A 144,179-nucleotide genomic window follows, 5' to 3' on the forward strand; every position below is an offset into this window, starting at 1 on the left:
CCTGGGGCTTACGAGAGCCCAGACCCAACCTTAGGGTCTGGTCGTAAGCCCCGATGGTCGCGATGGTGATGACCATTGCGACCATCACCCTGGTCGGTCGCTAGAGCTGTGGGTGGTAACCCACAGCCTAGCGATCGACCAGAAGGCGGCACTTAAAAAAGTAAGTGGCCGCCCTCATTCAGAGTGATTGCTTGCAGCAAGCGATCGACTCTGAATGAGGTCCAATGTGTTAAAAAATATTAAAATGAAACTTTTGTTCAGGCACCTTTGCTGCAGTAAAGCTATAAGGGCAGCGGCCAAGTGACTGAAGAGTGACGCCTGTGTGGGCATTCGGCTACTAGGGAAAAGCGCTGAGACAAAGCGTTTTACCATGGCTGATCTGAAAGGGAGTCAGACGGAGGCGGAGCAGCCTGGCCTAGTGATGGAGGTTTCCACAGGCTGGCTGAGTGGAAAGGAGGCGGAGTAGCTGGAACCTAGTGCCGGAGGTCCTAACCAGCTGGTTAATTGAAGTGGAGGCGGAGCAGTTGCGGCCTTTGGAAACTAATCACTAGCTGAGTGGTAATCGGGGGCTGAACAGGGCATGTCAGCGGGATGCAGTTAAAATGCCGGTGGATGGGATACGAGCCGTCGATATACCACCCATCGACATACCAACGCTGGAATCCCGACCTCTGGCAAAATGCCGACGCCGCTATCCTGAATGACCTCAGGATACCGGCGTCAGCATCCCGAAGATGGAATGTTGAAAGTCTAGGTGGAGATAAGTAGCGCACTGTCCCCGTGGATGGGGGGTGAGGTTTAGACACCCCGCGGGCACATTTGAGTTAGGCACCCCTCCGGTCAGGTTAGGGTTAGGCTGCGGGGAGGGGGGTTAGGGTTAAGCAACATCGGGAGGAGTTTGGGGTTAGGCACAAGGGGGGAGGTTAGGGTTAGGCACCACTAAGGGAAGGTTAGGGGAGGGGAGAGGGTTAGAGATGGCATACTTACCATCCCTTTCCAGGCTCGGCGACAGGGGGGTACAAAGGAGGACACTTGTACTGGGCCCCCAGATTCTGAGGGGCCCTGATCCCGCAGGAATTTCAGGAGCCCAGTTCATGTGTTCCCATTGCCTCTGCCACCTGCTGTTTAAGCCTCTTACATAGCAGGTGACTGAGGCAACAGTAGTAAGCAGGGCACCCGGCTAGATCCACCGGGGTCAGGGGAACATCTATCCAGGGTCAGGAGACTGGTATAGCAGCCGGCGCAGTGCGCGTGATGTCATGATGTCGCACCGCTGAATCAGGGAGGAGCTGCCAGCCGGGACTCTGAGCCGCCGCGGAAGAGCAGTACAACAGGCAGCGCAAAAGGTAAGTGTTATACAGGGCCGGGCTGGGCTGGGATGGGCTAGAGAATCAAAGGGTAGTTAGTGAGGAGCTGCAGGTGAAGGCAGAGGGGGAGAGTGACAGACACAGGGGCTGGAGAAAAGAAGAGAAAGGGAGGGAAGATAAGCTATCCTTCGGGAAATCACTGCGGCTCCTCAGTTTGATAGAAGGAAGATAGGATTATGTACCAGGGCAGTGTAATGTACACTGTGGAGGCATATAGGAAATACACATTGGTTTAAGATATAGCAGCGGAGACTGAATAACTTAACTAAATGCTATAACAGGAAACCAGTACAGTGGGGGGAGTAGTATCCATTGAGACGAGCGCAGAAGTCATTGTAATATATATATATATATATTAGGGGTGAGCGGGTTCGGATATCTGAAATCCGAACCCCCCTGAGCCCCCCCCGATCCGAGGCCGATCCGAGTCAGGCTCGACTTTTCCCGCCTGACTCGGATCTGAAATCGAGGCAAAACGTCATCATCCCGCCTTCCAGGTCTCGCGGGTTTTGGATTCTATATAAGCTACCCGCGTCGGCGCCATTTTCTCACTCGGCTGTGGACAGTGAAGAGGGAGGGTGGGAGTTAGGGCTGGCTGGGCTGTGTAGTGTAGTGTAGTGCAGTGTAGTGTTGTACTGTGCTGCGCTGTGCAGCTGTTGTCCATAGGGGCTGTGTCCACTCCTCCAAAGTCCATAGGGGCTGGCTGTGTTGTGCTGTGCTGCTGTTGTCCATAGGGGCTGTGTCCACTCCAAAGTCCTGTGCAGTGTCCCAGTCCTAAAGGGGTGCTGTAGTGTTGTCCAGGGGGTGCTCTGTCCATCAGGGGTGCTCCCCCCAAGTGCAAAAAAAAAAAATATTTTTTCTGTGTTTGTGAATTGTGTGCGCAGTAGCCGCACGTGCATCAACAAAGTAGTGCCAAGCGTGCGCCTGTGTCAGAAATAAAGGGCCGGCTGGCTTGACCGTTAAAAGGTGCTGTAACACCCAAAGTGCACTCCAAACAAAATAAAAAATTATTTTCTGTGTTTGTGAATTGTGTGCTCTGTGGTCGCACGGTTATCAACAAAGTAACGCCAAGCGTGCGCCTGTGTCATATGTAACGGGCCGGCTGGCTTGGCCATTAAAGGGTGGTGTAACCCCCAAAGAGCACTCCAAACAAAATAAAAAAATATTTTCTGTGTTTGTGAATTGTGTGCACTGTACGTGCATCAACAAACGAGTAGCGCCAAGCGTGCGCCTGTGTCCCATAAGTCTGTTAAAGGGTGGTGTAACCCCCAAAGTGCACTCCACAAAAAATAAAGAATTCTTTTTTTTCTGTGTTTGTGTGCGAAATGTATGCGCAGTAGCTGCACGTGCATCAACACAGCAGCAGCGCCAAGCGTGCGCCTGTGTCATAAGTCAAGGGCCGGTTTGGACATCTGGTCCGGACTGAAGGACGTGCCAACAATTTCTGACAAGTCTACTGTCACTGCTTATGATACTGTCACCACTGACAGAATGGTGGAGGAATTATTTTCTGTGTTTGTGAATTGTGTGCACTGTGGCTGCACGTGCATCAACAAAGGAGCAGCGCCAAGTGTGTGCATGTGTCATAAGTAAAGGGCCGGCTGGCTTGTCCGTTAAAGGGTGCTGTAACCCCCAAAGTGCACTCCAAAAAAATTAAAAATTTCCTATTTTTTTTTTTCTTTATGTATTGTGTGGGCTGTAGCCGCACCTGCAACCTCAAAGCAGCAGCGCCAAGCATGTGTCTGTCCGTTAAAGAGTGGTGTAACCCCCAAAGTGCGCTCCACAAAAAATAAAAAATTCTTATTTTTTTTTCTGTCTTTGTGAATTGTGTGGGCTGTAGCCTCACCTGCATCCTCAAAGCAGCAGCGACAAGTGTGCGCCTGTCTGTTAAAGGGTGATGTAACCCCCAAAGTGCGCACCAACCAAAATAAAATAATCTTTTTTTCTGTGTTTGTGTGTGAAATGTATGCGCAGTAGCCGCACCTGCATCCTCAAAGCAGCAGCGACAAGCGTGCGTCTGTCTGTTAAAGGATTATATCGGTGACAGCATCCAAGTAGGCATGTCAGACAGTCCATACCTGTACTGGCAGGAAAAAGAGGCAATTTGGAGGCCCCTGTACAAACTGGCTCTATTTTACCTGAGTTGCCCCCCCTCTAGTGTGTACTCCGAAAGAGTGTTTAGTGCAGCCGGGAACCTTGTCAGCAAAAGGCGTAGGAGGTTGCTTCCACAAAATGTGGAGAAAATGATGTTCATAAAATTGAATTATCAACTCTTCCAGGGAGACCAGCCTCAAGAACGTACAGAGGGACCTGTGGTGGTGGATTCCAGTGGGGACGAATTAATACTCTGTGAGGATGAGGATGTACACAACACTGAAGAGGGTGAGGAATCGGTGAATGAGGAGGATGAAGACGACATCTTGCCTCTGTAGAGCCAGTTTGTGCAGGGACAGATTGATTGCCAGCTTGTTTTGTGGGGGCCCAAACGAACCAATCATTTCAGCCACAGTTGTGTGGCAGACCCTGGCGCTGAAATGATTGGTTTGTTAAAGTGTACATGTCCTGTTTATACAACATAAGGGTGGGTGGGAGGGCCCAAAGACAATTCCATCTTGCACCTCTTTTTTTTCTTTGCATTATGTACTGTTTGGGGCCTAGTTTTTCAAACTGCCATCCCGTCTGCCACTGCAGTGCCACTCCTAGATGGGCCACGTGTTTGTGCCGTCCACTCTTGTCGCTTAGCATAGTCATCCAGCTACCTCGGTGCAACCTTTTGGACATAAAAACACTATTGTTAGGTGTGAGGTGTTCAGAATAGACTGGAAATTAGTGGAAATTAAGGTTATTGAGGTTAATAATAGTATAGGAGCAGAAAAACCAACACATTCTGTGAGTTTTGCTGTTTTTATGCTTTTTTTCAAAAAAATACAGGTCCAAAACACAAAACCCAGAACCCAAAACACAGAAGGGAGGTTTTGGCAAAACCAATCCAGATCCAAAACACGAAGAAAGATCCAGATCCAAAACCAAAACACAAATCACGAAAAGTGGCCGATGCACACCCCTAATATATATATAGAGGCAGCAACTGACTCTGAGCACATTTTACAGGATCAACTAAATTAAACAACTATACTTTTCACTGGAAAGCACATTATAATTTCATAGTAACCCTGTTATAAAGGTATTTTCAGACAGACATAAATTAAACGTGTTATTCAAACCTACAAAGTATTTATGCTGGAAGTGAAATAGTAACACATGGACACAACAGTAGCCATAGACTAAACGTTCTCTCTCAGACAGGAATACTATGTATCACTTTACAGCTACTACCCCTGGGCTCATATAACCGCAGTGCAGAAGATTCAGAGACTATATTAACTATTATAACTGTTGTTTAGTACGGAAATATAAATCTATCATATACCATTAACTTTTAATTAGTTGATGCTATTTGTTGTTTAATGCTAAGGGAGGTAATAGAGGGAGTGTATAATTTATATTAGTGGGAAATTGTTTAGGCTAACCAAGGTTACTGCTGTATATGTGCCTCTTCCCATTTTGCTTTTTTATAATATGTGCCGTAAGAAGGTTCACTCATCAGTAAAGGTATTATGGGCCTGATTCAGACCCGGTCGCAAGCGTTGTGCGCTCGCAACCGGGTCGATGGTGGGCCAGTGCGCATGCACACAATGGAGCCGGCTCCGTCATGCGCATGCGTGAGACCCAGATAGCGACGGGCACTCCGTTGCTCTGGGTCTCACAACAAAGGGGGCAAGCTTTCGATGTTGAGTGACAGCTCGCCCCCTTTGGTGGGTGGGCCGGGTGAGTGGCTGCCCAAACAAAGGCGTTCCCATGTGAACACCTCCGATTGGGGGCGGCCCCACTGACATCACGAATGATGTCAGTGGGAGAGATTTCGGCTCTGTTAGAGCCGAAATCTCTCTGGGGCTTGCGGCAACGAGACCGTACCACAAGGGTCTCGTCGCAAGCCCGATGGTCACAATGGTCTTGACCATCGCGACCATCTTCCTGGCCGCTCGCTATAGCTGTGGGTGGTCACCCACAGCTATGCAAGCGGCCCGGAGGCCGTTCTAAAAAAAAATAGCCCAGCCCTGATTCAGAGCGAGCGCTCTGTCAGAGCGTCCGGCTCTGAATCAGGGCCTATATTCCATGGTATGGTAATAACTCTCTACAGTAAATATAAAAACCCTTATTGTTCTGAAAGGTACGGTTATAAAATACCACTTTTCTAATTGTAACAATTGTTGTCACCTATATTATCCTACACCCACTACATATTGCATACTTACATGAATGTTGGAGGGTGGAAACCAGAAGCAACAACTCCCAGGGTAAACTTCTACCAAAAGAAAAGGATAATAGTATTAGTGACCATTATAGTTTGTTTAACACTTACTGAGGAAACAACTTCAAAGGTGGACAGTTGTATAATATCATAGTTAAATTGGGTTTCCCTAGCATTCTTCAATCTACATTAATAGGTAGACCAAAGCTAGGGTGGAGGCACTTAGTATCCAAAATTACATAGGGTTACATTGACATTCTGAATAAGTCGACAGTTCAACTGTCAACATTCTGAAGGTATGTATTGGGTCATTATCTTGCTGCAGGATGAACCCTTGACCAACTAGCCATAAACTAGACCAGACCAGAGAGATTCAAATGGCCTTGTGAGAGACAGATGTCCCCCAAAAAAGTATAGCCCATAATGAAATGAAAAGTGTTGCACAATGGAATTGTCTTTGGGACGTTCCATCCACCCTTATGTTATTTTTTAACACAGCGCCTGAAGACACAACACAGTGCCCGATTCCGACGGATCGGAACGACATATCATCAAAGTCGTCTAGTGTGTACCCGCTATGTCGGCTGTTGGGCGCTCCCGTTTGGTCATCAGGCACATCATCAGGTCATCCCTACATGCAGCTCAACCTGATGATGCAACTGAAGAGCCCATGCAGTGGGATGTGGTAGGGGCCGACATTTCGGGGCGGTTGGGCACCAGATCTCTAATGTGTACCGGCCACCCCAATGTGTCGGTCCATTGGCGGGGAGGGGGGGGGGCAATGGGCCAACATATTGGGCAGCCGGACGCTGGGTACACATATCGTTTAGCATGTACCCAACTTTGGAGAGTGTGGTGGGAGGAAGTGAGATGGGAGGATGATAGTTGTAGGTATTTAAAAGACCACCCAAAAACATTGGGGAGATGTGTGAGGACTACGACATAGTCACATGAACATACAGGCAATTTCCACACTGCACATATGAGAAATGCATTCGGTATGGATAGCCGGCTGCCGCATGACCGGCAGTTGGATTCCCGGCTGCGGCAGCCCGACAAAACAGCAGAGCCCGGCAGCGGAAGCCCGACAGCACTGGAAATCCTGATCTTCCCCCCCCCGGGTGCCCTAAACCTAACCCTCCCCCCCCGCACGGCTGTCCGCTCGCGGCGCCCGAGATGCCTTCCATCGGGATGCCGGGCGCCTGTCTCCCAGCGCCGGGAAAATGACAGGCGTCTAGATTTTAGATGCCGGTCATTTATCCCTATGCGGGATAGAGGATTCGGGAAGCCGGCGGTCGGGGTTGCGGCCGCCGGCTTCCTAAACGTATCCCATGAGAAATATATACTATAGCTATTTCATCAGATGGGTCCAAGCATTTTGTAACCCATTCATTTGATGCTGATAGACCAGTTTGGTATAAAGTAAATTATCTAACTAAAAAAAAACATGGTTATCGCCAGTCTCAGAGTGGAGTTGTTTTATGGGATATCTGGGGTGGAACGCAAGACAACACCCGCCATTGTAAAAGTTAAGATTAATAGTACGTGTGCACTTTTGAAACTGGGTTATAGGGTCGGAAAATGCCGAACAGAGCAAGAGAAAAAAGGGAAACATCTTAATCTTGTACAGTATATGGCTAATTAAACATGACATGTACCCAGCTCAAGTACAGAACTACTGTAGATATCGTTTGCCTGAGAGGTTCCTTATGTCACACAATGACATAACTAGGTTTGTCCTCTTGATAATCTCCATTACCCAAACAAAAAAAATCCTCAATTCAATTTCCCGCAGGTGAAATTACATCTAAAAATTCAGGTCATTATATTATAGATGTGAGTGCGTCATTTTCTTCCTGTCTCGTGTTTTTTTGAGATGTGTCAATACCATCTGCGTGCCTGTTAGTCAATAAGATCACCCCATGTTTACGGCGAGTTTGCGCCCACTTGGGAGCAAAACTATGTTCTTACAGTAGATGAATATTAATCGCATGGCAAAAAATATATGATGAGAGTAAGTTAAAGTAGCCTCCTATTAATAATAAGAAATAATAACATAACAGCATAATGGACATAAATTGTACAAGCCTAGGTGCATATGTATGGGCTTTATGTACATTTTATAATATATCTTAGATTTTTTTAGTTTCCTTTCTGAGTTAGCCATGATCGTATCACTAGCCAATATCAGAGATAGGTGAGTCTCGGGTTCCAATGTCATTTTTTCACAATCCTGAGATACTGACTGTTTTTGTGAAAGTGATTAATATTTTTTTTTCATTGGCGAAACAAACCCAACCGAATGTTTAAAAGGACAGTTTGGTATAAATCACTGTTTATGTAAATGTGTTCTAAACATGTGCTTGATATTATTTACAAAATGGGCTGTACAACAACATAATAGAAGACCACTAATAACGATATTTACTGGGGACTATAGCTAATAACTATCACTACTGGGATTATAACTAGGGATGTGCACCGACCCCTGTGTTTTGGATCTGTATCTCCTTCGTGTTTGGTATCTGGATTTGGTTTTGCCAAAAACCGCCCCTGCGTGTTTTGGATTTGAATTTGTTTTTTTTAATTTTTTTTATTTATAAAAACTGCTAAAATTACAGAATTTTGGCTTTTTTGTTCCAACAATATTATTAACTTCAATAACATTAATTTCCACTCATTTCCAGTCAATTTTGACCACCTCACAGCTCACAATATTATTTTCAACCTGATTTAGGCCCAAATTTTGCACCAAGCTAGCTGGCTGACTAAGCTAAGCAGCAGCAGTGGGCGGCACAAACACGTGGCAGTTCAACTTCCAACATGGCACATAAGGAAACATATGTTTTCATGAATCAAGAGGCCTGAAGAAGATGGAGTATGTACTGTATGTAGTTGAAGGCAGGGACAGGAAGGGTTGATTGGTAGTAAATTTAATTACATTTTTTGATTCCCAAGCAAATTTATGAGGGAGGAGGGGTGAGCATGGGTGAACAATATGTCCCATTTTTTGCCCACAAAATCAACTTGGTGGTTCAGAATATTTTTTAAAATTAAAGGGACATGAAGGAGTTGCTGTCTGTGGCCATAAACATTTCTGGACTTTTTTTGGCATTCAGCAACCGCATGAGAAAGATTGCAGCAGTTGTGGCAGTTCAACTTCCTCCATGACACATCAGGAAACATATGTTTTTATTATTCAAGAGGCCTGAGGGAGGTGGAGTATGTATGTAGTTGAAGGCAGGGAAAGGAAGATTTAATTAGTAGTACATTTTATTTCATTATTTGATTTTGAAGCAAATTTATGAAGGAGGGGAGGCATTTACAAAAAAAATATTCTACTCATTCACATCAGTCCTTTCTCCAGAAGAATCCTTGAGCACTATGCCTGCTGCTGCTGGGAGTGGATTTTCATCCCAGAAGAGGACCAGGAAGACTACTAGTAGTAATAAAAACAAAAGACTGTTAATCAATCCTTTGCAAGGGGGAGAAAGTATGACAGCAGTCACCTAATTGCACAGTGGATCACTGACGCCATAACATCTATGCTGGTATTAGATGTGCATCCAATATCTGCCAATAATGCAGTGGGATTTACACAGTCCACTGCTGAGGACTATAACTAATAACTATACTGAGGACTATAATTAATAACTATACTGAGGACTATAACTATTGACTATATCTACTTAGGCCAATCAATTAATAACTATAACCACAGAACAATAAACAAAACTATAATTACTGTGAACTTTAACTTTCCACCAATATCTTTCTGAATACTGGTGCTGGCATTACCACCATCATTACATTATTATTATTATTATTATTATTATTATTATTAACAACTTTTATATAGGGCAGTATATTCCATTACATTATACAGCCATGCTTCTCACAGTGATTGGAGTAGCAGCTCCATAATAATTAACATTTGTATACAATATTATCACAACAGCAGCACATTTATATGCAGTATGTATACGTCTTTAATACGGTGTCTCTGACAATAGATCTTCCTGTATCACATAACGTCAGTTTCACAAAGGGCTTTGCAAATAAAAGATAGCAGATAACACTTTATAAAGACAATGAACTGCTAATCTCTAGCAAATATATAAATAGACCAAATGACACACAGACATGTCAGACATTGTAAGAATCCCCAGGAATAGCCTCAGTCACAATGTATCAAACACACAAAACAGATATAAAATACTCCGTAATGCTCAGTTTTTCCATCTATTTAAACACCCAGCAGTGTGAGGAACAAGAATTCTGCTTGTAATTAATGCGCTGTACGCTGGTAACCCATTACATAATGCTGAGTGCACTTGTACTTACATCTCTTTTCTTTTATAAACAAACCATTTAATTGCTAAAATATTTGCCATGGGTTTTTCAAATTACCACCCTCCGTTCCGTGATTAGGATATATGTGTAATAATTAGCACTGTGCATTGTTCCTGACACTGGAATATAAAACAGTTTATGTTCCCTATATAAAATTTTTGATTAATGTAAGCTCCAAATAGCTTGTACTTTTACTGCCCACAAACTCACACTTTGTGATGTTATACGCTTGGTTTGCCCGATATTTGGCCGGCAATCCATGAAAAAGAAAAGTTGTTATATATATTCTGTGCCAACTACAATAGTAAGTATAATTCTTAGTCGTAGATGCTTATTTATACAAGTTAAATGACCTTACAGGTTTCCATCCAAAGCCGGGCTGAGAGCGTTTAATCACGTTACACAGGTTAGGGTTGGGTTACGCAAACCAGAATGTATTACGAAATTTATTATTCCAGGTCAGGTTTGCATGTAATAAACTCGCTGTTTGGGGGGATCCAGTGCCGCGTATGTTTGTCTCCATGTTTTTGCTCAGTACAAACACAAAGTTTGGATTTTTTTTTAATGTAAATATTTCCTGGGGCCGTGGTTAAGGGTCAAACACGGGAGTATATATGGAGCGTCACCCCAATGTGGAGTCACACTTGTGTCTGTAGAGCGCCACGTACTGTAAATATTTCTCCATTTATGTGGAATTAGCCGAGTATGGGCCTGATTCAGAGGCGCTCACTATTTGCAAGCGATCTGGATCAGGGCATTTTTTTTTTTTTTAGAATTTCCGCCTCCAGGTCACTCGCATAGCTGTGGGTGACCACTCACAGCTTGTGTGAGCGGCCTGGCGATGGTCGCAATTATCGCGACCATCGGCATTGCAAGGAGACCCTAAGGTAGGGTCTCAGCACTTGCAATGCCGAGTGGACTTCCTGCTCTAACACGAGTGATGTCAGTAGGGCCGCCCACAAATGGCAGGCGTTCCTTCGGGGAACACCTCAGTTTGTGCAGCCACCCCCCTTCCCGCCTACAAAAGGGGGCGAGCTGTCGATCAACATCGATAGCCGCCCCATTTTGTTGCAAGCCCCGGAGCAAGTGAAGTTCTCACTCGCTACGGGGCTTGTGCACGCAAGTGCGCACTGGGCCACCATCGACCCGCTTGCGAGCGAGTCTGAATCAGGCCCTATGTCTCCTTCTAATCATTTTCACGGAATGTCACTTACATTATGGATAGGGTAAGGGGAGAAAACTGCAATTAATTATAATATTCACCCAGTAAGTTCCACAATAATTTCATGCTACCGGGACTGGCTATTTTAGAAAAGTAAACAACGATTCTGAGACGTAAGTGATGGCAACAGCCTACTTATCCTGTTATGATAATGTGAGTATGTGCCCATGTATACTGAAGATCTTAGCGTCTGCATGGGCAAGCCTGGCTGCCCCCCCCTCCCCCCACCCTAACACTGTTTTTACGACTGCAGTAATCATCCTATGCTGGGTGCAAATGATGTGTCTGACACAAGTCTCCCATTTCCGTCCACACGCTACGATCGAGCAAGGAAGTCGGATCACGAGCCCACGACACCCCCATGAGACCAAACAGTTCCCTGTGCACGCTAGATCGCCGCTAAGCCACCGCCAAGAAATGTCCATTTTTTGTAAAGTATGGCTGGTTTAATGACCCGTTCGCAGTAGCGATCTCCATCTGCAAGAGAAAAAGTTAAGCACAGTAGATACGTCATCTTTTCCAGGAACAATATTTTGGTCTGCATGGCTTACTTTAGTTTATTTTATATATTTGGGGGATAGATTCTTATCAAAGGATAACAGAGTAGATGTGTTTATTTATATTTGATGGGTATTATGTAGGAAAATCTAGGCAATATCTTCAAATTATTCTTGCCATAGTTACTTTCACGCATATAGAGCAACAAGATCATTTTAAGTAACATGGTGTAACTGTACATGGGTGCATGCAGGATACCTGTATAAAGGAATTGGGCGGACAGATATACATACTGTAGAGGCCAGTGATATACAGATGTGTCCTCATATGCAAACGAAGAAAGCCATTGTTTTTATTATGAAATTCTGCATCTGTTTGATATGTCACATGACTACCTTCCCAATTAAAAAAATAGAGTTGCATCCAAGATGGCTGACTTCAAGATGGCCGCCGTACTGGTGACTTAGCCTAAAAAGTTTTCCCCCACTCCCATATCATATGTGTAAACACTGGATTAATATTTCCTAACTCATTTCCTTTTTATAAGGGTGTTTCCACACTTATGGATCAGTGGTGTCCCTCCCCGGGTGCGGGTAGGGATGCTGTGTGAGCGGCGGTGTTACCCGGTGTGGGTAGGGATGCTGTGTGAGCGGCGGTGCTACCCGGTGTGGGTAGGGATGCTGTGTGCGTGGCGGAACTGCACGCTGTCAAAAAGGGGGTTTGGATCCACAGACAGGGGCGTGGCCACTTGGGAAGGCGGCGTGTCCTTGTGGCTGAACCCCTGTGGTCCTGTTATTACTGGGGCGCAGGGGGGCTGCTGGAGGTGCAGACTGACTTGTGTGCAGTGCAGGCCGGCTCCCTTACAGTGTCAGGAGCCGAGTGCTGCACTTAATTATACAGTACAGCATCCGGCTCCTGTCACTGAGGGGGAGTCTGCACCTTGGTGGTTACTTGCCGATAATTTAATATTCCTCCCCAGGAGAAGACTGGGGAGGTGAAGCAGGTCGGCGGAGTTGGGAGCAGGGCCGGCCGGATCGCATCACTATGTCTTGTCCCCTCACAGGAATTCAGCGCAATTATGCATATTTAAACAATTGGGTGGAGCTAATGGAAATACGGCATTAGGCCCCGCCCCCAATGCCCAGAACCGCCGATCCCCGCTAATATTCTCCCCATTCTGCCCACTTCACTAGGAAGTGGGCAAAATGCGGTAGAAGTGCCTACCAATTGGGAGCCTCCTGCGAAAACAGAGAGGGTAGGCATGTGTGCCTTGGTGTCACTCATCAGCAGGTGATACCGGGTGTGGCCCGCACCTGCCTTGGGACATCACCGATATATATATATATATATATACTGTGTATATCTCCGTTAGGTATGAGTGTGTGAGCACTTTACTTTCTGTCATAATAAGGCTTTTACTAACTCATATAACATCAAGGACATTTAGCTACTTCGGACAGTAATAAAATACGCATGTAAAAAAAGCTGCGTTCAGTAAAACTAACCACAAAGAACGACAATAACCCCAAGACAGTAAAACGGGGGAATGTTTATAGAAGACAATGCAGAGTTTTATAAGCCGCTCTCTTGTGTTACTTTTATTTCTATGAGGAATTTGTGTGGTTAAACAAATGAATGATACTCTTTCCTGACCCCAGTGATTTGGTTGTTTATTATAGATAAATACAATAAACAATTAGAAAGAAAATAAAGTCAAATATTTGCCAAGTGTCAATGAAAAGTAAATGTTTCCAGCCCCTCTGGGGAGCTCCTCCAGGAGAGACTGCAAACACTGAATACAACTCGCTCAATTGTCATCGTTTCCATACATTGATAATACGTTTGACAGTCTCCATCAGAGCTGTTTAGATGTAGAAAATTAACTGCAGATTCTCTTTTTATGTTTGTTTTATTTACTTAATTGTTTTCGTCAGTTTAGTTTTCCCCGAACTAATTTGTTTGGTTGAATACAAAGTGTAAAAATACTTTTTTGTCTCTTTGTGAAGAGGGTCCGTCCTGTATGCTGCGGCTCGGGAGGGAGGGGGGGGGGGTACTTTCTTTATGTTGATAATTAAGCTCCAGAACTAATTTTTAGGTAAATTTCCTCCAGCATAATGCGATGGCTGATACTGACTGCGACTCGCCAGTGTTTATGTACCCATGCAGGTATCACGGACTTCACTGTGCCCTGATGCAGGTTACTAACCTCAGTCAGTGGGATCCCATTGGCCAAATCAGTTTTTTTGTTTTAATTAGCAATAAAAATACTCACCGAGAGAGATGGTGAACCGGAGCACAGCAGACATATGTAACTGAATGCGGCAAGAGTCAAAGGCACCAGAACTCCGCCAGAATCACTCTCCCCTGGATACAAGTTGCCGTCCCAATTTTCTAAATGTCAAACATACAAGTTTACAGATATAATAGGCTGCGAATTGCAAACTCGACGCAAAAACGTGCAGAATAAAACAGGTGCCCCGGCCAGACGAGTGCTCAGAGTGCGTGCATAATTATGCTATCTGTGCCTGCAGAACATAACAAAAGCCAGGTTAGCCATATGTATTACTCAGCCACTATTTAATACTAGAGAGAGATGTGCGGTTGGGTTCTCCAGAAAGCCGAAACCACCCGAATTTCAGGAATCCGGACAGATCTGAGTCGTAGTTCTAATCTCCTGAGGGGAGCCGCATAAATTTGAGTCACGGTTCTGATCTTCCAGCTGTTCAGAATTTGGAATTTGAATCCGAATTTTGGGTTTTGGATTGTAAAAATTACATGATTTAAGCTGTTTTTATAAACTTTCTATCATTCAAAAACAAAAAAAATCTAGATCCAAAACCAAAACACGGGCGTCAGCGCACATCTTTACTTAATACTAATTAAGGGGACACATAATAAGTGTCTTGATGAGCTATCATATTTTAATTCATGTATGTTAAAAAATTAAGAAAATGTTAAATTATGAAGTCAGCAATATTTTTTATGTCATTTGAGGTCAAAGAAAGAAAATATACAGTGGTGCTTGAAAGTTTGTGAACCCTTCAGAAATTTCTATATTTCTGCTGAAATTTAGCTTACTGTAAAACTACTAAACTGATTTTCACACAAGTAGATAATGAGAATCATATCAAACAAATGAGACCGAAAAATTAGATGTGCTCATTTTTTATTGAGGGAAAATGATCCAATATCACATATCTGTCATTGACAAAAGTATGTGAACCTTTGCTCTCAGTATCGGGTATGACCCCCTTGTGCAGCAAAAGCTGCTTCTAAACGTTTCCGGTAATTATTGATTAGTCCTGAAGATCAGATTAGAGGAATTTTACCCCATTCCGCCCCTGAACTGCTCGCTTCAGGTCCTTCCACAGCATTTTGATTGGACTAAGGGCCTGATTCAGAGCCGGACGCTATTTGCGAACGGTTGTTCTGAAAAAAGGGCTGGCTATTTAAATGAAGTGCTCGCTCTTTGCGGTCTGTTGACGCCTCTATGTCTGAACGAGCGAACAAAACCTGCGGCCGCTATTTTGATAAAAACGCCCCCTGGCCGCTCGCATCCTACGTCATCTCCGCTATTTATTAGATTAATCGAGTACATCAAAAGGCGTCTGAACTGCTCGCAGTGCTTGTGGTAGCATTTTCCTACCGCAATCATGCGAGCAGTTCTGGCTAAAAGACAACCAAGTGACGTGGTCAATGACGCTGCTTTGTTAATTAAGGACACCCATTAAACGCCCGTTTTGACCGTTTGGCACGCCTGCGTTCGGATCTCCACTCCCCGTTTTCAAGCACCTTCTCCTGTTACCACCAACAAACGCCTCATCCTGTCACTCAAATTAGCAGGCATTCGCAATTTTGCGAGCACATGAATTTTCGACCGCATTGACTGGTTCGCGCATGTGTATAACGAGCCGTATGCATGCGCAGTTGTGCGAACATCGCTCGGAACGAACGAGCGGCCGCTTACGCTCTGAATCAGGCCCTAAGGTCAGGACTTTGACTTGGCCATCCCAAAACTTTGCATTTGTTCTTCTATAACCATAAAATAAATAAATTAGCCATTGTAATATCCTTTGCAGCATGTCAGGAGAGACGCTGTGTTTGTGGCTGGTCAGACACCGCGTACATTGCATGGCGGCCTGTTCTGCATCGATGTTACCGATGTTTATGCTGGTGCGTGACGTCAGACGCAGATGAGAAGGCAGCGGAGGGCGTCCCTATGCTCTGGTGAGCTTTGGTAGCTTTAGCATAATTTTACAGCTGCGATTGTATTAGTATACGCTCTGAATCAGGCGCACTCTGTGTAATGCTCCGTAAGGGGTTTCTGAACTTTTTGCGCATTTGCAGTTGTAAATAATCGCTTGACTACTTGAACATCGGTATTGCGTGCAGTGGCGTAACTAGGGTATTTGGAGCCCAGGGCAAATTTGAAAAGGGAGCCCCCCCCCGATGGGCAAAAAATGGGCGTGGTCACTTAAAAATGGGGCGTGTCAACATGACACACCCCTTTATTTTCACACTGAACATTCCTATCCATATGCACCTTAACCCCAGTAGTACCCCTTATACAGTACCCCTAGTATGCAGTTGTGGTCCCTCTTATGCAGGCCCATAGTAGTGCCCCTTATACAGTATCCCCAGTAGTGGTCCCCCTTATACAGCCCCCAATTAGTTCCCCTTACTCAGTACCCCCAGTAGTGGCCCCCCCAAATGCAGTGCCCCATGTAGTGTTCCCCCTTATGCAGTGCCCCCAGTAGCAGTCCCCACAATGCCATGCGCCCAGTAGCGGTATCCCCTTCTGCAGTGCCCTTTATATGGTGCCCCCAGTAGTAGTCCCCCCCCCTATGCAGTGCCCTTTATATAGTGCCCCCAGCAGTAGTCCCCCATGCAGTTTTCCCAGTAGTGGTCCCCTTATGCAGGCACCCAGTAGTGATCCCCCCTATCCAGTGCCCCCTGTAGTGGCCCTTCCTATTATTGCCCCCAGTAGTGGTCCCCCGAGTGCAGTGCCTCTAGTAGTAGACCCCTTTTATAATGCCCCCAGTGGTAGTTCCCCCCAAGTAGTAGTCCCCCCTAGAGGTTCCCCCTCCCGAATAAGTGCCCCCAGTAGTAGCCCCCCCCCCAGTAGAGGTCCTCCCAATAATGGTGCCCCCAGTAGTAGCCACCCCTCCCCCGTTGTGCCCCCACCCCCAGTAGAGGTCCCCCCAGTAGTAGCCACCCCCCTCCCCCATTGTGCCCCCACCCCCCGTAGAGGTCCCCCCAGTAGTAGCCACCCTCTTCCCCCGTTGTGCCCCCAGTAGTGCAGATAGGTTAAAAAAAAAAATATATAAAAATATACTTACCTGAATCCACGCTGTTGCTGCTCCGGTCCGCGCCGCCGCCGCCCACCAGTCCTCCCGGGCTGGCGCGCTCAGCATTATGGGACAGACGTCATGACATCATGACGTCTGTCCCATTACCCACTGCAGGAGCCGGACGGAAGTCCGGCTCTTGCAGTGGGTGCTGCAGCAGTCAATGAGAGTCTATCTGACTCTCATTGGCTGCTGTTTAACACACGCATCGCTGCCAGCGCTGGCGGCGATGCGTGTGTTATGCAAAGCCTGAGCCCGCCTCCTGGCGCTATTGGGCAAGCGCTCAGGGGGAGGGAACGGGCTCAGGTGTGCAGCACAGGACAGGCGCTGGAAGCCTAGAGCCGGTCCTGTTTAAATGTGTAGCGCTGACCGCCCTCCCGCGCCACCGGTCCAACGGCGCCAAGGGCACGCACCCCGCTCGCCCTGCCCTAGTTACGCCACTGATTGCGTGCGGTTTACCTATGGATTACAACTAAGGAAAATAAAATAAACCAATGTATAGAAAAAAGTTACCCAAAATAGCATCTAAGCAAGAAGTATGGGATTGAGGACAAAGAGGTGGGATCTATAGTTTGAAAAGGTGCAAACCTAAACATGAAAGACAGTACTAACGTAATGTAACTGTAAGTGTCACACTGAGGGCAGGTTGTATCAAGCTTTGCATATTGCATGAAATACATCTCGCCACATACCGCATGCATAGCCGTGTATATTAACGCCGTAGACATGAAGATTGCGATTAAGGGGCCCATTTCTCAACTGGTTTTATCATACGTAACATGTTTTAAAACTCGTTAAATGTTGCTCCAGCCAATCAGCTCCCAACTGTCATTTTTCAAACAGTTGACAGTTAGAAGCTGATTGGCTGGAGCTCTATTGTCATACACAGTGGGTTTTAAAACTCATTACGTATGATAAAACTGGTTGATAAATAGACCCCTAAATTTGCAAAGGGCAGCTCTCGCGATACAAGCTATACCTTGCAGAGTAAGGACTTCCAGGTTTATGACTCAGATGTCCTTCTGCGAATGTGCTGTATTTCTATATTGTGCCAGCAGCACAGTATAGACATCTAGCAGCTAAAAGGGGATTTTAGATGCTAGTTTAAGCAATCACAGGGTGTGGTCACAATGCCAACGCCGGAATCCCAACACTTATCAGAATACTGGAGCTGGCATCTCGACCGTCTGAATCCCGAAGGTAAGTACTGGGGTTAGAGGGAGGGTTAGGGAAAGGGGTTAGGATTAGGCACTAGGGGGGAGGGTTAGGCTGCGGGGAGGGGGAGGTTAGGTTTAGGGTGTGGGGAGGGATGGTTAGGTTTCGGTCATACCTGCCGACTTTCTGGCTGCTCCTTCCGGGAGGGAGCAGCCAGATCGGCAGGATGGGGGGGCGTGGCCGGTACAAGGGTGAGTGACCGGGTGGGTGACAGGCACTTGCGGGCGGGGCCACACAATCGCGTCAGTTTGGCTCCGCCCCGCTACACAATGCCGATAATATAGGCATTGTGGAGCCGGGGGCAGGGCCAAAATTATGCGAATCACGTCACCGTCACCCCCGCTGTGGGGGTTACAGGGTTATTGCAGGGGGATAGGAGGGGTGGGCAGCAGCCGGGAGGATTGCCTGCCTTCCCGGGAAGTCGGGAGCGGCACCCGATATTCTGGAGGCTCCCGACCAAATCGGGAGGGTAGGCAAGTACGGTTTAGGTACTAAGGGGGTGGTTAGGTTTAGGCACCGAGGAGGGAGGGGTAGGGTTAGGGGTTAGGACTCGGAGTACGGCATTGTAACCTGGCCAGGATGGCCGGTGTGGGGATCCCATGCACCTGCATCCCGTACCCAACCCGCAATCACATAAACTCACATTCCTATTTATAATGATGAAACAAAATTATAAAACATTCTGCGCTGTCCCTTACCGTCGGCACCTGCGTTGCATTTTGCTTTGAGGGAATCTTTCTCGAAATTGCCGAAAGCATCAGGTCTATCCAGGAGTCCTGCACAAACATCATTAGCTGCAGCAAGATCTCTGCTCCTGACCTGTGACTCCCATCGGGATAGATGATTTCGGTTTAAGGCTGCTGGTTACCCTGTGAACGTTCAGGTGCAGGAAAAGGCCACAATTTGAAGAGCTAAACGATCTGCTTAATACACAGGGACACACGGCCGCTGCCTGTGCAGGTCAGAGCTTCACTTTTATTAACCTCACAATTGTGTCGTGTTGCCCGCAGAACCTTTTATTTCATGGTGGATACAAATCACAATCATTTTCGGCTCAGCCTGCCATAACAGGCTCCCAGATATTGCTATTTATCTCTAAATTATTCCATCCAACAGTTATGAAGCGGCGGCAGGTCAGCAGGCCCCACACACATCTTAAACCCTTGATTGTCGGCGCGCAGCGTGCTGAAAAATTGTCCTATTTCACCCATTGTCACGTCAGAGTGTTCCGCTGAACTGTAAATCATTGGTTACTAAATCCAATTAATTTAAGTGATCCGATGGATGTGTTACCACGGCAACAGAATGGGTTTAAACATGTCCACATAAAATACCGTATAATGAAACTACCCATTCATCTAACACCTTTTTTTCCAAGACCCGTCTTGAGCCCTCACTTGGTTTTGAAATTAATGTCTCAGTCTGCGTTTTGCATTTTCCCCGTAACAAATGAGTTTAGAGATTGTTTTTGCCAGTATTTTTCTTTCCCACTTGATTGGGTCCATGTGATTCAATGACGGTGAGAATCCTTGAAAGAGAATGATTAGCGGGGGCTGCTGCTTGACTTACATTGCAGAGCTCATTTATTTAAAGAATGTGACTTATATATATATACTGTAGAGTTGGGTGTCATTTTTCTTGGTGCACTGCAAATATTTTCATGCCTCCATTTACATGCGGATGCAGATGCAATTTGCATTGATGCTTCCTTATACTGAAAGAGTGGTGTTCTACACAAGCTTTAGCCAAGTACAGTAAGGGTGTGCGCAAATGTGTACCATGCAGGCCACGGAAAAATAGACGCAACTGTCAGGAGTTGGATTACTTGCAGGCGTCCGATCGGTAGAGCAAACTGCACACTGATGATGTCGACGACCAGCGCTTCTTCTGATTGGCTGAGAGGGTCTTGTTCCCTCCCAACACCATTTAACTTCAAAGGGGAAGACAACAGTTCAATTAGTGCTTTAATTTTGTATTGTACACGGAAACTGAAAGTTTAGTATGTACTAATAACATTGGCCCTCATTCAGACCCACTCGCAAGCGGGCGCACGTACGTTAGGCGTACGTACAAAAATATTTAAATTCAATGGCTCGCTCGTATTTTCGTTCGCATCTAAAATTCCTCCCTAAACTCTGACGACCCCTCCTCTAACTAACGAGCGTACGAAATAGCGAGCGTACATCCCCGAAATGGCTTGAAAGGAACGCACGCACACGTATAAACAGGAAGTGGCCTTGTCAGATGTCGATTACCTGCTCCTTTATTCTGCCTACCTCCATCAATCGTATCATGCCAATCAATGTATCAATTAGCTTAATTGTTTGTTTTTTTTCAACACAATGCAAGAAACTTTACTCTTGTCCGTGTTTGTGTTTACCCGCAGAATACGTACGGATGAAACATTCGCTTTTATTGTTCAAAAAACATGTGAACCACAATTAAACAATTGTACTATTGCTGTGGATCCCCGCATATTTCCCTGGGTTCATTTCTTTATTTAAATTTGCTTACGCATGTCACTGCATCAAGCCTATCCTAACTCTCCAGAGATTTCTGGCCCTGTCGAACACATGACTCATACACTAACCAATAAAATTGCTCCTGTTAATTTCCAAAATACATTAGCCAATCAGAAAATTTTTACACACTTTATCAAAAATGATTTTTAAGAAAAACACCATTGCCATCATGAGAGCCTCCGCATTCACCAGGCGTGAGCTGCTGGTGCTTACGGAGGTCATGGATCGCCGGATCACCAGCCAGCCTCAACCCATGACCAACCGGCAGAAGCGCTCCGCGTATGCGGAGGTACGGTCCCGCCTGCGGTCCTTCGGATCACGCCGCAACATCGGGCAGCTGGAGCGCAGGTGGTCCGACCTGCAACGGCGAACGCCCCGCTTGCTGGCATGCTTTCGCATGCAGATCCTGGCAAGTAAGTGTTATGTATTGTGGTTTTAATGTTTGTGTTTGTGGGGCAAACTGCGTGTGCATGTTTTCCTGTCTGTTCTATTTATTATTTGTACTCATATCTGCGTGTGCATGTTTTCCTGTCTGTTCTATTTATTATTTGTACTCATATCTGCGTCTGCATGTTTTCCTGTCTGTTCTATTTATTATTTGTACTCATATCTGCGTCTGCATGTTTTCCTGTCTGTTCTATTTATTATTTGTACTCATATCTGCGTCTGCATGTTTTCCTGTCTGTTCTATTTATTATTTGTACTCATATCTGCGTGTGCATGTTTTCCTGTCTGTTCTATTTATTATTTGTACTCATATCTGCGTCTGCATGTTTTCCTGTCTGTTCTATTTATTATTTGTACTCATATCTGCGTCTGCATGTTTTCCTGTCTGTTCTATTTATTATTTGTACTCATATCTGCGTCTGCATGTTTTCCTGTCTGTTCTATTTATTATTTGTACTCATATCTGCGTCTGCATGTTTTCCTGTCTGTTCTATTTATTATTTGTACTCATATCTGCGTCTGCATGTTTTCCTGTCTGTTCTATTTATTATTGGTACTCATATCTGCGTCTGCATGTTTCCCCTCTTTTTCTGAATTTTTAATTCTACTGCTATTTTTTTTGGTTTTATTTTTTATTATTTTTTTTTTGTTTGTTTGTTTGCCCGGATTTGTCCATAAACTAAACGCAATTTATTTGACATATTTTAGGGGGACAGCCAAGACTCCGCCGTCAACGTCGGCGTTCCCGCCCACTCTCCCCAACCCCCAGCCAACACTCCACCCCAAATCTTTCCCCTATTCCCCACTCCTCCCCATCCTTCCCAGACCCTCTCCCGGAAATGTCGGGCCTCCTTCCCCTCCGTCCCACTTCCCCCTCTCCTCCACCCACCCCTCTTCCAATTACCCCCTCCCCGGAGTCCAGCATAACTCCGCCCCATTCTTTGGGGAATGACGGATCCTCCGAGGAGGATCATGGAGGTTTGGCCGGAGCTCCCGATTTGTTTCCCGGTATGTTTTTTAATTTTTTTTTTTAAAGCACAAACTGTTTGTATGTAATCATGTGTCGTGCCTTTCTTCGTGTTTTTGTGGCTTGACTTTTGTTGATTGTGAAGGTTTGCCTTTACCTCTTCCTGGTGATTTAAGCATACACATATCATACCTGTGGGAATTTGTACCTAGGCCTTGTATTTTTGCCAGCCCACCCTTTTTATTTATGTTTTTGGGTTTAGGAGTGATTTGGGTTTTTTTTTATGTTTTTCTGTGGAGTCCCTATTGTTGTATTAACCCACACACTTTTCTCACCCACAGAGGAACAGAGGCGTCGGCAAGAGGTGGCGGATGTTGTGGGGCAGATGCGCCACCATGTAATCGGCCTTCTGGTGGCCCTCGACCGGCTGTCTGGCCTCCTTCGGCATTAGTTTTTTTTTTTTTGTTCTATTTGCCAAATAAATTTATTAAGACAAATATACGTTGTGGCTCATTTTTAAAAACCAAAACCAAGATAGTTTAGCCTGACATAAGTTCCTGCAAGGATTTCCCTTTTTTAAAAGTTAGATTGTGCTTTGTCTTTGTATGTCAAACAGACACCAGAAACACATAACAGTAACAATGTCATTTCCCTTTTTGGGTGTAGTGTCAATTTCAGATTTCTACATTTTCCAGGTTCCTACTTGGTGCGCAAGCTGCTTAGGCCAATCTTACAAATCCCAAGGTTGGGCCAGGCTTCCTTTTGGTGTGGATTGGGAAGCTGAAAACATATTTCAGTTTTGCTCAACTGGCGTCAGTACTGGTTTACCCCTTAGTCAAATGTAACTTGTGTTAACCTGGTTACACTTGCTGTTAACGTCCCAAAAAAGGAAGACCATTTCACTCTTCAAACATTTATTGACAACATAACAGAGAAAACAAAGTGGTCACTCCCAAAAAAAATACACAGTGATAAATTCAAATACAACACATACCAAGAAATAATTAAATAAAAACACAAAATCAAGAACTGGTTGACGAAGGACCATGCCAACATGATTCCACAAACATGGCGTTGCGATATGGGTTCAAGAATATATGCCCAAAAGGACCAGATCCAGGTTTGGTAAGGGTAGCAGGAAGTAGTGAGCGTTGGAGTGCCAAAGATTATGTGAACAAACAGAAGATGGTGAGAAAATTAAAAATAAATTAGATGTTCGCCAAAAAACACAAACACATTAGGTATAAACACTGGAGTTTTGTTCAAACTTACCTAAAAAATCTGGCCACCACATCATCGCGTATGGCCCCCCCACATACTGACCTTCGACCAACCTCGGGGGGGCCATCCTCAGGTAAGGCATCCTCTGGCTGCATTGGGACACCACTCCTTATGGCAATGTTGTGAAATATCCCACACAGGACCACAATTTTAGACACCATATCCGGCACATACATGAGCTCGCCACCAGAGCGGTGGAGGCATCTGAATCGGCCTTTTAAAAGGCCGATACAGCGCTCCACCACTTGCCTGGTGGCTGTAAGTGCGGAATTATACGCACTTTGTGGCCCTGGTGTGGGAGCCAAATAAGGAGTGAGCAGCCAGGACATGCAAGGGTATCCACTGTCTCCTGTGAACAAAAATAGACCACATCAGGAACACTGTGTATCAAGCTTAACATTGTTATGTACTAAAGGTCTCCACTTACCCAGAAGCCACGCATCACCAGCTTGTAGGTTGGTTAATTTCTGCCATATCCCTGATTGCCGGATGACGAAGGAGTCATGAGCACTTCCGGGTAATTTAGCATTCAGGGACAGGATCTGGAGGGAGGCATCACATACCACCATTACATTCAGGGAGTGATAGTGTTTCCTGTTTCTAAATATTGCCTCCAGCCGTGCTGGAGGCTGAAGTGGTATGTGAGTACCATCCACAACCCCTATGATGTGTGGGAAGCCAGCTATTTGGTAAAAATTGGCCTTGGCCACACTAAGGGCACCCATATCCAAAGGCATTTTAATAAAATGATGGAGGTGCTTGAAAAGTGCCTCCATCACTGCCCTCAGGATCCTGGAAAAGGAGGATTGGGAGATGCCCGCCACTATTCCCACCGTTGTTTGAAATGATCCTGAGGCACAGAAATGTAACACCGCCATAAATTGCGTCAGTGGTGGTATTGCTGTTGGACTGTCAATTTGCCGCTCAAGATCACTTTCTATTAATGAGAGAGTGTCTATGATGATTTTGGGAGGTAGACGGTAGCGTCTTAAAACCTCATCATCGGGCATTCCAAAAAGGGTGACACGTGTTCGAAATATCTGGGGCCTTGCATGCCTACGATGCCTACGCCTGGGACGAGTTTGAGGTTGGTCGTCTTCCGGGAGCAGGGCCAGAACAATTCGCCCCAGATCTACCTGAAATTCAAAGTTTACAATGTAAGGCTTTTGACCCACCCCAAAAGTAAGAAAAAACAACTTAGCTTTCTGATACCATCCATAGCTGCTTACATGCCGGGGTATTGTCATGATACGTATAAACTGTAAAAAAGCCAACAATGAGACTTCAAAAATTTAGAGGGTGTTTTTTTTGTTTAAAAATTGTTGCAAGCCAACACAGAAAATAGCGGAAAAACACATTTGGCCATCGATGAAAACTACATTGCACACCGTACGTCAAATAGGGTTCAAATGGACCCAAAAAATGGAAAAGGGAAAAGCAAAACTGGATTATATGATGAATAAGCCGTCAAAAATGCGGTAAATAATTCGCAAATGCAAGTCACTACACCAACAGTCAAAAATGCGGTAATTAATTCGCAAATGCAAGTCACTACACCAACAGTCAAAAATGCGGTCATTAATTCGCAAATGCAAGTCACTACACCAACAGTCAAAAATGCGGTAATTAATTCGCAAATGCAAGTCACTACACCAACAGTCAAAAATGCGGTCATTAATTCGCAAATGCAAGTCACTACACCAACAGTCAAAAATGCGGTAATTCATTCGCAAACGCAAGACAAAAAATGGACTTACCCAACTCGAATATATAAGATTTCCACAAAAAACTTCTTTGGGTCCGAAAACAAAAAAAAACTAAAAAAGATGAAATGAGTGTTAAACAAATTAACGAACCACAAAACAGAAGAATACACCAATTGGCCACAAATTTGAATGCACAAAACTTACCAAATCAGGAAAGGATGTTGAAAAAATGAAAAAAATGCGAACGGAAAAACCAAAGAAATGTAGCAAAAACAAACAAAAAAACAACTCTGCAAAATCCTCCAAACGCAACCAACCAACCAAATCCAAACCACTTAACCGACAACACTCCAACAACCCCACCTCGAATCCACACACACCAAGCCATAAATAGTGTTTATTTTCCCGCACAAATTAAGGATGAATCATAGGGACGCACAATCAATGATGCGGCCGCAAACTAAGGACGCATGTATAAATACGTCACGAAATCACATAGAATTTCTGGATGATTTCATGCTGGAAGCAGAGACATGGCTTCAAACCAGGGAAACAATGGTCAAAATTGCGGCGGTAAGGCCTTCATGCATTTTGTGTCAATGATTCTTTTAAAACATAATATTGTGCAAGTTGTGAAGTGGCTAAATCTGCATATTTACCCAAATAGGTGAGGAGGATGACATGGAAGAGACTGCTGGCCCCAGTCAACCCGCCAAAGCTGCCAAAAAAAAAAGGCAGCCACATTTCACAAGCAAGGAGATGGAGGTTTTGATCCAGAAGTGCGTTGACATCCTGCCCCAGGCAGCCAGGAATATGAGCCAAAGCCAGAAGTGGAGAATGTGGGAGGAGGTCGCCGTTGCTGTCAATAGGGTGGGTGATTATGTCCGTCTAGCCCGGGATGTCAAACGGCGGTAAGTAAACACTTTCCCATCCTATAAACAAACCCCATTGTAAAAAAAAGGATAATGGTTCCAAATTCATTCCACAGATGGGCAGACTTCAAATATCGTCTCAAACAAAAACTTGCCGACAGGGCTAGGCATGCAAGGGGGACAGGTGGGGGTCCCACCCCTGTGTCATTGGAGTTGACAGACTTAGAAGAGATGGCACAGGGGTGTGTGCAGGCTGTGGAGGTGTTTGGCGTGTCCAACATGGATACGGACATGCCAGACTTTGCGGCTCCTCATGTTGGCCAAGGTAAGTCTTGTGATGTCACCAACTCAGAAATGCTATTGTGCCAATATGTAGATTCTAATGTGAGTCTTTTCTCCAATTTCCTAACAGAGACAGAGGCGGATGAGTCTGCTCCAGAGGGGAGCCTTGGCCGCAGAATTTCTGCTGACTCTGCAGGGGAGGAACCAGTACATCCGGCTGAGGACCCTGCAGAAGCCAGTCCAGGGCGTGCCCCCTCGCAGGCAGTGGGCCTCCTCACAGAACTCAATTTTAAATCGGATTGCCATACGGAGATTCTGCAGAGGATGGACGCCAGTCTGATACGGGTGGCTGAGGCCCTGGAGCAAAATGCTGCGGCCAACGTGACCATTGGTCAGGCCCTGGCGGAAAATACCAGGGCCAACATCCGCATCGCCGATGCCCTGGAGCAGCTCGTTCGCCAGCACATGGTGGAGCCGACCTCCCTTCCTGCCGGAACATCCGGATCCTCCACCTCTGGCACAACATCAGGCAATCCTCCAAATGTGCCTAGCCCTGTGCCTAGTCCAGAGGCCACAACATCTGCCTCTGGACAGGCCAGCCCGATGGCATCCCGGACCCGGTCTGGCGCCCACCCTCACCCAGCCAAACGGGCGAGAAAACGGTGACAGCAATGGCGACTTTTCCCACTTTCCTTCTGTGCTTGGCTCATATTCCTTTCTGGTCAAAACTTCCCTCTCCTTTCTTGTGAAATGTTTTTAAATTTTGTATTTACGCTTATGTTAGTAGTTATGTTATATTTTTTTTTGGATCAAATATCTTGGCCACAAAAAAAGGCAATACAATATTAGGCCAATTTGTTTGTGTGTAAACAATAAATTAAAAACAAAACACTGACATTGTATTGTGACATTATTGTACAAATGGGTTACATTTAATCCTGGCCTTAAACGCAAAAACTGACCCTCTTTAAAAAAAAAAAAGGCCTCTTTAAGGAACGTTTAAAAAATCACATAGCGATGCAAATTCCACAGTAAACCAAAAAAAAGGGGAGCTAATTAAAAGATGATGACATTATTGTTACAATAGGCCATAACCACCAAATTGTGGCCAAAATAAAACCCCAAAAATGTACGCTAATTGATTGTGTAATCATGACATTAGCAGCTCTGATTTCCACCTGCGTACGCTTTTGTGCTATCCCAATAAACTGCTTTCCAAACACATACCAAGCCGGATTTCAATCCAACACTAATTACTTTACTGACCAGCCGCGATTAATCGCTGCACCATCGTGGAGTCCCGGGACGGAGGAGAAGGCCATCGCCAATGTGGTCGAGTAATCCTGACCCTAAGCTGTGCGAGCATTTTGAAGGGAAAGCGGATGTTTCAGTGACGTATGAGACGGTCCGAACACATTTGACGTTCGCATCTGCTAATGTATGTACGCCCCAAAAACGCCTCGCCACGCCTGCGTTTTTTCATCTCCACCCCCGTCAACACCCAAAAACGCCCTGTTCTGTCAATCACATTTGACATGTCACTTCCTGTACGCTATTTTAGGAACGAGAGAAAAAAAGCTCGCAATCTGCCGTACGCACATGCGCGGTGTAACACCGACGCATGCGCGGTTAGTCAACATCGGAACGCAACGAGCGTACTGTTGTTAACATGCGGCTCAGAATGAGGGCCATTGTCCAGATGTCCATACATACATACATAGATAGCTTAATGTATATGACACATTATTTTTTAGATTTTTGTCTTTTCTATTCCTATATTATAAAGCAATGCATGCGCTTCAACCATGTGGTTACCACTGAAAAACTTTGAATTTCAGGACCTGAGTGTCCATTTTATTGAAAACAATAAAGTTGGTTCAATTTGATTTTAAGTAAATACAGCCACCTTTGAACATTGCAACATCCTTGAAAAAGTATCCAGTGTGATACGAAATGCATTGACTATTAGGAGTGTTTCCCGATTCTCTGCAAGATCCCCGAGTGATATCATCCATAGCCGCAAGTGACTACACCAGCCAGACTCACGCCGGAACGATCTTAGCGGCAGCGCTACTGAGAAGACGCACCATACACCGATGGATGCCAGGAGGTAAGACAGGGTCAGTGTAGTAGGGATAGCTAGATCCTCCAGTGATTGTGCTCCGTGGACATTACCATCATCTCTCAAGACGCTAGACCTTGACTCTCCTTTAACCCTGTAAAAGGCCTATAAACATCATACTTGTCTGACGACCATTTTCATCTGTTTTCTGGCATTTAGGAGCAAATTGTTGATCATCAGTTACTCCCATACGTTACCAGATTGTCATTCCAACCAACCAATCAACTAGCTGGCTGGTTGGACAGATAAACGTTAGATGTGTGGCCAGTTTAAGTAGGTGCCCTCAGTGCCAGGGTCAGACTAGCCCTCCAACCACAGTGCAGCTGCTTGCCTACTGTCTGCAACAGCAGCAGCACCAAGAAATCACGGGGAAAAAGACAAGCTCCGGCAGCCAGAGACAGCCACACCCCCTCCTACGCTACTCACATGCAGGGGCGGAGCCAAAATTATTAGCTCCACCCCTTTCCCATTTCCCCCGCAAATCACGGGATCATTCTACACATGACCTGTCAGCAATCACATTGTGGTATTTGGTATCTAATGTATGTGTGATTGTGTGTGCATGCATGTATGAATGTACTGTATGTATGTATGTGTGTGTATGTATGTATGTATGTGTATATGTATGTATGTGTGTATATGTATGTGTGTGTGTATGTATGTGAGTATATATATAGATATATATATATATATGTGTGTGTATTCATGTATGTGTGTATGTATGTATGTGTGTGTATGTATGTGTGTGTGTGTATTCATGTATGTGTGTATGTATGTATGTGTTTATATGTATGTAAGTGTGTGTGTATATGTATGTATGTGTGTGTCTTATAAAATGAGTGTGTTTCATTATTTCTTTTCTAACTGTGATGGTGGAGTGATGTATTAATGTTGTGTGTGTGGATGGGGTATATTAATAATGTGTCACTGTGTGGTGTATTCATATTATTTGTGTTAAATGTGGGTCACTGCTGGGCACTGACACTTATCATTACATCTTGGGCACTGCGACACTCTGCTTTACATAGAAGACACCACAACACTGCATTGCGGTGCGCATTTCAACACTGCAGTATATGGCGGGCACTGTGACACTCTGCATTACATGGTGAGCACTGCAACGCTTTCTACATTACATGGCGGACACTGTGATACTCTGCATTACATGGCGGGTACTGCGAAACTTTCTACATTACATGGCGGGCATTGTGACACACTGCATTATATGGCGGCACTGTAACAATCTCTACATTACATGGCAGGCACTGTGACACACTGTATTATATGGCGGCACTGTAACGCTCTCTACATTACATGGTGGGCACTGTGACACACTGTATTATATGGCGGCACTGTAACGATCTCTACCATTACATGGCGGGCATTATGACACACTGCATTATATGGCGGCACTGTAACGCTCTCTACATTACATGGCGGGCACTGTGACACTGCATTATATGGCGGCACTGTAACGCTCTCTACATTACATGGCGGCACATGGATTAATCTGTTGAGAGACTTCAGATTCAGAATAGGGTTTCTGGACCTCATTCAGAGTCGGTCGTAGCGGCCGCATGGTCGTACGCCACCGATGTTCACTAAACTGCGCATGCGTAAAGTGCGCAAACTAGCTGCTACGATCAGAAATTTCTCTCTCCTTGAACACAGCCAGGTCGATAGTTTGAGTGACAGATTGAGGCGTTTGTGGGTGGTAACAGGGGAAGGTGCTTGAAAATGGGGGAGTGGAGATCCGAACGCAGGCGTGCCTAATTATGCGAACAGCGTTTTATGGGAGTGCATAATTAACAAAGTAGTGTCATGGCACACGTGACATGGGTGGTTTATACACTGACCTGATCGTAGAGCTTAAGAGAGGGTATGGTCAACCTTAAGCTCTACGACCAGCTCCGATGGTTCCCGATGGTCTCGATGAATCCTTATATGCCCGGACATGACGTGTAATGCGTACGAGAAGGGGGCGTATTTTTTGTCTTACGGCCGCATCCTCCCCTTGGTCGGCCAGCTAACGATCCGATCTTAAGGACGCAACTTACGAGGGCATCATTTGCATATCTGGCCCCTTTTCCCTTACGACCGTGCGGCCGCTATGACCAACTCTGAATGAGGTCCTCTGTCCCTCCTGCCTCAGCCATCTCTACCTCACCTACTTCCTGCACTCAGGTCCCCCCAGCTACACACTCATGCCTCATGTCATCTGTCCGTCTCCCCTCTCCCCTAGATTGTAAACTTCTAGGAGCAGGGTCCTCCTCCTCACTGTCTCACAGCCTTCTTCTCTAGCACTTTTATGACAGCCTTAACCTTCCCAGCTGTATTGTGTATGGAGAATTGTGTTGCTAATTGTTACTTGTGTTCTGTTTATAATTTTGTTTCTCTATTGTAATGTAATGTTCTGTGTGCCCTTTACTGTATGTACGGCACTGCAGACCACTTGTGGCGCCCTATAAATAAAATGTAATAATAATAATGGCGGGCACTGTGACACTCTGCATTATATTGGGGTCACTGTGATACTCCATTCATTACATGGAAGGCACTGCAACACTCTGCATTATATGGCGGGCACTGCAACACTCTGCATTATCTGGTGGGCACTGCAATACTCTGCATTATAAGGCGGGCACAATAACACTCTGCATTGTATGGTGGGCACTGCACCGCTTTCTAATCTTATACGGTGGGCACTGCAATGATCTCTGATTTATGGTGGGCACTGATGGTCTCTGTATTATATGGTGGGCAGTGCAATGCATTCTGTATTATATGGCAGTCATTGATGCTTTCTGCAATATATAGCAGTCACTGTGATGTCCTCTGCATTATATGGTGGTCACTATAATGCGTCTGGCGGTCAGAAAAATGCTTTCAGTGGTCTATGGTAGTCACTAAATTGCTATCAGTATTGTATGGTACTCCTATACTCTGAGTATAGTCTAGCATCACTAAAATGCTCTCCGTATTGTCTGGCGGTCAGAAAGATTGCATAATGAATGAGCGATTTTTACACTACTGCACAACACATGCGTCATTTTCTGAGATATCGCTCTGCGCATGCATCAGATTAGCCATCCAAAATCACATGAATCTGCATCAATGGTTGAATTGAGCTGAAACGGTAGCGGCAAATGGGCTGTAACTGGATGGGGATTACTGAGTCAATTTCTACTGCGCTTCTACATTTTTGCAGATGCGGAACTGTCCCTTTATGGGCGATGGATCTATTTATCAGCCCACATATTCAGGACCCATTCAGGTTCCTAAATGCAGATTTCTTCAACATACAGTAAGTGAGGGATGTGCTAAATAATTTATCTCCATATATTTGTTTTTACTGCAGATTTATAGAAAAATAAACTCTGCTTATAAAGAGGTGATATTTTCCTCTCTCTCTCTCTCTCTCTCTCTCTCTCTCTCTCTCTCTCTCTCTCTCTCTCTATATATATACAGATATTATATTTATATATTATACCTCATCTGCCATCAGTCCGCTCTGTACAGACACACGGCATTCCAAGGATAACAGTGATTCCGCAGTTCTATGTTCTGTGACCTGCTCTGCTTATTTATACTGTACCTCTGAAGTCACAGACCAGAACTGCTCGTGGATGCCAATGATTTATCAGAATATCTTAAATAGATACTTGTGCCAGTGAATAATAGATACTTGCCTCATGCAGCAAAGGCAGAATTGCAGTCAAACCCAGATAATGCGCGTGTGACAGCATTTCTCATATGCACCAAGCCCCGGAATGAGATGGTTGTGGTGGGTAACAACATATCCTGATTGGCGTTACCCTACAGCTGCCAATGGGCTTCAATTGGATCCCTCCCAGCACCCCCCGCGGTGTGTGTGTCCTTCTGCGCATGTGCAGAAGGATGCCAGAGGGGCTTCTGGGTAATAGACCCGGAAGTCTCTCCATCGCAAAGGGCCGCTCTTACCAAGAGAGCGGTCCTTTGCGGTGTTCATCATGCATTCTGGAGTTGCTAGCACCGGCATGCATGCGAAGGGTGGCTGGATGCATCGCAACCCGAATGCGTTGCGTCATTCAACCCGCCCATAGTGTGGGGTCGGGCTGAAGTCAGCTAGCCAGCTGGGTTGAGGGGACGGGCTGACTGACGAGACTGACAGGTGGGAGGATTAACCTGAAGTCCCAGGGGTTGGAAGGGGAGTTACAGGAAGTATCGGTGTCAGGGCCCGCTGGTGAAGTTGTGTATAGATCCCCTTCAGTAGATGTACCTCGCTGGTGCTGAGGATCAACCCTTGTTTGCTGCTGATCACGGCTGAAATCTGATTTAGGGATAGCCATCGTCCATCGATTCATAATCATTGATGGTTTATAGCCGATGTCAAATGTTTTTGCCATCGATGGGGGAGAACCAGATGGTTTCCCTCCATCGTAAGCGTAAACAAATGGTTTTTTTTTTACAAGGTGCTGACACTTGCGAAGTCCCGCCCCAGGTTCTGATTGGCCGATGGGCCAGTCAGTCAAAAAACAATGGTAACCACACTGATGGCCATCCTCTAATTTGATTTTGACTCACTGATCCAGTGAATGTTGAGTTTCATGCACTCTGGGCCTGATTCAGAGCCGCTCGTAAGCGGCCGCTCGTCCGCTCCGAGCGATGTTCGCACATCTGCGCATGCGTATGGGTCATGATGCACATGCGCCAACCAGTCAGTGCGGTCGGAAATCGTGTGTTCGCAAAATAGCGAGTGCCTGCTAATTTGAGTGACAGGATGAGGCGTTTGTGGGTGGTAACAGGGGAAGGTGCTTGAAAACGGGGAGTGGAGATCCGAACGCAGGCGTGCCAAACGGTCAAAACGGATGTTTTAAGGGTGTGCATAATTAACAAAGCAGCGTCATCGACCACGTCACTTGGTTGTGGTAGGAAAATCCAACCACAAGCACTGCGAGCAGTTCAGACGCCTTTCGATGTACCCGATTAATCTAATAAATAGCGGAGATGACGTATGATGTGAACGGCAAAGGGGCGTCTTTACAAAATAGCGAGCGCATGTTTCGTTCGCTCGCTCAGACATAGAGGCGTCAACAGACCGCAAAGAGCGAGCGCTCAATTTAAATAGCCGGCCCCTTTTTCTGAACGAGCGAGTGCAAATAGCGTCCGGCTCTGAATCAGGCCCTCTGCACCCCCCCTCCCCATAGTACCGGAAGGCGCCAGTTGCTACTCAGACCTCACACCCGGATATTCCTACACACCCGCATACATCCTGCATTTTAATATGCATACCTCTTAGATCTACACATGTGCAATCAGACCACATATGACATACATATCTATTGTGTGTGTATATATTTGTATACACACACACATGTAAATAAATTGACCTGTCATCAGCCTGATTCAGACCCGCTCGCGAGCGCTGAGCGCTCGCAAGCGGGTCGATGTTGGCCCAGTGGGCATGCGCAAGCCGTCGCTCCGGGTCTCGCACCAAAGTGGGCGTGCTGTCGATGTTGAGCGACAGCACGCCCCCTTTGGTGGGCGGGCCGGGGGCGTGACTGGCCAGACGGAAGCGTTCCCATGGGAATGCCTACCGTCTGGGGCCGGCCCCACTGACATCACAAGTGATGTCAGTGGGAGAGCTTTCGGCTCTGATAGAGTCAAAAGCACTCTAGCGCTTGCGGCAACAAGACCCTACCACAAGGGTCTTGTCGCAAGCCCGATGGTCGCGATGGTCTTGAGCATCGCGACCATCTTCCTGGCCGCTCGCTATAGCTGTGGGTAGTCACCCACAGCTATGCGAGCGGCCAGGAGGCTGCTCTAAAAAACAAGATGGCCGGCCCTGATTCAGAGCAAGCGCTCTGTCAGAGTGTCCGGCTCTGAATCAGGGCCTTATTACATACTGTGCAGCACTTATAAGGTGTTACTGTGCCCCAGCAAATATTTATTAAAACCATGCAGAAGTACAGTAGGCAGGCAGTGTCCCCCTTCTCCTGTGACCTCACAAGTTGGAGAGCAGATGGTTGGTGTGATGAAATAGTTGGTTAGTTGTGTAAAGCACCACAGAGCAGAGGGTCAGTTGGAGGAATGCTGGTTTGGTGCATGACCTTTAGCTTGTCACCGATGTCTTCAGGTGTAACGAAGTACTAATCCCGCCTACTTTAATGTTGGCACCACCTACAGTTGTTTTGTTGCCGCCCACGTGAGGCCACTTCCAGATATTTTTCCAGGGCCACTTTTAGTTCCCAACACCCCTGCGTATTACCTCCAATTGTTACTACCACCACCCCTTCAGCATTGTGCCCTCTTTAATACATCCAGAGGCGTAACTAGGGGTGTGCGACCTATGCCTGGAATGGCAGCCTGTAACCAGTGCTCTGCTTCCCAGACCCAGCGGCCCCGCCTCTTAGGTGTGGCATCATGACACGGATTTAGGGCGCACTGCCGCCCTGTGAGGGTGCTGAATACATCTTGGTGGTAAGGTTTATAATACAAAGACCAGTTCCTGGTGGACCAGCGTGAACTATAAATCCCAGACATCAGTGGACAGAGGGCCTGATTCAGCAAGGAACGCAGTTGCTAGTACGCACGCACTCTGTCGATTATTGCGCACTGTGCATGCATATGCATCGCAGTGCACGAACTAGATGCTGCGATCGGAACTGCGATCACAGTGGTGACGCAGACCCATCGCAGAGTGATTGACAGGAAGTGCCGCTTGTCGGTGTTGATGGGGGGGTGGTCGGGCGAACGTAGGCATGCCAGTGCGTTGGTATGGCATTGCAGGGGCATGCATTAATTAGCCACTGCGATACCATACGCAGCCTGAGGCCACATAGGGCCGTATTCAATTCCAGGCGAAAACCCATTATCGGCCATAATTTATCGCCAATGACGTAATATTCACCTATTGTCATTATCCCTGTATTCAATTACAAAGACTTTTCGCCGATGTGAAAAGTTAATGTAAAAAAACGGGGATAACTTTTCTCCAGCCTTTAGCCGGCGAATAAAAGTGCAGAAATGGGGTTAGGGGTGCAGGCTTAAAAAAAATAGTCTGCACCCCTGGGAATGCCCCCTAAAATTAATGTATGTCAAAAAAGTGTAGAAAAAAATCGGGACACTCCGAAAAAATTCTGAAAATTTTGGGGTTAAAAAAAATAATAGGGAAGACACTTCTAAAATAGCAAAAATAAATCCAGAGGGTTTCCAAAGTATGCAGCAGGTGTTTTCTTCATTGCGGGTAGTAGCGGCAGGTGCAGTTTTGAAGAATTTAAAAAAATAATTTAGGGACTTAAAAATATGCTTGCACCCATTTTCATGTACCCCAAATTTGATGGGCAAAGTTATTTTTCCCTCCAAAAATTGCTAAATGTTCTTCTGCATCACTTTCTTCAAAGCCGCATTTATGCACCTGCCGTAGCTATTTAAAAACCCGACTTCTCTTCAGCATGCAAAAACAGGGGTACCCATAGTGACCCCCCATGTCTGGACATCTTTAGGGGGTCCAAGGATGATTTCCCAAAAATTCCCGTTTTTTTTTGCTGCTCCAAGTTTCGCCGGGTCCCATTTTCGCGTCCTTTGAAATTGAAATTGAATACGGGGTATATCGTGCATGCACGCGATACTTTTCCGCCTGGAAAATAAAGTGAAGGAGGCGAAAAGTCTAGCAGGCGAAAAGTCTGGACTTTTCGCCTCAAATTGAATACGGGCCATAGTGTGAGCTGAAGTTAGCAGTTCCTGAGTAAGGTCTGACCTGCCTTAACTGCGTATGAGTCCGATGTTTCTCGATGTTGCCGATTATTTCGCTATGTTGCCAAAGTATACGGATGTGAGTAAGGGGAAATTGATGTCCTTATGTCAGGCTGCGATCGCAAAGCGAATGCAAACAATTGCATATCACCGCTGATAGTACATAGATCCCTTGGTGTTAAAGCTTATTTGTGTACAATGATAGATACTTTATTTATGCTTGCGTATGTGCAGTATTTGAAAAAATAAAAAGAAAGTGCAGACTAGTGAGTAGGAATTAGAAGACACCGGAACTGCTCTTAATGATTCCATAAGCAGCTCTGTGAGATGGAACAAGATCGTTTCAATCCATATGTAATATACAGCTATATTCTGGGTATATAACTTTGTGTCAAACGCTTTAACTACTTGAAAATAAATGAATGCAAATGATTAAAGGAGTAAATATTTTATATTTCTCCTGTTCGCCATAAAACAATTAGCGTGTGTTACTGTTCCCAGGTCCGTGGCCTCTCTCACATGAAATCGCCTGATCTCCTGCCCCTGGCGCTCGCAGATGAAATCTCCTGCTCTTACAATACAAGGAAAACTCCAGACGCACAATTCCCACAGCTGATGGCACAAAGAAGGTCAGCGCGGGCAGGATGTGCAGAGCGCAGATGGTTATAGTCCTGGATGTGGACGAGGAAGTTAATTAACGCTGCCCCTCTGTACAAGGAATTCTTTGTGTCCCTGTGCACTCAGCGCAGAACTGACTCTCAGGTTATATTTCTGCTTTATTACATGTTACTGTCCTTTCCATACACTCCTAGAGGACAGGGAAACTAGATCTGTGCATGTCTGCACCCTGTGCTGAGGTGTGAGGAGCTTCCATGTCTGCAAGATGCCATTCCCAGTATGGCAAAGCTGGAAGATTGCGGTCCTGATTCAGCGACGGACACTACAGCAACAGTCACTGCGTCATTGTACACAGCGGACAAAGGACCTCATTCAGACCTGCTCGCAAGCGCCTATGCCCTCGCAATCGGATCGATAGTGAGACCCTGTGCAGCGGCCACAGTGCGCTTGCACGGGAAGCAATCGGGAAGCCGACTGCCTAAATACCGGCAGCTGGCTTCCCGACTGTCTTATCCCAGCAAGGGAGAAATGCTGGGCATCTAGATGTAGACGCCCGCATTTCCCCGACGCCGGGAGACCGGCGCCCGGCATCACGATCGGACAGCCGCGGTTTAGGTTTAGGGCTCCTGGGGGGGAATTAGGGTTAGGCACCCCCCGTGAGGGTTAGGCTAGGGGGAGGGAGGGTTAGGGTTAGGCACCCCCCGGGGGACAGGTTTAGGCAGCGGGGAAGGGGGTAGTTAGGTTTAGGCACTTAGAGGGGGGGAAGTTAGGGTTAGGCATCCCTAAGGAGGGTTAGGGTTAGGGGGGTTTGGTTAGGTTAGTGGATACTCACCTATCCACGATCAGGATTTCCAGCACTGTCGGGCTTCTCCGGTGGTATTTCCTACCCATTCCGTGTGCGCTAGCTCCGGAGCGAGTGACAAATTCACTTGCTCCGGGGCTGGCTACAAAAGGCGCGGCTGTCGATGTTGATCGACAGCTCGCCCCATTTTGTAGGCGGGGAGGGGGGGTGGCTGGACAAATGGAGGCGTTCCTGAAGGAACGCCTGCCGTTTGTAGGCGGCCTTACTGACATCAGCAGTGATGTCGGTAAGTAGCTTCCTGCTCTGTTAGAGCAGGAAGCTACCTGGGGCTTGGGGGAGATGAGACCCGACCCCAAGGGTCTCGTCGCAAGCCCCGATGGTCGCGATGGTCTCAACCATTGTGACCATCACCTGGTCACTCACTAAAGCTGTTATCAGCTTAGCGAGCGGCCAGGAGGCCGGATTTTAAAAAGGAAGCGCCCGCCCTAATTCAGAGCGAGCGCTCACATTTTGCGAGCGGCTCTGAATGAGGTCCAGAGTCTACTGTGCATTCGCAGGTCTCCGGGAACATGGAGCCTGCGCCACATTCCTGGGAAAACAGCTCTGCTGCGCATGCTTGTACCACCAGAAAATGGCCGCGGAGACCATTTTACCACTGATTTCTGCAGCAAGCGCCTGGCCAATGGAGGGGTAAGTATATTTAGGTTGCAGCTAGATCCATATGGGTGCAGGGTGTGCGCTGTTTGGGACCCCCTGGACCCAGGGGCCTGTGTGACCGCACACCTTGCACCCATTATAGATAAGCCAGTAGCTGCGCAGGAGCATCTTAAGTAAAAAGCCGCCCACTTTGCCAATCTCGCATTTACGTAAGTCTCTGTATCAGGGGCCTCTATCAGAGAAAGCTGCACCGCAGGAGAAGAACCAGCTATTTGTGTAAAACGTTCCTGGAAATCTGCTTATCCCTGTTCCTCAACTTTATAGATGTACAGAAGAAGTTGGAGGAGGCTCTTATAACTGTTTTAACTTGTTGGAAACCTAATGAGAAAATACGTCTCCTCTGCTGCCTATTAATGTGCGCAGGTCTGTGATCTTTATACGATTTTAGCAAAGTCCTTTCTCCAGGGAACGGGATTGAAATGCGGATGCCCGACATGAGGAGATCCCGACTGGGGTAGGTAAGAATACTAGCCCTCCCCTCTCCCCTACCTAACCCTCCCTTAGTGGTGCCTAACCTCCTCCCTTAATGCCTAACCCTAACTTCCCCCCCAGGGGTGCCTAAACCAAACACCCCCTCCCTGCACCCTAAACCTAACCCTACCCCCATTGGTGCCTAACCTTAACCCTCCTTCCAAGGGGTGCCTAACCCTAATCTCCCCACCCCAAACCTAATGCTAACCCTGCCAGACTCCCTACCACCAACCCTCCAGCAGCTAATGCTAAGGGCGCCCCTGATTTACCTTCGTTGGGATTGGTGTCCACGGCGTTCCGGCGTCGGGATGTAACATAGGCGTCTGTACTTCGACGCCTATGTTACATTCCTTGCCGGGATTCCGCTGTCGGCATTGAGACCATGCGGCTGCCGGTCTCATCACTACATCCCTTCTCCAGACTTGTACTGATATGTGGAGCGCAGATCTTTGTGATCCTTTTCGGTTTTTGCATGTGCCCCAATGTGTAGATACCTTCTATGAAGTCCTCAGTAGACTCCTCTTTGTCAGCTACTCTCCCCTACTATAAGGAGACTGGTTCCATTTTCCCCTGAAGCAAGCTGCAGAAATATACAATACCCGTGTGAGTGGTATCTGACTGTTCCTGTTAATTATTCCTGTTTATGTTGCTGAAGAATCAGTTGTATTTATGTTCATCCTTATCGTGCTGTAGAGAAGCAGCGTGTTTATTGCTATTGATGTTTCGGTTTTGTGAAGTTACTGCTGTCAACATAGAGATAAACTTTAATCCAGTTTATTTGAACAAGTCTTCTGGTTCTGAAAGTCTTCCTGTGATAACGTGACACGATGGGGGACATTTATGAAAGTAGTTCTCCAGGTAACTGGATTATTGCAGGTGTTGATCGCATGATCAAACAAGTCTCGGTCATTTTATTTAGAACAGTTTGGAAAATAAAAATCTGATTGCTGATCTGTTTTATATTGTACCGGTGTCTGTGGCACTCGCCAGTATTTAAAGGTTACGTTTCCCTTTTACCACGTTTGTATACAATATTTTTCCAAATCTACCTAAAACATTTTACTACACCCCCACCCCCCACACCTGGCTCCTCTGTGCTTCCAGTGACAGGCACCCTAGTGTCACACAAGCCTAACAACCAGCATGAACCACTGTTAGCGAACAGCGCTTCATACTGACTCGCTACCATTATTTTTCATTCCCACAGAAGTGTAGCTACATTGAGAAGAGTCTTCTCTAGCCCTTCTCTGTCTAAGTTATATCCATCCAATGCTCAGGGCTCATTTTGGTGCAGAAAAGAAAGTTTTAAGGTATCTCTTAAGCCGGGTAGACATTAGACCAGTGGTCTCCAACGTTAATTGAGGTGTGAGCTACTTTAGAAAAATTAAACCTCCTGAAGAGCTTCTACAATTGTAGAAAAAAAAAACTGGCTAATAACCGAACAATTGAAGGTAATTTAGTGGAATTGAAAAAAAAAAATGTTTCATAGAAAATAAAAATGCATTTCATTATTACAGTGATCTTGTTGTAGTTTGTAAATAAAATGTAAGCACGGGCGCATTTCACTGTTAATTACTGACTCCAAGGAGGTACGTTCAGGAGAGGAGCAAAGATATAGGCAGGACTGCTGTGTGTGTTTTCCGGCCTGGCTGGGTGGGAGTCACTCGCTCCACCGTAGTGTAGACGCCATGGGTGGAGCCACAGGGAAGAAAGTCAGGTGATTGCTGTAGAAGCGGCGGCAATCACCTGACGTGCTTCCCTGTGGCTCCACCCATGGCGTCGATGCCACGGGGGAGCACACGTCAGAGATCACTTCCTCCTAGTTGACTCGGCAGTACTGCAGCTAGGTGAGCTACCAAAATCAAGACAGCGAGCTACAGGTTGGAGACCACTGCATTAGACGATGTGTGTACCCAATGAGGGCAGATGCGACAGCACTATATAAAAGGCGGTCCGTACACAGTGCACGATCTGGTGTACGAGTGCACGATATATATTGTTTTCCTCCGCCACACCCAGAAGCCCGCCGGATCTTCAGATTGGCCTGCACGGAACTCCCAGCATAGCCAAAACATTAATACCCTAATAAGGGCTCTATTTAAACAGACATGTGATACAGTGCAGAGCAATTTATTCGTCTTTTGCGGTGTTTCTCATTGTATTTTACTACGTATTTATTTAAATTGTTATGCCGGGACAGGCCACGTGGTGAAGGTCTGTCCCTGAGAGGTGACCTACAGTAGCCCGCATTGGCCTCTTTTTGCAAAAACAAAAGACGCCAGCAAATGTTATTTTGCCTCCAGGCGCAGAACAGATGTGCTGTGGGTGATAGCAGAAGATAAGGGGAAGCAATCGGGAAGCCGACTGCCTAAATACCGGCAGCCGGCTTCCCGACTGTCTTATCCCGGCATGGGTGAAATGCCGAGCGTCTAGATGTAGACGCCCGCATTTCCCCTACGCCCGGCATCACGATCGTAGTGATGCCGGGCGCCGCGAGCAGACAGCCCCGGGGGGGAGGGTTAGGTTTAGGGCTCCCGGGGGGGACTTAGGGTTAGGCACCCCCCCGGGAGGGTTAGGGTTAGACTAGGGGGAGGGAGGGTTAGGGTTAGGCACCCCCGGGGGGGACTTAGGGTTAGGCACCCCCCCGGGGGACTTAGGTTTAGGCAGCGGGGAAGGGGATGGTTAGGGTTAGGCACTTGGGGGGAAGTTAGGGTTAGGCACCCCTAAGGAGGGTTAGGGGGGTTAAGTTAGGTTAGTCTATACTTACCTATCCACGATCGGGATTTCCAGCGCTGTCGGGCTTCCGCTGCTTCGCACTCTGCTCCTGTCGGGCTGCCGCTGACGGGAATCGAACCGCCGGATGGCCGGCGGTATATCATACCCATTCCAAAGATAAGGGTCTCTTCCTGCTCTTCTCCGGGGCGATTGGACATATCGCCATCTTCAGATAATGTTATGATTTTATTTTTACCATGGTTTTGCATTGCCGCGTCCTGTATGAGAGTCTCTCCGCTGTTTCCGCTTTCTATAGATGGTAAGAACCTAATTCTCCTGCTTAAAAGAGTACATTTATAAATGAGACCTTAGTGAGTGTTACTATAGTAGAGAGAGGTATACGGTATACTGCTCGCGTCGTCCTCTTAATTATATAGCAGGAAAGAGGCCACACTCACAGTGTAACATAGGGGCTGATTCTAAGCTGTGCGCTAATGTTGTCGTGGCTGCGATGCGAAAATATGCAAATTATCACAGATGCTGGGAGATGTATTGAGGCGCCCACCTGCAGCTTTGAAAGCCAAGCATCTGCGTAAAATGTTGCAGCATCTGCGTAAAAATATGCAGATTAGGTTGCAGATCGTTCAATGATTGTTGCAATCCTGAGTGAGTCTGGTCCGCAGAATGGGCGTGGGAATGAAGACGCTGGGGCCATATTGCTTGCGTTTGGGGTCACACACGTAGGGTGAGATGCCCCCAAAACAGTCACGACATGCCTCTGTACTTTGCTACCACTCCCCGTTACCCTCCCCAAAACGCTCTCTGTCAGTCACACTGCGAATAAATAGTTGCAGCAAGCGACTACGGTAATGGTCCTTACCGCATGCGCATAATCGCTTCACTTCGTAAACACCGGAATAGCGCGCAACGACGAATCAGACCCATAGAGCAGTCAGTGAAGGCAGGACAGCTCCTTCTGCATATCACAGGCTTGTCTTACATCACGTCACTATAGTAGAAGCTGAGGTTTCACAGTCCCCATGTCCAGCTGATATCTGCAGCCTGACAAGCTGGATAGGACAAATCCATTATCTGTTGTGGTCTCGCTGGTAAATTAACTGAATCGACAAATAGATAACGGCTGCTCAGACAGACGCGCGGGCTCGTGGCGTGCAGGAGGCACGGCGTTCTGCTGCTACCAGTAATTGTGTCTTATCTCAGGTCTGCGCATTGATTAGGCTGCGCTGCTAACCTGCTGATTATCGGAAGCCCCCGTGGCCCCGGGCTGTGAAGCTGAGAGTGTAGAACAAGGCTAGAAATTGTCATGTGACTGTAAGATCCTGCGGGGTACAAGGAAACGGCGCACTTGCAGAGCTTATTTGCTCAAGTTCTTAAAATGTGATACATTGCGAGATCGGTGATGTGAGACCTCGGGGGAGATTAACATTCAGCTGAAGCCAGATCAGGATTCTGTGAGTGATTCCATGTTCTGTGCACAGCTCTGCGCAGTAGGATTTTATTTATAAACAACAAAAATAATTATAATTTAACCATTTAAACCAGATAAAGTATACAGATACATGTGGTGCATTTATACGCTCATAGACAGTGAATTTGTTTTGCGTATACAAGGGATGTGCGCCGACCCCCGTGTTTTGGTTTTAGTTTTGGTTTTGGATCTGTATCTGTTTCAAGGTTTTGGATCTGGATTTGGTTTTGCAAACCACCCTCAAATGTTTTGGTTTTGGATCTGGATTTTGTTAAATAAAAAATAGATAAAAAGTTTTAAAAACAGCTAAAGTCATGTAATTTATAAAACCCGAAATTCAGATTTAAAATCCAAATTCCGAACCGCAAAAAGATCAGAACCGTGACCCCGATTTACCCGGATCTCCTCAGATTAGAACCGCGACTCGGGTTTACCCGGATTCACGAAATTCGGGTGGATTCGGATTTCTGGAGAACAAAACCGCATATCTCTAGCGTATACTGATGAGCCGCAATCTGAATTCAGATAGAAGAGTTTCTATTAGAAACTTGATTTTTTTTTCATTAGTAAACTTCTTATTTAGATACGAGCCGGAACTCTATTGCTAGGCCAAACTTTTCGTGACAACTGACGATGCAGTCAGGCCTGCCGTAGGCTGCGCTCTGCTCCCCTGAGTAAGCATGGGCATACATGCCTACCCTCCCGGTTTTCGCGGGAGGCTCCCGATTTTTCGGGTAACCCCCCGCACCCCCGGAAGGGTAGGCATTTCTCCCGCTTTCTGCCCACTTCCTAGTGAAGTGGGCAGAATGCGGAGAACTTCCGCAGCACTCGCGGGTCTCTGTGTAGGGTGCGGGGCTTAATGACGCGATTCTGCGGGAATCGCGTCATTTAGCCCCGTCCCTTATGCAAATCTACGCCAATCATGGCAATTTCCCGCGAAGGGGGCGGGGCCTAATGATGCAAGATGTCAGGCCCCGCCCCCATCACGACCCGATCTTTCTCCTCTCTCCAAGTCTCCCGCAAAAGAGTACTACAATGTAGGCAAGTATGAGCATGGGGGCTTTTTTTGGTCTCTGGATCTCAGGCAGCGGCAGAACCACCAGCAGTGCAACATGGTTTTGCACAGGTACAAAGCTACACATTTTTTGTGTTACTTTGGTCCCAGCTGTGAATCAGCCCCTATCTGTGTATACACATGCCTATCCGTCATTCTACACAATCCTGTACACTCTATTTTACACCTTTATTCTGTCCTGTAAATCAATATTAAAACGTAAATACATAAATACTGTAAATGTCATTAACTATTTGCACCAGGCAATGAGCGAGTTGGTATCTTAGTTCCCGCCCAGCAAAACCTCACCACCCCCACCAAAAAATATAAGATACGTACAGTATTTATTATATTAAAGCTCATCACATGAATATATATCGAGTAGAACTGTATCATCCAATTGTGCATTATCCAACCAGGGTTGCTCTCATCATCATCACTTCATTTCTGAAAAAGTAGGCGCCAGGCCATTTTTGCTGGTTTTGGTTCTAATTTGTCGGCAGTTTTGGTTTTGCCAAACCGCCGTGACTGGTTTTAATTTATGATTTTTTTCCAAAAATTGGCAAAAAAAGATAAAATCACATTATTTGGGCCTTTTGTTTCCTAGAGCAGTGGTTCCCAAACTTTCTTGAATCATGGCACCCTAGAGTATCAACATTTTTTTCACGGCACCCCTAGGCCAAAAATTGAGAAATTCAGGAAAAGTAAATTGCGCTTACCTGTCAACCTTAGGATGGTGGACAGGGTTGTGCTTCTGTTTGTCCACATATTTTTTTTTTTGCCTCTTACATTGACCATAAATAGTTTGATTTGGTGCTGGACCACCAACCTGAGGCACCCCTGAGTGGTGCCTGAGGCACCCAAGGGTGCCACGGCACACAGTTTGGGAACCACTGTCTTAGAGTATTATTAACCTCAATAACATTAATTTCCAGTCATTTCCAGTCAACTTTCACCACATCACAGCTCACAATATTGTTTTCAATATTCAATTTTGCGACTGGGTGAGAGCTGTCATACTTGCTTCCCCTTGCAAAGGATTGTTTCAGTGGACTGGAGCGACAGGGTTTATATATGCACTTGAGCAAAACAAAGTGCACAAAACAGTACAATTATTTAATTAATTTTTTTTTTGTTTTGTTACGCAGGCGCAGCTTTATTCAAACAGCATGGAGTGGAGTCACACAGGGCTTATATATGCACGTGAATGTCTTACTGATGGAGTCTGGACACAGCACAGCCAATAAAGCAGAGTACAGCACAGCATACAGCAGCGTGCATCCCTTATACACATTGACTAAGCAGCACATCCACTTGTGAGTGTGGACACAGCCTATACATCAGAGTACAGCACAGCATACAGTAGCATGCACCCCCTATACACTACACATTGACTAAGAAGCACAGCCACTTGTGAGTCTAGACACAGCCTATACAGCAGAGTACAGCACAGCAGTGTCCACTCCCCCTATATACACATTAGCTAAGCATGACAGCCACTTGTGAGTCGGGAGTTTAGACACAGCCTATACAGCAGAGTACAGCACAGCAGCATGCATTCCCTATGTCATATATGCCTACCCTCCCAGAATTCGCAGGAGGCTCCCGAATTTTTGGGTAGCCCCCACACACCCCTGGAAGGGTAGGCATTTCCCTGGCATTCTACCCCACTTCCTAGTGAAGTGGACAGAATGAGGAGAATTTTTTTGATGCTCGTGGGTCCCCGCATAGAGGGTGGGGCTTAATGATGCGATACCTCATGAATCGTGTCATTTAGCCCCACCTCCTATTTACTTTTGAGTCAATTGCATCAATTTACCGAGAAGGGGTGGGGCTTAATGATGCAAACTATCAGGCCCCAGCCCCATCACAACCCACTTCTCCTCCCCAGGCTTCTCCCGTGGAGGAGAAGCAAAAGGTAGACAAGTATGTCCTATATACACATTAACTAAGCAGCACAGCCTATACAGTAGAGTACAGCACAGCAGCATGCACCCCCCTATACATATATACACATTAGTACAGCACAGCTCATACAGCAGAGTACAGCACAGCATACAGCAGTGGCGTGCTTAACAAGGAAATGGTGCCGGGTCATGTCTGAGGCGCCTTATATATAATCCAAAACCTGCAAGAATCCGACGCCACGAGGATGATGTTTTGCCTTGAAGTGGAATCCAAGTCAGGTGAGAAGATCTGAGCCGCTGCTCGGATCCACTCGAATTTCTGATGTTCGTGTGTGTTTGGATTCCAAGGAATCCGAACCGCTCAACTCTAGTGAAATTTAAGATTTTCACCTATTTTTGTAGAAATTAAAGACCTCATTCAGAGTCGGTCACGAGCGTAACCGACTCGATGGTTTGGCCTTCGCACGCGCAGCGGCCCCTTGCGCGTGCACAAGTCCCAGAGCGACAGAGAAACTCTGTCACTCCGGAGCTCATTACCAAAGGGGCGGCTGCCAATGTTGATCGACAGCTGCCTCCGTTTGGTAGGCGGGCCGAGGGTGTGGTTTCCAAAACTGAGGCGTTCCTTTACAAACGCCTACCGTTTTGTGGGCGGCCGCACTGACATCATCAGTGATGTCAGTGGGGAGCTTCCTGCTCCATCAGAGCAGAAAGCTCCCTGGGGCTTATGAGTGCCCAGACCCTACCCTAGGGTCTGGTCGTAAGCCCCGATGGTCGCGATGGTGATCACCATCGCGACCATCAACCTGGTCGGTCGTTAAGCTGTGGGTGGTAACCCACAGCTTAACGATCGACAAGGAGGCGGCCGTTCAGGATGCAAGCGGCCGCCCTGATTCTGTGCAACTGCTTGCATCTAACGACTGCCTCTGAGTGAGGTGCTAAGTGTCAGGGTAATTCATCATTCCTGTAACGCAGGAGATATCACTGATATCTCCTGGTTACAACTGTCCCGCAATAATTTCCACAGTCCCCATACTATAATATGGGGACAGTACTATTGTGAGCCCGGGAGCAAGGGAGAGGGCACAGCAGCCACGGTGGGTGACTGACGCTGCGGGGCTGCACTGTCTCAGTGGGGGTCACAGGCTCCTGCGGTTGCTGCAGCTCTGCGGTGGGGAGCAAAAGGGGGGAGAACGAGTGGGCTAGTGGGCAGGGGGAAGGGGGTCTTGACTCCTCCAGCTTCTCACTGTCTTTTCGGATTCTGTCTTCAAGCTGCGCATGCATCGTTTCAAGACAGGCTGTGAAGAGACCTGCCAGCAGGAGAAATGTCCCCTTATTCCCGAAAAGCTGTCTCCGCAAAAAGAGCTTAATTATCACAGGGGATATTTTTCTCTTGATGAATAGACCAGTTCTCCCACATATATTGCACCATAGGCCCGATTCAGAGTCGCTCGCAAGTGCTGTGCGCTTGCAAGCAGCCCGATGTTAATGAACTGCGCATGCGCCGCGTCCGGCGTGTGCATGTGCGATCCCCGCTGAGCGACTGAAGTTCAGTCGCTACTGGGCTCGCAACAAGATGGGGCAGCTGTTGATGGTGATTGATGTCTCTATTGATGTCAGTAGTGGACTTCCTGCTCTTTTAGAGCAGGAAGTCCACTCAGTCTTGCGGCAGCTAGACCCTACCCCAGAGTCTCGTCGCAAGGCCGATGGTCGCGATTATCGCGACGGTCTCCTGGCCGCTCACTCAAGCTGTGGGTGAGCGGCCAGGGTAAAAAACAAAACAAAAACATATGCCCACATTCCCTGCAAGCGGCCAGCAGCGAGCGGCTCTGAATCAGTGCCCATATGCAGCCCTTTAGGTAAAGTGATAGTATTTGTGGTGGAGCAGGACCTGCCACATCTATCCAGAGTAAACAGTTAAACACAGAAAAGTCCTTCAGAGCAACAGAGGAGAATTAATTGACTGTGCCCATATTAATGTGGGTGGCAGTTACATGCCAGGGCCTAATTGCAATCCCTGTTTCACAAGCAGGGGTTTTTGTGTCCCCACAACTGCTTGAAGGATTTAGAACCAGGCCCTGCTCAACTGCTGGGAATCTATTTATGTGAGGCTTGAAATGAAACATGTCTCTATACATTAATATCTGCATAAGACATCTTACTGTACATTAAGGGCTATTCTTGGCACCTCCTCCTTCTCATCTGTGATTTCACCAAAACACAAAGGCTGCCATTGACTTGCAGGAAGTTAGTTCTCATAGACACTGTATCACCTGCCGTTTGCATTCTGGGGCTCCTCGTGTGCGCTGGGTCTGTCATGGGACCGCGTCTTGGCTTTTAGATTTCATATACTGGCTTAGAACTGTAGCCAAAGCCAAGGTCATGTTCCTGAGACAGACACATTCAAAGCCCAATTCCTCAGAAATGTCAAATACCATTTCCATATTGTGTATATTGGCAGAGTGAAAACGAGATCTCTGTTACAATTAAATATCTTTACATTTTAAATGAAATGTGATACAATTTGGAAATATAGAAGCAAGTTTCTCTTTACAAAAAATATAGAGAAGAGGGTTTTTTTTTTGTTTTCTTACAAGAAGTTCATAAATCAACCTAATAACTTCATCCAAACTTCACAGTTCACCTATAAGAGTCCTTTTTTTAAGACAGGTTTTCTTGGGGGTTACGTGCCTACTATATTTGTTCTATTGTCCAAAGAGAGCATTAGAACATACACAGTGTTAGACCAGGCCTAGCACCAGTGCCCTTAGTTATGTCAGTGATAATGACATTATAGCTCTCAGACCAGGCCTAGCACCAGTGCCCTTAGTTATGTCAGTGATAATGACATTACAGCTCTCAGACCAGGCCTAGCACCAGTGCCCTTAGTTATGTCAGAGATAATGATATTACAGCACTCAGACCCGACCTAGCACCAGTGCCCTTAGTTATGTCAGTGATAATGACATTATAGCTCTCAGACCGGCCTAGCACCAGTGCCCTTAGTTATGTCAGTGATAATGACATTACAGCTCTCAGACCCGGCCTAGCACCAATGCCCTTAGTTATGTCAGTGATAATGACATTATAGCTCTCACACCAGGCCTAGCACCAGTGCCCTTAGTTATGTCAGTGATAATGACATTGCAGCTCTCAGACCCAGACCTAGCAGCAGTGCCCTTAGTTATATCAGTGATAATGACATTATAGCTCTCAGACCCAGACTAGCACCAGTGCCCTTAGTTATGTCAGTGATAATGACATTACAGCTCTCAGACCAGGACTAGCACCAGTGCCCTTAGTTATGTCAGTGATAATGACATTACAGCTCTCAGACCAGGCCTAGCACCAGTGCCCTTAGTTATGTCAGTGATAATGACATTACAGCTCTCAGACCCGGCCTAGCACCAGTGCCCTTAGTTATGTCAGTGATAATGACATTATAGCTCTCAGACCCGGCCTAGCACCAGTGCCCTTAGTTATGTCAGTGATAATGACATTACAGCTCTCAGACCCGGCCTAGCGCCAGTGCCCTTAGTTATGTCAGTGATAATGACATTATAGCTCTCACACCAGGCCTAGCACCAGTGCCCTTAGTTATGTCAGTGATAATGACATTGCAGCTATCAGACCCAGACCTAGCAGCAGTGCCCTTAGTTATATCAGTGATAATGACATTATAGCTCTCAGACCCAGACTAGCACCAGTGCCCTTAGTTATGTCAGTGATAATGACATTACAGCTCTCAGAACAGGACTAGCACCAGTGCCCTTAGTTATGTCAGTGATAATGACATTACAGCTCTCAGACCCGGCCTAGCACCAGTGCCCTTAGTTATGTCAGTGATAATGACATTACAGCTCTCAGACCAGGCCTAGCACCAGTGCCCTTAGTTATGTCAGTGATAATGATATTGCAGCTCTCAGACCCAGCCGAGCACCAGTGTCCTTAGTTAGGTCAGTGATAATGACATTATAGCTCTCAGACCTGGCCTAGCACCAGTGCCCTTAGTTATGTCAGTGATAATGATATTACAGCTCTCAGACCCAGCCTAGCACCAGTGCCCTTAGTTATGTCAGTGATAATGACATTACAGCTCTCAGACCCGGCCTAGCACCAGTGCCCTTAGTTATGTCAGTGATAATGACATTACAGCCCTCAGACCCAGCCGAGCACCAGTGCCCTTAGTTATGTCAGTGATAATGACATTACAGCTCTCAGACCCGGCCTAGCACCAGTGCACTTAGTTATGTCAGTGATAATGACATTACAGCTCTCAGACCCGGCCTAGCACCAGTGCCCTTAGTTATGTCAGTGATAATGACATTACAGCTCTCAGACCCAGCCTAGCACCAGTGCCCTTAGTTATGTCAGTGATAATGACATTGCAGCTCTCACACCCAGACTAGCAGCAGTGCCCTTAGTTATGTCAGTGATAATGACATTACACCTCTCAGACCAGACCTAGCACCAGTGCCCTTAGTTATGTCAGTGATAATGACATTACAGCTCTCAGACCAGGCCTAGCACCAGTGCCCTTAGTTATGTCAGTGATAATGACATTACAGCTCTCAGACCCAGCCTAGCACTAGTGCCCTTAGTTATGTCAGTGATAATGATATTACAGCACTCAGACCAGGCATAGCTCCAGTGCCCTTAGTTATGTCAGTGATAATGATATTACAGCTCTCAGACCCAGCCTAGCACCAGTGCCCTTAGTTATGTCAGTGATAATGACATTGCAGCTCTCAGACCAGGCCTAGCACCAGTGCCCTTAGTTAAGTCACTGATAATGACATTACAGCTTTCAGACCCAGCCTAGCACCAGTGCCCTTAGTTATGTCAGTGATAATGACATTGCAGCTCTCACACCCAGACTAGCACCAGTGCCCTTAGTTATGTCAGTGATAATGACATTACACCTCTCAGACCCGACCTAGCACCAGTGCCCTTAGTTATGTCAGTGATAATGACATTACAGCTCTCAGACCGGCCTAGCACCAGTGCCCTTAGTTATGTCAGTGATAATGACATTACAGCTCTCAGACCAGGCCTAACACCAGTGCCCTTAGTTGTCAGTGATAATGACATTACAGCTCTCAGACCAGGCCTAGCACCAGTGCCCTTAGTTATGTCAGTGATAATGACATTACAGCTCTCAGACCCGGCCTAGCACCAGTGCCCTTAGTTATGTCCGTGATAATGACATTACACCTCTCAGACCTGACCTAGCACCAGTGCCCTTAGTTATGTCAGTGATAATGATATTACAGCTCTCAGACAGCCTAGCACCAGTGCCCTTAGTTATGTCAGTGATAAAGATATTACACCTCTCAGACGAGGCATAGCACCAGTGCCCTTAGTTATATCAGTGATAATGATATTACAGCTCTCAGACCTGACCTAGCATCAGTGCCCTTAGTTATGTCAGTGATAATGACATTACAGCTCTCAGACCAGGCCTAGCACCAGTGCCCTTAGTTATGTCAGTGATAATGACATTACAGCTCTCAGACCCAGCCTAGCACCAGTGCCCTTAGTTATGTCAGTGATAATGACATTACAGCTCTCAGACCCAGCCTAGCACCAGTGCCCTTAGTTATGTCAGTGATAATTATATTATAGCACTCAGACCAGGCCTAGCACCAGTGCCCTTAGTTATGTCAGTGATAATGATATTACAGCTCTAAGACCCAGCCTAGCACCAGTGCCCTTAGTTATGTCAGTGATAATGACATTACAGCTCTCAGACCCGGCCTAGCACCAGTGCCCTTAGTTATGTCAGTGATAATGACATTACAGCCCTCAGACCCAGCCTAGTACCTGTGCCCTTAGTTATGTCAGTGACATAATCCCAGCATTAGTGGGACCTTTGTGACCGGCTGCTATGATACATCCTTTTAATTATTGATATTGCCTCATCCAATTTGTCCCCATTGTAACTGCAGACACAACAAGATGGGGCCATAGAACATCCTTGGATCGCTCCTGAGGTGGGAGACCTGTGGCCACTGACCTGAGGGTCCTGTGAAAGGGAAACATTTGACCCTCCCACGATATTATCATTTTATTGGTAGTGTAATCTGCTTGGAATAATGCTTCTGTCTCAGACGTGTTCCTATTCCTGCCGTGTGCTGGCGTCTGATCTGTGTGAGGATTCTGCAGTCATGTCACCCTGAGGGGAAGAGATGTGACTGATTGACTTATATCTCCGCTTGGCGCACTGCCTGCGAGCTGGCAGAGAATGGGGTGATATGCAAATAATGGGCGAAGCATTATGATACTTTCCGTGATTTATGTCTTGTGGAAATGCCACTATCCGTTCTCAGATGCTTTATGCCGTCGCTGCATCCAGACCTTAAGCATTATCCAGAGACAGGATGATGAATAAGGAACTTTTGATGAATTTTAGCAGGAAATTATGAAAACTTAAGCTAACAAATCGCTTCTCATTAATAAAGCAATGTATTAAAACATTGGGAAACCTGACCTGGAGGCAAAGTGGGCTGAAGGGTGATTTGTGGCTTCTAAGATGCAAATCAGTAGTCCTGACAGTTCTGACACCTGCACTTGCCTGAGGGGCCTATTCATCAACACTAAAATAATGTTTTTAAGGACATTTTCCTTAAATAACGTTATTTTGGTATTCATGTAGCCACTTAGCACAGGAGATATCACAGATATCTCCTTGCTAAGTTCCCCTGCGTTAATTTCCACACTCCCCATACATTAGTACATTAGTACATTAGTATGGGGATGTGGAAATTGTGGTATTCATCAAATTCCGAAAATGATCAATTTTCGGAATTTGATGCAGTTACTATTCGCCACTGTGAGGTGGCGAATAGCAGGTGAAACTTACCTGTATCCGCGTGTGCAGGTCCCCCGACGAGTCCCTCCGGCGCTCTGCTCCGTCCTCAGGCTCCGGAGGCTGGTCGGCCATGTGTGCTCCCCAGCAGAGCACAAGAAAGTTTAGAAAAAGAAAAAGAAAGTTGTTTTTTTTTTCTAATCTGTCATGTGGTCTGCTGGGAAACCACATGACAGACCAGCAGGACGGAGCCAGAGGCTGCTGCGCGGACAGGTAAGTCGGGGGGGGTCGGTAAGGTGAGCGGAGGAGGGAGGGGGGGTCGGGGGGGTACACAAACTTAACGCATCTGTAGGCAGTGCTACGCATGCGCTGGTTTTACAGATGTAACAGCGCATGAACAGCACTGTTTCCAGATGTGATAAGGTAGTCGCAAAAATGACAGCTTTTCGGAATAGATACTTATGGAGAGGTGGAATGATGAATTCCACCTATAATTAGCTAGAACTCCATGCGAGTTCTAAAGCTAATTATCTCCAGAGAATTTTTAAGTTTAATGAATAGGCCCCTGAGTCTGGAAGCCTGATGGTAAGGACGATGTAACACCTTATAGAGAGCAGGTTCTTGTCGCACCCTCCTTGAAAGGAACCAGTGGTAAATGGTGACCTATTTTTTTTGACACAAGCAATGTGTATGACTGATGCCACAACTTGCCATATTCTGAGGTTGGGCATTTTTTTTCTACGGAGCGTGCGTATAAACCTGGCTGCACACTATACACTGTGTGTACCCAGCGATGACACAACGCGATGGAACGATACTGTATACCTCGCTGGCTGTGTACAATTGCGCAATATATATCGTTCCGTGCTACATTTAGCAGCATGGCGATGTTCCTTGCATCATTCCATCTGCTGTGCAGCATAGTGGATGGGACAATCGGATGAACAACCAGCAGGCACGCGTAATAGAGCTTACACACTATACCATCAGCACAATATTTTGTTTCGATCCCCATCAGTATGATATATCTTATAACCTGTACCCGCCTTTAGTCGCATTATGCATACATCCGAAGTCCCTGCGCACAGCGTTGCAGTTGTGATTGAGATGTATGGGCTCAGAAATGTCTTGATAATGTCTTGGGCGTTCCTCGGCGGTGACTGGCAGGTGGCAAGGGGCTGGCCAAGCAGAAACACGGAGATAGTCCATCTTATGGGCTTGTTATGGGAGTGTCGCTGAACTGGTTGTAAACGCAGGGTCTGATTCAGTACGGATCGCGACTGAGATCGTAATGGCGATTCCGCACGCAGTCTCACTGCGAAGATATGCTAATGTCTGCGATCGCTATGCCATGCACAGCCTAACATAAGAATGCCCACCTTACCTTACACACATACGTAATACTCAGCAAGACTGCAAAACCATCGGTAACATGGAGTACCATCACAGCCTCACACACACTTACACAGGCTCTGACCTTACGCAGGAATTACTAACCTCATCACACGTAGTGATTACACAAGACTGAGAGACCATCAGTAACATGGAGTACCATCACATCCTCACACACACTTACACAGGCTCTGACCTTACTCAGGAATTACTAACCACATCACACACAGTGATTACACAAGACTGAGAGACCATCAGTAACATGGAGTACCATCACATCCTCACACACACTTTCACAGCTCTGACCTTACTCAGGAATTACTAACCTCATTACACACAGTGATTACACAAGACTGAGAAACCATCAGTAACATGGAGTACCATTACAGCCTCACACACACTTATACAGGCTCTGACCTTACTCAGGAATTACTAACCTCATCACACACAGTGATTACACAAGTCTGAGATACCATCAGTAACATGGAGTACCATCACAGCCTCACACACACTTACACAGGCTCTGACCTTACTCAGGAATTACTAACCTCATCACATGCAGTGATTTCACAAGACTGAGAAACCATCAGTAACATGGAGTACCATCACAGCCTCACACACACTTACACAGGCTCTGACCTTACTCAGGAATTACTAACCTCATCACACGCAGTGACTACACAAGACTGAGATACCATCAGTAACATGGAGTACCATCACATCCTCACACTCTTACACAGGCTCTGACCTTATTCAGGAATCACTAACCTCATCTCACGCAGTGTAAGCCCAAGCTGCGTATGGCATCGCAGTGGCTATTTAAGTCACTGTTATCACAATCTGCAATGGGCAGAACTCAATCATTTGCCGATTGCATGCATAATTGCAGTTGCGATAGCTGCTGAATCAGGCCCTCATATGGATAATCGCTCTCATCGAAGGCCATACTCTGACGCACAATCTGCATCTAGCATGGGGCTGGGGCACATTTTGATGGCACGACTGACTGTACACCAAGGAAAGGGCTTCTACCGGTATTTGCATAATGTCGCAGAAGCAATACCGGCAAAAAACGCACAAGGGCGCTGTAGCCTCCAACTCAGGACCATGCCCAATATGTTCACAAGTAGCAAGGTTGTTAATATGTATAATCCATAGCTACACAATGCTGAGTTGCTCATATTTAAGCACCACCATAATCAGTGTTAAATGTAAATGTTGCAGCAGAATGTGTTAGTTTATAAAACAGGCCCCAATCAGATATGTACTGTAGGAATGTATAGTTCTCTTCCAGCTGCCGCTCATGATCCTGAACTGTGGACTGGCTTGGCTGCACCTGGCTTGGCTGCATTTACGATCACTGGGCCTGATTCAGTAGTGAATGCAATTGCAATTATGGATGCAGATCGAGCGAATGCTTTCCATCGCGCATGCATATAAGATGCACTGCACGTGCACAGCACTCTCTTATTGCCGCCATTTTTTGCTTCATTTTAATCTATTACTGTACGTCACGGAGGGCACCGGAGGAAGCTGTATAATGCTAGTGGACTGCCAGACCGCTTGCATTGTCTATGTATGTATGTATATTAGGGGTGAGCGGGTTCGGATTTCTGAAATCCGAACCCCCCCCGAGCCCTCCCGATCCGAGTCCGATCCGAGTCAGGCTCGACTTTTCCCGCCTGACTCGGATCTGAAATCGAGGCAAAACGTCATCATCCCGCCTTCCGGGTCTCGCAGGTTTTGGATTCTATATAAGGTACCCGCGTCGGCACCATTTTCTTACTCGGCTGTGGACGGTGAAGAGGGAGGGCGGGAGTTAGGGCTGGCTGGCCTGTGTAGTATAGTGATGTGCTGCGCTGTGCTGCTGTTGTCCATAGGGGCTGTGTCCACTCCTCCAAAGTCCATAGGGGCTGGCTGTGTTGTGCTTTGCTGCTGTTGTCCATAAGGCCTGTGTCCACTCCTCCAAAGTCCATAGGGGTTGGCTGGACTGTGTTGTGCAGTCAGTTGTCCATAGCGGCTGTGTCCACTCCAAAGTCCTGTGCAGTGTCCCAGTCCTAAAGGGGTGCTGTAGTTTGTCCAGGGGGTGCTCTGTCCATCAGGGGTGCTCCCCCCAAGTGCAAAAAAATAAATATTTTTTCTGTGTTTGTGAATTGTGTGCGCAGTAGCCGCACGTGCATCAACAAAGTAGTGCCAAGCGTGCGCCTGTGTCATAAGTAAAGGGCTGGCTGGCTTGACCGTTAAAAGGTGCTGTAACCCCCAAAGGGCACTCCAAATAAAATTAAAAAATATTTTCCGTGTTTGTAAATTGTGTGCACTGTGGCTGCACGTGCATCAATTAAGGAGCAGCGCCAAGCGTGCGCCTGTGTCCCATAAGTAAAGGGCTGGCTGGCTTGTCCGTTAAAGGGTGCTGTAACCCCCAAGGGCACTCTAAACAAAATAAAAATATATATTTTTTTGTGTTTGTGAATTGTGTGCGCAGTAGCCGCACGTGCATCAACAAAGTAGCGCCAAGCGTGCGCCTGTGTCATAGGTAAAGGGACGGCTGGCTTGTCCATTAAAGGGTGCTGTAACCCCCAAAGGGCACTCCAAACAAAATTAAAAAATATATTTTTTTGTGTTTGTGAATTGTGTATGCAGTAGCCGCACGTGCATCAACAAAGTAGTGCAAAGCGTGCGCCTGTGTCATAAGTAAAGGGCCAGCTGGCTTGACCGTTAAAAGGTGCTGTAACCCCCAAAGGGCACTCCAAACAAAATAAAAAAATATTTTCTGTGTTTGTGAATTGTGTGCACTGTGGCTGTACGTGCATCAACAAAGGAACAGCGCCAAGTGTGCGCCTGTATCCCATAAGTAAAGGGCCGGCTGGCTTGTCTGTTAAAGGGTGCTGTAACCCCCAAAGGGCACTCCAAACAAAATAAAAAATATTTTCTGTGTTTGTGTGCGCCTTAGCCGCACATATATATCAATATAACATAAATGGAGGACCAAACTTTCTCCGATAAAATAAAATAGGGAAAGATCAAGAGCCACTTCCTCCTAGTGCTGAAGCTGCTGACACTACTCATGACATAGACGATAACATGCCATCAACGTCGTCTGCCAAGGCAAATGCCCAATGTCATAATAGAGGGCACAATCCTAAATGACAAAGTTCAGGAAAATTAACTTGAAAAAAACATTTAAATTATCTGAGGAGAAACGTAAACTTGCCAATATGCCATTTACAACACGGAGTGGCAAGGAACGGCTAAGGTCTTTCCCTATGTTCATGACTAGTGATTCAGCTTCACATGACGATGGAAGCCCTCCTAAAAAAATCAAACGCGTTAAGCTGGCAAAAGCACAGTGAAGAACTGTGCGTTCTAAGAAGATATCACAAATCCCCAAGGAGAGTCCAAGTGTGGTGGCGGTTGCGATGCCTGACCTTCCCAGCACTGGTCGGGAAGAGGTGGCTCTTTCCACCATTTGCATGCCCCCTGCAAGTGCTGAAAGGAGCACCCCCAGTCCACTTGCTGATATGCAAATTGAAGATGTCACTGTTGAAGTACAACAGGATGGGGCAGCACAGACGGTGTAACGGTTAGCGTTACTGCCTCACAGCACTGAGGTCCTGGGTTCGATTCCCACCACGGCCCTAACTGTGTGGAGTTTGTATATTCTCCCTGTGCTTGCGTGGGTTTCCTCCGGGTACTCCGGTTTCCTCCCACACTCCAAAAATATACTGGTAGGTTAATTGGCTCCCCAACAAAAATATACTGGTAGGTTAATTGGCTCCCCAACAACATTGACCATAGTGTGTATGTGTGTGAGCATGTGGTAGGTAATATAGAGTGTAAGCTCCACTGGGGCAGGGACTGATGTGAATGGTAAGATATGCTCTGTAAAGCGCTGCGGAATATGTGTGCGCTATATAAATAACTGGTAATAAATAATAAATAAATGAGGATACTGGTGTAGCTGGCGCTGAGGAGGAAGTTTGGCGAGGAGGATTCTGATGGTGTAGTGGTTTGTTTAAATCAGGCTCCGGGGGACACAGTTGTTGTCCGTGGGATGAAAAAGGCCATCACGGTCATGCCTGGGCAGAAGACCAAACATTCCACCTCTTTGGTCTGGCAATATTTCTATCCAAATCCGGACAACAACTGTCTTGCCATATGTACCTTATGTAAAGGTGAAATAAGTAGGGGTAGGGACGTTAACCTCCTACGAACATCCTCCCTTATACGGCACCTTCAGCGCATTCATAAAAAGTTACTGTCAAGTTCAGAAACTTTGGCTAAGACTGTAAGCAGTCCAGGGACACCTAAATCCCGTTGTCCTGTTGTATCCAAGCGCCTGCAAACCACACCGTCAACTCCCTCCTCGTCAATTTCCTCCTTAGTCAGGATCGGAAGTAGTCCTGCAGGCCATGTCACTGGCATGACTGACTCTCCTATCCGGGATTCCTCCGGAGGATTCTGCATTGCTACGCCTCCTGCTGCTGCTGCTGCTGTTGCTGCTGCTGGGAGTCGTTCATCATCCCAGAGAGGAAGTAGGAACACCACTACTTTTACTAAACAGTTGACCCTCCAAGAGTCCTTAGCGAGGAGGATGAAGTACGACAGCAGTCATCCTGAAGCAAAACGTATAACTGAGGCCTTGACTGCTATGTTGGTGTTAGACGTGCATCCGGTATCTGCCATTAGTGCAGTGGGATTTAGACAATTGATGGAGGTAGTGTGTCCCCGGTTCCAAATCCCGTCTAGATTCCACTTCACTAGGCAGGCGATACCGAGACTGTACAGAAACATCAGAAAGTGTCCTGAAAAATGCGGTTGTACCCAATGTCCACTTAACCACGGACATGTGGACAAGTGGAACAGGGCAGACTAAGGACTATATGACTGTAACAGCCCACTGGGTAGATGTATTACCTTACGCAGCAACAACAGCAGCGTCACCATTAGCAGCATCTCAGAAACGCCAGCTCTTTCCAAGGCAGGCTACGCTGTGTATCACCGGTTTCAGTAAGAGGCACACTGCCGACAACCTCTTAGAGAAACTGAGGGAAATCATCACCCAGTGGCTTACCCCACTTAGACTCTCCTGGGGATTTGTGATATCTGACAACGCCACCAATATTGTGCGGGCATTACAACCGGGCAAATTCCAGCACGTCCCATGTTTTGCTCACACAATAAACTTGGTGGTGCAGAATTTTCTGAGAAGTGACAGGGGCGTGCAGGAGACATTTTGGGTGGCCTGAAAAAATTCTGACCACTTTCGCCATTCAGCGACTGCGTGCCGAAGACTGGAGCGCCAGCAAACACTCTTGAACCTGCCCCGCCATCACCTGAAGCAAGAGGTTGTGACGCGGTGGAACTCAACCCTCTATATGCTTCAGAGGATGGAGGAGCAGCAAAAGGCCATTCAAGCCTACACATCCACCTATGACATAGGCAAAGGAGGGGGTATGCACCTGACTCAAGCGCAGTGGAGAATGATTTCCGTGTTGTGCAAGGTTCTCCAGCCCTTCGAACTTGCCACACGTGAAGTCAGTTCAGACACTGCCAGCTTGAGTCAGGTCATTCCCCTCATCAGGCTTTTGCAGAAGCAGCTGGAGAAAGTGAAGGAGGAGCTAAGACGGAGCGATTCCGCTCGGCATGTGGGACTTGTGGATAAAGCCCTTCATTCGCTTTGCCAGGATTCCAGGGTGGTCAATCTGTTGAAATCAGACCACTACATTTTGGCCACCGTGCTCGATCCTAGGTTTAAAGCCTATGTGGTGTCTCTCTTTCCAGCCGACACAAGCCTGCAGAGGTGCAAAGACCTGCTGGTGAAAACACTGTCAGCTGAAGCGGAACGTGACACGTCAACAGCTCCTTCTTCATTTTGTCCCGCAACTGGGGCTGCCAGGAAAAAACTTAGGTATCCTAAGCAACCCGCTGGCGGTGATGCAGGGCAGGCAGGACCAAGTTTGGACATCTGGTCCGGTCTGAAGGACCTGGCAACAATTTCTGACATGTCTACTGTCACTGCATATGATACTGTCACCATTGACAGAATGGTGGAGGATTACATCGGTGACAGCATCCAAGTAGGCATGTCAGACAGTCCGTACCTGTACTGGCAGGAAAAAGAGGCAATTTTGAGGCCCCTGTACAAACTGGCTCTATTTTACCTGAGTTGCCCCCCCTCCAGTGTGTACTCCAAAAGAGTGTTTAGTGCAGCCGTGAACCTTGTCAGCAAAAGGCGTAGGAGGTTGCTTCCACAAAATGTGGAGAAGATGATGTTCATAAAAATGAATTACCAACTCTTCCAGGGAGACCAGCCTCCAGAACGTACAGAGGAACCTGTGGTGGTGGATTCCAGCGGGGACGAGTTAATAGTCTGTGAGGATGAGGATGTACACAACACTGAAGAGGGTGAGGAATCGGTGGATGAGGAGGATGAGGACGACATCTTGCCTCCGTAGAGCCAGTTTGTGCAGGGACAGATTGATTGCCAGCTTGTTTTGTGGGGGCCCAAACGAACCAATCATTTCAGCCACAGTCGTGTGGCAGACCCTGGCGCTGAAATGATTGGTTTGTTAAAGTGTGCATGTCCTCTTTATACAACATAAGGGTGGGTGGGAGGCCCAAGGACAATTCTATCTTGCACCTCTTTTTTTTCTTTGCATTATGTACTGTTTGGGGCCTAGTTTTTCAAACTGCCATCCTGTCTGCCACTGCAGTGCCACTCCTAGATGGGCCACGTGTTTGTGCCGCCCACTCGTGTCGCTTAGCATAGCCTTTTGGACATAAAAACACTATTGTGAGGTGTGAGCTGTTCAGAATAGACTGGAAATGAGTGGAAATTAAGGTTATTGAGGTTAATAATAGCATAGGAGCAGAAAAACCAACACATTCTGTGATTTTAGCTGTTTTTATTTTTTTTAAAAATACAGATCCAAAACACAAAACCCAGAACCCAAAACACGGAAGGGTGGTTTTGGCAAAACCAATCCAGATTCAAAACACGAAGAAAGATCCAGATCCAAAACCAAAACAGAAAACATTAAAAGTGGACGGTGCACACCGTAATGTATATATATATATTGGGGATGTGCGCCGGACCATTTTTGCCGGATTTGGTTCTAATTCATTGTCCGCCTTTGGATTTTGGATTTGCCAAACTGCGGTGACTGGCTTTGGATTTGGATTTTTTTTACAAAAATTGACAAAAAAAGCTAAAATCACATAAATTGGTCTTTTTTTTCTTCCTAGAGTATTATTAACCTCAATAACATTAATTTCCAGTCAATTTAGAACACCTCACAGCTTATAATATTGTTTTCAACATTATTGCCCAAAGGTTGCAGTGAGCTGACTGGTTACTAAGCGACAAAGCAGCGGCACAATGACACAGACACCACAGTATAAAGCACATCTATGACACATTGCCACACAGCAGTGGCAGAAATGAAAAGTAGTGCACCCACCCAGTGGGGTACGGCCAGCAGAGTCACAGTACTTGTTTACAAAGTGGGCTACGGCCCTAGGAGTCACAGTGCACAATCTTATTCACATTACACCGCACATAGTGTCCCTGATTCACATTACACCATAAAGTAGTGTCTCTTATTTATGTTATGACACACAGTAGTGACCCTTTTACACAATGCCCACAGTAGTGACCCTTTTACACAATGCCCACAGTAGTGACCCTTTTACACAATGCCCACAGTAGTGACTCTTTTACACAATGCCCACAGTAGTGACCTTTCTACACAATGCCCACAGTAGTAATGCCCCTTATACAATGTCCACAGTAGTCGTGCCACTGAATTTCTGCCACTCACACTTAAAAATGCAATGAAATTCTGATCAGTAAGGTTGACGCCTTAACGGACGTGTTCCTTGTGTAATACAGATATGGTATGTCATCACACCCTATGGTTAACTGCAGATTCTGCACTCTCACAGAGTGAGATTGCTGTCACTCACAAAATAATGGAGCTGCTAATTCACAGAATTGTGTGCTCATTGGAATACACACATGCAGTCTATGCAACTGAGATCAGAGTAGTTATTTGACTCCCACATCCCACTCAGGGCCCACAATCTTCCCACTGGATCACCACAACAATCTCACTGGGTTCCAACATCCTTCTCACTGCATACATTTATATTATTCAGAATACACATTCAGCTCCCTAATTGCTAAAACTATCATGCTCTTGTCTATGCATGTACACTATCTTCCCCTATACGCCTCCATGCTGCTGTATCTTCCCCAATCCCTACTGCTGTGTGGTTTCCCAACTGTGCTAGTCTGTGTTCCCTCATCCACACTAATCTGTCTTTCCCAATCCACACCACCCTGCATTGGTGCCCCTCTGTTTCCTTCTGTACCACTGCCTTCCCCCAGCCATGGCGATCTCTCTTCCTATCATCTTTGGCATTCTTTCTTCCTCCATCTGCACCACTCTGTCCCCCCAAACTGTGCAACTCTGTCTCCCCCCACCCGCACCACTCAGTCTTCCTGCCCATCCGCACCAATCTGTCTTCCCCATTCCCTACTATTGTGTGTTCTCCCATTTGTGCTAGTCTGTATTCCCTCATCCACACCAATCTGTCTTTACCAATTGGCACTGCTCTGTCTTATGTTCATGCCACTCTGTAGCCCCCATCCACGTTGCTCTGTCCCCCCAAACCATGCCACTCTGTTCCCCCCCATCCACACCACTGTTTTCCACCCATCTGCATCACTTTGCGCCCCCCTTTGTACTGCTAAATCTTCCCCCGTCTACACACCACTCTTGTCCCATCTGCGCAGCTCCATCTTCTACTCAGACCTTTGTTGCATAGACTGCATGTGTGTATTCCAATGAGCACACAATTCTGTTAATTAGCAGCTCCACCATTTTGTGAGTGACAGCAATCTCAGTCTGTGAGAGTGCTGAATCTGCAGTTAACGACAGGGTGTGATGGCATACTATATCTGCATTGTGCAAGGGACAGGTTCATTAATAATTGGAATCTCATTGCTTTTTTAAATTTGAGTGGCAAAAATTCAATAGGTTTTGTGAAATTTCAGATCATGTCTAAGAAGCCTTAATGGGACATTATCTATGGAATTTCATTGCTTTTTAAAAAATTATTAACCATCAGGGATGGGTTTATCAAACCGGGCCGCCTGCAGGGGAGAAGGGCAACAAAATGGTACACTAGCGCTGGTGGTGGAGGGTACAGCACACAAGAGCTGTCTCAGGGGTGCAGAGGGTGAGATGGCTGAAGGGGCAGTGGCAGCAGTAGAGCAGTGCACAGGAGCAGCAGTGGCATCACAGGTTCAGCAGCGGGTGACAGAAAGGCTCACTGGTGCTGATGGTCCCAGCCCTGAACTGCTTCTTAAGGCCCCTATACACAGAACGATGTGATCACGATGCCATATCATGAACGATTTCCCTTGAACACTCCAGGACATGATAGGGTGCTTAAACAGCACATTTTGACTTAAGAACTATCGTGCAAGATCTAAAGATAGCTGACTGCATACACAGAGCAGTGAGATCCGTGATGCAGGCATCTGTGTAAAATAAATGATTCAGAGATGCACGCACAGATCAGTGTGATCCGTGTGGCTTGCATCTGAAAAAAAAAATCAATAAACACCCCCGCCCCCCAAAGGAACAACCAGCCCAGGGCTCTGGAGACACAGTACTGGTTGTGCTAAATACAGGAGACAAATGACATAGGGGTCCCCTGTATTAAGCAAAACCAGCACTGGGCTCTGAGCTGGTCCTGGTTCTGGAAATACAGGGGAAAAAATATGTAGGGACCCCTTGTATTATCCAGAACCAGCATTGGAATTTTTCTAGCAGGGGGGTGATGCCACAGCCACGGGAGCCCATTCACCGGGTCTCCCAGCCGAAGCATCAACCCTGACTGCTAGTCAGCCCAGGTCGGGGATCCCTGGGGAGTTTGGGATGTCACCGATCCTGTCCATGCATTTGTGTTAATTTTTATCACAAACAGATGCAGGTATCACAGATCTCCCTGATCCGTGCATGCTGCATCTGTCTGCCACTGCCGCCTGCACCACTGCCGGGTCCCGCAGCCCTCACCCCGGCCCACACCGCCACATCTGACACCAGCTACCCACCCCCGGTCCTGGCTGCAGCTGCCACTTCTTTCCCCCGGGTCCATCCGCTGCTACCGCCCGCAAAGGACAGCCATATTTGTGCACCCAAGTGAAGCCACAGTGAGTACACCTGCTGAACGCAATAAGTTGAAGCTTCCTGTCTTCCTGTCTAGGTCTGTAAGACCTAGATAAATTAATTAGTGTGTTAGTATTAGAGATGTTAGGGACCCACCTGTATAAGGTTCACTGTGACGTGGTAAGTGGGCAAACATCTTTGGCCAAACATGTACTAAGAAACCTTACATTTAAAACCATGTTAATTATTGCAGTCTATTATAGATATTTTGATCATTTGTATTCTTAGTGCTTATAGTGTGCACCTGCTCCTCCCCCCCTCTCCTTTTTGCTGTAGAACTACTGGTCTCAGCATGGTAGCACCTATTATCATGTTTAATATTAGGATGTGCAGCCCAGCCCCTCCCGCTTCCTGTCTGCAATTGTGAGATAATAGTTTAAAAACTGTAACTTTCTCAATTACCTAAACTCAAAAAGGCCTCTACCCTGGAACAATAGCTACCTAATAAAACAAGCCCCAAGTCTAAATTTTCCCCCTACCCTGAGTTATGCCTTCCCCAAAATCCCCCATAGTTAACAACAGAAAAGTTGTCCTAATTGAGAATGTCAGAAAAAAGTGACAGTTGGAAATTTAGATTACTCCCAAATCCTCAATTTTTTCCCTGAAATTTGACATACAGCATCAAGTGACAGTTCTACCCGTCCATGCCAAATTTCAGCTTGGTACATCCAATAGCTTTTGAGGTGTAGCCCCTAAAACACCATGCCCCCCCTTTCCACAATTCTCTATGGATAATTCAGTGTTTTTGTAGTCAGCCTTAATATAAGGGCAAGACTCTGCCCCTATAATATATTATGTGTATATATGGAATATATGGAAACCCCCCGGAAAAATCCTGCGTTTGCACCTGGTTGCGATTACGGACTCACAGAAGAATCCATTGTAAAGTGAGTGACAGGCTGTCAGCGTTTGGGGGTGGTGACAGGGGAGTGGTCAGACGCAGGGGTGTCTGTCCATTTAAACAGCATTTCATGGGTGTGCATAGATTAGTCACAGTGATTGGATACGCAGCATAAGAGCTCACTGTGTGCGACGAGACATGCAGCTGGTTAGACTTGCTGTAAATGCTGCGTGATGGGCTGATGTGCATCAATGGTACTGATGTTTACGTAGCAGAGCGACATTGGATGGATATGAGAAAGCAACAAGGGGCGTCTTTATGCCGGCGGAGCTCTGGCAAGCATTAGCATATCTTCTTAGTTGCGTTCCGTGCCAATTCGCAGCTCTGATCGCAATAGCGATCAGTACTGGATCAGACCCTCTCATCACACAGGCTTCTCTATCTCTGCTGCTTAGAGAGTTCCGGAGTCACCTCCTCAGAAATCTCAAACCACCCTCTTGGTCTTACCTCTGCGGCATCTCCCAGGGGGCTCAGATAGAAAGTCTGCCTGTATGGGGGAAGTATGTGCCATTCACTGCCACGCTCCACTGCAGAACCGTAATGAGCCGCTGCAAAACCTTCCACTAGCGCACGCTGTTTCTCCAGCCTTTATTAGAACATGGGAGAGGAATTGAGGCGACTTGGCTCCTCTGATATGCTAAGCACGCCACCAGGGGACGTGACATGTCGCTAATGTGGCGTGACTACAACCAGTGTCGGACTGGGGTATAAAGGGGCCCCTGGGGAATGCTATAGTAGGAGCCCATGCCCAAGGGGTGTGGTCATCCACCAGAAGGGGTATGGTCATCAACCAGTGGGGGTGTGGCCATCAACCACAGTTGCTGCGCTAACCATTAGGCAAATATTGGTGTAGTTACTTTCTATAGAAGAAAACCAAGAACTGATGTTTATCAGTGGTCCTGCTCCACATATATATAGTGTATAATTCAGTGCACAGTCTGGAACATGACCACCCGAGGAGGGGGTGGGGCCTACTCGGGATTTCCCCTCTACCCCTGTGGGCCAGTCCGACCCCGACCACAAAGTTATACTGTGTACAGGGCCGGAGAGTGAACTTCCACACAGTGCCTTAACTCTGGCACTTTGTGGAAGTTTACTGCACATGCCCAGATCTCCGGAGTAATGGTGCTTGATTCCTGCACCCGCTGGTGGAGATGTAAATAAAGTCTATGGGAGTAGGGTGTGTAGGATGGCTCCCTCCCCGGGCCCAGGAGCTGTCCATGCATCCATTATAGATAGCCCATGTGTATGACTCCGGACAGCCCTAGGTTGCCTAGTTCTGACATTTATAAGCTCATATAGCTGAGAGTTATCGTACAACCTGGCCAATTTCCAAGTGAACAGGACTGAGAGCTGGGAGTTATGAAATTAGCTGCCTTGTACAGAAAAAAAGACTGATCTTCCTGGGACTTGTAGTTCCTCCGTTGCTGTAGAGCCACAGGTTACTCTTCTAGTATTTGCTAAGGATGTGCGCCGATCCCCGTGTTTTGGTTTTGGATCTGTATCTCCTTCAAGGCTTTGGATCTGGATATGGTTTTGCTAACAACCCTTTGGTTTTGGATCTGGATTTTTTTAAATAAAAAATAGATAAAAAGTTTTAAAAACAGCTAAAAATCATGTAATTTATGCATTCCAAAACCCAAAATTCGGATTTAAAATCCGAATTCCGAACCGCAAAAAGATCAGAACCGCGACCCGGATTTACCCAGATCTCCTCAGGAGATTAGAACCGCGACTCTGATTTATCCGGATTCACGAAATTCGGGTGGATTCGGATTTCTGGAGAACCAAACCGCTCATCTCTAGTATTTACTAGGGATGTGCGCCGATCCCCGTGTTTTGGATCTGTATCTCCTTCAAGGCTTTGGATCTGGATATGGTTTTGTTAACCACCCTTTGGTTTTGGATCTGGATTTTTTTAAATAAAAAATAGATAAAAAGTTTTAAAAACAGCTAAAATCATGTAATTTACACAATCCAAAACCCAAAATTCGGATTTAAAATCCGAATTCCAAACCGCAAAAAGATCAGAACCGCGACCCGGATGTACCCAGATCTCCTCAGGAGATTAGAACCGCGACTAGGATCTACCCGGATTCACGAAATTCGGGTGGATTCGGATTTCTGGAGAACCAAACCGCTCATCTGTAGTATTTCCTGGCCCATAACGCTGTTAGTTATCCTCGGACCACTCGCTAACTGTTGGGCTGCTCTTTCATGCTCAGATTTGTGCTTTCAGTTGCACTAGTTTATAAAATAATTAAATGTACAAAAGGAAACATGTTTTTGTTGTTGCGGCCCCATGCTGTGATGAAACAGGACATTCACGGTACAGTATTATCCGAGCAGTATCTCACCCTGGTTGTATAATCACTGTGTTATCGCTCAGATCACACGGTAACAACAATATTTGGGGGGAGAAAACATAAATATTCCACACTATCTACATAACAATGTTCTGCTAATTACAGGAATCTTTTCACCCTGCTCAATAAGCTTTGAAATATATTTTTTCCGTGTGTTTGGTGAGATGACCCCACCGATCCCTAAACCGAGCCTGAACAAACAAACTCAGCAAGTCAGATCCAAACAACAACTTTTAATTGTTTACCTCATTATTCCTGGGAATGAGTAAGCTGACAGGACAGCAGTGACAATTTCTCACTGGTTACATAAACAACAAGAGATTTGCAAATCGCAAATATGCTTTTTAACTTGGGGGGGAAAAAGGCAACTTGTTTTATTTACACACTACAAAAGAACATATTTAACCCGATCTGCTATGCATAGCAACGCTGCCGGGAATTCGCCTCAAATGACTGTTTCGGAGATGAGCTAAAGAGATTTTTACATTAAGGTTTCATTATAGCCTCATTGGTTTCATAACTGAAATTAAAATATATATATTTTTGTCACTGAAATATCGCTGGACGCGGGGAACGTTGACAGCAGGAGACAAGGTCGCACGTAGGGAGCGGTCGGGGGACCTTGCAGCAGAGGCAGCGAGCAGCCCAGCAAGTAAGCTCTTGGAGCCAACAGTACTTCAAGGAAAGGGAAACGTGTTCAGGGTTTGGGAAGGAACAGAAATTTGGTATTAGATGATCTGAGAGAACATCCCGTGTTCTGTGAGGTGATTTGATACATGGGGTGGGATGCACCAAGCATAGCGTTTTGGATGAGGTGCATCCCGCCAATCATCTGATGCATACAGGAGTTTAGTTACGCTGTAGGCGTGATGATTTTAGCAAAGGACAGCTCTCCCGATAAGAGCTGTTCTTTGTGGTGTGAGGACTTCTGAGGGCGAGCTGCGGGGGACCACTGGGAGGGGTCTGATTGGATTCCTCTCAGGGAACAAAGCAGACAGAAGCCCATAGGCCTCTATTAGGCAACATGGTGCCTATCGGGTCCAAGCTCTGGAAAGTTTTGCTTTTAAGAGCTACAGTAGGTGCATATGGAAAATGCGCATTATAGCATTGATGCATCCGGTCCGTGGTCATAACAATGTATTTGCATCTTTCTAAATCCTTTTTCTTAGTTTCAATTGAAATATTTATTTTGGGAGGGGGGAGGGAAGATGTATCAAGCTGTGTAAACCATAGAAACATTGCCCATAGCAACCAATTAGCTTCGACCTATCACTTTATAGAATGTATTTGATAAATGCTACCTCAAAGCTGATTGGTTGCTGTGGGCAACGTCTCCACACTTTACACTGCTTCATAAATCTCCCGCAGGATATTCCTTTCTGGCATCACTTTCTAGATAAATGTCAAGTCGAATCTGGTTGGTTGCTATGGGTAACATCTCGGCACTTTAGTAAATACACCCCAAGGTCTGCTTAGGGGAGGCTCTGTGATGTAATGGAATATAATGAAATATTCATGAGCTGAACTCTCATCTGTCTGACACTTCAGCGGCTACCGATGGTCACCCTGGTAAGCCGCACACTGATCCCCAGTCTTTTCTGGAGGCCTGTACCATGGAGATGAGCTCATGAATCCGATCCCGCTGGTACTTGGAGTGGCAGGGCTTAATCTCTGGCTCCAGGAATGAGCCGGCCTTTTTGGCTGCCATGTTTGACAGTGACAGTGAGGCCCAAACACAGGCCTCAGAGAAGCGCTGAAAAGCTGCCAGCTGGCAGGACTGCCACTGCCGGGAAGGTGCAGGCACCACCAAGTGGGAGAGAGGGGAAACTGCAGCCTTACAGGATTCCAACCTATGGAAAGTGAGGTAACAAGAGAGACTATTTTTTTTTTAACATTGAGCTAGAAATAGTGGCCCTGATTCAGACCTGCTCGCTAAGCCGCGATTGCTCGTTGCCAAAAGGAACCGGGTATGCAAATTTTGCGATGGCATTGTGGGACTGATTTAGACCCGCTCGTGAGCGCCCAGCGCTCGCAAGCGGGTCGATGTTCCCCCACTGCGCATGCACCGCCTCCGGCACGCGCATGCGTGAGCCCTAGCGAGCGACGGCAGCTCCGTCGCTCCGGGGTTCACTACAAGAAGGGGCGGCTGTCGATGTTGATTGACAACTCGCCCCGTTTTGTAGGCGGGGAGGGGGGGTGGCTGCATAAACGTAAGCATTCCCATAGGCAGGAAGTCCACTCGGGCTTGCGGGAGCCGAGACCCTCCCGCAGGGTCTCGACGCAAGCCAGATGGTCGTGATGGTCGTGATAATCGTGACCATCGCCAGGCCGTTCGCACTAGCTGTGGGTGGTCACCCTCAGCTTTGCGAGTGACCTGGAGGCCGAAACAATAAAAAAAAAGCCCTGATTCAGAGCAAACAGCGAGCGCCTCTGAATCAGGCCCTCTGTGGCTTAAGGACGCCCTCTATGTCTTAGAGAGCGACGGCAGTGGGCGTACGCAGGTGTATAAAGCCGCCCAACTTTCTCTCGTAGCACACGTCATCTCCAGGAAGTGTCTGATTAATCGGTAACATCGAGAGCCAGCGGCCCTTCTCACAGACCTTAAGATAGCCCCTACCCCACCGCAAGCACTGCGATCAGTTCAGGCTCAAATACAACCAAGTGACGTGGTCGTTGACGCTACTTTACTAATTATGCACACCCATTAAACTCTGTTTTGACGCTCAGACACGCCTGCGTTCGCACAGCCACTCCCCCGTTCCCAAGCACTTTCCTCTGTCACAACCCACAAACGGTGCTGTCACTCAAAGTAGCGTCCAGTCTGTGTACTGCGAGCGCACGATTCCCGGCCACAGTGACTGGTACGCGCATGCGTACTTTGATGCATACGCATGCGCAGATATGAGATAATCGCCCCAAGCAAGCGAGCGCAGCTTAGCGACCGGATCTGAATCAGGCCCAGAGTTCTAAGAGGAAAAAATGTCAATAGAATTTCTGCAGAAAAACAAAGTTGTGGCTAGTTTTGGTGGCTTACACCACAGGCAGTATGTACATGGTTAATAAACTCCCCATCGCCTGATGAGTGGTCTCTCCTAACAGTGCTGGGTAAATCATCAACCATAGTCATAATGAAATAATGACACAGAGACTTATATAAGGGGAAAGGAAGGTCAGCTTTATTTAATTTGAAACTAATTAAACTATTTAATGTATAACTGAACTAACTAATAGAATAAGAAAGACAGACAAAGTATGGTGGTGCAGAAAGAACGGCCCCACAATGCAAGATCACCAACTGCATACTCACATCGATCTTCTAAATGGGAGGCGAGCAGCCAGCCCATTACCACGCCCAAGGTATCCAGCTCCCACCCCAATGACACGACGTGAGGCCCACCTGGTTGGGTGGTTGCCGCTGACCCCAGTAGGGTAAAATCAGCCTAAGTCATGTATTGGAAGGGAGAGCACCTCAAGCTCCAAAGACAGATGGCGACTGCTATCGTTCTTTCCCGCCGCAAGAAAAGCCGACACCAAACAACTCAATGAAAAAGGGAGGGAGGGCGGGAAACAGCTGACCAGAGAAATTTCTATAAAATGGCTGCCAAGCAGCAACTCTGAAATAGCACTGATCCACCCTCTGCCATTCCTATAGGCTAACCAAACCTAACCCAACCCAACAACACTACCTCACTAAACAACTAGCCCCTTCTTGTCTAGAGGCCGACACCCACAGACTCAGGTTTTTACTTTAATTCCTTGCATATGAAATGCACTCCGTTAACCAGTATTGTCAAGTAAGAAAACATTTGTGTAGTTTTCATACAATTCCTTGGGCAAAGCTTAGTTGCCTTCTCTCCAAGCCTCCAGTCTCACCCAGTTCCTCTGCTGTGTACGGGCAGCTGTGGTGCCCCCTCAGCCGTGCCTCATAGGTGGTGGCACAGATAGAACGGCCCTTTGCACGGCCCTGCCTAATGGAGTCACAGTTCTGACTTGAGAAAACGTCAGAACAAACTGTCTTCAAATCCAAACAAATGTCGAATCAAATTGTTTTGAATAAAATGACAGATAAACATTCTGAATGATTGATTATGGATTGAAAATGAAATCAAAGCACCTAAAATTGCAATCTTACAAATACGACACGGCGGTGGTGTGGTGGGATGGGACGGGGCGGAATATCTGCCCTGCGTCTGATCAGCGCTAATGATGAAGTAACATACACAGATGGAAATAACGGGATAAGAAGAAAAATCCTCATGGTACAGTAAAGAATATACAGGAGGGAAGAGTGTGTGGCTCGGCCACAGTACCCGTCACTTGCCTCAGAAGGGAATACTAACGTTCTGTATACCACATCGCTCCTGGCCGCTGTAATTGTATTGCAAGGTGTCCAATTAAACATGTATTTTCCTGCATCTGGCACAGGTCATGAGGAAGTTATAGCTTGATAAACCTGGCAGAGTTTTATTCAAACCCAGGGGACAATAAATGACGCTCGGATCCATATTAATCCATTAGAGGAAATGCCTAGTTGTATAAGGCCCTCACTTCATAGGACGCGATTCCCTTTCATGGAAAAGCTCATCAATCAGACGGAGGAGCCGATATGCTGGCACGGTGCATTCTGGGAAACCGAGGCAGAAAAATAACACGTCAATCCGAATGACAACTCCCGACAAGCAGAAGCTACATAGAGAATCAATGAGGCCGATGTCCACAGGTGCTTTATTGGTTTTAATAAATACATGGATTGCACATCACCACACTTCTGAAGTCCTGGATGCTTAATGTCGTTTTCATGTTATTATATGTGATTGGAATACTACACGTTCTTGTATATAATGTATGTGGTTCTGTATGCCGGATATAATTCCCAGTATCTGTTTCCATGTCTCTATGTACGGGCAAATGCGCCAGTCAGTTTCTGTCTTTCTGTATCAGAATAACCAGATTATGGGCCTGTTTCCGAGATGGATGCAAAGTCGATACTGGATGCAGTGGAGCGATTTTTTTGCCACTGCGCAAGTGCGCGTGCAGCGATGGATTAGCGACGGTGGATGCAATGAGGATTTATTCACAATGTGAGTGACAGGTAGTCAGCGTTTGGGGTAGGTAATGGGGGGTAGTTAGAAAAACGCAGGCGTGTCGGGAACATTTTCTTGGCGTGCTCTAGTGAGGCTCCACGTACACGTTCTCCGCCGTATTAGGAGAGCCGCTCTGCCTGAGACATCATAGGCTTACTCAGAGGTTCCATGTGTGACCAATGTGTGATCGATGTTTCCGCTTTTTGTTCATAAGCGACAGATGTGAGACGCTGGAAATGGGTAAGTCATTAGCATATTTTAGGGATCACAGTGGTTTCGGATGCACAGTGGATGTATCTGTGGGAAGATGCTGAAGTCTTATGTAGGGGCAGATGTATTAAGCTCTGGAAAGGGATAAACTACCAACCAATCAGCTCCTAACTGTCATTTTCCAAGCACAGCCTGTAACATGACAGGAGCTGATTGGTTGGTAGTTTATTAATCTCCAATGTATCACTTTCCAGAGCTTAATACATCTCCCCCCACTCCTTATGCTAATGACAGTATCCAGGGGGTGAGACGAGGATACGTACGACTTCAAGCCGGACGCTGCACCACCCACTGTTTTTCCCATCAAAAGCCGCAATCGTCATCAGTATCTGTGCTTGCACCTGCCCTATGCTAGGCGCAAGAGATCAGTCACAAGCGGGCTTCCCTTTGCCGTATGCGTGACTGAGAATAGCGCAGAATTCTAGCTATAATTCAACGATGCCCATAATTAGGGATGAGCGGGTTCGGTTCCCTGAGAACCGAACCCACCCGAACTTCGGGGATCCGGGGCGATCCGAGCCCAAGCTCGGATCTCCCTGTCTGCCCCGGATCCCTCTCCCGAGGCAAAACCTCGAGATCTGCTGTCGGATCTCGAGGTTTTGCCTCGAGCGGCCATTTTAAAAAAAATGCCTTTGCCTTTAATGGGCAAAGTGCTGATTGGCTGACAGAGCCGTCTGTCACGGCTCTCAGCCAATCAGCATTATGGTGCTCATTTGCATGTAGCACGGACTCGTGAGATCCGTGCTACATGCATCTGTGTGATTGACAGTGACACAGAGCACAGATGGGTCAGTGAGACCCGTCTGTGCTGCTGTGTATTTCAATGACACAGATGCACGCACGGACCAGGAGATCCGTGCTACTTGCATCTGTGTCATTGACACAGAGCACTAACGGGTCCGTGAGACCCGTCTGTGCTGCTGTGGTAAAAAAAAAAAAAAAACCTGTGTAAAAAGAGAAAAAAATGGCGTGCCCCCCCCCAAAAAAAGAGCAACCAGCCCCGGGCATTAGTGACCCAGTGCTGGGTGTGCTTAAATACAGGGGACAAACGACATAGGGGTCCCCTGTACTTAAACACAACCGGCACTGGGCTAGTCAGAACCAGAGCTGGTTGCCAAAATACGGGGGACAAACGACGTAGGGGTCCCCCGTATTCTGCGCAACCAGCTCTGGGCTCTGATCCGGTCCTGGTTCTGGAAATACAGGGGAAAAAAATGAGTAGGGTTCCCCTGTATGTTCCAGAACCAGCACTGGACTTTTTCTAGCGGGGGGCTGATGCCACAGCCAGGGGAGCCCTTTCACCGGGCCCCCCAGCCGCAGCATCAGCCCTGACCGCTAGTCAGCCCAGGCCGGGGATCCCTGGAGAGCTGGGGACCCCCCCAATAAAGGGGTCACCCTCTCCAGGGCTCCCCAGGCCCATGCTGATAGCCCGGGGCTATCCCCGCCACCCCTGGTGGCGGTGGGTGGCGGGTTGATTGTGTGGTGTGGTGTAAATAAAGAATATCAAACATTGTCTTTACAAGTAGAACTGCAAGTCCCAGCAAGCCTGCCCCGCATGCTGGTACTTGGAGAACCACAAGTACCAGCATGCAGGGCATTAAGGGCCCACTAGTACCTGTAGTTCACCTGTAAAAAAATGTTTAAAAAAAACACAGGACACACACACCGTGACAGTATAAGTTTATTAAACATACATACACACACACACACACACATGTACACATACTCACCTATGTAACCCTGTAGCATCGGTCCACTTGTCCGGTAAAGTATCCATAGGGGACCTGTGAAAAAAAACATACTCACCATCTCCTATGCGAGGTTCTGTCCTCTTCTTTCCAAAGTAGGCATCCCCGGACTTGGCAAAAAAAAAAAAACGAAAAGGCGATCCACGAACTTAGTACCGTTCTATAGAACGGTACTTCCCGAATGAGAGCTTAGCGGCGGGGTATCACCATGGAAACCCCGCTGCTAAGCGTTCATTGGCTGAGAGAGGCCATCTCCCGTCTCTCTCAGCCAATGAACGGCTCCCTCCATTGTAGTCAATGCTGGGAGCCGCAAGGTTATTAAAGTTTACCCTGCGGTTCCCACCATTGACTACAATGGAGGGAGCCGTTCATTGGCTGAGAGACGGGAGATGACCTCTCTCAGCCAATGAACGCTTAGCAGCGGGGTTTCCATGGTGATACCCCGCCGCTAAGCTCTCATTCGGGAAGTACCGTTCTATAGAACGGTACTAAGTTCGTGGATCGCGTTTTCGTTTTGTTTTTTTGCCAAGTCCGGGGATGCCTACTTTGGAACGAAGAGGACAGAACCTCGCATAGGAGATGGTGAGTATGTTTTTTTTCACAGGTCCCCTATGGATACTTTACCGGACAAGTGGACCGATGCTACAGGTTACATAGGTGAGTATGTGTACATGTGTGTGTGTGTATGTATGTTTAATAAACTTATACTGTCACGGTGTGTGTGTCCTGTGTTTTTTTAAACATTTTTTTTACAGGTGAACTACAGGTACTAGTGGGCCCTTAATGCCCTGCATGCTGGTACTTGTGGTTCTCCAAGTACCAGCATGCGGGGCAGGCTAGCTGGGACTTGCAGTTCTACTTGTAAAGACAATGTTTGATATTCTTTATTTACACCACACCACACAATCAACCCGCCACCCACCGCCACCAGGGGTGGCGGGGATAGCCCCGGGCTATCAGCCTGGGCCTGGGGTGCCCTGGAGAGGGTGACCCCTTTATTGGGGGGGTCCCCAGCTCTCCAGGGATCCCCGGCCTGGGCTGACTAGCGGTCAGGGTTGATGCTGCGGCTGGGGGGCCCGGTGAAAGGGCTCCCCTGGCTGTGGCATCAGCCCCCCGCTAGAAAAAGTCCAGTGCTGGTTCTGGAACATACAGGGGAACCCTACTCATTTTTTGTCCCCTATATTTCCAGAACCAGGACCGGATCAGAGCCCAGAGCTGGTTGCGCAGAATACAGGGGACCCCTACGTCGTTTGTCCCCCGTATTTTGGCAACCAGCACTGGTTCTGACTAGCCCGGTGCTGGTTGTGCTTAAGTACAGGTGACCCCTACGTCGTTTGTCCCCTGTATTTAAGCACACCCAGCACTGGGTTACTAATGCCCGGGGCTGGTTGCTCTTTTTTGGGGGGGTGCACGCCATTTTTTTCTTTTTTTACACAGGTTTTTTTTTTTTTTTTTTACCACAGCAGCACAGACGGGTCTCACGGACCTGTCATTGCTCTGTGCCAATCACACAGATGCATGTAGCACGGATCTCCCGGGTTCGTGCTACATGCAAATGGGCACCATAACGCTGATTGGCTTCCTGTCTGCCACTGCAGTGCCACTCCTAGATGGGCCACGTGTTTGTGCCGCCCCCTTGTGTCGCTTAGCATAGTCATCCAGCTTCCTCGGTACAACCTTTTGGCCTAAAAACAATATTGTGAGGTGTGAGGTGTTCAGAATAGAGTGGAAATGAGTGGAAATTAATGTTATTGGGGTTATTAATAGCGTAGGAACAAAAAAAGGCCCATTTATGTGATTTTAGCGTTTTTTTTTTTTTTTAAGAAAAAATCCAGATCCAAAACACAAAACCCAGAACCCAAAACACGGAAGGGTGGTTTTGGCAAAACCAATCCAGATCCAAAACACGAAGAAAGATCCAGATCCAAAACCAAAACACAAAACACGAAAAGTGTCTGGTGCACACCCCTACCCATAATACAGATGTCTTGCTTACCACCCAGAAAAGCCCATTTCAGGCAAAAAGAGAGACCCGGCCAACATCCGTCTGATTCACAATTGGCCGGAGATACGGATAAATGCATGAATCCTCTACTGCGCAGTTTGCTAACACTCGCTATTTATGGCCGTATAACTGGCTGCACCTGACTCAGGATATTTTTTTTATACTCCGAATATTCAGAAAACACTCACAGTACAACTTATCTGGCCCTGAATGTTGTAATTCTCAGTATCTGTTTTCATTTGGCACAGATGAGTCCTGTTATAATGTGTCGCCAAATACTGTAGCTCCTCTAAGCGGAAAAGATCCAGCGCAACTCCGCCGCGCTGAGGGTATTTTGTGTATCTTCTTCGCATAAATTAGACAACTGGGAGCGACAGAAGTGCATTGTACACAGGACACTGGGGTGTGCAACATCTGTACATCTGTGTGTGACTGAGGACGGGATATATCAGACTACAAAATGCTGGCAAACCTTCAAAGGTTCCCAATCTGTATCTCCACAGCCTCCGCATACTGTGGGGGACAGCATTACCCCTGTTATCTCCAGGCTATCACCAGCATTACCCCTATTATCTACAGGCTATCACCAGCATTACCCCTGTTATCTCCAGGCTATCACCAGCATTACCCCTGTTATCTCCAGGCTATCACCAGCATTACCCCTATTATATCCAGGCTATAACGAGCAATACCCCTATTATCTCCAGGCTATCACCAGCATTACCCCTATTATCTCCAGGCTATAACCAGCATTACCCCTATTATCTCCAGGCTATAACCAGCAATACCCCTATTATCTCCAGGCTACCAGCATTACCCCTATTATCTCCTGGCTAACCCCTATTATCTCCAGCCCATCACCAGCATTACCTCTATTATCTCTAGCCCATCACCAGCATTACCTCTATTATCTCCAGGCTATCACCAGCATTACCTCTATTATCTCCAGCCCATCACCAGCATTACCTCTATTATCTCCAGCCCATCACCAGCGTTATCTCTATTATCTCCAGCCCATCACCAGCATTACCTCTATTATCTCCAGCCCATCACCAGTGTTACCCCTATTATCTCCAGCCCATCACCAGCATTACCTCTATTATCTCCAGCCCATCACCAGCGTTATCTCTATTATCTCCAGCCCATCACCAGCATTACCTCTATTATCTCCAGCCCATCACCAGTGTTACCCCTATTATCTCCAGCCAATCACCAGCATTACCTCTATTATCTCCAGCCCATCAGCAGCGTTACCACTATTATCACCAGACCATCACCAGCGTTACCTCTATTATCTCCAGCCCATCACCAGCATTACCTCTATTATCTTCAGCCCATCACCAGCGTTACCCCTATTGTCTCCAGCCCATCACCAGCATTACCTCTATTAGCTCCATCCCATCACCAGCATTACCCCTATTATCTCCAGCCCATCACCAGCGTTACCCCTATTATCTCCAGCCCATCACCAGCGTTACCCCTATTATCTCCAGCCCATCACCAGCGTTACCTCTATTATCTCCAGCCCATCACCAGCATTACCTCTATTATCTCCAGCCCATCACCAGCATTACCTCTATTATCTCCAGCCCATCACCAGCATTACCCCTATTATCTCCAGCATTACCTCTATTATCTCCAGCCCATCACCAGCATTACCTCTATTATCTCCAGCCCATCACCAGCGTTACCCCTATTATCTCCAGCCCATCACCAGCATTACCTCTATTATCTCCAGCCCACCAGCATTACCTCTATTATCTTCAGCCCATCACCAGTGTTACCCCTATTATCTCCAGCCCATCACCAGCATTACCTCTATTATCTCCTGCCCATCACCAGCGTTACCCCTATTATCTCCAGCCCATCACCAGCGTTACCCCTATTATCTCCAGCCCATCACCAGCGTTACCCTTATTATCTCCAGCCCATCACCAGCATTACCTCTATTATCTCCAGCCCATCCCCAGCATTACCTCTGTTATCTCCAGCCCATCACCAGCATTACCCCTATTATCTCCAGCATTACCTCTATTATCTCCAGCCCATCACCAGCATTACCTCTATTATCTCCAGCCCATCAACAGCATTACTTCTATTATCTCCAGCCCATCAACAGCATTACCTCTTATCTCCAGCCCATCACCAGCGTTACCCCTATTATCTCCAGCATTACCTCTATTATCTCCAGCCCATCACCAGCATTACCTCTATTATCTCCAGCCCATCACCAGCGTTACCCCTATTATCTCCAGCCCATCACCAGCATTACCTCTATTATCTCCAGCCCATCAACAGCATTTCCTCTTATCTCCAGCCCATCACCAGCATTACCCCTATTATCTCCAGTATTACCTCTATTATCTCCAGCCCATCACCAGCATTACCTCTATTATCTCCAGCCCATCAACAGCATTACCTCTATTATCTCCAGCCCATCACCAGCATTACCCCTATTATCTCCAGCCCATCACCAGCATTACCTCTATTATCTCCAGCCCATCACCAGCGTTACCCCTATTATCTCCAGCCCATCACCAACATTACCTCTATTATCTCCAGCCCATCACCAGCATTACCTCTATTATCTCCAGCCCATCACCAGCGTTACCCCTATTATCTCCAGCCCATCACCAGCATTACCTCTATTATCTCCAGCCCATCACCAGCATTACCTCTATTATCTCCAGCCCATCACCAGCGTTACCCCTATTATCTCCAGCCCATCACCAGCATTACCTCTATTATCTCCAGTCCATCACCAGCATTACCTCTATTATCTCCAGCCCATCACCAGCATTACCTCTATTATCTCCAGCCCATCACCAGCATTACCTCTATTATCTCCAGCCCATCACCAGCATTACCTCTATTATCTCCAGCCCATCACCAGCATTACCTCTGTTATCTCCAGCCCATCACCAGCATTACCTCTATTATCTCCAGGCTATCACCAGCATTACCTCTATTATCTCCAGCCCATCACCAGCATTACCTCTATTATCTCCAGCCCATTACCAGCATTACCTCTATTATCTCCAGCCCATCACCAGCATTACCTCTATTATATCCAGCCTATCACCAGCGTTACCTCTATTATCTCCAGCCCATCACCAGCATTACCTCTATTATCTCCAGCCCATTACCAGCATTTCCTCTATTATCTCCAGCCCATCACCAGCATTACCTCTATTATCTCCAGCCCATCACCAGCGTTACCTCTATTATTTCCAGCCCATCACCAGCATTACCTCTATTATCTCCAGCCCATCACCAGCATTACCCCTATTATCTCCAGCCCATCACCAGCGTTACCTGTGGTATAATGATAAATCTAGGTTTGTGTTCTCTGGAAGCTGAGCTGACATAGGACAGGCATTATGTCGGCTGTATACACAGCTTACCCTGACTCTGTGACTGGTGAGCTCAGCACACCTGCACGCTGACATGTAATACTGTGTGTGATGTACTCTGTGCTGTCATTGTATACTTTGCCATATTGTGTAACTATTAGTATTACACCACATGGGACAGGCTGATTTCACGGAAAATGCCACATGTTCGGCTTGGAACATGAGCTCTTAATGAGGAGCAGTAGCCAACAGCACAATTCCACCTGTGACTCACATTCTGACCTGGAACAAGACAAATGTCAATATTTTGCTCCCAAATTCAAATGAGGACATTTATACCATGGACCTGGCTACAATACAATATATCATATAACACTGTCGGGACAAATTAATAATCATTGGTTAGTGAATTGGTAGCAGACAGTATTTAGCATTTGTCCCAGACACCAGACAGGGACTAGGATATGAGAACTACAACAGATGAATTATTAGGGCATATTAATTGTGAGATGATCTCATTGTTGCAGTTCTGCATTTACGACACTGGGGGGCACATTATTTTTGCAATTCTGCAATTATAGTTTAAGTATTCCCAACAGGTCATGTTTTCATAATTCACATGCACTTTCACTTGCTGTGGAGTTTCAGCTTTGCACATTACAGTACATGCATGGTGTGTATATAGGTTTCCATACATACAAAATAGGAACAGATATTGATAACCAGAAAAAGGGCACTGCGTAATATATACAGATGTGTCCTCAAACACCTAGCGGCTGTATGCCATACAGCACAAGACACCCGGCACGACTGTGACGCTCCAAGATGAGTAGTGTACCATATATTTCATCAAATTTTGTATCTTAGAGCCGAATTTGATTAGTTTCGCACCCGCGATACTTTTTCACCTGCCGGACTTTTCGCCTACATTGCATGTTTTGTATGTGGAAAAGTATTGGGTGCGCTACCACTATTCGCCGTATTCAATAACAAAGGACGCGAAAACGGCACTCGGAGAAAAGGAAACAGGCAAAAAGTCCTGTCAAAAATGGGGAACTCAGCCTGACACCCCTTAAAAGATGCACTAACATTGGGGATCACTATAGATGCACCCGATTAGCCCTAATGAAGGTATTTGGTGTACTTAAGTTGTGTCAATTGGTGCTAATTAGCGCATTAACACAAGTGGTGAAGAATAGCATTAAGCAGTATTTTTTTGTGAAAATAACTACTCCCGGAAAATTTGGGGTACTTGAAAATGGGGGCTTGCATATTTTTAAGTTGCTAAAGTGAAGTTTTAAAAATCCACCTTCCGCAAGCACCTGCAATAAAAAAACACATGCCCCATTCTTGGGGACCCCCCAGAAGTTTATTTTGTTAGTTTTTAAGTTGAACTTTTTGGCCACCAAAATGAAAGTACTTTTTTGGGATGTTCTAAAGTTTTTCAAAAAAATTTTTTGACACAGTTTATTTTTGGGTGACTGTCCCATGGGTGCAGGGGGGTTTTCCGAAGTTTGCACCCAAAAGCGCAATTCTGCACTTTTTTACTCTTGCTATTCATAGACGAAACTTTTCGGCCAAAGTCTTTGGAATTGAATACGGCCGAAATTTTCCGCCTAGCAAAATGACGTCATCCGCGAAACTTATCCGCGGATTCAGACTTTTCGTGTCTAACTGAATACGGGCCTTAGTCGCATAACAGATGCAGTGAAATGATGCTCACAGTGTACCAGAGATGTATAATCAATACTGTGGTACACTCATTTGAGGGTGTGATACTTTTAAATACGCATCTGTGGTTTTTATCATCTGATGAAAAATTGTGCTGCACTAGATTGTTTGTTCTTTTATATGAACTACTTTGGACGACATACATTCATCATATCCATCATTTTGAGACATAACTGGGGAGGAACATTGCGATGTGGAGATATATAAGATCTATCAGATAAGTTCTTTTGATTATTAACCTTGTTTAAATTTTTGGAAAATTGCAGCAGGATGTGGCCCATTTTATTTTTATTTGTCACTTTCATTGGGTGAGGATAACACCTAGGGGTTTTCACAACTAGCAGCTGCTTCTTTGCGCATTAAGGCAGACATTTTTTCCTTTGTTTTTATTTTCACCATTCAGCAGGTGCATGTAGAAGATTGCTGCACCTGCAAGAAATGTAGAATTTGCCCTGTCACTAGCTGAAGCAAGAGGTAGTTATGAGGTGGAACTTCAACCTTCATATGCTTGAGCAGATGGAAGAACAGCAAAATGCCTTCCAAAGCTACACAACGAAGTATGGCATAGGAAGAGGAGGGGGACTGTACCTTACTCAAGCTCAGTGGAAAATACTTTCCATGTTGTGCAGAGTACTGAAACCCTTCGAAGTAGTCACCTGTGAAGTGAGTTCAGACACTGCCAGCTTGAGTCAGGTAATTCCCCTCATTAGACTGTTGGAAAAGCAGCTTGAGAAACTGAAGGAGGAGCTGAAATGAAGAGATTCTGCTAAGTATGCTGGACTTGTAGATCAAGTCCTTTATTTGCTTTGCCAGGATCCAAAGGTTGTCAGGATCTTCAAATCAGAGCATACATTTTGGTGACCGTGCTCGATCCTAGGTTTAAGTCATATGTTGTGTCTTTCTTTTCAACAGATACAGATCTGAAGAGATGCAAATAGCATTTGGTAAGCAAATTGTCAGCTCAAGCGGCACGTGATGCAGCAATGGCTCCTCCTTTAATGTCTCCAGCAAGTTTAGCTGCCAGAAAAAACTAAACTTTCCTAAAAAAAGACCTACTGGTGATGCAGATGAGTCAACACAACTAAATTTTGACACCTGGTTGGGTCTAATAAAATTGCCTACAATTAATGAGACCTCTATCGTGACTCCATCTGATATGGTCACCATTCAAAGAATGGTTGAAGACTATTTTAATGATAGCATCCAAATAGGCATATCAGACAGTCCGTTTCACTACTGGCAGGAAAAAAAGGCTATTTGGAGGCCCTTGCACAAACTGGCTTTGCTTTACTTGACAGGCCCACCCTCCAGTGTGTACTTAGGAAGAGTTCTCAGCACAGCCAGGAACCTGTGATCGGTGTAGGAGGCCACTTCCTCAAAATGTGGAAAAGATGATGTTCATCAAAATGAAGTATAAATTTCACGAGGAAGATACCAAATACATCCAAAAATGACAGAGGCACCTGAGGCTGTAATTGTGGGGTGGATTCCAGCGGGACAAATTAATATTATGTAAAGATGATGTACACTCTAAAGAGGGTGAGGAATCGAATGATGATGGTGACAACATCTTGCCTCTGTAATGCCAGTTTGTGCACAGAGAGATCATTGCCAGCAATGTCAGCTGCCCGTCGGTAGCTTGTTTTGTGGGGGCCCAAACTAACCAATCGCTTCAGACGCAATTGGCAGTCCCTGTCACTGAAGTGATTGGTTTGTTAAACTGTGCATGTCCTATATACAACATAAGGGTGGGTGTAAGGAAAAAGGACAATTCCATCTTGCACCTCTGTTCTTTACATTATGTGCTGTTTGGGGCATAGCTGTCTGACATTTTTAATTTTATAGTTTATGAAACTGCCATCCTGTCTGCCACTGCTGTGTTGCAAATGTTTCATAGATGTCCGATATTTTTTTATACTGTCGTGCTTTTGTGCCGCTGATCTGATGCTTCCTTTTTTTATAGTTTCATACTGTTTTTATTTCAACTAAAATCACAAATGAGTATACTTGCAAAATATCATTTTTTAACCTTTATTTGTAGATACCAACCTGGTGGGCTTGGCTTTCCTTGTTCATAACAGCCATGTTTGGTCAGATGCAACTTGTCACAGCCCGCAACAGAGACCTCAGACTCAGACTCCGACACTTACCTTTGCGGGTCCTATTCTGCTGCGCTATCCCACGATGTGCAGCGCTGCCCACTGTTCTCTCTGACGGGTCCCGCTGTCTTCTCTCCTCCACGCCGGCTACAGATGGCTGCTCCGACTCCAATACTTACACGCTGAAACATGCTGTCCTCCGGTCCATGGGCGCGGCCATCTTGGATTGCCCATGTGACGCGATCTCCTCCAATGAACACCCAGCACTCCCTATAAAAGGATCTCCACTTCTCCCAGCAAGTAGCCAGTGCAACAAGTCCCCTAGTTTAACTAGTGAGCCTCACCACTGTGCTCCATAGGTGTTGTCGCCACTCCAAGTAGCATCCGAGCTACCACCATCTCCATACGGCTACCTAGCCACTCCAAGTAGCTTCCACGCTACCACCGTCTCCATATGGCTACCCAGCTGTTCCAAGTAGCGTCCGAGCTACCACCATCTCCATATGGCTACCCAGCCACTCCAAGTAGCTTCCACACTACCACCATCTCCATACGACTACCCAGCTGCTCCAAGTAGCTTCCACACTACCACCATCTCCATACGACTACCCAGCCACTTCAAGTAGCTTCCACACTACCACCGTCTCCATACGGCTACCCAGCCGCTCCAAGTAGCGTCAGAGCTACCACCATCTCCATTCGGCTACTCAGCCGCTCCAAGTAGTGCCCGAGCTACGACTGTCACTCTACAGCTCCTTAGCCGCACCCATCAGGACGTGCAGCCATCTTTACCATACGGCTACTTAGCCGCACCTAGCATTCCGTGCTTCCACCATCCACTACACGGCTTTCCAGCTGCATCAAGCAACTCCCATGCTATATCAATCCGCTACCAGTCTTCTGCATCCTCTCATGCGGAGGAACTTCATCAAACCTAGTCTCCTCCAGCGAGCATCCGAGCTGAGTAATACAGGTCCAAGGCCCAGCCCGGGAACACAGTTCCAGAATCCCACGACTCTGACAGTTTGCACTGGCCAGATGGACTCGATCAAGGATGGTCAAGGATCTGGAGTAGATTCCTCTCAGGATGTGCTATCTCATCTGGAAAGACAAGAGACCTCTCAGGCCCAGTTGATCCAATTCATATATCATCGCATCTGGACAACATTCAGGCCTTGCTAGCCCACCCTGTTCCAGTTGGTGCTCAAGCTGCCCCTCCTCCTGCAGTGTCACCTGCTCCTCCAGTTCCACCTTCTGCTCGTCTTCAGCTCTCACCTCTGAGCAAGTTCAAGGGCAACCCCAAGTTATGCAGGGGTTTCTTGAATCAATGCGAAATCCATTTCGAGCTTCAACCGGCTAATTTTCCAACAGCCAGAACCCAAGTGGCATACATTATCTCTCTACTCTCTGGTCAAGCACTCAATTGGGTCTCGCCCCTCTGGGAGAAGTCGGATCCTTTGCTCTCCAACTATTCTGAATTCGTTGCCATTTTCTGCAGAATTTTTGATGAGCCTGGAAGAACCACTTCCGCATCAGCGGATATTCTACGCCTCCGTCAGGGCAGCAGGACCGTCGGCCAATATGTTATCCAATTCCGGACCCTGGCTTCGAACCTCAATTGGAATGAGGATGCTCTCATTGCTGCCTTCTGGAGTGGTCTTTCAGAAAGACTCAAAGACGATCTGGCTTCCTGTGACCTTCCAACCAGTCTGGATGATTTAATCACTCTCTGCAATAAAGTGGACCTTCGACACAGAGAGCGTGCCTTGGAGAGAGGCAGATTCGATCGTGGAAGACCACATCCAGCTTCTCGACTACCTTCACCTCCCGTGGGCAAAGAACCCATGCAGGTCAACTGCTCCCACCTGACCCCTGAGGAATGGCAGAAAAGGCAGAGACAGAATCTCTGCATGTACTGCGGATCTTCCTAACATTTAGTTAAATCATGTCCCATTCATCCGGGAAATGCCTCCTCCTAACTTATCACAGAGAGTTTAAGTTAGGAGTAGCCATCGAATTATCCAGGAAGTCAGATTCCACTATCCAGGCTCAATTGAGACTTCCACAGGGTCCTAAAGTTGTTCCAGCTCTTCTAGATTCTGGAGTGGCAGAAAATTTTATGACTATGGACTTCGTCCATAAATATCGGATTCCTGTCGAAGCACTATCACGAGTCATCGCTTTGACTGCCATTGATGGTAGTCGAATTAATAGTGGAACCATCACCTATCGCACCAAGCCACTTGAATTTACCATCGGGGTTCTCCACTCTGAGAATTTGTCTTTCCTAGTGATTCCTAAAGCCTCTCATCCTCTAGCACTCGGGTTATCCTGGCTACAGAGACATTCTCCACATATTGACTGGTCTGCTATGCAAATAACTTCTTGGAGCACTAACTGTTTCAAGAATTGTCTTCACCGAGTAGTCCCGGTTCGAGTCTCTGATGTTCAGTTACCTTCAGCCTTGCCCGTACCCTACTCAGACTTTTTGGATGTTTTCAGTAAGCAAAAGGCGGACTTATTACCTCCCCATCGCAATTGGGACTGTCCCATAGATATAATTCCTGGGAAGAATCCTCTGCGAGGACGCACCTATCCGCTTTCACTCCCTGAAACTCAAGTCATGTCTGAGTACATCGTGGAAAATTTAAACAAAGGATTTATTCGGCACTCTTCGTCCCCAGCAGGGGCCGGATTTTTCTTCATAAAAAAAAAAGACGGGGGATTACGTCCGTGGATTGACTATCGTGGGCTCAACGATATAACCATCAAAAGTCGTTACCCTCTTCCCCTCATAACTGAATTATTCGACAGAGTCAAAGGGGCCACAATCTTCACGAAGCTTGACTTAAGAGGGGCCTACAATTTGATCCGTATTCGTCCCGGAGATGAGGGGAAAACAGCTTTCAACACCAGAGATGGGCACTACGAGTATCTCGTCATGCCCTTCGGCCTTTGTAATGCCCCAGCTGTTTTTCAATTCTTCGTTAACTAAATCTTCTGGGATCTCCTATACAAGAGTGTGGTCGTCTACTTGGACGACATCCTGATCTTCTCTCGGGATTCAGTGGCAAACGCAGGATTTCCAAAGGAGGGTTTCCAAATGCTTAATTTTAGAGCAAGTGTGGGCTGTCAATGAAGAGGTCAGAATTAGTAGCTTTAATAAGCGTCATACAAAGTGTATAGTGTGTATTAATTCCAGCATATACAGGAATAGTGATCACAGTAAGCCATTAGATGCGCCAGTAGGCCATCCTGCCTAAGCTGAATGTATTTATATTAGATGTGGGCTCCATTCCAGAGTATTAGAGCAAATCCAGGAGCCTGGAGGAGCAGTAGAAGAACCTAGCACTGCCCTGGACATACTGTATATGTACATATTGGGCTCTATAGCAGTGTATTTCTAACAGTGCATGTCTTCCAGATCTTCTAGTTGGTGCACAGTTTATTTATTACTGGCTGATACATGTTAAAAGATCCACAGGTGGTGCTAATTATTTCATTTGTGATACTGAGAAGAACATGCAGCACTAGTAACAATCTATTATATTATTATTTCTATTGTGGTCATGGTATGGGTTGGGGAGGGGGGTTTCCAGGCAGATGAAAACCCCCTGCATTTGCCTATGGGATTTGATGACCGATCCAAGTGAAAGAAGTCCTCCTGAGGTTACGCTCCAATCAACTCTTCTGCAAATTGGAAAAATGTGTATTCGAAGTAACCAGTGTGCCATTTCTGGGTTACATCATCTCCGGAACTAATCTTCAGATGGACCCCGTGAAACTTCAAGCTGTCCTCGATTGGACTGCTCTAACATCTCTGAAATCGATACAGTGGTTTTTAGGGTTTGCCAACTACTACCGCAAGTTTGTAAAAGGGTTGTCCACGTTGGTGGCTCCCATCACCGCTCTCACCCGCAAAGGAGTGGATCCAACCATTTGGTCTGTGGAAGCTGCCTCGGCCTTTCAACTTCTGAAATAGGCGTTCATCTCTGCCCCACGTATTGAAACAGCCGGTTTTAACATGACTCTTCATTCTGGAGGTCGATGCCTCTTCTGAGGGAGTTGGAGCGGTCATCTCTCAATGTTTTGAAGATGATAAACTCCATCCTTGTGGATTTTATTCCCGGAATTTTCTACCAGCAGAGAGGAATTATTCCATCGGTGACCATGAGTTACTCGCCATGAAATTGGCTCTCGAGGAATGGCGATATCTTCAGGAAGGGCTCTATACCCGATCACTATTTACACAGACCACAAGAATTTACTTTATTTAAAATCTGCTAACTGTTTGAATCCTCGGCAGGCCAGATGGGCAATGTTCTTTTCTAGGTTCAACTACCAACTCTCCTATTGTCCCGGATCACAAAATTGTAAAGCTGACGCTCTTTCTCGTTCCATGGAAAGTGATTCCAAGCAGCTTCCTGAGCAGTGTCATCCCATCCTGGATCCAAGGTCTTTTGCTACTGCCAGCATCTCCTTGACGCCTCCTGTCGGAAAAACGTTCGTTGCATCTCATCTCTGCAAAAAGTTGTTACAGTGGGCACATGAGTCTCATTTCTCTGGACACTATGGTATTGAGAAAACTCTTGAATTCATTCGGCGATTCGTTCCCAGCCATGGACACACTTGTCAATGGATTTCATCACTGACCTTCCTCCATCTCGGGGTCACAGCACAATCTGGGTTATTGTGGACAGGTTTTATAAAATTGCCCACTTTGTACCCCTTACTGGGCTTCCGTCTGCATCACTACTGGCCCAGAATTTCATAAAGCAGATCTTTCGACTTCATGGTCTACCACAAGAAATCATCTCTGACAGAGGTGTACAATTCGTGGCAAAGTTTTGGAGGTCACTCTGTTCAGCCCTTCAGGTGAAACTCAAGTTCTCCACCGCTTATCATCCTCAAACTAATGGTCAGACCGAAAGGGTCAACCAGGATTTGGAACAGTTCCTTCGCACCTTCATCTCCTCGTCCCAAGATGATTGGATTGAGCTTCTCCCTTTGGCTGAATTCGCTCACAACAATCAGTATCATACATCCACAGATTCAACTCTGTTTTCTTACAGTCTTCCGCCTTCATCCTCGGATTCCAGACTTCCCTTTACTTCCGGCTCTGGATGTGCCTGCTGCCAAAGTATCCCTTCAACAATTCTCTGACATTTGGAAAAGGGTTCACTCTGCTCTCACTAAAGCTTCAGCCCGGGAAAAGAATTTTGCTGACCGCAGAAGACGAGCTTTCCAAGTCTTCAAACTGGAGATATGGTCTGGCTTTCCACTTGAAATCTCAGACTCCGAGAACCCTCAATTAAATTTGCACCATGTTATATTGGTCCTTTTCCAATTATCAAGGTTCTGAATCCAGTAGCGTACAAATTGAGACTACCGCCTTTCCTTCGGATACCCAATTCCTTTCATATTTCTCTCCTGAAGCCACTGGTCCTAAACAAATTCCAGAAGGGTCTTCCCAAAGCTTCTAGTGTCCAGACTCAACAAGGAGAAGAATTTGATGTTGACAGAATCCTAGACTGCCATTGTCGATACAATTATCTTCAAAACCTCATCGATTGGAAGAGATATGGTCCTGAAGAAAGGATTTGGATAAATGCTTCCGATGTTCATGCTCCTCACTTAATTAAGGCCTTCCATAAGAAGTTCCCTCATAAACCAAAAAAGTGTCCAGTGACCAGTCATGAAGACCACAACAGAGAACTCACACTCAGACCCCGGACACTTACCTTTGCGGGTCCTATCCCGCTGCGCTTTCCGGCTCCCACGAGGTGCAGCGCTGCCCGCTGTTCCCTTCAGGAATACCTCCATTTGGCGAGCCACACCCCCGACCCACCTACAAAATGGGGCGAGCTGTCGATGAACATCGACAGCCACCCCATTTGTAGTGAGCCTGGAGCGAGTGAATTTCTCACTCGCTCCGGGGCTCGCACGCCGTGCGTGCACACTGCCCGGCCATCGACCCGCTTGCGAGCGCTATGCGCTTGCAAGCATGTCTGAATCAGGCCCATAGTTCCCTACTTGGCATTTATCAGATTCACAGGAGCATTGTCACTCGAGTTTTATATCGTTAACTTCTATAAATATACATTATTGGTGCCACTTTACATTTAGTTGGTGCTATTATTTGAATGATATTGTTTATCAATAGATTTGCTGACCATCACTAGAGATTCAACACAGCTCAGTGCAGACACAGCTTCATTATTTATATAAAAACTGGAATTTGCCAATGAAAAGGTGTACACTATCGTTCTGCTTTATACCCTTCTCCTGGGAATCAGAGGGAACCGGCCAGAATGAGCCGTAACTCATCTTCTCATTGCAGTTGTACCGATGATGGACAATGGTGTAAGATTGCCCAATGCGTGATTACCGCCTACTGTAGGTGAGAGCAACAAAACATAGATTCTGAAACACTACTTTGTTCGCTGTATACATTATATATTTTTATTTCTCATTTTTGCTGTATCCACGGAGAATCACCCACTAAGGAGCTTATTTCAGTTGCAGAATTAAATTGCGGCACAAGGGGGTAGATGTATGATAGCTGCACTTAACGTGCCACTATAACGCTTCCCACTTTGCCTCTTTACCGATGTCACTGTGTGTCAGTCCCGGCCGGCTCCACTGAGCATGCATGGGATCTCGCAAGTATCGCAAGATCCCCGCGTGCAGCCTGGAGCCGGCAGCAGAGGCAGCAGGGACAGCGCTGTCCCTGCTGTCAGGATAGGCTAGCGCAAGGCTGTAGCTGTCGATAATGACAGCTACAGTGGGCCGAACGGTCAGGCGATATTGACCAGTTCATACATGGCTCAGGCTATCGGCGCTGCTATCTTGTAGATAGCAGTGCCGATAATGACAGGGGCGCATAGCGCCGGTGTCATTTACCGCCCAGACCATCGATCATACAACGGGGAGAAGCGGTATCAGCACACGTAACGTGCACTGATACCGCTTCTGGGCCTCATACATCTCCCCCAAGGTGCCGATGTCGCCGGACCTGCACCCCCACATCCCATATATTGATTTATTCGTACAATTATTAGTGTAGCCTACAAAATAGTTTCACCTAAGCAGCCAGAGGCAGGATCCTGCCGTTAACGGAAACAGCAGCGCTCTGCATTAATTCATCACTAGCCAGCGGAACGCCAGGTGAAAGAGAATACAGTGCGCCAAGGTTTCACGCTGGAGAACGGAGTCCCTTTCGGCTGAAGATCGGGGACTCAGTCTTCGTGACTTGTCGCAGGCATTTAGCAGCCTGCTGCTGGTACCTCAGCCTCCGCCAGACAAGCAGCCTGCTGATTGCATTCTTGTCAAAGTGATGAACGCGGGAAGTGTCACAAATGTTCATCAACATCCATTTGCCAGAGAAGTAGAAATTATCACCATTATCTCCCATATAAACCTCCTGATATAGCTCAGAGAATGGGGGCGATGCTGCGAGAACACTTCAGCGAGGAGACAAACGCTGGTAATGATGGAATGACTCTGACAGCCGGAGTCTCCCCTTACCCACAAAACTATGTATTTCTGCTGTTTATTCCCATTTTGTGTCGTTGTATCATCATATATCTCTATTCTCTATACAGTGTTATTTTATTTCATTGTTATGCAGAATGAAAATGTATCTGTCACCAACACATGAAACATGATAGATAGATAGATAGATAGATAGATAGATAGATAGATAGATAGATAGATAGATAGATAGATATGAGATAGATAGATATGAGATAGATAGATAGATAGATAGATAGATAGATAGATAGATAGATATGAGATAGATAGATAGATAGATAGATAGATAGATGATAAATAGATAGATAGATAGATAGATAGATATGAGATAGATAGATAGTTATGAGATAGATAGATATGAGATAGAGAGATAGATAGATAGTTATGAGATAGATAGATAGATAGATAGATAGATAGATAGATAGATAGATAGATAGATAGATAGATAGATAGATAGATAGATGATAGATATGAGATAGATAGATAGTTATGAGATAGATATGAGATAGATAGATAGTTATGAGATAGATAGATAGATAGATAGATAGATAGATAGATAGATATGAGATAGATAGATGATTTGAAAAGAAGGAAATCATATAGTAGTGCCCCATATAATGCCCCTGTAGTAGTGCCCCCATAGTTATGCCCTTGTAGTAGTGCCCCCATATAATGCCCCTATAGTAGTGCCCCTGTAGTAGTGCCCCCATATCATGCCCTGTAGTGCCGCTTGTACAAAAAAAAACACTTACCTTAATCCCCGCTCCTGCATCCGCCGCCGTCCTGTCCGCCAAACTGCTCCTTGGTACTATGGGAGAGACGTCATGACATCTCTCCCATAGAGCGCATGGAGAGAGCTGGAAGATGGAGTTCAGAAGAGAAGGAGCCGGGCGCCCGCTGGTAATAACATCTCAGCGGGAGTCCGGCTTAGAGCCTCCCTGCGGCACAGCCGGGCATGTATATGAAATGAATCATTCTATAATACAGAATGATTCATATGCATGCTCAGCTGTCCGTCCATTACCCCCAGGAATTTCATTTTTACCCCACGTGGGGTAATTTACTCCTGTTCCCTGACCACTGTGATAGATAGATAAATAGATAGATAGATAGATAGATAGATAGATAGATAGATAGATAGATAGATAGATGATAGGTAGATGATAGATAGATAGATAGATAGATAGATAGATAGATAGATAGATAGATAGATAGATAGATAGATAATAGGTAGATGATAGATAGAAAGATAATAGATAGATGATAGATAGATAGATAGATAGATAGATAGATAGATAGATAGATAGATAGATAGATAGATAGCTAGATAGATAGATAGATGATAGGTAGATGATAGATAGATAGATAGATAGATAGATAGATAGATAGATAGATAGATAGCTTGCTTGATCTGGTCATATCTACAGCACTGTTAGGGGGTAACCTATTAACCAGATTTATGCCAGGAGATAACAGTAGTGGTGCTCTGACACAGTGGCGTAACTTCATCCCAGTTGCCCGAAGACAAGACAGATGCTGGCGCCCCCCTTGTCCCATGCTGACTCTTCAACTTTGTACAACAAATGACACGCCCCTGACATCCCTATGGTAATGAGTTGTATTATTTGACTCAGTAATCTCCATCCAGTTACAGCCCATTTCCTGCTACCCTGTTACAGCTCACTTCAACCATTGATGCAGATCCATGTGATATTGGATGGCTAATCTGACGCATGCGCAGAGCGATATCTCAGAAAACTACGCATGTGTAGTAGTGTAAAAGTCGCTCATTGCTTTTGCAATCTTTGTGACCGCCAGACAGTACAGAGAGCATTTTAGTTAAGCTAGACTATACTCAGAGCATTTTTAAGGAGTACCATACAATACTGATAGCAATTTAGTGACTGCCATAGAAAACTGAAAGCATTTTTGTGACCTCCAGGCGCATTATAGTGACCACCATATAATGCAGAGAACATCACAGCAACCACCATATAATGAAGAGGACATCACAGTGACTGCTATATATTGGAGAAAGAATCCGTGACCACCATATAATGCAGAGAGCATCAGTGCTCACCATATAGAGAGAGCATTGCACTGCCCACCATATAATACAGTGCCCATCATTGCCCACCATAAAGCAGAGATCATTGCAGTGCCCACCATATAAGTTAGAAAGCATTGCAGTGCCCACCATATATAATGCAGAGTGTTGCTGTGCCCACCTTATAATGCAGAGTGTTGCAGTGTCAGCCGGATAATGCAGAGTGTTGCAGTACCTGCCAGATAATGCAGAGTGTTGCAGTGCTCGCCATATAATGCAGAGTGTTGCAAAGCCTGCCATATAATTCAGAGTGATGCAAAGCCTGCCATATTATGTAGAGTGTTGCATTGCCCGCCATATAATGCAGAGTGTTGCAGTGCCTGCCGGATAATGCAGAGTGTTGCAGTGCCCGCCATATAATGCAGAGTGTTGCAGTGCCTGCCATATAATGCAGAGTGTTGCAGTGCCCACCATATAATGCAGAGTGTAGCAGTGCCTGCCGGATAATGCAGACGGTTGCAGTGCCCGCCATATAATGCAGAGTGTTGCAAAGCCTGCCATATAATGCAGAGTGTTGCTGTGCCCACCATATAATGCAGAGTGTTGCAGTGCCCGCCATATAATGCAGAGTGTTGCTGGGCCCGCCATATAATGCAGAGTGTTGCATTGCCCACCATATAATGCAGAGTGTTGCAGTGCCTTCCATGTAATGAAAGGAGTATCACAGTGACCCCAATATAATGCAGTGTTGCAGTGCCCACCATGTAATGTAGAGAGCGTTACAGTGCCGCCATTTAATGCAGTGTGTCACTGTGCCCACCATGTAATGTAGAGAGCTTTACAGTGCCGCAATATATAGTGGTGTGTGTTGCAGTGCCCACCATATAATGCAGAGTGTTGCAAAGCCCGCCATATAATTCAGAGTGATGCAAAGCCTGCCATATAATGTAGAGTGTTGCAGTGCCCGCCATATAATGCAGTGTGTTGCTGTGCCTGCCGGATAATGCAGAGTGTTCCAATGCCCACCATATAATGCAGAGTGTTCCAGTGCCCGCCATATAATGCAGAGTGTTGCAAAGCCCGCCATATAATTCAGTGATGCAAAGCCTGCCATATAATGTAGAGTGTTGCAGTGCCCACCATATAATGCAGAGTGTTGCAGTGCCTGCCGGATACTGCAGAGTGTTGCAGTGCCCACCATATAATGTAGAGTGTTGCTGTGCCTGCCAGATAATGCAGAGTGCTGCAATGCCTGCCATATAATGCAGAGTGTTGCATTGCCCGCCATATAATGCAGAATGTTACAGTGCCTGCCATGTAATGTAGAAAGTGTCGCCGTACCTGCCATGTCATGCAGAGTATCACCATGCCAGCCATATAATGCAGTGTGCCACAGTGCCCGCCATGTAACATATCACCCAGTTAGAAAAGAAATAATGAAACACACACTCATTTTATAAGACACACACATACATACATATACACACACACATACATTACATACTAAATACCACAATGAGGTTGCTGACAGGTGTAGAATGACCCCGTGATTCGTGGGGAAAAGGGGTGGAGCTAATCATATTGGCTCCGCCCCCTGAATGGAAGTAGCGTAGGAGGGGGTGTGCCTGTCTGTGGCTGCCGGAGCTTGTCTTTTTCCCGTGAATCTTTGGGGCTGTTGCTGCACACAGTCGGCAAGCAGCTACACTGTTGTTGAAGGGCTAGTCCGACCCTGGCGCTGAGGGCATCTACTAACAAGGGAGGGGACAGAGAAAACTGGCTGGGACAATGGAGGAGAGGTGCCTCCTGCAGGGCTGGCGACTGCCTCCATTGTCTGACTCCTGCTGTTCAGCCACTGACTGTGGCTACAGCAGGTTTAACAGTTAGAAACAACTTGTTGTATTGAGTTGACACCTGCCAAGGGGAAGAATAGAACAGCTAGTGGTCCCACTTGTGTATGGGCCTCATTTAGCAAGAATCGCTGGTGTGATCACGGCTGCAATCGCGCACACAGGTCTGCTGCGAAAGTATGCTAGTGCATGCAATCGCAAAGCGATTGCACGGACAACATGCAGACGCCCACTTCCCCTCTCTCACATCCGTAATACCATGCAAACCTCCCCAAACATCGGAAACATCGAATACCATCGACTCCTCTGGCAGAATTACAGCAGCCCTGACCTTACCTATAAATTGCTAACCTCATCACACGCAGTGAGTACACAAGCTGTGCATGCAATCGCAGAGGCTAATTTATGCACGCCCAAGTAACAGCGTTCATATGGACAGGCACGCCTGCGCTTCTACGACCACCATCCCTCCGTCACCACCCCCAAACACTCACTGGCTGTCAATCATTCTGCGATAACTCTACGTGGTCTCCGTGATCGCAGTGTGATCGCAGTTGTGCCTTCACACACTGTGATGCATGTGCAGTATGCAACAATCGGCCATCTGCGTACGCATTAGCAGCAGCGATCCTTGCTGAATGAGACCCTATGTTACGCTAGTAATAAAAGTGGCAAATTGTAGGGGGGTTTCTTGTGGAGTTAATACATAGGCTTGGAATCCATATGGCAGATAAGATATATTGGGCTTGATTCAGAGTTTTACGCAAACCCAATGATTTGAATACAGCCCCGATGTTTGAGTGTAGAGCACTATGGGTCTGATTCAGACCCACTCGCAAGCGTGCCGATGGCCGGGCGTGCGAACTGCGTGTGCATAAGCCCCGTAGCGAGTGAGAAATCACTCGTTCCAGGGCTCGCTACAAGTCGGGGTGGCTGTCGATGTTGATCGACAGCTCGCCCCGTTTTGTAGGCGGGTCGGGGGGGTGGCTGCACAAATGGAGGCTTTCCCTTAGGAACACCTGCCATTTGTGGGCGGCCCTACTGACATCACACGTGATGTCAGTAGTGAACTTCCTGCTCTATTAAAGGGTACCACAAGGGTATTGTCGCAAGCCCAATGGTCACGATGATCGTGACCATCGCCAGGCCGCCAGCTAAAGCTGTGGGTGGTCACCCACAGCTTAACGAGCGGCCTGGAGACCGGAGTAAAAAAAAAAAACCGTCCCGTCCTGATTCAGATCGAGCGCTCGCAAATAGCGAGCGCCTCTGAATCAGGGCCTATGGGCCTGATTCAGAGCCGCTCGTAAGCGGCCGCTCATTCGCTTCGAGTGATGTTTGCATGCGCATGCGAACGGATCGTTATACGAATGTGCGAACCAGTCAGTGCGGTCGAAATTCATGTGCTCGCAAAATAGCGAATGCCTGAAAATTTGAGTGACAGAAAGAGGCGTATGTGGGTGGTAACAGGGGAAGGTGCTTGAAAACGGGGAGTGGAGATCCGATCGCAGGCGTGCTTAAAGGTCAAAACGGGCGTTTTATGGGTGTGCATAATTAAAACAGCAGCGTCATTGACCACGTCACTGGGTTATTTTATAGTCAGAACTGCTCGCAAAATTGTGGTAGGAAAAACCAACCACAAGAATAGCGAGCAGCTCATACCCTGGTCGATGTACTCGATTAATCTAATAAATAGCGGACATGACGTAGGATGCGAGCGGCCAGGGGGCGTATTTTTCAAAAAAACTAACGCAAGTTTTGTTCGCTCGTTCAGACCTAGAGGCGTGAACAGACCGCAAAGAGCGAACGGTTCATTTAAATAGCCACCCCTATTTTCTGGACGAGCGAGCGCTAATTACGTCCGGCTCTGAATCAGGCCCAATGTCCATTAAGTAGGATAAAGCCATTTATAAAGCTGCCTCTTGCTCCCAGAGATAAGTTTCCTGTGTCCTCTGCCAATTCAAAACTTCCAGTGCCACTACCAGCCCCAATGGGGGACTCCTGTCTGGCAGCCCAGTGGGGGACTCTATGGTGCTACCTGCTTTAGAAGAGAACTTATCACAGACCATTTGTCATTATGTTGGATGCAGACTAATTGCTAAATGCTAACTCTCTGGTTATTGGTGCTAGACCCATCCTGGTTCACTGCAAAACATACACCTGGTCTGTCACATAGGAAATGTGGATCCCCTAATAGCGAAATTAGTGCTTCCCGCTGAGTCTGCACCACTGATGTCAGATGATTCTAGAGGTAGGTACAGGTATATGTGGTTAAGTTATTTAAAGAAAGGTAGTAGTGCTGCGCTCATGTATTAGGAAAGCAGCTCAATTTTTATGTTATAAAGATTAAATACAGGTTATCTTGTGACTGGGAGCAGGTGATGTACATGGGAGGACATTCGACAGGGTGCATGCAGCCCGTATACAGCACTGTAACCATGACTGAGAGCAGGTGATGTGCGTGGGAGGACATTCCACAGGATGTGTGCAGCCAGTATACAGCCCTGTAACCGTGACTGAGAGCAGGTGTTGTGCGTGGGAGGGCATTCCACAGGGTGTGTGCAGCCCGTATACAGCCCTGTAACCGTGACTGAGAGCAGGTGTTGTGTGTGGGAGGGCATTCCACAGGGTGTATGCAGCCCCTATACAGCTCTGTAACCGTGACTGAGAGCAGGTGTTGTGCATGGGAGAACATTCCACAGGGTGTATGCAGCCCCTATACAGCTCTGTAACCGTGACTGAGAGCAGGTGATGTGTGTGGGAGGACATTCCACAGGGTGTGTGCAGCCCATATACAGCCCTGTAACCATGACTGAGAGCAGGTGTTGTGCATGGGAGAACATTCCACAGGGTGTATGCAGCCCGTATACAGCCCTGTAACCGTGACTGAGAGCAGGTGATGTGCGTGGGAGGGCATTCCACAGGGTGTATGCAGCCCCTATACAGCTCTGTAACCGTGACTGAGAGCAGGTGATGTGTGTGGGAGGACATTCCACAGGGTGTGTGCAGCCCGTATACAGCCCTGTAACCGTGACTGAGAGCAGGTGTTGTGCGTGGGAGGGCATTCCACAGGGTGTATGCAGCCCCTATACAGCTCTGTAACCGTGACTGAGAGCAGGTGATGTGTGTGGGAGGACATTCCACAGGGTGTATGCAGCCCCTATACAGCTCTGTAACTGTGACTGAGAGCAGGTGATGTACGTGGGAGAACATTCCACAGGGTGCGTGCAGCCCGTATACAGCCCTGTAACTGTGACTGAGAGCAGGTGATGTATGTGGGAGGACATTCCACAGGGTGCATGCAGCCCGTATACAGCCCTGTAACCGTGACTGAGAGCAGGTGATGTGCATGGTAGGACATTCCACAGGGTGCGTGCAGCCCGTATACAGCCCTGTAACCGTGACTGAGAGCAGGTGATGTGCGTGGGAGGACATTCCACAGGATGTGTGCAGCCCGTATACAGCACTGTAACTGTGACTGAGAGCAGGTGATGTATGTGGGAGGACATTCCACAGGGTGCATGCAGCCCGTATACAGCCCTGTAACCATGACTGAGAGCAGGTGATGTGCGTGGGAGGACATTCCACAGGATGTGTGCAGCCCGTATACAGCCCTGTAACCGTGACTGAGAGCAGGTGATGTGTGTGGGAGGACATTCCACAGGGTGTATGCAGCCCCTATACAGCACTGTAACCGTGACTGAGAGCAGGTGATGTGTGTGGGAGGACATTCCACAGGGTGTGTGCAGCCCGTATACAGCCCTGTAACCGTGACTGAGAGCAGGTGTTGTGCATGGGAGAACATTCCACAGGGTGTATGCAGCCCCTATACAGCACTGTAACTGTGACTGAGAGCAGGTGATGTACGTGGGAGAACATTCCACAGGGTGTGTGCAGCCCGTATACAGCCCTGTAACTGTGATTGAGAGCAGGTGATGTATGTGGGAGGACATTCCACATGGTGCATGCAGCCCGTATACAGCCCTGTAACCGTGACTGAGAGCAGGTGATGTGCGTGGTAGGACATTCCACAGGGTGCATGCAGCCCGTATACAGCCCTGTAACCGTGACTGAGAGCAGGTGATGTGCGTCAGAGGGCATTCCATAGGGTGTGTGCAGCCCATATACAGCCCTGTAACCGTGACTGAGAGCAGGTGATGTGCGTCGGAGGGCATTCCACAGGGTGTGTGCAGCCCGTGTTAAGGAATCTATATTTGAAACTCTATATACCCCTGCCTATACCTTCTAATATCCTACATATAAACCTCTAATGATGACGCTATTTTGCGTACGCAGTCATACAGTAAATAAAGACTTTAGACCTGGAATCTGTGGTTCCAAAGCACAAGTATTATTGAAGTAAAAGTACAGTCAGTTACATGCTATTGATCCAGACACAATTTGGCGCAAAGGAATTATACAGACCCAAGTACAGTATACATACGCAGCGCTCTCTGGTCCAGATGTTAGGCATCAGCAAGAAACCCCTCGTCAGTCAGCATTCTGCAAGAAGACTAAGACCCAGTGTTGGAGCACACATATTTATACCCCCCAGAAATAGACAACACAATAGAGAAGTTTGTTGCTGATGCCATTGGTCCTCAAGGGGGATGCATCTGTTACAGAGCATTTTAACAGGCTGATTCAAATAGACACAACCCAGCCTCCAACAACTGAGGGTCTCTGGTTCCCACCCCATGCAACATCCTAACAGTTGTTCATATAATATACATTTTGTTGCTTGAAGTCTCTGCGGTCCATAAATTGAGAATGCATGATGCGATCTCCACACCGATAATAACGGAATTCTGTTGAAAGAGTACGCATCAGTACAAAACCAAACACGGCTTACTTAGCATGTATAAAACCTTAGTTACCAAATAATCTTTATTTCACAGCATTTATACTAAATGAACAAACTTAAATCTTATACCTTAAAGCTTATGGAACCTTGTATGTGAATATGTAATGTGTGAGTATGCGGTGTTTGATATAAAGACGCTAGTTAACTTGGAGCAGATGCGTGCGCATAAAGCTAATGAACAGCGTTTACATAGGATCTTATGCATTCGCTAATATGCGATTAGTTACCTGCGCAATTGTGCGTATTAATGTGTGTATGAGAAATGGTGCACTTAAATCTCACTTAAGCTAAGTGAACACCTAGCAGTGTGGAATGCTGAGCCTTATAGTTCCACACGCCCCTTCTCTCAGCAGCCCCCACCCTTCCCAGGCTCAAAAGTAAAGTCCTTTGTTCTCCCAGGCTCTTGTGTATATGCAAATTAGCACAGCTACAAGACCCAAACCTAAGATAACACTCTTGGCTTTGAAGGTGTTTTATTTCAGGAAGCCTGCTAATGTAAGGTGTGTATTCGAGCAGGGCCACCTGGAGTGAGAGCAGACATTATATCCAGGAAGCTTGTCTACACAGGCTAGTTGTCACGTGGCCATTTGCTCTGTTTAGCTAATGCAATATATCCTTTAGGGGAATTCTAATAATATACACTTTATCCAGAGCACCCGAACTACGTAAAGTCATGAAATGGGCTTTTGGTGAATTGCCGTAATTTAAGGCGATGGTCACAGATGCAATCGCATGATGCTAATAGTAATATCGCCACATGTACTAAAGAGTGAGTTTATCTAAAATGGCGCTTAGGCGGCCATTCGCAAAATTGCGTCTTGCGGCCAGTCGCAAGATGGTGCCGCTGTGATTCAATTTTACACTGATCTTGTCTCAGCCAATAATCCACCTTCGACAGTGTAAGTGTAGTAAAAAAATATAAGTGTAAACATTGGCCCTCATTCAGAGCCGTACGCTCTGAGCAGAGCGCACGCTCTGAATGAGGGCCGGGCTCCATGAAAATGGAGCGTCCTCCTGGACGCTCGTATAGCTGTGGGTCACCACCCACAGGCTATACGAGCGTGCATTTTGATGGCCGCGATGGTCGTGACCATCGCGACCATCGAAATTGCGAGCCGGAGCCTGCGGTTGAGGTTTTCAACCGCAAGCTCCGGAGTGATTTTGGCTCTATCAGAGCCAAAATCACTCCCACTGACATCACTAGTGATGTCAGTGGGCCGGCTTTTGACGGGAGGCGTTCCCGTGGGAACGCCCCCGTCAGGGAGGCACGCCCCCGGCATGCCTACCAAAGGGGGCGTGCTGTCAATCAACATTGACAGCACGCCCCCTTTGATCGGACACAACGAGCGAAGGACTTTCCTTCGCTCATCGCGTCTGGCGCATGCGCACGACGGAGCTCCCTCCGTCGTGCACATGCTCAGTCCATAACATCGACAGCCGCTCGCGAGTGGGTCTGAATCAGGCCCATTGTCTTTACGAGTAGAATTGCAGGTCCCAGCAAGCAAGCCACGCAAGCTGGTACATGGAGAACCACAAGTACCAGCATGTGGGGCATTAAGGGCCCACTGGTACCTGTAGTTCACCTGTAAAAAAATGTTTAAATAAACACAATACACCCACCATGATAGTCTAGGTTTAATACATACATACACACACACTCACACTTACTCACCTACATTACCTGGACTGGTCCCCTTCTCCATGTAGGCATCCATGGGCTTGGTAAAATAAAAAAAATTAAAAACGCGAGAAATGCCACATGTAACAACCACGATCGTTGTTACTTCCCAAATGAAGAGCTCAGACGCGGCTTCTCCCAGGACTGGCTATGAAAAGTCCGGGGCTGGTTGTGTATTTAGGCGGGACCCCCATGTCATTTTGCAGTTCGGGTTCGAGTTTGTTTTTCATTCGATTTACAAATCGAATGTTAATAAATGAAGGGATTCTGGACTTCATTCAGAGGCGGTCGCTCAGGAGCGATCGGTCGCACCCACAGTGACCGAGAATATGCAAAATGAGCGTTCGGTTGCAAAGCACATCGTAAGCGTGGAAACACCCACAACAATGAAAGCACACCTCCTATCTCTACGGCCTAATTCAGAGTCGGTCGCAGGCAGCAACCTTCGTCAGCACGATTAACACCTGTTACATTGTTAATTGCCTACAAACATCGGTTGAGGCAGTATCCATCACCAGCAGTTGCAATGCTTAAGGTAGACCCTGGGCTACCCTTAGCTCTGCAAGCAGTAGCGTCGTTATTGCAACGAGATGACGTGTGTGATGACTCGCTCAGTAATATATGCACGCCTTAAAACGCCCTTTTTAAGGTCAACCACGTCTGCGTGCGCACCACCACACCCCCGTTCACAAGCACCTTCCCCTATAACCACCCACAAATGGCACGAAATGTCAATCACAGCTACGACCTCGTAGTGACTAACGAGCAAGAGGATTGCGGTCGGGAAGACAGGCTTGCGCACGCGCACTGCCAGGTACACACATGCGCAGTTGAAAAAAACATCGCTCGCTATGTCCAATCGCTCCGTGCGACCGCCTGTGAATGAGGTCCTCTATTCTCTATGTGAAAACATCGATGTTTTCCATATATTCGATTTCATTTCAAATTTTCTGTTCGATTTGACATTCGATTTTGCCTTTAGTAAATCCTTTCATTAAAAATCGAACCAAAAAATCGAATGCAAAATCGGACAGAAAATAAAATGTAACTTTAGTAAATTTACCCCCAGGTTACCTCTGATAGAAGTCAGCGTGAAGCTCCAGCTTGCTCATATCATGACTCAGTTTCGGAAGGTGGGAGTCATTGCTACGCGGTAACTGGCAGGATCTACTTCCCGTGAAACAGAGACAGATGGAAGGAATGTAACATTTTGCTTCTGACACCTCTGTAAGAACACACTGCGTTATGATGTGACTGGATGATTTTACAGCAGCTCTGTGATAAACCACAGGATAGCGTGAGAAAATGAGGCCCTAATCCGGCCAAAGTCCCCCGGCCCGCCACACCTTATTACCCATTTATCACCATTGTGCATCGTGCAGATGTAGAACTCTGGCAGATGGAGGGAAAAGTATCACACCCTAAAAGGATCGTAATGAGTTTGTGAGACTGTAATTTTATTGTATTGTATCCACTGTCTCAAATCTGTCTGCACTCAGGAAAAAGACTCCGCCTACTTGTGTCACATGACTCACATCCAAAGCGTTCCCTGATCCATGATGTAGAGGGGTCATTGTAAAAATCCATACCTGTGTATAAAGATCACCTGAGACATGCCTGATTATGTAATCCACAGGTGCTCAAACTTGGGCCCTCATTCAGAGTCGGTCGCAAGAAGCAATCACTCTCTGAATGAGGACGGCCGCTTCTTTTTTTTTAGTGCGGCCTCCTGGTCGCTAGCTAAGCTGTGGGTTGCCACCCACATCTTAGCGACCCGACCAGGGTGATGGTCGCGATGGTCAGGACCATCGCGACCATTGGGGCTTGCGACGAGACCCTAAGGTTGGGTCTCGGCAGCCACAAGCCCCAGGGAGCTTCCTGCTCTGATTGAGCAGGAAACACCTCACTGACATCACTGCTGATGTCAGTGCGGCCGCCCACAAAACGTCAGGCGTTCGCTTGGGAATGCCCCCGTTTGTGTAGCCACCCTCCCGCCCCGCCTACAAAACGGGCCGAGCTGTCGATCAACATTGACAGCCGGCCCTTTTGTAGTGAGCTCCGGAGTGAGAGAGTTTCTCTCTCGCTCTGGGGCTTGCGCACGCACTGTGTGGCCGCTGCGCGTGTGCAGGGCCTAACCATCGACCCGGTTTGCGAGCGCTCAGCGCTTACAACCAGATCTGAATGAGGTCCTTAGGAGCCAACAGTGCATGTTTTCCAGGTCTCCTCACAGAATCTCTAGTTAAATATGATTAGCTCCACCTGTGGATCTTTTAAAATGTGTCAGTGAGTAATGAGTACACCTGTGCACCTGCTGGGTGACCTGGGAAACATGTACTGTGTGGGGTCCTGAGAATCACTGATGTAAATCATCGACTCAATGAAGTCTGAAGGTCTGGAACAAAAAAGTGAAATATTTCTATTACTTCTGTTGTTGTGTCATCTACAGGAGCTTCCAGAATCGCTTGGCGCATATTACCGGCGGTTCTGGAAGTTCTGTACAGAAGGTCACAGACCCAAACCGTCCATCATAGCAGTGCTAAAGGGAGGTCATATTTTATTCATCACCTCTCTGAGGGAACTTTATTCATTTCATGCTGCGAAACAGAAGCTTTGAGTCAACCAAACTCTGGAAACAAGATGTAATTTTGCTCATGTTCGGACCTTTACATGTGAGTCACTATTTTACAACAGCAAATAAACACAGAACAGAAATAACAGTGGGGATAAAAATACATACTAAAGCGCAGTCTGAAGACATAACATGTATTATTATTCTATATACAAAGTAACAAAACGCTGCTGTCAGTGCTCAGATATCTTCATAACATTTTAATGGATACTGAGTTTCACTATGGAACAAAATAAACACAAAAAGTTACATTAAACATGCAATTACTGTACTGTGTGTCTAGTCACATCAAGAGCCTTAAGTGGGTATTTATCAAAGACTGGAGAGAGAGAAAATTGTAAGAGATAAAGCACTAACCAATCAGCTTCTAACTTACATTTTACAAGCTGTGTTTGAAAAATGACAGGAGCTGATTGGTTAGTACTTTTTCTCTCACAATTTTATCTCTCATCAAGCTTTTGTACATAGGGCTCGATTCAGACCCACTCGCTAGATGCGTTTGCTCGCTAGATGTGTATGCAAATTCCCACGGCAAGGCATTAGCGCACCCACTATGTCTTAGCGTGCGATTGCTCTGTGTATGCAGACAGCCATCAGTCTTAAGACGCCCACTTTCCTACGTCATATCCAGGAAGTGTATGCAACCATCGAGTACCATCGGAAGTTGTGGCAGACCATACCCTACCTCAAGCACTGCGAGTGCTTCAGTGTCAAATTCAGCCAGGTGACATGTAATTATGCACGCCTCTGAAATGGCATTGAGACGCTCAGGCACGCCTGCGTTCGCACCTCCACTCCCCCGTTTCTAACGGCCAGCCCCTCTCACCACCCACAATCGGCTACTCCTGTCACTCACTCACTCAGCCGGGCTGTCTATGCGCAGCGAGTGATCGCTTCACGAACGCTCGCACTGGTTTTCGCACACGCACTGTTATGCGTATGCATGCGCAGAATGCAAACATCGGCTGGCTGTATGCAAACACAGCCTAGCGAGCAGGTCTGAATCGGGTCCATAGACCCCTAAATCTAAGTTGGACGCAATCGTGATGTTCACATAATTTAGTGATTTTTTGTGACTGCCGATACAACTGAATTTTTTAAAAGACACGTGGCACATCTGTCCCCGGTGTCTGATGGTGCATCATGGGCGTGTCATGGGCGTGTCACAGGAATGATTCGGAGATATACGCTAGCCGTGTGTGCAGGTCTGCAATTCCGTCCATTTCTGAGTCAGGCCTTAGACACTGGGGGCCATACTCTGACAGAGATTCTGCACCCAGCTTGTGACTGGCGCATGCTTCCAAAGGTTGCATCTGCAGCCAATGAAAGTCGTTGTCCCAGTTCTCGCGCATTCGGATGCACGATTCTACACCAGGAGGAGGGACATTTACTAGCATTAGCATAAAGTTGCTGATGCGACTATAGGCCAGATTCAGCAGCGATCGCAACTGCGATTATGCACGCAATTGGTATTGCGATTGCAGTGACTACGCAGACCCATTGCAAAGTGACACACAAGAAGTACCATTTGGGGGTGATGATGGGGGGTGGTTCGGCGAAACACAGGCGTGCCAGTGCGATTGAACTTCGTTTCAGGGGTGTGCATAAATTAGGCACTGCGATTACACGTGATAGCTTGAGCTATCAGTGCGTGCAATGAGGTTAGCAATTCCTGAGTAAGGTCAGACCTTGTGCAAGTGTGCATGAGGCTGTGATTGCCAGAGCCGTAACTAAACTTTTTGGTGCCCTGTGCCAGAAAGAGCATTGGCGCCCCCTCATTTTTCAAAGGGACACAATGCACCCAAAAAAGGGCCATGACTTCATGGGGAAGGGCCAGGAAGAAATAGGAGAGGCCTGGAGATTCGGGGGTTAAATAGGGACATAATATAGTGAACCTGAGAGAGGGCCATGGCCTCATGGGGAAGGGCCAGGGAAGAGATAGGGGAGGCCAGGACATGCTGGGGATAAATAGGGACATAATATAGTGCACCTGAGAGAGGGCCATGACCTCATGGGGAAGGGCCAGGGAAGAGATAGGGGAGGCCAGGAGATGCTGGGGATAAATAAGTACATAATATAGTGTACCTGAGAGAGGGCCATGGCTTCATGGGGAAGGGCCAGGGAAGAGATAGGGGAGGCCAGGAGATGCTGGGGATAAATAGGGACATAATATAGTGCACCTGAGAGAGGGCCATGACGTCATGGGGAAGGGCCAGGGAAGAGATAGGGGAGGCCAGGAGATGCTGGGGATAAATAAGTACATAATATAGTGCACCTGAGAGAGGGCCATGGCTTCATGGGGAAGGGCCAGGGAAGAGATAGGGGAGGCCAGGAGATGCTGGGGATAAATAGGGACATAATATAGTGCACCTGAGAGAGGGCCATGGCCTCATGGGGAAGGGCCAGGGAAGAGATAGGGGAGGCCAGGAGATGCTGGGGATAAATAGGGACATAATATAGTGCACCTGAGAGAGGGCCATGGCCTCATGGGGAAGGGCCAGGGAAGAGATAGGGGAGGCCAGGAGATGCTGGGGATATATAAGGGACATAATATAGTGCACCTGAGAGAGGGCCATGGCCTCATGGGGAAGGGCCAGGGAAGAGATAGGGGAGGCCAGGAGATGCTGGGGATATATAGGGACATAATATAGTGCACCTGAGAGAGGGCCATGGCCTCATGGGGAAGGGCCAGGGAAGAGATAGGGGAGGCCAGGAGATGCTGGGGATAAATAGGGACATAATATAGTGCACCTGAGAGAGGGCCATGGCCTCATGGGGAAGGGCCAGCGAAGAGATAGGGGAGGCCAGGAGATGCTGGGTATATATAGGGACATAATATAGTGCACCTGAGAGAGGGCCATGGCCTCATGGGGAAGGCCCAGGGTAGAGATAGGGGAGGCCAGGAGATGCTGGGGATAAATAGGGACATAATATAGTACACCTGAGAGAGGGCCATGGCCTCATGGGGAAGGGCCAGGGAAGAGATAGGGGAGGCCAGGAGATGCTGGGGATATATAGGGACATAATATAGTGCACCTGAGAGAGGGCCATGGCCTCATGGGGAAGGGCCAGGGAAGAGATAGGGGAGGCCAGGAGATGCTGGGGATAAATAGGGACATAATATAGTGCACCTGAGAGAGGGCCATGGCCTCATGAGGAAGGGCCAGGGAAGAGATAGGGGAGGCCAGGAGATGCTGGGGATAAATAGGGACATAATATAGTGCACCTGAGAGAGGGCCATGGCCTCATGGGGAAGGGCCAGGGAAGAGATAGGGGAGGCCAGGAGATGCTGGGGATATATAGGGACATAATATAGTGCACCTGAGAGAGGGCCATGGCCTCATGGGGAAGGGCCAGGGAAGAGATAGTGGAGGCCAGTAGATGCTGGGGATAAATAGGGACATAATATAGTGCACCTGAGAGAGGGCCATGGCCTCATGGGGAAGGGCCAGGGAAGAGATAGGGGAGGCCAGGAGATGCTGGGGATAAATAGGGACATAATATAGTGCACCTGAGAGAGGGCCATGGCCTCATGGGGAAGGGCCAGGGAAGAGATAGGGGAGGCCAGGAGATGCTGGGGATATATAGGGACATAATATAGTGCACCTGAGAGAGGGCCATGGCCTCATAGGGAAGGGCCAGGGAAGAGATAGGGGAGGCCAGGAGATGCTGGGGATAAATAGGGACATAATATAGTGCACCTGAGAGAGGGCCATGGCCTCATGGGGAAGGGCCAGGGAAGAGATAGGGGAGGCCAGGAGATGCTGGGGATATATTCGGACATAATATAGTGCGCCTGAGAGAGGGCCATGGCCTCATGCTGAAGGGCCAGGGAAGAGATAGGGGAGGCCAGGAGATTTTGGGGATAAATAGGGACATAATATAGTGCACCTGAGAGAGGGCAATGGCCTCATGGGGAAGGGCCAGGGAAGAGATAGGGGAGGCCAGGAGATGCTGGGGATAAATAGGGACATAATATAGTGCACCTGAGAGAGGGCCATGGCCTCATGGGGAAGGGCCAGGGAAGAGATAGGGGAGGCCAGGAGATGCTGGGGATATATAGGGACATAATATAGTGCACCTGAGAGAGGGCCATGGCCTCATGGGGAAGGGCCAGGGAAGAGATAGGGGAGGCCAGGAGATGCTGGGGATAAATAGGGACATAATATAGTGCACCTGAGAGAGGGCCATGGCCTCATGGGGAAGGGCCAGGGAAGAGATAGGGGAGGCCAGGAGATGCTGGGGATATATAAGGACATAATATAGTGCACCTGAGAGAGGGCCATGGCCTCATGGGGAAGAGCCAGGGAAGAGATAGGGGAGGCCAGGAGATGCTGTGGATATATAGGGACATCATATAGTGCACCTGAGAGAGGGCCATGGCCTCATGGGGAAGGGCCAGGGAAGAGATAGGGGAGGCCTGGAGATGCTGGGGATATATAGGGACATCAAATAGTGCACCTGAGAGAGGGCCATGGCCTCATGGGGAAGGCCCAGGGTAGAGATAGGGGAGGCCAGGAGATGCTGGGGATAAATAGGGACATAATATAGTACACTTGAGAGAGGGCCATGGCCTCATGGGGAAGGGCCAGGGAAGAGATAGGGGAGGCCAGGAGATGCTGGGTCTATATAGGGACATAATATAGTGCACCTGAGAGAGGGCCATGGCCTCATGGGGAAGGGCCAGGGAAGAGATAGGGGAGGCCAGGAGATGCTGGGGATAAATAGGGACATAACATAGTGCACCTGAGAGAGGGCCATGGCCTCATAGGGAAGGGCCAGGGAAGAGATAGGGGAGGCCAGGAGATGCTGGGGATATATAAGGACATAATATAGTGCTCCTGAGAGAGGGCCATGGCCTCATGGGGAAGGGCCAGGGAAGAGATAGGGGAGGCCAGGAGATGCTGGGGATAAATAGGGACATAATTTAGTGCACCTGAGAAAGGGCCATGGCCTCATGGGGAAGGGCAAGGGAAGAGATAGGGGAGGCCAGGAGATGCTGGGGATAAATAGGGACATAATATAGTGCACCTGAGAGAGGGCCATGGCCTCATGGGGAAGGGCCAGGGAAGAGATAGGGGAGGCCAGGAGATGCTGGGGATATATAGGGACATAATATAGTGCACCTGAGAGAGGGCCATGGCCTCATGGGGAAGGGCCAGGGAAGAGATAGGGGAGGCCAGGAGATGCTGGGGATAAATAGGGACATAATATAGTGCACCTGAGAGAGGGCCATGGCCTCATGGGGAAGGGCCAGGGAAGAGATAGGGGAGGCCAGGAGATGCTGGGGATAAATAGGGACATAATTTAGTGCACCTGAGAGAGGGCCATGGCTTCATGGGGAAGGGCAAGGGAAGAGATAGGGGAGGCCAGGAGATGCTGGGGATAAATAGGGACATAATATAGTGCACCTGAGAGAGGGCCATGGCCTCATGTGGAAGGGCCAGGGAAGAGATAGGGGAGGCCAGGAGATGCTGGGGATATATAGGGACATAATATAGTGCACCTGAGAGAGGGCCATAGCCTCATGGGGAAGGGCCAGGGAAGAGATAGGGGAGGCCAGGAGATGCTGGGGATAAATAGGGACATAATATAGTGCATCTGAGAGAGGGCCATGGCCTCATGGGGAAGGGCCATGGAAGAGATAGGGGAGGCCAGGAGATGCTGGGGATATATAGGGACATAATATAGTGCACCTGAGAGAGGGCCATGGCCTCATGGGGAAGGGCCAGGGAAGAGATAGGGGAGGCCAGGAGATGCTGGGGATAAATAGGGACATAATATAGTGCACCTGAGAGAGGGCCATGGCCTCATGGGGAAGGGCCAGGGAAGAGATAGGGGAGGCCAGGAGATGCTGGGGATATATAAGGACATAGTATAGTGCACCTGAGAGAGGGCCATGTCCTCATGGGGAAGGGCCAGGGAAGAGATAGGGGAGGCCAGGAGATGCTGGGGAAAAATAAGGACATAATATAGTGCACCTGAGAGAGGGCCATGGCCTCATGGGGAAGGGCCAGGGAAGAGATAGGGGAGGCCAGGAGATGCTGGGGAAATATAGGGACATAATATAGTGCACCTGAGAGAGGGCCATGGCCTCATGGGGAAGGGCCAGGGAAGAGATAGGGGAGGCAAGGAGATGCTGGGGATAAATAGGGACATAATATAGTGCACCTGAGAGAGGGCCATGGCCTCATGCGGAAGGGCCAGTGAAGAGATAGGGGAGGCCAGGAGATGCTGGGGATAAATAGGGACAAAATATAGTGCACCTGAGAGAGGGCCATGGCCTCATGGGGAAGGGCCAGTGAAGAGATAGGGGAGGCCAGGAGATGCTGGGGATAAATAGGGACATAATATAGTGCACCTGAGAGAGGGCCATGGCCTCATGGGGAAGGGCCAGGGAAGAGATAGGGGAGGCCAGGAGATGCTGGGGATATATAAGGACATAATATAGTGCACCTGAGAGAGGGCCATGGCCTCATGTGGAAGGGCCAGGGAAGAGATAGGGGAGGCCAGGAGATGCTGGGGATAAAAAGGTGAAATAATATAGTGCACCTGAGAGAGGGCCATGGCCTCATGGGGAAGGGCCTGGGAAGAGATAGGGGAGGCCAGGAGATGCTGGGGATATATAGGGACATAATATAGTGCACCTGAGAGAGGGCCATGGCCTCATGGGGAAGGGCCCGGGAAGACATAGGGGAGGCCAGGAGATGCTGGGGATAAATAGGGACATAATATAGTGCACCTGAGAGAGGGCCATGGCCTCATGGGGAAGGGCCAGGGAAGAGATAGGGGAGGCCAGGAGATGCTGGGGATATATAGGGACATAATATAGTGCACCTGAGAGAGGGCCATGGCCTCATGGGGAAGGGCCAGGGAAGAGATAGGGGAGGCCAGGAGATGCTGGGGATAAATAGGGACATAATATAGTGCACCTGAGAGAGGGCCATGGCCTCATGGGGAAGGGCCAGGGAAGAGATAGGGGAGGCCAGGAGATGCTGGGGATATATAGGGACATAATATAGTGCACCTGAGAGAGGGCCATGGCCTCATGGGGAAGGGCCAGGGAAGAGATAGGGGAGGCAGGGAGATGCTGGGGATAAATAAGTACATAATATAGTGTACCTGAGAGAGGGCCATGGCTTCATGGGGAAGGGCCAGGGAAGAGATAGGGGAGGCCAGGAGATGCTGGGGATAAATAGGGACATAATATAGTACACCTGAGAGAGGGCCATGGCCTCATGGGGAAGGGCCAGGGAAGAGATAGGGGAGGCCAGGAGATGCTGGGGATAAATAGGGACTTAATATAGTGCACCTGAGAGAGGGTCATGGCCTCATGGGGAAGGCCCAGGGAAGAGATAGGGGAGGCCAGGAGATGCTGGGGATATATAGGGACATAATATAGTGCACCTGAGAAAGGGCCATGGCCTCATGAGGAAGGGCCAGGGTAGAGATAGGGGAGGCCAGGAGATGCTGGGGATAAAATAAGAGGAAGCTACAAGCAAGAATAATAATAAACAGAAATTTGACAGGTCCAAACAGCGCCCCCTGACCTATGGTGCCCTGTGCAATGGCACCGGCCGCACTACCCTAGCTATGGCCCTGGCGATTGTACTCGATGTTACCGATGGCTTTGCAGACTTGCTAAGTATTACGGATGTGTTTAAGGTAAGATGGGCGTCCTTATGTTAGGCTGTGTATGGCATAGTGATTGCAGACATTAGCATATCTTCGCAGTGAGACTGCGTGCTTAATCGCTATTGCGATCGCAGTTCCGATCAGTACTGAATCAGGCCCTATGAACGAAAGCGGTTGCAGCAGTTTGCAAATCAAAATCAGCCCCCAAATAGCTGATTTAGAGTTATGGATAATACGTTAGCGATGGATTGTCGTGATTCTGCGCTGCGATGCCGGGTTGGAGGATTTACCGATCATGATCAACATATGATTGTGATTTGCAAATCGGTGAAATTTAACATCATTTCACTGATTGCGTAACATCGATGACCGCCAGTTTGCATTTTCGACTGGTGGATCGGCATTTCCGATCCCATCGCAGAATCTGGCAATCCTGCGGTTAGTATATTGGTGTATTGGTGCCTTTGGAAGCAAATCCAGCTATCGGACACACAAGTTGCACCTAGCATGTTTTGCTGCAGGAGAGATGGTAATAGGGAGTCTGATTTAGAGTTATGAGGGGGGCAAAGCATAGGTGACTATGATCTATGTGCAGCAATGTAAGCATCACAGTATTTACCCTACGTGCAATATAAATATGTTTGTTACACCATTTCAGTGCAAAATGGTTTGTTTGTCTGCAAATGCTTTACCTAGCTGTATATGAGCCCCTAGACCTTTTTCCTGTTTAGTTGAGGCTATGTATTTATTAAACTGCATTATGCATGATTGTTTTTTTTATTAATGGTTAGCGTTACTGCCTCACAGCACAGAGGTCATGGGTTCCATTCCCACCACGGCCCTGTGTGGAGTTTGTATATTCTCCCTGTGCCTGCGTGGGTTTTCTCCGGGTAGTCCGGTTTCCTCCCACACTCCAAAAATATTCTGTTAGGTTAATTGGCTCCCAACACAAATTAACCCTAGTGAGTGTATGTGTGTGTGTGGATGTAATAGGGAATATTGTCCCTGATTCAGACCCACTCGCGAGCGGCTGTCCGCTCGCAAGTGGGTCGATGTTCTGCACTGAGCATGCGCACGACGGAGGGAGCTCCGTCGTGCGCATGCGCCAGACGCGACGAGCGAAGGAAAGTCCTTCGCTCGTTGTGTCTGATCAAAGGGGGCGTGCTGTTGATGTTGATTGACAGCACGCCCCCTTTGGTGGGCGTGCCGGGGGCGTGCCTCCCTGACGGGGGCGTTCCCACGGGAACGCCTCCCGTCAGAAGCCGGCCCACTGACATCACTAGTGATGTCAGTGGGAGAGATTTTGGCTCTGATAGAGCCAAAATCACTCCGGGCCTTGCGGTTGAAAACCTCAACCGCAGGCTCCGGCTCGCAGTTTCGATGGTCGCGATGGTCACGACCATCGCGGCCATCAAACTGCACGCTCGTATAGGCTGTGGGTGGTGACCCACAGCTATACGAGCATCCAGGAGGACGCTCCATTTTTATGGAGGGCGGCCCTCATTCAGAGCGTGCGCTCTGCTCAGAGCGTACGGCTCTGTATGAGGGCCATAGATTGTATGCTCCACTGGGGCAGGGACTGATGTGAATGGCCAAATATTCTCTGTAAAAGCGCTGCAGAATATCTGTGCGCTATATAAATAACTGGTAATAAATAAATAAATATTTCAGGTCATTGGAAGAGTTATGTGACATTATGTTTTGCAGGCTCAGGGTTTTGGCAAATTTCCTCTCCTAGTCCTCACCCGGCTAGTTGTGGTGCAACAGATAAAGAAGATCATCACGTATTTAGGAAAAAACATGCCCCAAACCCCGTCAGCCCTGTGCTGCCCCTCAGGAGGTTACGGGCACAGGAAAGCAGCTGTGCGGCTGGACATGGAATAATGAGAGGAACACGGGAGGACTGGAGGAAGTGATAGGAAGCCGAGGCGCTCGCCTGTCATGTGGCCGGTTTCCTGCCCCATTGTCTGCAGTTTGCCGCACAGTGACAGGAACCTGCGATATAATAATAATATTTCCTGACGCAGAGTTGTACGGAGGACGTAGCAGTGAAAGTTGAGCCCTTAAGTAGAGAAGTTTCCCTCTGGGACTGTAGTGGGGTCATCACTGTGAGGTCTGAGACAGATTGAATCATGTTGCTCTTAAGTTCAAGAGAGTTACTAATATACTTTATGATCACAGATGAGGGGGTATAGTTACTAAAGTGCAGGTTTTTAGAATTGGAGATGTTGCCCATAGCAAGCAATCAGATTCTAGCTATTATCATCTAGAAGGTGCTGGATAAATGTTAAGTAGAATCTGATTGGTTGCTATGGGCAACATCTCCACTTCTAAAAATCCGCACTTTAGTAAATATTCCCCGAGGTGTCTGGTAGAAGGCCGGTTATCCAACAAAATACACATCTGTCTGTCTGCAACTAAGGTAACCTGTAGCTTTCAGGTGCTGCGGGACCATAGGCTGGCAGGGCATGCTGGGATTTTTAGTTCTCCAGAGCCACAGATTTGCCTACCGAAGTTATGTATCATCTCCTATGGGACATACATGCAGACATTGAAGTCATAGGGAGATCTGTGTTACTCTGTCGCCAGCCCTAATATTAAGGGAAGGACACCAAAATTATCTAAAACAACAGATGTAACAATTCCCCCACAAAAACAAGAAGCAGGCGATAGAGGTAAGAATGGAGGAGCAGCAAGTGGCCGAGGAATACTAAGGGACGTATTCAATTAGAAGCGAAAAGCCGAGATCCGCAAAAAAGTATCGGCGATTGCGACTTTTTGCTTGTCAGATACTTATCTCCGTACTCAATTCCAGCCATTTTACGTGTACGCGGAAAGTCAATGTAATGTAATAGGCGAAACCGATTTGCCTCTGAATAACAGGGGAAAAAAAGTGTTAAATTATTCTTTTGAGGTGCAAAGGTGGGGAAACCACTCAGAACCCTTGGGACAGCCCCCCAAGGGACAACTTCATCAAAAAATTCAAGAAAAAACTTAGCAACCCCAAAAAGTACTTTCATTTTGGGGGCGAAAAAGCACAAAGTGGGGAACAAATTAAAAAACTAGCGAAATAAGGTTCTGGGGGTGCACTAAGAAGGAGCCAAGTATTTCTGGATTTACAGGAGCTTTAATGACGGAGGAATTTCAAGTTTTTTAAAACTTCACTTTATAGACATTACACCATGCTTACACCCATTTTCAGGTACCCCAAATTTGTCAGGACTACTTATTTTCTCCAAAAATTACTGCTTTATACTATTCTTCACCACTTGTGCAAAGACGCTAATTAGAGGCAATTGTACCAACTTATGTACCCCAAACAGTTTAATTAGGGCTATTCGGGCACTACTACATTGATCCCCAATGTTTCTGCATCTATTTTGGGGGTTCAGGCTGATTTCCCCGATTCTGACACCACTTTCCGCCTGTTCTGACTCTGCGTGTTGCCGTTTTCACGTCTTTTGGAATTGAATAGGGCGAATAGTGGGGACATGCACGATAAGTTTCTGCCGCCAAAAGATGCGATGTAGGCGAATGGTCCGGCAGGCGGAACTTTATCGTGGGTGCAAAACTAATTGAATACCGTGCTTAGACTGAAACATACTGTAGCCACAAATTGCTTTGGTTGACCCAACTCACTACAAGATAGACGCCTGGAGGTAGATTTACTAACGGTTCTAAAAATGAAAAGTGGTGGTGTTGCCCATAGCAACCAATAAGATTCTGTCTATCATTTTATACACTACAATAGAGAAATTTTTAGCTATAATCTGGTTGCTATGGGCAACACCATCACCTTTCATTTTTAGAAGTGTTAGTAAATGTACTCCCTACTCTCAGGAGACACCTGTACAAGGTAGAAGTGGTTTGTAGGGAGGAGGAAAGTTCTGATGTGGGTCATTCTGCTACCACTTTAGTACTACTCACATTAATACATTAAACTGTTCCACTCCTCTCCTATAACTGTTCTACTCCTCTCCTATAATACTGCTTGTTTTAACCTCATTTATGGCTACAATGTATCAGGAGAGTGAGGGGATGTCAATACTTTATTATACGTTGTATTTTCAAGATTCTAAACTGTTTCTTGTTGACATCAGGCTAAGGGCGCCTATTGTGTTTCCGATAATATGTCCCATTAGAAGAACAGAAGAAGACTCGCACTTCACCGGTTCAGAGTTGGGTAAAAAATTCAGATATGTATTTTTGGCACAATAAGGCTGCGTGCTAGGTATAACAGCTGTTTCACACTTCCTAAATGAGGACCGTGGCTTGTTAAGCTGTTTTACGTGTGGACTAACCGCCATCAGCGCCTTTACTGTGCACTTCATCAATCCAGCACACACCATCAGTACTTCCAAGGCTCAGAGTACTGCTAATACTCTGCTAATAGGTTACGGACCCAGTGTCCTAATTCATAGTTGGGAATAGAGCAAGAAATTCAAGTAACTGTGGGCCTGATTCACTATGGTTCGCTATTATGCTTATACGCACGCAACGCAGGTGATATTCGCATTGCAGTCGCAGCCTGACATAAGGACGCCCACTTCTCACATCCGTATACTTGGCCAACATACCGAAACAATCGGTAACAACCGGTACCATTGGACCCATACGCACAGGTAAGGCAGGTCAGACCTCACTCACGAATTGCTGACTTCAGCGCACGCTATGAGGTCTCCGGCGGTGTCTGGTATTGCAGTGGATAATTTATGCACGCCCATGCAATGCCGTCCCAATGCACTGGCACACCTGTGTTTGACCAACCACCCTCCTTCATCACCCAAAAATGGCACTTCCTGTCAATCACTCTGTGACGGATCTACTTGGTCACTGCAATCACAGTCCCGATCGCAGTGGCTAGTTCGCGCACTGCAACGCAACATGCATGCGCAGAACGCAACAATCGACCGATTGCGTGCACATAACATACCTACCTACTTTTTTGAAATCCTTTCCGGGAGCAGCCGGAGAGGACCTGCTGTTCCCAGCTTTGGGGGGTGGGGCCAGACGATAGTAGCCAATGTCGCCTATTCGCGGGTCTGAGCTGAGGGGGCGAGGCTTAATGATGCAAATTTGTGTCATTTAGCCCTGCCCCTCCCTACGGACCCATAGATTTCTTGGAGAATCTCCACACCCTGCCCACTTCACTAGGCAGTGGGCGGCATGCGGGCGATCTGCCTACTATTCCGGGGGTGCGGGGAGTTACCAGAAAAAGCAACTCCCAGGAGAGTAGGCAAGTAAGGCGCATAAGCAACTGCTTTCCTTGCTGGATTAGGCCCTGTGTACCTGGACAAACCACATTGCAAAGCAAGAGGTGCAAATACATTTTTTGCATGCAGGGTAAATACTGGCTGCTGTTGCATGTAGCCCACAGATGCTGCACAGCTTTATATTTACACTGCAGTTTAGATGTCAGTCTGGACACCCCCCTCCCACATCTAACTCTCTCTGCTCATTATACATCTGCCCCCCCTGCGGCATGGTTTTACCAAGATGCACAGTAACTGGCTCCTTCTTACTCTGGGCCTGATTCAAACGCAAATGCAATTACCGAGGCACATTAAGCGATTGTTTGCCATCGCGCATGTATATAAGCCATACTGCGCACGTGCAGCGATCGCATTGTGAAAACAGACGCACAGAGGAATCTATTGCACAGTGAGTGACAGGCTGCCAGCGTTTGGGGGTGGTGACGGGGGAGTGGTCGTAAAAACGCAGGTGTGTCTGTCTGTTTGAACGCTGTCCCATGGGCGTGCGTAAATTAGCCACTGCAATTGCATACGCAGCATGGGAGCTATTTTTACAAACAAAGAAAGAAGTCCTCACAATGGTGTGCGCTTGTATTTGCATAAAAACAAACAAAATTATTTTAAAACGTAACCTTTATTTGGTATTTTTAAATAGACAAACAATTATATCAAATTCCAGCGAAATAAAACTTTTATAGAACAGTAAGAAAAAATTAAAACAAGGCTATGATATGTCTGAGTGTCAGGATCTATAATGCGTGCAGTGTGTGCGGGGGCACACGGGCACCGCACACACTGCACCCATATTTTCTTAAACTCAGCTGTCTGAGGTCCCGCGTCGTGTGTCAGCGCTGCTCAGAACACCGGAAAAATGGCCGCCGCGGCCAATTTCCGGTGTTCTGCGCATGCGCAGTAGACTCTAGTGCCCGGAGTCTACTAATGCACTGGTGGCTGGCCAGCCGCGTCAGTCGGCTGCCAGCCACCGGGGAGAGAGGAGGGGGCCCCGCACGGGGAGTGTACACGGACCCCCTCCTCTCTGAAGATGCCCCTGCTGAGTGTCCCATTCTATTGTTGTGCTACACTTATTGAGCGCTAAATGTTAATTATAATCATGTATGTGTATAAAAGTTATTAGCAGGTATAAATAACAAAGGTAGTATGTAGATTATAGACTGTCAAAATGGCAGTGGAATATATGTTTTAGGTTGAATAGAAATTGTTTTATCAACCAAACATCCTCACAGGCTTTATAATAAGTGGTGTGTATCACAGCAGCAAATCTATATTGAGATACAATGGGCCGTATTCAATTAGAAGTGAAAAGTCTATCATTGACGTCAGATGACGGAATTTTCGCCATTTTCACTTATCCCCATATTGAAAAACTAGGGATAAGTTTTCACCAATGAACAGGTGGCGAAAAAAAGTGCTGAATTGGGCTTTAGGGGTGCAGACTTAAAAAAGTACCCTCCACCCCTTGGAATGTCCCCTTAAAGTAATCTGTGTCAATTTTTTTTTTAAAAGTTCGATAGGATACCCCCAAAAAAGTGGTTTCGTTGGGGGGGTGAAAAAAAATTGGGGGCCAAACTAACAAACTAGCGAAATAGACTCATGGGGGGGTCCCCAGGTATGCGGCAGGTGTTTTTTAGAATGCAGGTGGATTTATAATGATTTTTTAAAAAACAACACTTTAGGGACTTAAATATATACTTGCACCCATTTTCATTTACCCCAAATTTGATGGGACTAGTTATTTTTTTCAAAAAAATGCTAAATGCTATTCTTCACCACTTCTTTAAAGAAGCATTAAAGCACCTGTCGCGGCCATTTAAAAACCCCAAATACCTTTAGCAGGCCAATTCGGGGGTACCCATAGTGATCCTCTATGTCAGACCATCTTTTGCAGGGTGACAGGCTAATTTCCCCAAAAGTGACAGGACTTTTCGATACTTACCTTTTCGCTGCATCCCATTTTCACCAATTCCTAATTGAATACGGGGATACGCGGGCACGCGCCCGATACTTTATCCCCAGGAAAAACAATGGGTCATATTCAATAAAAGGTGAAAAGTCTGAGATCGGTTGAGCTTTGGCAGCATAGCATATTTTCATGGCTGTGTTACGTGCTAATTCGCAGCTGCGATCACTCTATTCCCAACTGAATAGGGCCCCTAGCGTCCTGACCCGGGTCGCTCTGCTAATAGTGTGCACTGTCTGTTGTATCCATCGTCCTAAAGAGGACAAGTGCAGGGGATTTCCATAGCAACCAATCAGTTTCTAGCTTTCATTTATCATGTACATTCTATAAATTGATAGCTAGGAGCTGATTGGTTGGCAATGGGGCGAGTTCTCCAGTTGTGCTCCTGAACAGATTTGGTACAGTATAGAGATCTGCGGCTCTGGATTTGTGCAATCCAAACACACCCGAATTTAGGGGTTCTGAGTAGAACCGGGTCAAGGTTCAGAGTCACTTTTGTGACCCGTTTTGAACGGAGGGCCTGATTCACCAAGGATCACAGTTGCTAATACGCACGCAATCAGCCAATTGTTGCGTTATGCACATGCATATGCATCACAGCGCACGTAGGGGAGCTGGCCACTGCAATAGGGACTGCGATCCCAGTGACTACACAGACCCATCGCAGAGCGACTGACAGGAACTACCATTTGTGGGTGGTAATGAGGGGTGCAGGGGCTGGCTGGCAACCTTTAGCCTGGGGGGCAAATGCATGCAGGCAGCACTGGCAGAGGAGTAGCGTGTGTGTCCGAAGAATATGCGTGCTACGGCCCCCCCCCTCCAGTGTTCCAGGGAGGAGGCGGGTCCATATGGGATTAATGTAAGGTAAAAATAAAGAATAGGGCAGACCCCTGTCGTAGTGCCCATATGCAGTGCCCCCGTGTGCCACAGGAGAGAACACCCTTATGCAGGCCTCCAGTAGTGACCCCAGTAGTAGTCCCCCCCTTGTAGTGCCCCCAGTAGTAGTAGTCCCCCCTTTGTAGTGCCCCTAGTAGTAGTAGTCCCCCCATTTGCAGTGCCCCCAGTAGTAGTAGTAGTCCCCCCCTTTGTAGTGCCCCCATTAGTAGTAGTCCCCCCCTTGTAGTGCCCCCAGTAGTAGTAGTCCCCCCTGTAGTGCCCCCAGCAGTAGTCCCCCCCCCTTGTAGTGTCTCCAGTAGTAGTAGTCCCTCCCTTGTAGTGTCCCCAGTAGTAGTAGTCCCCAGTAGTAGTAGTCCCCCACCCCCCTTGTAGTGTCCCCAGTAGTAGTAGTAGTAGTCCCCTTATAGTGTCCCCAGTAGTAGTAGTCCCCTCCCCCTTGTAGTGAAACCAGCAGTAGTCCCCACTTGTAGTGCCCCCAGTAGTAGTAGTCCCCCCCTTGTAGTGCCCCCAAGAGTTGTAGTCCCCCACCCCCCTTGTAATGCCCCCAGTAGTAGTCACCCCTTTGTAGTGCCCCCAGTAGTGCCAGATAACCCCCCCAGTAGACACACGTATTATAAAAAACAAAATAAAAAAAAACACTTACCTGAATCCCCGCTCCCGCCGCCACCATCTGCTCCTCCGTCTGTCCTCCCGGGCCGGGCCTCTCTGCATTATGGGAGAGACGTCATATGACATCATGACATCTCTCCCATTGCCCACTGCAGGAGCCGGAAGATGGAGTGGGCGCAGCAGCAGCTAATGAGAATTTGACAGACTCTCATTGGCTGCTGCTTACAACAAACACACAGCTACGTTTGTCAGTGTAGCGCTGACCGAACTCCGTCCAGTCAGCGCTACACACGCGGTGCAGTCTGTGTCACAGTGACACAGACTGCACCGGCCCGCGGCCCGCATGACGCTGCGGCCCGGGGGGCACATGGCACCCTGCCCCCCGGCCCAGCCCGCCACTGTAGGGGTGGTCGGGCAAACGCAGGCGTGCCAGTGTGTTTGAACGCCATTGCAGGGGCATGCATAAATTAGTCACTGTGATGCTATATGAAGCCTGAGGTCTCATAGTGTGCTATGAAATTTGCAATTTCTGAGTAAGGGTCAGATCCTGTGTAAGTGTGTGTGAGGCTGTGATGGTACTCCATGTTACTGATGGTATCTCAGTCTTGTGTAATCACTGTGTGTGATGAGGTTAGTAATTCCTGAGTAAGGTCAGAGCCTGTGTAAGTGTGTGTGATGATGTGATGGTACTCCATGTTACTGATGGTATCTCAGTCTTGTGTAATCACTGTGTGTGATGAGGTTAGTAATTCCTGAGTAAGGTCAGAGCCTGTGTAAGTGTGTGTGAGGATGTGATGGTACTCCATGTCACTGATGGTGTCGCAGTCTTGCTAAACATTATGGATGTGTGTAAGGTAAAGTGGGCGACCTTGTGTAGTGATGCGACGGCATATCAATCGTAATGGATCAGCATACTATCGCAGTTGAACTGTGCGGGTAATCGCAGCTGCAATCACAATAGCGATCCGGCCCTGAGTCCCAGTTCAGGTCTGTTGCCACTTTGGAATTTGGATTTAAAAAACAAACTCAGGTTTTGGATTCGGACATTTTAGCTGTTTGTATCGATTTTTAATAGATTTTTAACGATTTTTATCTGAAACCAAAATCGAAACCAAAACACGAAGATGAATCCAGATTCAAAACCAAAGCACGGGGGTCCGTGCACGTATCTCTAGTACTGTATGAGTTTACTGGCACAATTCATCTGCAGTGAGTGTTTGTTTAGTTCTTAAATCAGGACCAGAGCAGGGCTCTATGCCGCCCTTTGCAGACCCCGAACACAAACCCATGATGCCATGACATCACGCCGAGGACACTGACTGGATCATCCGTAGGACGCTCCGGACATATGTACAGGCTGCAGGGTCCCTATCAGGAGCGTCCTTTGTACACTCTAGGTGGCTCTGCAGCACTTCCACTGGCTATAGGCTGCTGTGACATAGCAACGGTGCCACCCCTGCAAGACTAGCAGACCCCTCGTAAGGGCCCTGATTTAAAAGCATGCATAGCACTGTATTGGTTACCCAGGGACTCCCCCCCCGCCCCCATCTCTACCACTGGGACTAATCCAAGACATGCTGAAAGTTTTTCCTGAGTATTTGAAGAAGATGACGGTGGCACCGTCTGTAATTCACATCAACCTCTGGAGCTCTACCCAATCTGTACCAATCTGTACCGGCGATGTGGCCTCAATCTGTTCCACCAGCCATTTATCACAGACAGAAACTCTCTGCTCCAGTCCAACCTCACAGGAATGTTTTCTAAATAAACCTCCAGCCCGTCCGGCACTTGCCGACATCTCTCCCACTGAAACACTACACCCGACCCAAACGCTGGAAAATGAAAACCTCAATTAGGGCCGTGCAAAGTTCCAGAGGAATTTATTTATATTTACATGGGATTTTAACCGAGGCCTTGTTATTTTATCCTGTGTTCAATTACCTCCTCAGCTTGGCTGTAACTGTTCCCTGAATAAATAGACAGTATGGTTGGTGGAACAGCCTGAGCCGTGGTTTAGTGTTTGAAGGTTGAACTGTTTAAGAAAACAGATAACTTTGCCCGGGGATTGTACGGTATATTCTGTGCTGCGTCCATCTCTATACGCCTCTACAAACTGGCTGGATGCTTATCAGACAGAAAACATCCTCTACCGCTTGCAGATAAGGATATACATTGTAGCCATAAGACAGAACATAGAGCGTTGCTATAGATTAATCCCCCTGTATGGATGAGTGGGAGCCCTTCATTACTGCTTAACTACATCTTACACAACTAGTAGCTGCCGTGGGGATTGCAGCGGCCAAAGATCAGATATAACTGGACACGGTCTGGAATTTATACAAAGATAAATGTATAACAGATGTTTTTTGATTGTCTAGTGCCCCCCCCCCCCCCCCTGTATCTTCAGCATTTAGCACTCTTATATAGGGATGGCCCCTGAGCCGATCCCCGTGTTATGGTTTTGGATCTGTATCTCCTTCAAGGTTTTGAATCTGGATTTGGTTTTGCAAACGTTGCAAACCACCCTCAAGTGATTTGGTTTTGGATCTGGATTTTTGAAATAAAAAAATAGCTAAAAAGTTTTAAAAACAGCTAAAATCATGTAATTTATGCAATCCAAAACCCGAAGTTCGGATTTAAAAACCAAATTCTGAACCGTAAAAAGATCAGAACCGCGACCTGCATTTACCCAGATCACCTCGGGAGGTGAGAACCGCGACCCGGATTTACCCGGATCTCCTCAGGAGATCAGAACCGCGACCCGGATTTACCCAGATCTCCTTGGGAGGTGAGAACCGCGACCCGGATTTACCCGGATCTCCTCAGGAGATCAGAACCGCGACCCGGATTTACCCAGATCTCCTCAGGAGATCAGAACCGCGACCCGGATTTACCCGGATCTCCTCAGGAGATCAGAATGGCGACTTGGATTTACCTGGATCTCCATAGGAGATCAGAACCGCGACCCGGATTTACCCGGATCTCCTCAGGAGATCAGAATGGCGACTTGGATTTACCTGGATCTCCATAGGAGATCAGAACTACAACTCGGATTTACCCAGATCTCCTCAGGAGATCAGAACTGTGACCCAGATTTACCCGAATCTCCTCAGGAGATCAGAACCGCGACTCGGATTTACCCGGATTCATTAAATTCGGGTGGATTTGGATTTCTGGAGAACCGAACCGCACATCTCTAATTCTTATATTGTTTCCTGCGTCACCTTCTACCCTAAACTTTCTTCTAATTATTTTCTAAAAAGCTAAACTAATATCCCTGTACACAGTTGGTCTTGTGACATGAATATAACTCCTGCATAGGCAACTTTCTCTGGGGGTGGGATGTACTAAGCTTCTCATCCGTGATGCGGTACATCTGGTCTCTTATCGGGTACATACCGCTGTTGATTACCGCGGTATGTACTTAAAAATGCGATTTAGTGTAAATCGCAAAGGACAAAGTGCTGTCCTTTCCGATACCCTCGGATAGAGGGACTACCGGCTTTAACACCAAGAAGTCCCTCCGGCATTCTTTGCACATGCGCGGCAGGACGTGCGCGCCGTGGGGGGAGACAGGAGTGATCTGATTGGATCCCCCTCCGGGGGTGCCCTGAAAAGAAGTCCATAGGCTTCTATTGGGTAACACCACCAGAAGATGGCGTTACCCACCGGGAGGAAGCACCGGAATGTATCACAACGGCATTATCGGGGGTTTTACTGCATTTTTCAGTTTAGTAAATCCCGCCCTGGGACTGTAAGTAGCATAACAATCAGTCGACTCAGGATGCCATCACTAGGAGAAGTTTTTATGCCACATTGTTTGCTAATTGCAGGCATGCCCTACACTAAATGCTCATTCTGGTGGTGTCTTTCCACCGTCACCAATAGACTCCCTTATAGTGCGACCTCCTCCACCTGAGGTTGACTTTGAGCTGCAATACCCAGACGTGCCTGAGTTTATGGTAGCACTGTTTTTAACTGTTGATAATGACAAGCATCTTAGCAGCCGTTAGGAAGCCGCAATTACTGCACATAAAAAGGAGAAAAAGTAGCTTTCACTTTTACACAGAATAATCATATATATAATATAATTTTATAATTATAGACTTTATCACGCCATCTCTTCTGGGTCATATACATTAAGGCCTTTATGACTCCCCTGGTAAGCTTAGTGATATTGACCATGAACCATATGTTAATGAAACAGTCGTTCTCTCAGCCTTAATGCTGCATGGAGAGCTTTCAGCGAGGTCGGGCGCTGCCACCAGCGCGCACTCAGTGGATAAATGTGCCCAGGCTTTATAAGCACAGAGCATTGACCTTTCCACAGCACAGATACAGGAACCTCTTTCTATTCATTACCATTTTATTTCTTATAAATAAACTGATTCTCCCTCCAAAGAGCTATTAACACAATTTAGCGTGAATGTGTATCCTCGGCGAGCACTTAAGAGACTGATTTTTTTCTTGGCAGTGTTGGCAAACTCTGAATTTAAAAGGGTGATTATTAGATCTTTAGTCACTAAGTGGGTTTGGTGTGAGTAGAAACTGTGAAGGATGAAACTTCACAACTTCAGCGATCAGAAGTCAAGTTTCTGATTAACAGGAAATGGTTATGTCATGTTGGAAGTTTTCAGGGGGAATTCATGCAGGGTGGTGCGTCAGTTGGCAATAGGAGAGGGTTTCAAACATCAATAAGCTTTGTCGCTCCCCCAAGGCCCCTAGGTGCCTGGAATGGCGCCCTGTAGTCATTATCTCTGTTGCAGAGCTGTCCGTGCGCCTCATTAAGCAAGGAATGCAGTTGCTAATACGCACGCAATCGGCCGATGCGTATGCACCACAGTGTGCAAACTGGCCACTGCAACCGGGACTGTGCAGACTCATCGCAGAGTGATTGACAGGAAGTGTCATTTGGGGTGGTGGCGGGAGGGTGGTCAGCCAAACGCGGGCGTGCCAGTGCGTTTCAACGCCGTTGCAGTGGCGTGTATAAATTATACACTGCTATACCCTACGCAGCCTGAGGCCTCATAGCGTGCAATGAAGTTGGCAATTCCTGAGTAAGGTCAGAGCCTGTGTAAGTGTGTGTGAGGATGTGATGGTACTCCATGTTACTGATAGTATCTCAGTCTTGTGAAGTCACTGCGTGTGATGAGGTTAGTAATTCCTGAGTAAGGTCAGAGCCTGTGTAAGTGTGTGTGAGGCTGTGATGGTACTCCATGTTACTGATGGTTTCTCAGTCTTGTGTAATCACTGTGTGTGATGATGTTAGTAATTCCTGAGTAAGGTCAGAGCCTGTGTAAGTGTGTGTGAGGCTGCGATGGTACTCCATGTTATTAATGGTTTCGCAGACTTGCTATGTATTACGGATGTGTGTAAGGTAAAGTGGGCGTCCTTATGTTGTGTTGCGGTGGCATAGCGATCGCAATGGATTAGCATACTATCTCAGTTGAACTGCGTGCGTAATCGCTATTGCATTCACAGTTGTGTTCCGCAGTGAATCAGGCCCCATGTCCAAAGTATCCTTCGGACGAGCCTGCAGCCTGTACAGCTACTTGGAGTGTCCGGAGGATGCTCGGGAAAGAGCTGTACTTCCCCGGTGCTGGTAGCACTGTCGGACGGGTTTAGGATGATATGTCGACACTTACTCTGTCAACAGTCAAAATTTAATTAGCGTATTGTCGACCCAAAAATTAGGGATGTGCGCCGGACCATTTTTGCCGGATTTGGATTTGGATTTGGTTCTAATTCGTCGTCCGGCTTTGGATTTGGATTTGGATTTGCCAAACTGCGGTGACTGGCTTTGGATTTGGATTTGGATTTGGATTTGGATTTTTTTACAAAAATTGACAAAAAAAGCTAAAATCACATAAATTGGTCTTTTTTTTCTTCCTAGAGTATTATTAACCTCAATAACATTAATTTCCAGTCAATTTAGACCATATCACAGCTTATAATATTGTTTTCAACATTATTGGCCAAAGGTTGCAGTGAGCTGACTGGTTACTAAGCGACAAAGCAGCGGCACAACGACACAGACACCACAGTATAAAGCACATCTATGACACATTGCCACACAGCAGTGGCAGAAATGAAAAGTAGTGCACCCACCCAGTGGGGTACGGCCAGCAGAGTCACAGTACTTGTTTACAAAGTGGGCTACGGCCCTAGGAGTCACAGTGCACAATCTTATTAGCATTACACCGCACATAGGGCCTGATTCACATTACACCATAAAGTAGTGTCTCTTATTTATGTTACGACACACAGTAGTGCCCCTTTTACACAATGCCCACAGTAGTGACCCTTTTACACAATGCCCACAGTAGCGGTGTCCCTTACACAATGTCCCCCAGCAGTGGTGCCCCCTATGCAGTCCCCTTAGTAGTACGGTCCACTATGCAGTGCCCCCAGTTGAATGCTCCCCAGTAGTATGCCCCCCATTAGCAGGCCCCCCCAGTAGTATGTCCCCCATTAGCAGGCCCCCCCAGTAGTATGCCCCCCATTAGCATGCCACCCAGTAGTATGCCCCCCCAGTAGTATGGCTCCCCCAGTAGTAGGCTGCCCCAGTAGCAGGCCCCCCCAGTAGTAGGCTGCTCCAGTAGTAGCCCCCCCTGTAGTATGGGCCCCCCCTGTAGTATGGCCCCCCCTGTAGTAGGCCCCCCCAGTAGTATGGCCCCCCCAGTAGCAGACCCCCCCCCAGTAGTATAGCCCCCCCCAGTAGCAGGCCCCTCTGTAGTATGGCCCCCCCAGTAGTATTGCCTCCCCCAGTAGCAGACCCCCCCCCAGTAGTGCAGACCCCCCCCCAGTAGTATAGCCCCCCCAGTAGCAGGCCCCTCTGTAGTATGGCCCCCCCAGTAGTATAGCCCCCCCCAGTAGCAGACCCCCCCAGTAGTGCAGACCCCCCCCCCAGTAGCGCCCCCGGACCTTTGACAAGTAAAAAAATAAAAAAAATAAAACTTACCTGTATCCCCGCTCCCGCGCCGTCCGCTCTGTCACACGCTGAGGAGGGAGCCGGAAGACGGAGCTCATGTGTGAGCTCCAGCCGGCTCCCTCCGTGCAGCAGCCAATGAGAGTCTGTGTGACTCTCATTGGCTGCTGTAACAAACACACAGCTGCCGCTGGCGGCTGTGTGTCTGTGTCTGTGTAGGGCAGAGCGCTATCACTGCGCTCTGCCCTACACGCGAGGAGACCTGATGTCGGATTCTCTAGTGAGAATCCGACATCAGGCGGCCGCCGTTCGGCCCCGAACGGGGATCCGAGTCAGGCGGTGAACACCCGAACAGGGTTCGGGTGGACTCGGATCCCCAATGTTCGGAGCGGTTCGGATTCCACAGAATCCGAACCGCTCATCTCTACCAAAAATACAGACTTTATTATTAATATTAATATTATTATCCTTTATTTATATGGCACCACAAAGGTTCCGCAGCGCCTTACACAGTACATAAATGAGCACACAAGAAAAACAGTAATAGTATACAAGACAATGCAGGACAAGGTTTATACACATTGCTGTATAGCACAAGCAGCAGGACATAAGCAACCAAGTGTTAGGTGCCAATTGGGGAGTTAGGAGTAAATGATAGTATAAGTAAGGGAGGCAAAGTACATGAGGGACGAGGGCCCTGCACGTGAGAGCTTACAGTCGAAAGGGGAGGGGCAGACAGACAGGGGCGACACAGATGGGGCAGATAGTGAGGAAGGAGCATGGAGCAGTGGGTTAGGATATATGCTGCGGAATGTGTATGTTATAAGATGACCTTGTGTTATGTCAAAATGAAGTCCTTCATTCATCTATCTCTATGACGAAAATAGATTTTATTTATGTGTTATTTACATGAGAAATGCATAGAATAAAGTAGTAGCACTTTAATTTTTGTCTGTTACATTTTAGCATCTAAATACATCCAGCTAAAATGTGGCTATTATGGGACTGTCCTGCCATCCTAATAGTGAATACTATAGTCCCGGCTGCTGGGTGCTATGCAATGCTCCTGTGAGCGGGTGCTTCTTACATGCTAAGCCCACCCACAGAGAGGTGCAGCCATCCCCAACATGTAGTGGTACAGCCCCCTCCAGTGGGGGAACCCCAGGATGTTGCTTTTCCTGGGCCCAGGATTTCTCTTGGCAGCACTAGAGGGGACCAGCAGAGACAGTAGGGAATGGGGCTTAGTGGTGGGGTAGCAAGGCCATGGGGGGAGGGAGGTGGTTAAGAGTTGAGGAACAGGAAAGGTGGGTGAGAGAAGTAGAGGGTTGGAAGGGAGACTGATGAGAGAAAACAGGGGGAGCAGCAAGTGGAGGAGACTAGACGGGGAGGATGGGGGTGGAAACAGTAGGTAAAGTAGAGGATTATGTAGACACTGAATAAGGGGGGTGATTGAAGTAAAGGTGTTCATGATGTGGAAGAGGTAATAAGTGAGATGAAAACTGGAAGCTGTGTGATGTGGAGACAGTGTGATGTGGAGGCTGTGTGATGTGTAGGCTGTGTGATGTGGAGGCTGTGTGATGTGGAGACAGTGTGATGTGGAGGCTGTGTGATGTGGAGACAGTGTGATGTGGAGGCTGTGTGATGTAGGGACAGTGTGGATAAATGTGGTTAGATGTTCAAAATACAGGTAAAAGAACAGTGCTTGCTAATGTATGAGCGCAGCTCCAAAAGGTGAAATATAAAGAGAAGTTGGTGAGTAATGGGTGCAGGAATTAGTTACTAAAATAAAGAATGTTAAAGTAGATAGATGTGCAGCAGTGGAGAGAGGCAACACAGTACAAACAGGATTTTCAGCAGCATGAAGGCAAAAATTACAATGTACAGAGCCGATCTAATCAAAGGTGTTTTGAACATGAGCAATCAGTAAGGACAGCACAGAGTTTGGGAAGTACTTGTAATGTTTAAGCAGGGAGTGCAGTAAGGAGTTTCCTGGATATACATACAGCAGCTGTTAGAGATGGTGAATTGGCTTATTCCCACAAGTATGTTTGATGTCCTTCAGAAAGTGTTCTGGCTTTCAGGATGTTCTCTTTCAGTTTTTCTCCAGTTTAACTCCAGCGTAGCTCTGTCTTAGTTATTAAATTGTAAGTACACTTATAATCTAACACTTTGAAACTAACATTAACATTAGCAGCCAAAGGCTATGCAGCTTAACAGCTCACAGCCTGTCTGGCTGTGAACAACAGGGAGGGCTTCCAATGAGAAGTCACTACCACTGCTGCTAGTCTAGGCAGTGCCTGTGGGTGGTGGATTTTACTGGGGGGGCTGTAGTCTCATAGCCCCTAGGTAAAATCCACCACTACCAACACAGGTACAGTGCTCTGTAGTAATGTTCTTACAGCACTGTACCTGTGTCGGCAGTGGTGGATTTTACCTAGGGGCTGCGAGACTAAAGCCCCCCCTGTAAAATATACCACCCACAGGAGTACTGCCTAGACTAGCAGCAGTGGTAGTGACTTCTCATTGGAAGCCCTCCCTATTGAACACAGCCAGACAGGCAGCCCCTAAAAGCCAGCCTGTCTGCTGGCCTAGCAGCAGCTCCAGGATTAAGCCATGACCGCTTATTTAGGCCAAGCCTCCCAGTGACATCAGCTTTCAATAACCGGGATGGCAAGGGAGGAGAGGGAGGATGTGCAATGCAGACCCCCAGGCCAGACAGGTAAGGAGCCGCCGCTTGCCGGCATTATAACTTTACCCCAGGACATGCTGCGGGCAGCTCCTAGAGAGGAGAGTGTTAGCGAGTGTCTGAACTGCCTCTTACCTGTTATTTGCCCTTTATACTCTAACATGGGAAGTGTGTGAAGGTCCTCACCCCTATTAATCCTCAGGTGCGGTGTTCCTATATGCGTCAGTGTTTGGTTCTCTTCAGAGGTCAGTTAATCTGTATTCGGTGAGTCAGCACCTCCAGACATGCATGTGGTTCTACCTGCCTGGTGGATGGAAGACTCAGCACCAATGCCATCATTAGGGCACAGACATACAGTATCAGAAATGGAAGGCTGGGATTTTTTCCGTAGTGATTCTCAGACAGGAGAAACTACTTGTCACTTCTTCCCAAGCCGCTAGGACAGATGGGAAAAGACCAATAAAATCCCATGCTGAGTCTACATCCTTCTCTTCTGCCTGGATCAGAGAGGTCAGAGCGGCAGAAGAGTCAACTGAAGCACTACAAGACCCAGCAGCCACCACTGGTAATATGGAAGAGAGACTAGTAAAGAGACTATAGTGATTCGGCGTGTTAGAGATATAACACATCTTACCTTAAGGATGCTGCACTGTGTGTAAGTCACTGTCCCTTTGTCCTGGCCAGCGGATGTGTGTAATAGGGGATGTAAGACAGTGGTATAGGGAATAAATGAAGTGTGATTGACTCATTAAACAGTATTGGCGCCGGTCTCAGACACGCACTTTGCTTAATGTGTACTGTTTGTAATGCCTCAATGCACAATAACAATATCTCATCCACCGTATCCATTGTAATTATGTTGGAGTTATTTTAAAATGCATGTGACCAATAATAGTTCAATAACCTCCACAGGGTGTTAAAAATGTTTAGCAAATAAATCAATCATATACAGTATAGGGCCGCAAGTCTCAAAAATAACGTAATCGATGGTTGTGCTCCCAGAGTCAAGTGCCGCACACAGTTACACAGTTATGACTGATTGTTCATTAAACAGACGGGAAATGAATCAGATATGGGCTACAATGCGTCTGGCTGGGGAGAAAATCTAAATGGTCCATATAAAGTGATTTACAGGATCCGTGAGGGGAAAAAACACAACAGACACTTTTTTCTTGTGATCAATAAAAGTCATCAGTCTCAGATGCCCTGGATACGTCTCGTATCCGCCTAGCAGCACCCCTGAGGGGCCTATTTATCAAATAATCTTTTTGCAGGAGATTCCCCCGAAAACACCCGTTTTCGGGGGTACTAACAAATAATAAGAATCCCCTGAATGTACCAAAGAGGGACTGCAGCAAATCCTCCATTACCCACGGCAGCCGCAGCCCCCACAGGTTTCGATGGTGGCTGGTGGATGGTACCAGCTTGGCCCCCGTAAGCTAATGACATCTGATAATGGCGTTCCTCACTGAGGCCTATGGGCAATATTACCAGATGAGGGTTTCTTCCCCGGCTACGGCCAGGCCCGTAGAGAGTCGGCCCGGGCCCCGGTATTCTCAGGGTGCGTGGCCTAATCGCGGGAGTCATAACCACGCCCCTTTAGGAAAAAAGTTATTTGTAGCGCCACCAGGGGCAAATTCAGGGGGGGAGGGGCACCATCAGTGTGATCGCTCCCCCCCAAACTGGCAGAGGAGACTGCCTCCCTGTCAGCACTGCAGCACACAGCAGCATATGCTGTGCTGGAGAGACACAGGCTGCTGACTGGTAAGTGGGGGAGGGGCCTATCCAACAAGCCTGGGCCCGGGTAATTAGTATCCGCTTCCCCCTTCTTGGCTTGGCACCCCTGGCTATGGCTGCATGTGTGGTCAGCAGACTGCTCATGTGCCCTATCGCACAGGAGTCCTGACAGAAGTGATTGGCCACTTTACTCAGAACACATCGCAGGGGTTTCCTCCTGTCAGAGCCCCTGTCCCTGTGTTTCAGGAGAAACTTAATTTATAATTGCAGCGATTAGCAACTTACAATTATTGGGATCTAAAACCTGATAAATATGCCATTAATCTGCTTTACCAATTGTTTTATAAGCCATTAAATAAATATTGCAGGTAGCACAGGTCCCTACATTTTGGGCCTGATTCAGAGCCGCTCGTAAGCGGCCGCTCATTCGTTCCGAGCGATGTTTGCCCAACTGTGCATGCGTACGGATCGTAATACGCATGCGCGAACCAGTCAGTGCGGCTGAAAATCGTTTGTTCGCTAAATAGCGAATGCCTGCTATTTTGAGTGACAGGAGGAGGCGTATGTGGGTGGTAACAGGGGAAGGTGCTTGAAAACGGGGAGTGGAGATCAGAATGCAGGCGTGCTTAAAGGTCAAAACGGGCGTTTTATGGGTGTGCATAATTAAAACAGCAGCATCATTGACCACGTCACTGGGTTATTTTATAGCCAGAACTGCTCGCAAGATTGTGGTAGGAAAAACCAACCACAAGAATAGCGAGCAGTTCATACCCTGGTCGATGTACTCGATTAATCAAATAAATAGCGGACATGACGTAGGGTGCGAGCGGCCAGGGGGCGTATATTTTCAAAAAACGACGGCAAGTTTTGTTCGCTCGTTCAGACATAGAGGCGTGAACAGACCGCAAAGAGCGAACGGTTCATTTGAATAGCCACCCCTATTTTCAGAACGAGCGAGCGCAAATAGCGTCCGGCTCTGAATCAGGCACTTTGTCCCTTATGTCATGCAGTCTGATTGCCATGTACAGGGGCCCAGGGGTCTGCAGCCAGCCTTTGCCTGTTTGCCACCTAAGATATGGCTTGTTCCATTAGTAAAAGCTTTTTCTCTCTGGGCTGGGGAGCTGCGCAGAAATATTAGACCTGAATTATGAATCCGGGGGGATAAATGATAGAAGACATAAACAGTTTTCCTGGAAATATTCCGGGCAGGGAAAATGATATTAGGAGAATCAGAGTAATATGACAATGTAATCCGATTATTTTCTCTGGTCTTCCAGCAAAGACAGATTACTCAGCTATAATTCCTTGCAGTGGTATCTGTCACATTACATTATACAGGTCTTGATGTGTCCCTTATTGCAGACGTCCCTCTAATCAAATACTGTACCTCAAGCAAGCCAAGTTTTAAGGATATCCTTGACAGCTGAATCTGTTGAATTGACTGAGCCTGGAATTAGGTCAATTGCTTGAAAAAACCCATGGAAAAATTGACCCATCACTGTAACATGGTTCTTAGTATAAATGTGCTCGGACCCCCGTGTTTTGGTTTTGGCGAAACCACCCTCAGATGTTTTGGATCGGTTTTGGATTGCTTTAAAATTGATAAAAAGCAACTAAAATCATGTCATTTGGGCCTGTTTACATGCAATCCAAAACCCGAGATTCAATTTTTAAATCCCAGTCCCGATCTCACAGCAGAACCGAGCAGGGACTCAACTCGCCACCCCTAAGTTCAGGTGTGTCTGCTTTCAGGAAAACTGAACCACACATCTCTAGTTCTTAGGTTTATTAACCAGGCAGAAATACAGGTGACTGTAGACACGAGGATGTATTGGATGCCGCCTGGCGCGATTGAGTATGCTAGTTGTGTAGTGTGTAGTGTGCCGGGTGGAATGGGAGCATACAACCTAGTGGTGTGTAGCGCTGTGCTACACTATACAAGCAGATACACAGGGACACGTCCTTCTACAATGGAGGATGGAGCTGGAAAATGGGAAGACAGGCCGTGAATGTGAAGTAGAAAATATTGATTGGCCGGATCGGAGGTTGCACTGTGATGTAACTCCAGCAGTATGGGGTCCCAGTGGTTTAGAGGAGTCATCTGCTTGTTTGTATTTCTATGTGCTTGAGTGTGTGAGTGTCATCACTATCATTTAGCTGTATTACTGTTACCTCCCAATCACTAGCTGTGCTGTATTCCTGTTACCTCCCAATCACTAGCTGTGCTGCAATACTGTTGCCTCCCAATCACTAGCTGTGCTGCAATACTGTTGCCTACCAATCAAACGCTGTGCAGCGTTTCTGTTGCCTCCCAATCACTAGCTGTGCTGCAATACTGTTACCTCCCAATCACTAGCTGTGCTGCATTCCTGTTACCTCCCAATCACTAGCTGTGCTGCAATACTGTTGCCTCCCTATCACTAGCTGTGCTGCAATACTGTTGCCTACCAATCAATAGCTGTGCTGCAATACTGTAACCTTCCAATCACTAGCTGTGCTGCAATACTGTTGCCTCCCAATCACTAGCTGTGCTGCAATACTGTTGCCTCCGAATCACTAGCTGTGCTTCATTCCTGTTACCTCCCAATAACTAGCTGTGCTCTCAGGTCAGTGGCGGTTCTAGAGGAGGGCTAACAGGGCAGTCGCCCAGGGCGCAGGCCCCTAGAGGGCGCCACTGAGTCCCCAGATGGTAAAAAAAAATGAAATCCCATAACAAAAAAAAAAAACAGTGCCGGTCCCCCCCGCGTTGCCTGGCGCCCACTGAAATTTGTTATCAGCGGGCACCCAGCTCCCTCCCTGCAAAGGCAGCCGAAGCTCACTCCAGAGCTATGGCTCCCGCATAGAACACTATGGGAGGGATGTCATGACGTCTCTCCCATAGATCCTTGTTGGAGCCGTGGTTAGACCGGATGGCAGCGGACGCAGTAGCGGGGTCTAAGGTAAGTATTGTGTTTGCATTCTTTATTTTTCAGATGGGAGGCATGGGAGCATTACTACTGGGGGCATGTCTATAAGGGGACAATCCTACTGGGGGCATGTCTATAAGGGGGCATTACTACTGGGGGCATGTCTATAAAGGGCATTACTACTGGGGACATGTCTATAAGGGGGCATTACTACTGGGAGCATGTCTATCATGGGCATTACTACTGGGGCATGTCTATTAGGGGGCATTACTACTGGGGGCATGTCTATAAGGGGCATTACTACTTGGGGCATGTCTATAAGTCGCATTACTACAGGGGGCATGTCTATAAGGGGCATTACTACTGGGGGCATGTCTATAGGGGGCATTACTACTGGGAGCATGTCTATACAGGGGCATTACTACTGGGGACATGTCTATAAGGGGGCATTACTACTGGGGGCATGTCTATATGGGGTATTACTACTGGGGGCATGTCTATAGGGGGGCATTACTACTGGGAGCATGTCTATAAGGGGGCATTTCTACTGGGGGCATGTCTATAAGGGGGCATTCCTACTGGGATCACTACTATAGGGGTCACTAATGGGGGCATTCCAACTTTGGGCACTACTATAGGGGGCATTCCTACTGTGGGCACTACTATAGGGGGCATTATTACTGGTGCACTACTAATGTGGGCACTACTATAGGGGGCACTACTACTGTGGGCATTGTATTAGGGGCGCTACTACTCAGTACTGTGGGTCTTGTGTATACGGGGCACTAATTTGGGCATTGTGTAAAAGGGGCACCACTGTGTGTCATAACATGAATAAGGGACTAATGTGTGGCATAATTTGAATTGGGGTTACTGTATTATAAAGGGAATTACTGCATGTGGCATAATGTGCTATACAGGGCATTACTGCATGTGGCATAATGTGTTATACAGGGCAGCACTGCATGTGGCATAATGTGTTATAAAGGCCATTACTGTGTGTTGCATAATGTGTTATACAGGGCATTACTGCATGTGGCATAATGGGTTATAAAGGGCATTTCTGCGTGTGGCATAATGTGTTATAAAGGTCATTACTGTGTGTGGTATAATGTGTTATAAAGGCCATTACTGTGTGTGGCATAATGGGTTATACAGGGTATTACTGCATGTGGCATAATGAGTTATACAGGGCATTACTGCGTGTGACATAATGTGTTATAAAGGGCATTACTGCGTGTGACATAATGTGCTATACAGGGCATTACTGCGAGTGGTATAATGTGTTATACAGGGCATTTCTGCGTGTGGCATAATGTGTTATACAGGGCATTACTGCGTGTGGCATAATGTGTTTATTAAGGCCATTACTGCATGTGGCATAATTTGTTTATAAAGGGCATTACTGCATGTGGCATAATGTATTTATAAAGGGCATTACTGTGTAAGGCGAATTACTGCACATGGCAATAATTCTCCACGAGGGGAGAGCATGGGGGTGAATTGGGGGTGTTCCGCAAGGACACGCCCCGTTTTCGGAAGCGCATGTGCTTTCAGTGCGTGCAGAGGAACGTCATCTACAAAAAGTTGTTTTTTGTTTGTGGGGGGGGGCGCAACTGTGAACTTTCGCCCTGAGCTCCACAATGTCTAGAACCGGCCCTGTGTGCTATATCCCTGTTACCTCCCAATCACTAGCTGTGCTGGATTCCTGTTAACTCCCAATCACTAGTTGTGCTGCGTTCCAGTTACCTCCCAATCACTAGTTATGCTGCGTTCTTGTTGCCTCCCAATCACTAGCTGTGCTGCATTCCTATTACCTCCCAATCACTAGCTGTGCTGCAATACTGTTACCTTCCAATCACTAGCTGTGCTGCAATACTGTTACCTACCAAACACTAGCTGTGCTGCAATACTGTTACCTTCCAATCACTAGCTGTGCTGCAATACTGTTACCTACCAAACACTAGCTGTGCTGTATCCCTGTTACCTTCCAATCACTAGCTGTGCTGCATTCCTGTTACCTCCCAATCACTAGCTGTGCTGCATTCCTGTTACCTCCCAATCACTAGCTGTGCTGCATTCCTGTTACCTCCCAATCACTAGCTGTGCTGCAATACTGTTACCTACCAATCACTATCTGTGCTGCAATACTGTTACCTTCCAATCACTAGCTGTGCTGCATTCCTGTTACCTCCCAATCACTAGCTGTGCTGCAATACTGTTACCTACCAATCACTAGCTGTGCTGCAATATTGTTGCCTCCCAATCACTAGCTGTGCTGCAATACTGTTACCTACCAAACACTAGCTGTGCTGCAATACTGTTACCTTCCAATCACTAGCTGTGCTGCATTCCTGTTACCTCCCAATCACTAGCTGTGCTGCAATACTGTTACCTACCAATCACTAGCTGTGCTGCAATATTGTTGCCTCCCAATCACTAGCTGTGCTGCATTCCTGTTACCTCCCAATCACTAGCTGTGCTGCATTGCTGTAACCTTCCAATCACTAGCTGTGCTATATCCCTGTTACCTTCCAATCACTAGCTATGCTGTGTTTCTCTTACCTCCCAATCACTAGCTCTGCTGTATCCCTGTTACCTTCAGTTAACTAGCTGTGCTGCTATACTGTTGCCGCCCAATCACTAGCTGTGCTGCATTCCTGTTACCTCCCAATCACTAGCTGTGCTGCAATACTGTTGCCTCCCAATCACTAGCTGTGCTGCAATACTGTTACCTTCCAATCACTAGCTGTGCTGCAATACTGTTACCTTCCAATCACTAGCTGTGCTGCAATACTGTAACCTTCCAATCACTAGCTGTGCTGCAATACTGTTACGTACCAATCACTAGCTGTGCTGTAATCCTGTTGCCTCCCAATCACTAGCTGTGCTGCAATACTGTTACCTTCCAATCACTAGCTGTGCTGCAATACTGCTACCTTCCAATCACTAGCTGTGCTGCAATACTGTTACCTTCCAATCACTAGCTGTGCTGCATTCCTGTTACCTCCCAATCACTAGCTGTGCTGCAATACTATTGCCTCCCAATCACTAGCTGTGCTGCATTCCTGTTACATACCAATCACTAGCTGTGCTGCAATACTGTTACCTTCCAATCACTAGCTGTGCTGCAATACTGTTGCCTCCCAATCACTAGCTGTGCTGCAATACTGTAACCTTCCAATCACTAGCTGTGCTGTATTCCTGTTGCCTCCCAATCACTAGTTGTGCTGCAATACTGTAACCTTCCAATCACTAGCTGTGCTGCAATACTGTAACCTTCCAATCACTAGCTGTGCTGCAATACTGTTGCCTCCCAATCACTAGCTGTGCTGCAATACTGTTGCCTCCCAATCACTATCTGTTCTGCATTCCTGTTATCTCCCAATCACTAGCTGTGCTGCAATACTGTTGCCTTCCAATCATTAGCTGTGCTGCATTCCTGTTACCTTCCAATCACTAGCTGTGCTGCAATACTGTTGCCTCCCAATCACTAGCTGTGCTGCAATACTGTTGCCTCCCAATCACTAGCTGTGCTGCAATACTGTTACCTTCCAATCACTAGCTGTGCTGCAATACTGTAACCATCCAATCACTAGCTGTGCTGCAATACTGTTGCCTCCCAATCACTAGCTGTGCTGCAATACTGTTACCTTCCAATCACTAGCTGTGCTGCAATACTGTAACCATCCAATCACTAGCTGTGCTGCAATACTGTTGCCTCCCAATCACTAGCTGTGCTGCAATACTGTTACCTTCCAATCACTAGCTGTGCTGCAATACTGTAACCATCCAATCACTAGCTGTGCTGCAATACTGTTGCCTCCCAATCACTAGCTGTGCTGCTATACTGTTACCTTCCAATCACTAGCTATGCAACATTCCTTTTACCTACCAATCACTAGCTGTGCTGTAATACTGCTACCTTCCAATCACTAGCTGTGCTGCAATACTGTTACCTCCCAATCACTAGCTGTGCTGCATTCCTGTTACCTCCCAATCACTAGCTGTCCTGCAATACTGTTGCCTCCCAATCACTAGCTGTGCTGCAATACTGTTGCCTACCAATCAATAGCTGTGCTGCAATACTGTAACCTTCCAATCACTAGCTGTGCTGCAATACTGTTGCCTCCCAATCACTAGCTGTGCTGCAATACTGTTGCCTCCCAATCACTAGCTGTGCTTCATTCCTGTTACCTCCCAATAACTAGTTCTGCTCTCAGGTCAGTGGCGGTTCTAGGGGAGGGCTAACAGGGTAGTCGCCCAGGGCGCCGGCCCCTAGAGGGCGCCACTGAGTCCCCAGATGGTAAAAAAAAATATTTGTTATCAGCGGGCCCACAGCTTCCTCCCTGCAAAGGCAGCCGAAGCTCACTCCAGAGCTATGGCTCCCACATAGAACACTATGGGAGGGATGTCATGACGTCTCTCCCATAGATCCTTGTTGGAGCCGTGGTTAGACCGGATGGCAGCGGACGCAGGAGCAAGGTCTAAGGTAAGTACAGTGTTTGCATTTTTTATTTTTCAGATGGGAGGCATGGGAGCATTACTACTGGGGGCATGCCTATAAGGGGACATTCCAACTGGGGGCATGTCTATAAGGGGGCATTACTACTGGGGGCATTTCTATAAAGGGCATTACTACTGGGGACATGTCTATAAGGGGGCATTACTACTGGGAACATGTCTATCAGGGGCATTACTACTGGGGCATGTCTATTAGGGGGCATTACTACTGGGGGCATGTCTATAAGGGGCATTACTACTGGGGGCATGTCTATAAGTCGCATTACTACAGTGGGCATGTCTATAAGGGGCATTACTACTGGGGGCATGTCTATAGGGGGCATTACTACTGGGAGCATGTCTATACAGGGGCATTACTACTGGGGACATGTCTATACAGGGGCATTACTACTGGGGGCATGTCTATATGGGGTATTACTACTGGGGGCATGTCTAAAGGGGGGTATTACTACTGAGAGCATGTCTATAAGGGGGCATTTCTACTGGGTGCATGTCTATAAGGGGGCATTCCTACTGGGATCACTACTATAGGGGGCACTAATGGGGGCATTACAACTTTGGGCACTACTATAGGGGGCATTCCTACTGTGGGCACTACTATAGGGGGCATTATTACTGGCGCACTACTAATGTGGGCACTACTATAGGGGGCACTACTACTGTGGCATTGTATTAGGGGTACTACTACTCAGTACTGTGGGCCTTGTGTATACGGGGCACTAATTTGGGCATTGTGTAAAAGGGGCACCACTGTGTGTCATAACATGAATAAGGGACTAATGTGTGGCATAATTTGAATTGGGGTTACTGTATTATAAAGGGAATTACTGCATGTGGCATAATGTGTTATACAGGGCATTACTGCATGTGGCATAATGTGTTATACAGGGCATTACTGCATGTGGCATAATGTGTTATAAAGGCCATTACTGTGTGTGGCATAATGTGTTATACAGGGCATTACTGCATGTGGCATAATGGGTTATACAGGGCATTACTGCATGTGGCATAATGTGTTATAAAGGTCATTACTGTGTGTGGTATAATGTGTTATAAAGGCCATTACTGTGTGTGGCATAATGGGTTATACAGGGCATTACTGCATGTGGCATAATGAGTTATACAGGGCATTACTGTGTGTGACATAATGTGTTATAAAGGGCATTACTGCTTGTGACATAATGTGCTATACAGGGCATTACTGCGAGTGGTATAATGTGTTATACAGGGCATTTCTGCGTATGGCATAATGTGTTATACAGGGCATTACTGCGTGTGGCATAATGTGTTTATTAAGGCCATTACTGCGTGTGGCATAATTTGTTTATAAAGGGCATTACTGCATGTGGCATAATGTATTTATAAAGGGCATTACTGTGTAAGGCGAATTACTGCACATGGCAATAATTCTCCATGAGGGGAGAGCTTGGGGGTGAATTGGGGGTGTTCTGCAAGGACACGCCCCCTTTTCAGAAGCGCGTGTGCTTTCAGCGCGTGCAGAGGAACGTCATCTACATAAAGTTGTTTTTTTTTTGGGGGGGGGGGGGCGCAACTGTGAACTTTCGCCCTGAGCTCCACAATATCTAGAACCGGCCCTGTGTGCTATATCCCTGTTACCTCCCAATCACTAGCTGTGCTGGATTCCTGTTACCTCCAAAACACTAGCTGTGCTGCGTTCTTGTTACCTCCCAATCACTAGCTGTGCTGCAATACTGTTACCTTCCAATCACTAGCTGTGCTGCAATACTGTTACCTCCCAATCACTAGCTGTGCTGCAATACTGTTGCCTCCCAATCACTAGCTGTGCTGCAATATTGTTGCCTCCCAATCACTAGCTGTGCTGCATTCCTGTTACCTCCCAATCACTAGCTGTGCTGCAATACTGTTACCTACCAAACACTAGCTGTGCTGCAATACTGTTACCTCCCAATCACTAGCTGTGCTGCAATACTGTAACCTTCCAATCACTAGCTGTGCTGCAATACTGTTGCCTCCCAATCACTAGCTGTGCTGCAATACTGTTGCCTCCCAATCACTAGCTGTGCTGCAATATTGTTGCCTCCCAATCACTAGCTGTGCTGCAATACTGTTACCTACCAATCACTAGCTGTGCTACATTCCTGTTACCTACCAATCACTAGCTCTGCTGTATCCCTGTTACCTTCCGTTAACTAGCTGTGCTACGATACTGTTGCCTACCAATCACTAGCTGTGCTGCTATACTGTTGCCTCCCAATCACTAGCCGTGCTGCAATACTGTTGCCTTCCAATCATTAGCTGTGCTGCATTCCTGTTACCTTCCAATCACTAGCTGTGCTGCAATACTGTTGCCTCCCAATCACTAGCTGTGCTGCAATACTGTTGCCTCCCAATCACTAGCTGTGCTGCAATACTGTTGCCTTCCAATCACTAGCTGTGCTGCAATACTGTAACCTTCCAATCACTAGCTGTGCTGCAATACTGTTGCTTCCCAATCACTAGCTGTGCTGCAATACTGTTACCTTCCAATCACTAGCTGTGCTGCATTCCTGTTACCTTCCAATCACTAGCTGTGCTGCAATACTGTTGCCTCCCAATCACTAGCTGTGCTGCAATACTGTTACCTTCCAATCACTAGCTGTGCTGCAATACTGTTGCTTCCCAATCACTAGCTGTGCTGCAATACTGTTACCTTCCAATCACTAGCTGTGCTGCAATACTGTTACCTCCCAATCACTAGCTGTGCTGCAATACTGTTACCTTCCAATCACTAGCTGTGCTGCAATACTGTTACCTCCCAATCACTAGCTGTGCTGCAATACTGTTACCTTCCAATCACTAGCTGTGCTGCAATACTGTTACCTTCCAATCACTAGCTGTGCTGCAATACTGTTACCTTCCAATCACTAGCTGTGCTGCAATACTGTTACCTCCCAATCACTAGCTGTGCTGCATTCCTGTTACCTTCCAATCACTAGCTGTGCTGCAATACTGTTGCCTCCCAATCACTAGCTGTGCTGCAATACTGTTACCTCCCAATCACTAGCTGTGCTGCAATACTGTTACCTTCCAATCACTAGCTGTGCCGCAATACTGTTACCTTCCAATCACTAGCTGTGCTGCAATACTGTTACCTTCCAATCACTAGCTGTGCTGCAATACTGTTGCCTCCCAATCACTAGCTGTGCTGTATCCCTGTTTTTCCTATCACTAGCTGTGCTGCAATACTGTTGCCTCCCAATCACTAGCTGTGCTGTATTCCTGTTACCTCCCAATCACTAGCTGTGCTGCAATACTGTTACCTTCCAATCACTAGCTGTGCTGCAATACTGTTACCTTCCAATCACTAGCTGTGCTGTATCCCTTTTTTTCCTATCACTAGCTGTGCTGTATCCCTGTTTTTCCTATCACTAGCTGTGCTGTATCCCTGTTTTTCCTATCACTAGCTGTGCTGCAATACTGTTGCCTCCCAATCACTAGCTGTGCTGTATTCCTGTTTCCTCCCAATCACTAGCTGTGCTGCAATACTGTTACCTTCCAATCACTAGCTGTGCTGTATCCCTGTTTTTCCTATCACTAGCTGTGCTGTATTCCTGTTTCCTCCCAATCACTAGCTGTGCTGTATTCCTGTTACCTTCCAATCACTACTAGTTTTGCAGTATTGATAATACCTACTTGCTCATCCAGTGCTCTGCCTGTGACCCTGTAGTCCAGATCCAGTGTAGACAGGAGGAGCCAGTCAGTCATTAGCAAAGAAGTGCTGCAGCAGCTACACTAACACCCAGAAGTACAGGTGCTGGTGATAGAGCATAGTGGCGGCAATGACCACTCTCCTATAACTGGCCGCACAATAGAGTCAGTGAGCAGTGCAGCAGATTACTACAGTAACCATATGCAGGGCCACAAGGCAATCCTATAAAACTACTTTCCCGACGCAGAGGGCTTCTGGGGACAGAATCCTGTTTTCTCTAGGTGGGCGGAGCACTGATTAAAAATGAACAACCCCTTAAAATGTAAAAGTACAAACACTAGAGATAAAAAAATGCTTTTATATTACTCTTCAGAGTCTAATAATACCTACAGTATAGGAATAGAGCATTGGAGAGAAAATAGGAAATGGTACATTTATTAGGGAGATAATTCAGAGCATTGACAAGATCTTTCCTTCCCCGGCAAAGAGGAGAATAAACAAGGAGCAATATTTACAGAGCAGATGAACGGTCAGATTGTAGGACGCGATGCACATCTAAGTGTGAAGATAATGCAGAACCAGCCAGAACGGCGCGGAGCGCGGCGTGTTCATCTGTAATACATCAGCCACCAGTACAGTAATTGACATCTGATGCTCGTGTCTTTATCCAGGTATAATGGGATATTTCATGAAAAGAATTTGCTTGTGCTCTGTGCCTGAGGCTGAATATTAAGGAACTTCTTCCATGT

Source organism: Taudactylus pleione, unplaced genomic scaffold (genome assembly GCF_031769625.1).
Source record: "Taudactylus pleione unplaced genomic scaffold, aTauple2 ptg000337l, whole genome shotgun sequence".
Lineage (NCBI taxonomy): Eukaryota > Metazoa > Chordata > Amphibia > Anura > Myobatrachidae > Taudactylus > Taudactylus pleione.